Source organism: Aquila chrysaetos, chromosome 8 (genome assembly GCF_900496995.4).
Source record: "Aquila chrysaetos chrysaetos chromosome 8, bAquChr1.4, whole genome shotgun sequence".
Taxonomy (NCBI): Eukaryota; Metazoa; Chordata; class Aves; order Accipitriformes; family Accipitridae; genus Aquila; species Aquila chrysaetos.
The window spans coordinates 6,549,929-6,672,163 of record NC_044011.1 but is presented as its reverse complement, the minus strand read 5'-3'; the positions used below and the strand labels follow the sequence as shown (position 1 = coordinate 6,672,163).

General features: G+C 53.6%; 7 protein-coding genes, 7 pseudogenes and 4 gene segments (V, D, J or C); 7 read left to right on the top strand and 11 right to left on the bottom strand.

Moving 5' to 3' along the window:
- LOC115345015 (M1-specific T cell receptor alpha chain-like) overlaps positions 1–3,191 on the bottom strand; it is a 290,271-nt gene extending 287,080 nt beyond the window's left edge. The window contains 4 exon segments of the mRNA XM_041125565.1: positions 1,941–2,094; positions 2,097–2,150; positions 2,152–2,264; positions 3,140–3,191. Of these exon segments, the coding sequence (XP_040981499.1) occupies positions 1,941–2,094; positions 2,097–2,150; positions 2,152–2,264; positions 3,140–3,191 (373 nt within the window).
- Positions 3,192–11,260: 8,069 nt separating this feature from the next.
- On the bottom strand, positions 11,261–13,829 carry LOC115345019. The segment is given in 3 exon segments: positions 11,261–11,423; positions 12,681–12,910; positions 13,711–13,829. Coding segments are annotated over 3 exon segments (402 nt in total).
- A 609-nt stretch (positions 13,830–14,438) lies between these two features.
- LOC115344793 lies at positions 14,439–17,092 on the bottom strand. The segment is given in 3 exon segments: positions 14,439–14,533; positions 15,707–16,174; positions 17,041–17,092. Coding segments are annotated over 3 exon segments (615 nt in total).
- A 2,945-nt stretch (positions 17,093–20,037) lies between these two features.
- LOC115345026 lies at positions 20,038–25,180 on the top strand (annotated as a pseudogene).
- A 6,015-nt stretch (positions 25,181–31,195) lies between these two features.
- LOC115345025 (feather keratin Cos2-3) lies at positions 31,196–32,862 on the top strand. Its single transcript, XM_030023195.2, has 2 exons — positions 31,196–31,398; positions 31,757–32,862. Exon 2 carries the CDS (start codon positions 31,778–31,780, stop codon positions 32,081–32,083), a length of 306 nt encoding a protein of 101 aa, XP_029879055.1. The 5' UTR covers positions 31,196–31,398; positions 31,757–31,777; the 3' UTR covers positions 32,084–32,862.
- A 46-nt stretch (positions 32,863–32,908) lies between these two features.
- Positions 32,909–35,255, bottom strand: LOC115345017. The segment is given in 2 exon segments: positions 32,909–34,197; positions 35,153–35,255. Coding segments are annotated over 2 exon segments (543 nt in total).
- Positions 35,256–43,573: 8,318 nt separating this feature from the next.
- LOC115344792 (CASP-like protein 4A2) lies at positions 43,574–45,266 on the bottom strand. The gene is made up of 2 exons (XM_030022725.1): positions 45,215–45,266; positions 43,574–44,337 (listed from the first exon to the last, which is right to left on the bottom strand). The coding sequence occupies exons 1-2, from the start codon at positions 45,264–45,266 to the stop codon at positions 43,574–43,576; spliced, it is 816 nt and encodes a 271-aa protein (XP_029878585.1).
- A 5,083-nt stretch (positions 45,267–50,349) lies between these two features.
- On the top strand, positions 50,350–51,655 carry LOC115345022 (feather keratin Cos1-1/Cos1-3/Cos2-1-like). Its single transcript, XM_030023194.2, has 2 exons — positions 50,350–50,504; positions 50,886–51,655. The coding sequence occupies exons 1-2, from the start codon at positions 50,436–50,438 to the stop codon at positions 51,210–51,212; spliced, it is 396 nt and encodes a 131-aa protein (XP_029879054.1). The 5' UTR covers positions 50,350–50,435; the 3' UTR covers positions 51,213–51,655.
- Positions 51,656–67,296: 15,641 nt separating this feature from the next.
- On the top strand, positions 67,297–68,707 carry LOC115345180 (olfactory receptor 6F1-like). Its single transcript, XM_030023589.2, has one exon. It carries the CDS (start codon positions 67,329–67,331, stop codon positions 68,271–68,273), a length of 945 nt encoding a protein of 314 aa, XP_029879449.1. The 5' UTR covers positions 67,297–67,328; the 3' UTR covers positions 68,274–68,707.
- Positions 68,708–70,304: 1,597 nt separating this feature from the next.
- On the bottom strand, positions 70,305–72,533 carry LOC121233500. The segment is given in 3 exon segments: positions 70,305–70,573; positions 71,390–71,619; positions 72,410–72,533. Coding segments are annotated over 3 exon segments (402 nt in total).
- Positions 72,534–81,262: 8,729 nt separating this feature from the next.
- On the top strand, positions 81,263–82,234 carry LOC115344791 (annotated as a pseudogene).
- A 3,460-nt stretch (positions 82,235–85,694) lies between these two features.
- LOC115344790 lies at positions 85,695–86,666 on the bottom strand (annotated as a pseudogene).
- Positions 86,667–91,315: 4,649 nt separating this feature from the next.
- On the bottom strand, positions 91,316–92,611 carry LOC115344789 (feather keratin Cos2-3-like). Its single transcript, XM_030022721.2, has 2 exons — positions 92,504–92,611; positions 91,316–92,051 (listed from the first exon to the last, which is right to left on the bottom strand). The coding sequence occupies exons 1-2, from the start codon at positions 92,609–92,611 to the stop codon at positions 91,713–91,715; spliced, it is 447 nt and encodes a 148-aa protein (XP_029878581.2). The 3' UTR covers positions 91,316–91,712.
- A 4,932-nt stretch (positions 92,612–97,543) lies between these two features.
- LOC115344788 lies at positions 97,544–98,515 on the top strand (annotated as a pseudogene).
- A 3,460-nt stretch (positions 98,516–101,975) lies between these two features.
- On the bottom strand, positions 101,976–102,947 carry LOC115344787 (annotated as a pseudogene).
- A 4,648-nt stretch (positions 102,948–107,595) lies between these two features.
- Positions 107,596–108,891, bottom strand: LOC115344784 (feather keratin Cos2-3-like). The gene is made up of 2 exons (XM_030022716.2): positions 108,784–108,891; positions 107,596–108,331 (listed from the first exon to the last, which is right to left on the bottom strand). Exons 1-2 carry the CDS (start codon positions 108,889–108,891, stop codon positions 107,993–107,995), a joined length of 447 nt encoding a protein of 148 aa, XP_029878576.2. The 3' UTR covers positions 107,596–107,992.
- A 4,934-nt stretch (positions 108,892–113,825) lies between these two features.
- LOC115344783 lies at positions 113,826–114,740 on the top strand (annotated as a pseudogene).
- Positions 114,741–118,281: 3,541 nt separating this feature from the next.
- LOC115344782 lies at positions 118,282–119,236 on the bottom strand (annotated as a pseudogene).
- Positions 119,237–122,235: the final 2,999 nt, after the last annotated feature.

The window sequence follows — 122,235 nt, the reverse complement described above, 5'->3', positions numbered from 1 at the left end:
CCAGCAAGTGCACTGACAAGCCCCTGCTTAGGTGCAGCTACCTCCTTTTAGCCTTCCTCCTCCCTTTTGCCTCTTCTTACACCTCTCCAGGACTCTCTTTCCCCCCACACCTGACCCCTCTCCTAAGCATTCCTTAATAAGCATAGCCTAATCCTGCAGGACCCCCCTCAAACATCCATAATCGTTATAAACTCAGGATGACCCACTGCAGAGCCACGCCTGCAGTTTCCTCATGACCCATCAATTAGCGGCTGAAGAGCTCTGGTCTCCCTCCTTGTCTTCCTTATCACTTACTGAGAGATCGGTGTCATTGTGTGCTTTGTTTATCACTTTCCCTTTTACTTGTTCTTCCCTTTGAAAGGAAAAAGGGGCTTGAGCTGACAGCCTAGCGAGCCAGCAGCTCTCACCTTCCACACACCTTTACAGTGACCTCTGGCGAAGTTCCTCAGGTGTGCGAGTTCCTCAAGGTAGCTGAAGGCTCCTGTCCCCAGACAAAGACTGGGTCTTTTGAGTGAAGGCTCTGGGGGGAAAGCCCCTGCTGAGCTCAGTCTTTGAAGTGTCTCCTGCAACAACCTGCAGCAACACTAAACCATGGCATTCATGGTCAAGGACAGCCTGAGATGTTACAAACATGAAGAAAATGGAAAGATGGCCAAAGGAACAATCAGTTTCAGATGTAAGGTGCGTGTAAAAAAGCACTCAGCTCACTTGAAATGTCATTCTGGAAGGAGTTAGTTTGTGCCCCAGTATTCCAGCATATTTATTGTTGCTCTCCCAAGATGTCCTGTGTTTCCTACAAGACCCTGAAACCTCTCCAGGGTCTTTGTGTACAGTCAGCCTTGAGGGCAGACCTGAATTCCACCTCCAGGTGGGATCCAAATCTTAGCATTCTTACCCCGTCCAGGGGGGAATGGGGCTTCTCATCCACCTTCCAGTACCTCACAGAGACACTTTTCTCCAGGTGCCTCCAACTCTTTGCCTCCTCCTCTTTCCCCCTGGCACATCTCTGCTTTGGACATATTCCCCACTCCCTCTCTTCCACTGAGCTTGAACTTTCTTTGTCACGTCAGAAGGCCTCGCTGCCAACTGTCATGGCCGACTCAGGTGACATCACTCCAGTAATGGGAATATGTTGGCCTGCCATCATGGCTGCTTTCTCAGCTTCCCCCACAGCTTCTCCTCTCCAGGACCAGCTCTTTGCTTTCCAAAACAGCGTAGCATGACAAGAGGCATGTGCACAGAGGGACAAACTAGATCCCAGAAATGCACACCCCAGAAATGCAGCCTCCAGCAGTTTTCTGTTGGGCAGAGGAGAAAGAAACAAAATGTGGAACCCCTTCCGGGTGTTGTTTTCTAAGTCAAGTTTCGCATTAGCAACTTCGCAGGGGAGTCCCTGTGCTTACAGAGCAGAGGGGAGCACCTGCTCAGGGCTCCCTTGGCTATCCCAGTGGGGCAAGTCAGACGCCCGAGAAGAGGCCCCGCATGTCCCGTGTCAGCAGTGGCCGGTCCCTGCGGCAGGACCGAGGGCTGCCCGTGGGCAGGAGGATCTCTGCTGCCCGCCTCCCTGGGCAGAGCAGGAAAGGCGCTGCTCCTCGCCGGGAGCCAGCGGGGACGGCGGCTGCAAGCGCATCCTTCCCGGGCACCGCCGGCCCCCGCCGCCGCTGCGGGTCGCGATTCCTCCCCGCTCTCGCGGGGGGATTTCTGTCTGCGTGCCGGCGGCAGGGCGTGGGGTGCCGGTGCCGGTGCCGGTGCCGGGCGGGCGGGGGACCGCCCCGGGGCCCGAGACTGGGCGGGGGCCGGGCGGGGCCGGGCGGGGGCCGGGCGGGGCGAGGCGGGCCGGCGGGCGGGAGCGGCAGCGCCCCCTGGCGGGCCCGCCCGGGGCTGTCCCCCCGCCCCCGCACCCCAGGCCCGGCCCCGCCCGCGGCGGTTTCGTGCCCGGCCCGCAGCCCCGCTTCCTCTCCCCGTGTCTCTCAGGGCGCAGTAATACACCGCCGCGTCCCCGCGCCGGGGCCGGGCGAGCCACAGGGCGCTGGACCGGCGGTCTGCCGCCACCGACAGCCGCCCCGGCGGGTCCGGCAGCTTTTTGGACATCTTTAAGAGTGCTCACGAGGAATGCGGGGCCCTCGGCCCGGGAGCTGGCGGTACCAGTAGGATGTGAGTCGCGGTGATCTGTATGTTGGGGTGTGAGCAGTTGATGCTGATGCCGGTGTCCTCGGTGGTCTCTGCCGACGCCTCCTGCTGCACCTGGGCTCTGACCACAGCCACTGCCGAGAAAGGAGAAGGAAAGACCAAACATCACCAAAGATCGCTCAGCTCTGGTGGCTCTTTTCCCAGAGAAACAGTCAGGAACAGTGGCAGTGAGACAGAGCTGGACTGGAACGGATGGCGATGTGTGCCCATCAACAGGGATGGAGAGTGGTCCTGGGGCAGGCAGGTGTATGGGGCAAGGGGAGAAGTCTGGGAGGGAATGTGAAATTGATGCATGCAGAGTCAGAATGAAAGTCAGGTGCATGGATGGACAGATGGATGGATGGATGGATGGACGGGCGAGAGGGAGAGGAGACAGGAGAGTTGGGTGTGTTGCAAGCGAAAGGATAAGGGTTGAATTCAGAAGAAGAATAAAATGCTGAAGGCACAGGGGCATGAGAGGATGTTATGCACTAACAGTGTGGTGCAGGAAAAGCAAACTCGTGCCTACAGACATGAGGAAGGGAGAGATGAGAGAGGGGTCTCAGGGTAGGAAGAGGGCTTAAGGATGCTAGATGCATGGAGAGATTGGTCAAAAGCTGGGTGGGTGGATGGATGGATGGATGAAGAGAGGAGGAGCAGATGGGGAGATGGGTTGTTACAGTGAAGGGCAGAGGGCTATAGTCAGGGCACTAAGAACTGCCACATGCACAGGGGAAAGAGTAGGTGCATGGAAACAAGCAAGCAGGCTTGTGCCACCAGAGATGATGGCAAAATAGGGAGACTAGGAAGCGAGGACTCGGAGGGGATGGAAGGGCGACGAGGGATGGCAGAGAGGCAGGGAGGGGGGCAGACACGCTGCAGAAGGAGAGGGAAGGCTTGGCGCTGGGCTCCCCGCGGAACAGCCCGGGCACAGCCCCCGCCCGCGTCCACCACCGCCAGCCCCGCGCACCCAGGAGCACCGCGGCCAGCGCCGCCAGCCCCGCGCCCCGGCACCGCCGCATCCCGCCGCTCCGCCCGCCCGCGCCTCGCTGCCCCCCGCCAGCCCCGGCTCTCTGCTCCGGCCGCGGCGGCCTCCTCTCCGCCGCCTCCCGCCAGCTCCGCCCCGGGGCTGAGCCCTGCGCCGGCGCCGCCCGGGCTGAGAGGGCGCAGGGGCTCTGCACGGGCACCACTTTGTCTCCTGGGAAATGCCCTTCCTCCCGCTCCTCCAGCAAGGACACCTCCCCAGCAAGAAGCGCCTGCGCAGCGCCAGCGGCAGCCTGGCACGGCAGCAGGGCCTGACCCAGGAGACGGACCAGCTTCCCAGAGCTGTCTCCGAGCTCAGGGGCTGCCGACAGCAGCCACTGATTTCCTGCGGATGGCAGGGAGGAGGCTGAGAGCCTCCCTCCCTTCAGCTGCCTCTCTGCACTCCCGGCACAATGACTGACAGTCACACAATGACTGACAGTCACACTTTGACTGAGACAGCTCAGGATGCACTTGGTCCTCTTTGCTGCAAAGGCTCGCTGCTGTCTCACGTTCAGCTGGGTCTCTCCTAAAACCCCACATCCTTTTCTATGGATCTGCTTCCTAGGCAGCCAGCTGCCAGCCTGCATGACTGCCTAGGCTGGTTTTTTCCTTCGGATGCAAAATTCTGCCCTTGCTCTTTCTGACCTTCATGAAGTTCCAGTCCAGCCCGCTTCTCCAGCCTGTCCAGGTCCTCTAAGTAGGAGCCATGTCTGAAAGTTACGACCCATTCCCCCTGCTGGGTATAATCTACAGACTTGCTGGGAGTTCCCACTCAAGACAATCATGACTACATTAAAGAGAATTGGTCCTGCTACTGATCCCGAATACTACACCCCATCCATAAGTGTTGGTCTGCTGGGCTTTGCACCATGGTCACAACTCTCTGAGCCTGGCAGTACAAGCCATTTTTCCACCCACCTTGTCATCCTCTAACTGAACCCATTCATCTCCAATTTGGTCATCAAGGAAGTACAGGAGAGGCTGTCAAAGGTCTTGCTAAACTCTAGGTAAACACCTCCCCTGCCCTTCCCTTTTTCCACGGTGCCTGTTACCTCACTAGGAAGCAATGAGGTTGGCTCTCAGATGCAGTAGAGCCTCCGCTCAAAAGCAGACCCACGGAGAGGGGAATCAGCCCTGGCTGAGCGTCTCCCAGCAGAGCTGCCTGGCACTGATCTCACCGAGGTCACTAAAGGGAAGGGGGAAAGCCCTTGACTGCACTGAGTCCAAGATGGTCCTGACCTCAGGCTGACAGCCATTCAGGCACGGAGATGGGCTTAGGAAATGTACCCACTGTGCACAGCCCTGGACAGAAAGAGGGTCTGTTCTGGACACCCCTGTGGGACAGCAGCTGGCTTTTGGGGGATGCGGTCTCGAATCCGAATGCCCCTTCCCTCCCAGGGGGCAGCTGCTGGGCACTCAGACTGAGATTCCAATGTGGGCCAGGAAGGTCCTTGTGGGCTGAAGTCCAAAGCATTCACCAGTTCTTTGCCTTCCCTGTGCAGGCCACAGGGTCTGTCCTTCCACTCACAGCAACAGCGATATCAGGAATCCGTGTTCCTTTTTCATTCAGTACCCTGTTTGATCCAAGGTCTCAGTCCCTGCCTGACACAGCACCAGGCTGATGAACTGCACAAGTACATTTGGCCTTGACACGGACATGAGAGATGTTGTGCACCACCCAGACACCAGTGACCCTGCACTTGGAAGCAGATCCACTCAGGGATGGCCAGCGCAAGGTCAGCAGGATTCCTCAGCCTTTCTCCTTCCCCAGAGAGCAATCCCCATCCTTTTGAGCTCTCTTGCCCTGCGGAGAGCCGCTGTGTCCTGGCCTGGAGGGGCAGGCAGGGAGGACTGCCAGCCATGCTGAGGTATTCCCAATATTGTTTACCCTGAATTAAACTGTGGATCAAACTGGTGTGAAACCATCCTTGCTGGGGCCTGCGATCAGCAGCAGCGGAGCGTGAGCTTTGGAGGGGCAGGGAAAGGAGGGCTCAGGAGACAGTGGCTGCATTTCAGTGCCTCTTCCCTGGACAGTTCTCTAGCAGTCTGGTGCCATCACCACTCAGCTGCACTCAGGCTTCTCCTGACCCTGGGAACCTGCTGCTCTGTGGTGCTCATGGAGAGAGCAGTGGAGAGTGTCCCTGCCATGAGCAGCATATTCCCTCGTGATGAGGGACACACAAGGACACAGGACACGGGCCCATGCACACCAGTTGGGGTTATACACATACATGTGCTCCCACGTGCATCCACACAAACCTGGTTGCTTACAAGTACACTCAAGACAAGAACACACACAAGAACACCATGAACCATGGACCCTGCTGAGGAACCCTGGGGACTGGGCAGTGTTAGGCAGGAGGGGGTCAAAACCCAGGAGCACAACGCACACACCTGGGGAGGCAAGAACAGGGGACCATCAGCGTGAGCTGAGGAGGGAAGGAAAGACCAGGACATGGCACGTCCTCATGCACGGGAGCCCATGACATCCAGCTGAGCATTGCTGGAGCTCCTTCCTGAGAATGACACTTCAAGCAGCCCCAGCAGGGTGAGCCTAGGCTAATGTCACTTGCCTGCTCTGGACCTGTCCAGCACTTGAGCTGTGTCTTCTGCCTGCACTGCTGCATTCCTGCCTGAGAAATCCTGGGCCTTTCATCCCACTGCTCAGAAGAAGCCTTCACTGGGGAATGGGCATGGAACAAATCTGGAAATGAAAAGGCAGCAGTGCAGGAAACCGAAGCACAGCCCGTATCATTAGCTGCGACGGTTTGCATTGAAGATGAGCTTGTCAGAAAATTGTTACCTCTGCAAAGGGTGCCTCTGGTCCTGCAGCAATGAAGGGCAGGTATAAAAGGCAGCCCAAGTCCCTGCACTCTCATCCACTGCTCTTGCCTCCTTCTCCTTGGGAACCAGGTGAGTCTGAAGCCCCTTCTCCTTCTCTTCCAAAGTGAGATCTCTCCTCGATGGACCTCTCAGTTGATACTGGCTCTGGCCTGTGCTGGGGTTTGGATCTTCTTGTCCTGACAGGGGGAAGCAGGGAGAAGGACTGCTTAGAGAGAGGCTGGGACATAGTTAAGGGGCCTTTTGGTTTACGAATTAGGAGAGAGCCTCCCTGGGTCAGGCAGTTCTTTGTAGGCCAATGAAGACTGCGTGTCTCTGGCCGAGCCTCCAGCTCCCCACTCATTATTGGCCTTGGCTCCTTTGTGACAGGGTAACCAGGCTGCTCCTCAGTCACCTTGTGCTCTACTTCCCCCCTGCTTGCTCTCCCAGGTGCACCTCCAGCCCCACGACATGTCCTGCTACAACCGGTGCCTGCCATGCCGGCCCTGTGGCCCGACCCCGCTGGCCAACAGCTGCAACGAGCCCTGCGTCAGGCAGTGCCAGAACTCCACCGTCGTCATTGAGCCCTCTGCTGTGGTGGTGACCCTGCCCGGCCCCATCCTCAGCTCCTTCCCGCAAGAACACCGTTGTGGGCTCCTCCCACCTCTGCTGCTGTTGGCAGGATCCTCAGCTGTGACGGAGTGCCAATCAACTCTGGGTGCTGTGACCTCTCTGGCATTTCCAGATGCTACTAGGCAGGAGGGTGCCTCATCTCCAGAGAAAGATGCTGGAAAAGCCCCAGGGTGACACCTTGAGGAACTCAGAACATGTGCTGGGGCAGAGGATCAGTCTTTTGCATGCTCTTTTCAGTATACCTGAATGGTTTACCTTTCTTTCCCTTTTCTTTGTTGCTGCCTATCCCCTTGCCCACACCGTCTCCCCAGCAGCAACCTGGTAGGGACCATCTGTCTCCTCTCCTTCCACAGGGCAGGCATGATGCAGGAACTTTCCCATGGCCAAGGACTCCAGACTCTCAGCTGCCCCCAGCATTCCCTGCACTTCTTTCCTCCACTTGGAGTGAAGTCGTTGCCCTCTTTTGACTCATTAAAGCTCTACTGCATTCAAGCCTTGCCTCCCTGTGGTCCTTCCCCCTGTGGACACTCGCCAAGCTGCCAAAGCAGAAGGATGTTGCTCTGGGGTGGATGGGGGAGGTGAGGGCACAAGGAGACTCTTCTCCATCCACAGAGGAATGAGAGGCTCCACACCCTGCAGTGGATCCTCTTTGGGGCACCCTCTCATGGAGCTGAGGAAGTCCTCCCTGGCTGCTCTGCCGCCTGTGACGATCAGGCCTTGCCCTGCTGTGTCTCTGCCCACAAACACCCAGAAAGGCAGGAGGCCCTCAGGGCTCAGCAGCCACATGATCTCTTGAGGAAGAGTGTTCCTCTTGCTATGGTTGGAGCTGCACTGGGGTGACAGAGGGTGGTGCTGGGTTCCAAAAGATGATTTGCTCTGCGGAATGGGAAGAGGGCTAAAGAAGGGAACAGCCCTTGGGATGGCCCATAGCTGCTGCTCCACCTTCCTCTCCCCTCCACCGCTCAGTCTAGGGGCCATGGCCAGCATGCATGGATGGGACCAGCAGGGAATAGTCGCCCATGCTGGTGTATGCGTTGAGGCTGGAAAGTGGAGCTAAGCCTGTGAGAGCTGAGGGCAATCAGCACAGAGAAGGGGACAGTGGAACAGTCACAAGAGACCTGGCCTAGGTGGTTTTCTTGGTGAATTGGGAAAGTGAGGAGGAATTAGCTGAAGGTCCCAGCCCGCCTGAACTAGGAGCTTGTTTCAGGAAACAGGGGGTAGGGCAAGCAAAAGGCAACGAAAACAGGCCAGGAAAGACTTAATATCCAGTGGGGGAAAATATTCTTTCCATATCTACTCAGCTCACAGTGGGAAGGATTGTGCCCCCCTATATTTTGAGGACCCCTCCCTCCAGCACTGTACCCTCAGAGCCGGACTGGCTGCCCTGGGGCATGCTGTCGCCTCTGCAACTAGTAAAACTTTGTTAGAAGCCGGGGTTGTCCAGCAGACACATTTGCCTTTCCAGACCCCTGTCTGGCCTGTAAAGCAAGCGGCTGGGGCCTGGCGTAGCACTGTAGGTTACTGGCTTTTGGACATGGCCATCCCCCCGGGGCTGCGGTTGCTCCCCATAGCGTCACCCTGCCAGAGCAGCCAGAGGCCGCTGATGTGCGTTTGCTGTGCTGCCTCAGGGGTACAGGCACAGCCCTCTGCCTTCCCAGGGGACTGTCACCTAGCACTAGGAGAAGTGCAGCCTGTCCCCAGGATGTGAGCTGTCCCCTTATGCTGGTGACAACCTGCTGACTGCACCTACCCAGCAGGATGAGAGGAGGCCCTGGGGAAACGTTGTGGACACTACAAGAGAGCCCAGCTGGGAAACGAGTCCACAGAAAGCACAACAATCCAGCACTGCAAAATGGGAATGGTATCTTTCCATGCAGGCAAAGCAATGTCCCCACAAAATCAGTGCAGGAAAAACCACTCAAATAGGACTGATGGACATGACCAACCCTCCCCTGGAGCTGTTAAGCACTGCCTGGGCTCAGAAAGCCCCACCACACAAACATCCCAGCGCTGAGCAGCCACGCTGTGCCTAGTTCACAAGCCTAGATCAGTCGGGTAGGTGAAGGGAGGGAGGTGGTGGAAGGCTGCAACCTTTCATCCAGCTCAGCGAGATGGGTGCGGACAGCAGTCAGCGTGCAGAGCTAATGGCTGTGCTCAGGGTACTAGAGGAGACACCCCCACTCCCACGTTGTCCATGGAAATCATTCCTTTCTTTTATCTCATGCAGAACCATTATGTGGATGGAGCCTCACATGACTGCTTCCCCTCACCGCATGCCATGCAGCCTCAAGCATGAAGTGCTGGATGCCCCTGCCCTCCAGCCACACCAAAGCTCCTCCTTCTCTTCTACACCACACAAGGAACTGGGCTGTTTAGTGATCTCTGTACCACCATTGTTTTACAGGGCATGGGACAAGGGGGACAGGACATCTCTGGTACTTCCAGCCATAACATCACTGCTATTCTATGCTTCCTCTCTTTGCTTTATCTGTCTGAGGCAGATTGACCTTGGCTGGCTGCCAGGTGCCTACCAAGCCGCTCCATCACTCCCCTCCATCAACAGGACAGGGGGAGAAAAATGCGATGAAAGGCTTGTGGGTCAAGATAAGGACAGGGAGATTACTTACCAATAGCTGTCATGGGAAAAAACAGACTCGACTTGGGGAAATTAATTTGATTTATTGCCAAGTAACTGCAAGAGAGTTCTGCTGCTCTGAAAAGTAATGTTGCGTCTGCATTTCTCTGCCTTTTGAAGAGAGGGTATTTACTTTAAAGTGAGCCTAGAGACAGGTTCACTACTACATCACTTCTGAGGTCCCAGACTCAGTGTCTGTAGCTGGAGGCGAGTCTGCCTGGTCCCAGACACACACCCTTCTGCTGCCACATGAGTTGTAACTGCTTTGTTGAACCCCTTCATTTACACACTCAGGAACAAAGAAGTGAGGCAAGCTCTGGGGTGGGCTTTCCAGAAAAAGTGAAGTGGCTTTTCAAAGGGCCTCAGTGGGAGAAAACAGATTCATCCTCTTCCTCCCATGACTTCTACCCTGCAGAGGTTCCTCACCAAAGTGTAAGCGCACCTGGGCATCCCAGGTAGTGAGAAGCCACCAGTTTCCCAGGGAGCTCATCTCACTCATCTTACAGCCATCTTAGGCTGGGCTGAGCCTCAATTCTAATGCTCCCACCTCCCTCTGGTCACTCCTGGGTAAACTCACAATGCCTCACAGTGCTCTAAAGACCAGCGCTTGGAAAGGGTCACAAACCCCATCCAGAAACAGTTCTCCAGCAGAACTCTGGAGGAGTGGTCCTCCCACAGGTTTGTATTCCAGTTTGCCAAGTGCTCCATTTTGTCGGGGATCCGTCTGAATCCCCTAAAGAAGTCCCAGCAGCTGGCTCATTGCCTTAGGAAATGGGCGTGTATTTCTCCGTTTAGTCTGACATTCTCTGGATGCATCTATGCCCCATTCTTGTGGCTGTTTCACAGAATCGTGCTCTGGTTCAAGACAGAATATGGGATCGTCTGGGATCTCTACCATTATTGCTAGGATAAGACCGTCCACAAAAATTACACTCTCCCTCCTTCCCTCTATCCAGTATCCGAATATACTTTTCAAATTGTAATTAAACATATGCAAATTGCTGTGCTTCATGCTGGATGTGTCTGGGCATTTGCACATCTAAAACCCCACATCAGTTTTTAACAGTCCATGGTTCCACCCATTTGGGGCTTTGCTGTGGAAACACTTCAATGTGATTGGCAAAGTCCCCAAACTGCAGAGCTGTGAAAGGCTGGCTGGGTAGCAAGTCTTTCCTTACCCTTATTGGGAGGACATTAGCACTTCCAAAGGGCACTTGCTTTTCCCCTTCCTGTGATTTTCATTTCAGAACTGATGAATCACATTCTCAAAGCTCTTCTTTCTGCACACTGACAGTGAAGGCGGTCCATGTGACCACTTCATAAGGAGGAGGCATCAACATGGCAGATACACCTTTATGAACAGTGTGGGACTGAATTCACCGGAGTGTAGAGCTCTCCAAGGGAGATGATGGAGTCTGGGCTGAACGTCTTCTCCTCCCTTCTGGAAGCAATGGTGCTTCTGGAGGTGACTCACCAACCTCCCGTATCCACCTGTCCTTGGCCACTTGGCTCTTAGACCTGCAGCCAGGCCCAGGCAGCAGTACCCAAGGACAGGCTCATGCCCACCCTTCTCAGCTGTGCTCTCTTTCTCAGTGGCCTTTGGGAAATCCCTGGGACAGCCCACTGAGGCTGGAGAAAGAGCCTGAGCCTGGATCTGTCCTCAGGTAGCCATCACTGCTTGTCAAACCTGCTTAGGGATGATGTTGCTTTTGGGGGAGAATTGTGTCTCTGGATTGTTGAAGCCCTCTGCAGCCCTGCAGAGCAACCAAAAGCAGGACCTGAAATGTCCAAGGCACCCTAGACGCAGTGGAGTGCAGGACACTGAGGGCTGATGTCCATTCCTCATCAACGCTGCCTGAGATAATGCCCTCTGAGATGAGTAGGGCAGGCAAAGCCTCCAACAGGGCTGGCAGAGCAGACCCATGTCACTTGCAAGAGGCAGGCCATTCTGGAACAGCAGTAGGTCAACCACCAAGTACCTTAGGCTTTCTCAGGTGAACTGGATGATACTTCATGAGCAACAGTCTCCACTTCATAGGGTGGGATCCAGCTGGAAAGCCAGCACCCTCCAGCTGAGCTTCCACAGGCAGTGCTGGGGTGGGATTGCCTGAGAATAGGTCCCCAGAACCATTCCTGTTGCCTATGGGTGGAAACAAGTTCACTGAGAAGTGATTGCCAGCTGTTGGGCAGAGAAACCAGCATGGACTCAGGGACATAGGGGTTCCTTCCCAGCTGAGCCCTGGTGATTTCCCTGAGAAGGAGAAGAGACATGAAAAAGAGTGGGACCACTCTCTGGCAGTGGGTGAGTGTGGGAAGGGTTTGAACAGAGAATCTTGTCCAGCGCCTGGCTGATGGGTCTTTTTCACTTGCTGATGCCCAGATGCGGGGCAAGGAAGGGCTCTTCCCTTCTTGGGCTACTGTGGCCAAATGGCAAAACCATAAGAGCAGTTGTGCCTCCTACCACAAGCTTCGTTCTCCAGCTATGGCCATCAGCGGAGGCACAGGGAAAGGGAACAGGATGACGAGCTGATAGGTTACTTGCCCTGAGCACTCACTCCATTTTAGGCAGAGGGCATTTACAAGCCTGGCTTGGCTTGCTTATGGTGCAGCCTCCAATGCCCCTGCCCCAAGTCAGGTTTCCTGGACTCTTTTCATCATCAAAGACCCTGGATCTAGATGTGTCCTGGGTTCAGCTGGGATAGAGTTAATTTTTACAGGAACCTGGGAGGTGGGGAGGCATAGCCGGGGCAGCTGACCTGAACTAGCCAAGGAGCAATTCCATACCATGTGACATCATGCCCAGTATATATATGGGGAGTGGGCCGGGGGGAGGGCTCTCCTGCTCTCTCGACTTTCAGTGGGGGAAGTGGCAGAGCGTCGGGTCCCGGGTGGTGAGCAGTTGCACTGTGCATCACTCTTTTTTTGTATACTCTTTCATTAGTACCGTTGTTGTTGTTGTAACTTTTTTTTGCGTTGTCCCAGTAAACTGCCCTTATCTCAACCCTCGAGGTTCCAGGTTTTTTTCTTTTCTCTCCTCCGTCTCCCCCCTATCCCACCGGAGGGGGGCGGGAGGAGTGAGCGAGCTGCTGCGTCGTCCTTTGTCACCGGCTGGGCTGAAACCACGACAAGATGCAGCTGTCAAAGTCATGCTGGCATATGCTTCACAGCAGCACAGGCTGGGGAGGCAGAAGCCCAGCCTCACCACAGCCCCCGGTGCTGCTGCTGGGCAGGCTGAGCTCAGAGCTACATGCAAGCAGTGGCAGGGAGGGAACTGCTCCTCAGAGCACCCCCCACGGTTTCTGTGCAGTCCTGCAAGCTGTGGGCACCAGTGTGGGCTCAATGCACAGAAATAGGTAGCGCTGTCCTGGAGCTCGGCATCCCGCACATTCAGAAGCACCTGGGAGGTCTCCACAGTCAGTGTAGAGGAGAATCTCCCTGAATCCACCCGAGATTTCCATTTGTCGACCTGCAGCAGCATCTGAGGGGACTGGGACTGGCGCTGCTGGTACCAGTAGATGTAGGGATCGGCATAGCTGGTGGAGAAATTGCAGTGCAGAGCTGTGCTCTCCCCTGCCTGGACGGTCCTTTCTGCTGGAAACTGGAGCACAGAGTCCTTTTGGGCGTGACCTGTAAATCCAGAAGGGGCTTTCAGCTTTGCTTGCTTGTGTACCTGTCCATCTATCACTTCATCAGCTTGCTCACTGTCCCCACTTTGCAGCTCACTTTTCCTAGCCTCTGAAACGCTGAGCTGTTTGTCCCTGCACACTTCTTTCTGCAGGTTCTTGCCACTACTCACCTGCCAGATCATCCTGCTTTTCAGCAATACTCACTGGTCTTTCAGTCCACTGGTTCTATCCATATCTGCCTCTGATCTATGCTAACTGCTGGTCTCTCCTTCAGCAGCAGAGGACATGAGCTGTTCCTCTCCCACCTCTGACCATATCTTCTTGCTATCTTCTTGCTAGAACAGTTCCCCCATATTGACACACCGCATCCTCGGCTCTTCTCTTGTCCTTGTATGGCATTTCAGCTCTTCTTGCATTGAGTTAGCCTTCCCTGTCCCCCAAGGTTATGACCATCCCTACAGAGATTAGTAGCATTTTATCCAACTTGTCTAGGAGAGAAGCTCCTGTACAACGCATCGCTCCGTTCCCTAGCATCTTTCCCTCTTTCAGGCTTCATGTGTATGAGCAGCACATTCAAGAATGCTCAGTACCTGCAAGTTTAAGGTGAGGTCTTATTCCTCCTCTGATGCCCATTACTCATGACATCTCCCACGTTATTTGCTGTACCCACCTGCAGCCCCTGCTCTGCCTACAGAAACACTCCCTGATCCCCCAGGGAAACAGGACTCACGTCTCCCCACTTCCACCACCAACTGCACAAACTCTTGCCTCATTCTCCCCAGCCTGAAAGTCACATCTCACCAAAGTCTGCCAGTCCCACCAGTGCTGCCAGGAAAAGCAGGACCATGTCACGCTCTCCCTTCATGGGGTGCCCAGGGACCTGTCAGCAGGAGGGAACCGATGCTTGCAGCTTCACCTCTTCTGCCTCTGCCAGATCAGAGAGGCCTCCAAGCCACAGCCCAGAGGGTGGAGCAAACTCTCTCCCTGCCGCTCCCGGCAGGCCTCTTTGGGTCTGTCCTCCAACCTCTTCCACAAGAAGGCTCTCTAGAGAGATAGCAGACTCATGGTTTAAGTCCTGTCAATCAGAGGGACAGGCATCCTTTGTGAAATTCTCCCGATATCAACCACCTAGCCAGCTGCACAGACCTGCACCCAGCTCTGCAGGAGATGGAGAAGGCACCCCTGCACCCACCCACGTCCACCCTGTCCCTGGGACCGTCTGCATGGAGAAAGGACCAGGCACAAACTGAAGTGCCTGGGCCCCGGTGTCGCACACTCCCTCCCTTCGCCTCCAGCCACAGAGGAGGAACCTGAAGAGAAACATCTTGGTAAAGAGCATCTGCTGCAGAAACCAGCCGCGCAGGAACAGATGCACTCCTGCACTCTGGCAGGGGGAGGATGTGGCAACGCAGCTCTCTGTTGTACAGGCAGTCCCTCTGTGTCCCTTCACCTACCCACATTACCCACAATCTCCAGCTGCTTGTCCCACCCTGGGCCCCAGAACACCACTACCCAGGCAAGCAAAAGGGCTACTTGATTTTCATGTCTTCTGATGTCTGCTGCCCGGAGCAGGGCTCCTCTGCCACTTGCACCCAGGGCCCTTTGCTCACACGGTTGGCAGGGACTGCAGGAAGCAGGCAATTAGCGTAGCAGCCCCCATGCACATCCCGGCTCCCGCAAGGCCTTCAGGGTCCTGTTTTTCAGTCGAGGCCATGGCAGAAGGACGGTGGGCTGCCCTCTGCTCTCCAATGACTGCAAACCTGCCAGGAGTCCCCTTGTAATACAACCATAGCTGCCACAACAGCCCCCAGCTGAGGCAGGGAAGAGGGCTGAACCTTTCCTCCCTGCCTCTGAAGCCTGTGAACATGGACTTTCACAGCTTCTACAGCCACACAGGCCTCACTGGGGACTGGCTGGGCCCAGGACCCCATGGCCACAGGCCTCTTTCCAGCTCCCACTCACCTCAGACCTTCAGCCCCGTAGGGCAACTTAGCAGACCTCTTTGTGCCTCACTCCTGAGGTCTGAACTTGAGTCTCAGATGTGTCTTTCAACAAGTGCCCAGCTCAAGCTCCTCTCCTATCTCCTGGACTTTGCTTCAACACCAAAGGCAGTCAACCTGAGGTTAAGGGGACTCCTGTGCAACAAGCCCTATGTCCCGAACACTAGCCACTGTGCGATACACTTGAAGGAGTCTGTGACAACCAGTATCTCCTTCTCGTGTTGGTGCTGAGGCAGAACTGCTGCCTCTACAGGATGCCTTTCCAACACCAGCAGGGCACGACAGAAGCAGCCTGTGGAGCTGGGGGATTGAGTTTGTAATTGTGTGTCTGAGCCTGTTTACAAAGTGAACAGCAAGAGACCACTTCTGGTTGTGGTTTCAAAGAAACGGCTTGTATTGGCACCATATCATTTAGGTCTTTCTGTTCCAAGAGGACCTGGTGATGTTCGTGGTGGGAAAGAGATTTCGGGCCCTGTCCGTTGAGCCGCAGCAATGCCCGGTTCTGCACGGCAGGACCGAGGGCTGCCCAGCTGCCCGTGGGCAGGAGGATCTCTGCTGCCCGCCTCCCTGGGCAGAGCAGAAAGGCGCTGCTCCTCGCCGGGAGCCAGCGGGGCCGGCGGCTGCAAGCGCTCCTTCCCGGGCACCGCCGGCCCCCGCCGCCGCTGCGGTCGCGATTCCTCCCCGCTCTCGCGGGGGATTTCTGTCTGCGTGCCGGCGGCAGGGCGGGGGTGCCGGTGCCGGTGCCGGTGCCGGTGCCGGTGCCGGGCGGGCGGGGGAACCGCCCCGGGGCCCGAGACTGGGCGGGGCCGGGCGGGGCCGGGCGGGGCCGGGCGGGGCGAGGAGGCGCCGGCGGGCGGAGCGGCAGCGCCCCCTGGCGGGCCCGCCCGGGGCTGTCCCCCCGCCCCCGCCCCACAGGCCCGGCCCCGCCCGCGGCGGTTCGTGCCCGGCCGCAGCCCCGGCTCCTCTCCCCGTGTCTCTCAGGGCGCAGTAATACACCGCCGCGTCCCCGCGCCGGGGCCGGGCGAGCCACAGGGCGCTGGACCGGCGGTCTGCCGCCACCGACAGCCGCCCCGGCGGGTCCGTCAGCTTTTTGGAATCTTTAAGAGTGCTCACGAGGAATGCGGGGCCTCGGCCCGGGAGCTGGCGGTACCAGTGGATGTAGTCGCCGGTCTGTATGTTGGGGTGTGAGCAGTTGATGCTGATGCTGGTGCCCTCGGTGGTCTCTGCCGACGCCTCCTGCTGCACCTGGGCTCTGACCACAGCCACTGCCGAGAAAGGAGAAGGAAAGACCAAACATCACCAAAGATCGCTCAGCTCTGGTGGCTCTTTTCCCAGAGAAACAGTCAGGAACAGTGGCAGTGAGACAGAGCTGGACTGGAACCAATGGCGACGTGTGCCCATCAACAGGGATGGAGAGTGATCCTGGGGCAGGTGTATGGAGCAAGGGGAGAGGTCTGGGAGGCAATGTGAAATTGATGCATGCAGAGTCAGAATGAAAGTCAGGTGCATGGATGGACGGATGGATGGACGGCGAGAGGGAGAGGAGACAGGAGAGTTGGGTGTGTTGCAGTGAAGGATGAAGGGTTGCATTCAGAAGAAGAATAAATGCTGAATGCACAGGGGCATGAGAGGATGTATGCACTAACGGTGTGGTGCAGGAAAGCAAACTCGTGCCTACAGACATGAAGGAAAGGGAGAGATGAGAGAGGGGTCTCAGGGTAGGAAGAGGGCTTAAGGATGCTAGATGCATGGAGAGATTGGTCAAAAGCTGGGTGGGTGGATGGATGGATGGATGAAGAGAGGAGGAGCAGATGGGGAGATGGGTTGTTACAGTGAAGGGCAGAGGGCTATAGCCAGGGCAGTAAGAACTGCCACATGCACAGGGGAAAGAGTAGGTGCATGGAAAGGCAGGCGTACATGCAAGCAGGCTTGTGCCACCAGAGATGATGGCAAAATAGGGAGACTAGGAAGCGAGGACTCGGAGGGGATGGAAGGGCGACGAGGGATGGCAGAGAGGCAGGGATGGGGACAGACACGCTGCAGAAGGAGAGGGAAGGCTTGGCGCTGGGCTCCCCGCGGAACAGCCCGGGCACAGCCCCCGCCCGCGTCCACCACCGCCAGCCCCGCGCACCCAGGAGCACCGCGGCCAGCGCCGCCAGCCCCGCGCCCCGGCACCGCCGCATCCCGCCGCTCCGCCGCCCGCGCCTCGCTGCCCCCCGCCAGCCCCGGCTCTCTGCTCCGGCCGCGGCGCCTCCTCTCCGCCGCCTCCGCCCGCTCCGCCCCGGGGCTGAGCCCTGCGCCGGCGCCGCCCGGGCTGAGAGGGCGCAGGGGCTCTGCACGGGCACCGCTTTGTCTCCTGGGAAATGCCCTCTCCCGCTCCTCCAGCAAGGACACCTCCCCAGCAAGAAGCAGCCTGCGCAGCGCCAGCGGCAGCCTGGCACGGCAGCAGGGCCCTGACCCAGGAGACGGACCAGCTTCCCAGAGCTGTCTCCGAGCTCAGGGGCTGCCGACAGCAGCCACTGATTTCCTGCGGATGGCAGGGAGGAGGCTGAGAGCCTCCCTCCCTTCAGCTGCCTCTCTGCACTCCCGGTGCAACGCCTAAAAGTTGTGCTGTGGCCAAGGGGCTGTGAGGACACATGTGCCCATGGGAGTGCAGGGTTCAGGGCAGGGCAGGGGAGAGGGGGTATCACTGAGTCAGAACGCAGGTCAGAAGGGACCTGCAGAGGTCATATGGATCACCCCTCTGCTCCGAACAGATCCCATTAGATCAGGTTGCTCCAGGTCACATTCTGTCCAGCCTTGAACACCTCCCAAGATGGAGATTGCACAACCTCCCTGTGAAAGACGTTCCTTTTCTCATTATTTCTACTATCCTATGGCTTAATCAGAACTCCCCATGTTCTATCTCCTGGGCACTTCCCGAGACCAAGTCCATCTTCTCTGTATCCTCTCAGCAAGTAGTTGTAGAAAGCAAGAAGGTCTCCCCTGAGACATCTCTTCTCCAAGAGGAGCAGGCCAACGACTCTCAGCATCTACTCGCATGTCATGTTTGCTAGCCCCCTAATCGACTTGGTGGCCTTTGTTGGGCTCGCTTCCATATGTCAATATCCTTCTTGGACCAGGGAGCCCCAACCTGGGTGCAGTATTCCAGCTGCAGTCTCTCAAGGGCCAGAGGGGCAGGGTCACCTTCCTGGACCTGCCGGCAACACTTTGACTGACACAGCTCAGGATGCACTTGGTCCTCTTTGCTGCAAAGGCACGCTGCTGTCTCACATTCAGCTGGGTCTCTCCTAAAACCCCACATCCTTTTCTATGGATCTGCTTCCCAGGCAGCCAGCTGCCAGCCTGCATGACTGCCTAGGCTGGTTTTTTCCTTCGGATGCAAAATTTTACCCTTGCTCTTTCTGACCTTCATGAAGTTCCAGTCAGCCCATTTCTCCAGCCTGTCCAGGTCCTCTAAGCAGGAGCCATGTCTGAAAGTTACGACCCATTGCCCCCTGCTGGGTGTTATCCAAAGACTTGCTGGGAATTCCCACTCATGACATTCCTGACTACATTAAAGAGCATTGGTCCTACTACTGATCCCGAATACTACACCCCACTAATAAGTGTTGGCCAGCTGGGCTTTGCACCATGGTCACAACTCTCTGAGCCTGGCAGTACAGCCATTTTTGCACCCACCTTGTCGTCCTCTAACTGAAACCATTCGTCTCCAATTTGGTCATCAAGGAAGTACAGGAGAGGCTGTCAAAGGTCTTGCTAAACTCTAGGTACACACCTCCCCTGCCCTTCCCTTTTTCCACGGTGCCTGTTACCTCACGAGGAAGCAATGAGGTTGGCTCTCAGATGCAGCAGAGCCTCCGCTCAAAAGCAGACCCACGGAGAGGGGAATCAGCCCTGGCTGAGCTCTCCCAGCAGAGCTGCCTGGCACTGATCTCACCGAGGTCACTAAAGGGAAGGGGGAAAGCCCTTGACTGCACTGAGTCCAAGATGGTCCTGACCTCAGGCTGACAGCCATTCAGGCACGGAGATGGGCTTAGGAAATGTACCCACTGTGCACAGCCCTGGACAGAAAGAGGGTCTGTTCTGGACACCCCTGTGGGACAGCAGCTGGCTTTGGGGGATGCGGTCTCGAATCCAATGCCCCTTCCCTCCCAGGGGCAGTTGCTGGGCACTCAGACTGAGATTCCAATGTGGGCCAGGAAGGTCCTTGTGGGCTGAAGTCCAAAGCAGTCACCAGTTCTTTGCCTTTCCTGTCCCTGGCCTGGAGGGGCAGGCAGGGAGGACTGCCAGCCATGCTGAGGTATTCCCAATATTGTTTACCCTGAATTAAACTGTGGATCAAAACTGGTGTGAAACCATCCTTGCTGGGGCCTGCAATCAGCAGCAGCGGAGCGTGAGCTTTGGAGGGGCAGGGAAAGGAGGGCTCAGGAGACAGTGGGCTGCATTTCAGTGCTCTTCCCTGGACAGTTTCTCTAGCAGTCTGGTGCCATCACCACTCAGCTGCACTCAGGCTCCTCCTGACCCTGGGAACCTGCTGCTCTGTGGTGCTCATGGAGAGAGCAGTGAGAGTGTCCCCTGCCATGAGCAGCATATTCCCTCGTGATGAGGGCACACAAGGACGCACAGACACGGGCCCATGCACACCAGTTTGGGTTATACACATACATGTGCTCCCACGTGCATCCACACAAACCTGGTTGCTTACAAGTACCCACAAGACAAGAGCACACACAGACACACCATGAACCATGGTCCAGCTCCTTCCTGAGGATGACACTTCAAACAGCCCCAGCAGGGTGAGCCAGGCTAATGTCACTTGCCTGCTCTGGACCTGTCCAGCACTTGAGCTGTGTCTTCTGCCTGCACTGCTGCATTCCTGCCTGAGAAATCCTGGGCCTTTCATCCCGCTGCTCAGAAGAAGCCTTCACTGGGGAATGGGCATGGAACAAATCTGGAAATGAAAAGGCAGCAGTGCAGGAAACCAAAGCACAGCCCATATCATTAGCTGCGACGGTTTGCATTGAAGATGAGCTTGTCAGAAAATTGTTACCTCTGCAAAGGGTGCCTCTGGTCCTGCAGCAATGAAGGGCAGGTATAAAAGGCAGCCCAAGTCCCTGCACTCTCATCCACTGCTCTTGCCTCCTTCTCCTTGGGAACCAGGTGAGTCTGAAGCCCCTTCTCCTTCTCTTCCAAAGTGAGATCTCTCCTCGATGGACCTCTCAGTTGATACTGGCTCTGGCCTGTGCTGGGGTTTGGATCTTCTTGTCCTGACAGGGGGAAGCAGGGAGAAGGACTGCTTAGAGAGAGGCTGGGACATAGTTAAGGGGCCTTTTGGTTTACGAATTAGGAGAGAGCCTCCCTGGGTCAGGCAGTTCTTTGTAGGGCAATGAAGACTGCGTGTCTCTGGCCGAGCCTCCAGCTCCCCACTCATTATTGGCCTTGGCTCCTTTGTGACAGGGTAACCAGGCTGCTCCTCAGTCACCCTTGTGCTCTACTTCCCCCCCTGCTTGTCTCCCAGGTGCACCTCCAGCCCCACGACATGTCCTGCTACAACCGGTGCCTGCCATGCCGGCCCTGTGGCCCGACCCCGCTGGCCAACAGCTGCAACGAGCCCTGTGTCAGGCAGTGCCAGAACTCCACTGTCGTCATTGAGCCCTCTGCTGTGGTGGTGACCCTGCCCGGCCCCATCCTCAGCTCCTTCCCGCAGAACACCGTTGTGGGCTCCTCCACCTCTGCTGCTGTTGGCAGGATCCTCAGCTGTGACGGAGTGCCAATCAACTCTGGGTGCTGTGACCTCTCTGGCATTTCCAGATGCTACTAGGCAGGAGGTGCCTCATCTCCAGAGAAAGATGCTGGAAAAGCCCCAGGGTGACACCTTGAGGAACTCAGAACATGGTGCTGGGCAGAGGACCAGTCTTTTGGATGCTCTTTTCAGTATACCTGAATGGTTTTGCCTTTCTTTCCCTTTTCTTTGTTGCTGCCTATCCCCTTGCCCACACCGTCTCCCCAGCAGCAACCTGGTAGGGACCATCTGTCTCCTCTCCCTCCACGGGGCAGGCATGATGCAGGAACTTCCCCATGGCCAAGGACTCCAGACTCTCGGGTGCTCCCGGCACTCCCTGCACTTCTGTCCTCCACTTGGAGTGAAGTCGTTGCCCTCTTTTGACTCATTAAAGCTCTGCTGCATTCAAGCCTTGCCTCCCTGTGGTCCTTCCGCCTGTGGACACTCGCCAAGCTGCCAAAGCAGAAGGATGTTGCTCTGGGGTGGACAAAGGGGGTGAGGGCACAAGGAGACTCTTCTCCATCCACAGAGGAATGAGAGGCTCCACACCCTGCAGTGGATCCTCTTTGGGGCACTCTCTCATGGAGCTGAGGAAGTCCTCCCTGGCTGCTCTGCCGCCTGTGACGATCAGGCCTTGCCCTGCTGTGTCTCTGCCCACAAACACCCAGAAAGGCAGGAGGCCCTCAGGGCTCAGCAGCCACATGATCTCTTGAGGAAGAGTGTTCCTCTTGCTATGGTTGGAGCTGCACTGGGGTGACAGAGGGTGGTGCTGGGTTCCAAAAGATGATTTGCTCTGCGGAATGGGAAGAGGGCTAAAGAAGGGAACAGCCCTTGGGATGGCCCATAGCTGCTGCTCCACCTTCCTCTCCCCTCCACCGCTCAGTCTAGGGGCCATGGCCAGCGTGCATGGATGGGACCAGCAGGGAATAGTCACCCATGCTGGTGTATGCGTTGAGGCTGGAAAGTGGAGCTAAGCCTGTGAGAGCTGAGGGCAATCAGCACAGAGAAGGGGACAGTGGAACAGTCACAAGAGACCTGGCCTAGGTGGTTTTCTTGGTGAATTGGGAAAGTGAGGAGGAATTAGCTGAAGGTCCCAGCCCGCCTGAACTAGGAGCTTGTTTCAGAAAACAGGGGGTAGGGCAAGGAAAAGGCAAGGAAAACTAGTGCTGTGTTTGTTGTTACTACCATGCTTGAAGGGGCTACAAGGATGTTTGGAGCTGAAGCAGCGGCCCCACATGAGATGCAGGCGCAGCAGCTCAAAGGGGTCTGGGCAGGAAATGGTGGGGTGTGGGCGTGGGGCACACAGGCTGGCATCTCCCCTTCCCTGCAAACAAGCCCAGTTTAGGGACGTTCCCTCATCAGCACGGGGACAGGGACAGGGGCAGGGACAGCCATGGGCAGGAATGAACATAGCCCTTGTGTTCTGCTTGTAACACTGTGGAGCCAGAATAACAACCAACAGGTTGTGGCTCTGCTAGATACCAGGGTGGAAGTAACCCTAATTCATGGAAATCTGCCCCATTACCGCAAGAATCAAGTGTGGAATGTTAACAAAATTGGGGTGAGGGACGGGCAGAAGAAATATCTGGAAAAGGCTTTCTAACCTTGCAGCCCGCAGGGAACCTACTACTTACAGCTTGGGGTGATGTGGGAGAATTTGTGGGTGAAATTGTGGGAGGACGAAGGAAACTGCACAAGGCACACCTGTTGTTGTAAGTTTACTAACTGCACAAAGGCACAATTATTATGAGCTTGCTGAAGAATGCACAAAAAGTAGAACAAGGTCGGGCGTACATGACTGATAACAGGAGGGCGATGTGACTGAAGACAGAGTGCAAGACAGCATGCAGGTGGATGAAACTATTCGCGTGATTAGAAGAATTTATCCAATTAGACTACTGTTTAAGCGCGTGAATGGCACATGTTAACCAATCAACAAATGGCTTATGCGTGAGTAGATACTAGAAACATATATAACCGAGTGTTGCGCAGTTAATAAACGGAGAAATCGTTTGATCCACAGTATCTGTGTTGGTCCGTTTTCTCCCCAGGGCGAGTCCCTGGCGATGTGTAGTTTTCCCTAGATTGTCGCAGCGGAGAAAGTGTGACAGGGTGGGCTCCAAGAGTGTCCCAATATATATCACAGGCCATGATCTGTTAGCAGGAAAGACTTTAAGTATCCAGTGGGGGAAAATATTCTTTCCATGTCTACTCAGCTCACGGTGGGAAGGATGGTGCCCCCCTATATTTTGAGGACCCCTCCCTCCAGCACTGTACCCTCAGAGCAGGACTGGCTGCCCCGGGGCATGCTGTCACCTCTGCAACTAGTAAAACATTGTTAGAAGCTGGGGTTGTCCAGCAGATACATTTGCCTTTTCATGGCCCTCCTCTGGACCTGCTCTAAAAGATTCTACAGACTCTTCCCACAGTCCGTGAAGAGACATCAGCCCACACAGGGGACTTATGCCATCCCAAAGCAGACGTCCATGGTAAACGAGACAAGTCATCTTTCTGGAGACACTGATCCTGTAATTGACCAGTCGTGGCCTCTGAACTGCCCAGCTAGCGTAAGCTCACAGCAAGGCCCGCATGCCTGGTCACGTGCGCATGGCTTGCTTCATCACGCGATCAGAAGTGAACCCACAGGCTGTCCTACCAGAGCCTACAAGCACCTCCATCCCATGGCTAAACCCCATAGGCACGTCCACGCTACTCAGGGACAGACAGAGAGCAGGGAAAGGGCTTTTGTGGGGGTGAAAGGGTTTCAAGCTGGGCACATTACTCTCATCAGCTGCACCTCCCGCTCTCACCGACTGCAGATCAGTCTTCCCCCTGACTCTGTCAAGTCCAAGACTTGTGTGGCGGCCCTGGAGAATGTAGATAGCCTCTCCTGGGGTGTCTTGAGCCTTCTCAATCAGCTCTACATGACTAGAGGTCCGGATGGATGTGTGTGTGTGTTGTCTAAGCCAGCTGTTTAGTCTTCCTTGAGTGTCCTTTACTGGACTCCTCCAGCATGTGAGCCGAGTCCTCTGCCCACGCTGACATGTTTTGCTCCGGAAATGCTTGGGCCTCTCATCCTGTCACACAAAAGATGCCTTCACTGGGGAATGTGCCTGGCATAAAGCAGGAAATGAAACGACAGCAATTCAGGGAGCCAAAACACAGCCTATAGCATTAAGGGAGATGTTTTGCATTCAAGATGAGCTTGTCAGAAAATAATCACCTCTGCAAGGGATGCCTCTGGCAGCCTGGGGCAGTCAAGGTCCGTGATAAAAGCCAGCCCAGCTCCTCACTCTCTCATCCACTTCTCTTGCCTCCATCTCCTTGGGAGTCAGGTGAGTCTCAAACCCCTTCTCCTTCTCTGCTTTCTCTAAAGGCAGGTCTCACCTCAGTGGGCCTCTCAGCTGACACCAGCTTGGTTCTAGGCCACATCATGGGGCTGCTTGTCATGGGAGAGGGAAGTGGGGAGAAGGTTAGACATGGAGGGAGGCTGAGGCTGTACTCAGGTGCCTTCTGGACTCAGGGCTAGGCAGTAGCCGCATGGGAGCTCGTGGCTCCTTCTGCGCCCTGGCAGGACGAGGCCAAGAAGCCCTCAGACATCTCTGCACAGCCTCCACCTCCCAGCCCTGCATATTCTTTGCCTCCCTCGTGGTGTGGTAACAGAATGCTCCTCACACCTCCCCATGTTTTGCTTCCTCCCTGCCCTCTCTCGCAGGTGCACCTCCAGCCCCAAGACATGTCCTGCTGTGATCAGTGCCAGCCCTGCCAGCCCTGCGGCCCGACCCCGCTGGCCAACAGCTGCAACGAGCCCTGTGTCAGGCAGTGCCAGAACTCCACCGTCGTCATCGAGCCCTCTCCCGTGGTGGTGGTTCTTCCTGGCCCCATCCTCAGCTCCTTCCCGCAGAACACCGTTGTGGGCTCCTCCACCTCCGCTGCCGTTGGCAGCATCCTCAGCAGTAACGGAGTCCCCATCAACTCCGGGTGCTGTGACCTCTCCTGCATCACCAGCCGCTACTGTGGCAGAAGGTGCCCCCCCTGCTAAAGATGCTGGCAACGGCCTCCCATAAGGACTCCTAGGAACCCAGAAGATGCTGCTGGACAGAGGATCAAAATTCATGCTGTTGTTTTCAGACTAGCTGGTCACCTCTGGCTTGCCCTGCAAGGGCAGCGTGGAAGGGACCAGCCTGGGCTCTCTGAAAACATGGCCAATGTCTACCTTTCCTCTCTTCCACTCACCCTTTCTCTCTTTCCTTTGTTGTCTTGTGCTCCCCTCAAAGCCTGCTGTGAGGACCCCAGAAACCAGCCTGGAGTGACCTGCTAGGCTGTCTCCCTTTTGCCAGGCAGGTCAACAGATGGCCGGGGGCAACTCTGCCACAGGAAAAGGGGAACAGATTCTTGGCTGCTCCTGCTCCTTCCTGCACTGGGGGCCTCCCCTTGGAGTGACCTCATTTCCCTCTTTAGAGTCATTAAAAAATTGCTGCAAGCCTACCTGTGCCCCTTGGGTGCTCTTTCCAGCTGCATACTGACTGCTGAGGGTCAAAGCCATTGCTTTGGAGGGGAATTAGGTGGGGGCACAGGGGGACCCTTTGTCACTCCTAGAGGCATTGGAGGGTGGGACACACTGCAGCGAGTCCTCTTTCAGGCAATGCCTCTTGAAGCTGAGGGAGACAACCCTAGTTACTCCACAGCCAATGGCCATCATGCCTTGGCTTGCTGCGACCCTGCTCAGAAATACTCCCTTGGCCCTGGAGCATGTCATGTGAACAGGAATCCTGACACCTTCTGTCCTCCAGAGAGGAACTGTGGGCATGTGGGAGTCCCCAAGGAGGTCAGCAGTCCCCCAAGCTCTTGGGGAAGAGTGCTCTTCTTGCTTTGGCTGGAGCTGTGCTGGGCAAGGAGGCTCAGAAGACAATGTTTCCAAAGCATGGCAGGAATTGGGAAGGGGTAAATAGCCTTGGGGACGGCCCACAGTCCCTGCTCTGCCTGCTCCTTCTCTCCATCAACCAATCTAGGGGCCATGGCCAGCATGCCTGGGCATGGGCAGCAGGGACAGCTTCCCCGTGCAGCCCTATCACCCTTCAGCACAGCTTCTGGCATGGCCCACCTCTTGCCTACATGTGTAGGGCTGAGGTGTTCACAAGTTAGTATTGGTATCAGCTACAGCAGGCCACACGCTGGAGTCCCCTGTCCCTGTGACCCAACCACCCCCTTGGGTGAAGGCAGGCCCAAGACAGTGACTGGTGACCAACCACACACGGATGCTCTTTGGTGCCTTGTGTTCCCCCAGCAAGGAGCAGCTTTCTGCAGGCCCAGGAACTCTGCAGCCTCACAAGTGCCACAACCCAACTCTGGTCTGGAAAGGCGCCACGTGAGAGGAGATATCCCCAGCTCTGTGAAGATATAGCAGTGACAGTGGGACCTGATTCTGCAATCAGCAGGATCCGTGACCTGTCCCTGTTTTTACCAGCCATGGCTTTTGCAAAAACATTCCAGCCTTCAGGTCTTCTCAGATGAGCCACAAGTCGGAAGGACACATTGGACTAAATCAAGCAGGCTGGACCTCTTCATGCCATCTCCTTTGTATACAAAACCTCCCTGGTTTTCCCAAGAAGATATAGGCTTCTGCTGTTGTACTTTACCTAGGGGCACTTGTGCATTCTTCCAATACCATGGATGCATATTATCAGGCACTTCCTGAACAGCAGGGATGGCATCCTCAGGAGTCTCCAGGGGCTTTTCCACCTCTGTCTTGATTTCTTCTGCAGAAGCTGGAGTTATTTTCCCCCTTTTCTGATCGCTCTGCTTCTCGTGGGACAAGTACTTTTGAAGAGTGGCCATAGAACCCTTAGCTTTCTCACAGGCCATAAAAACCTGGTTTCTGGAGGATGTTCCTCATTTCAGCAGCCAAAGAGTAGGCGCTATCAGCCCTCACGTCTTCCCTGGGTCATGGCAGCACCCATAGCTGCTCCAGTTCATTTGCAGGCACCAGATACATTGTTTTCCACACAGTCCCTCCCTGCTTTACCAAAAGCCCTGTCAATGAGTACAAGAGCAAAACCTAAGTTCTCCACAAGCTTGATAAAAGGAGATTTCCAGAGCGCTCCCTGATACTGCAGTTGCCAGAACTGTAACAACACAGAATATGCTCAGGCGTAACAGACAGCAAGTGGTCAGCGTTCGTCAGTCAGCAAGCAGGTGCAAGTAAGCTGGCTGCGCAGCATCAGAGCAGGTGACAGGGAGATAGACAGGATTTTCTCTGGCAGCTTGATGAGCCCCAGACCCCAGCTGCAGGGCAGAAGCAGGCACTGTCTCCACCTAGTGTTAAGGTAAGTGCCACCTCTGAGCAAGGTGAAGGATAGAATAGAAAGGAATAGAATAGAACGGAATAGAATAGAATAGAACAGAATAGAATAGAACAGAATAGAATATTACAGTTAGAAGGGACCTACAACAGTCATCTTGTCCAACTGCCTGACCACTTCAAGGCTGAACAAAAGTTAAAGCACGTTACTAAGGGCATTGTCCAAATGCCTCTTAAACACTGACAGGCTTGGGGCATTGACCACCTCTCTAGGAAGCCTGTCCCACTGTTTGACCATTCTCTCAGTAAAGAAATGCTTCCTAATGTCAAGTTAGAACCTCCCCTGGAGCAGCTTGGAACCGTTCCCACGTGTCCTATCACTGGATGCCAGGGAGAAGAGATCAGCACCTCCCTCTCCACTTCCCCTCCTCAGGAAGCTGTAGAGAGCAATGAGGTTGCCCCTCACCCTCATTTCCTCCAAACTAGACAAACCCGAAGTCCTTAGCCACTCCTCCTAGGACATACCTTCCAGCCCTTTCACCGGCTTTGTTGCCCTCCTCTGGACACATTCAAGTACCTTCACATCCTTTTTCAATTCTGGGGCCCAGAACTACACACAGGACTCCCGATGAGGCCACACCAACGCTAAATACAGTGGGATGATCACCTCTCGTGCCCGGCTGCTTGTACTGTGTTCGATGCACCCCGGGATGCGCTTTGTCCCCTTGGCTGCCAGGGCACACTGCTGACTCATATTGAGCCTGCTGCCAACCAGCACCCCCAAATGCCTTTCTGCAGGGCTGCTCTTCAGCCACTCCTCTCCCAGTTTATACTTGTGCCTGGCATTACTCCACCCTAGCTGCAGAATCCGGCGTTTGGACTTGTTAAATTGCACACCATTAATGATTGTCCAACGCTCCAATCTATCTAGATCCCTCTGCAAGGCCTCTTCTCCCTCAAGAGAGTCAACGGCACCTCCCACTTTGGTATTGTCGGCAAAATTGCTAATGGTGCATTCAACTCCTGCATCCAGACCGCTGGTAAAAATACTGAACAGAACTGGCCCTAGAAGTGAGCCCTGAGGAACACCTCTGGTGACCGGTCGCCAGCCAGATGTAGCCTCGTTCACTACAACCCTTTGAGCTCTGCCTTTCAGCCAGGTCTTCACTCTAGCACACCGTGTACCTGCTCATCCCACAGTTGGACAACTTGTCCAGAAGGATGCTGTCAGGGACGCTATCAAAAGCCTTACTGAAAGCCGGAAAAACTCCATCCACCACCTTCCCTTCATCCACGAGGCAGGTGACCTTCTCATAGCAGGATATCAAAGTAGTTAAACAGGACTTTCCCTTTATGGACCCATGTTGACTGTTCCTGAGGAGCGCATTGCTCTTTAAAAAGCCTTTCAATAGCACTCAGCACGATCTTCTCCACAACTTTTCCAGGGACTGAGGTGAGACTACTAGGTCTGCAGTTTCCTGGGCCTTCCCCCATGCCCTTCTTGTAAATCGCAATAATATTGGCCAGCTTCCAGTCAGCAGGGACCTCCCCAGACACCTTCGTCACCCAAGCGATAGAGGATGCAGCGAGACCAACGAGGTCTGCTGCACCTCCTATGCACCAAGAAGGAAGGGCCTGTTAGGGATGTGAAGCTCAAGGGCAGCCGGGGCTGCATTGACCACGAAAGGCTGGAGTTCAGGATCCTGAGGGGAGGGGAGGAGCGTTAAGAGCAAACTCACAGCCGTGGACTTCAGGGGAGCAGACTTCTGGCTCTTTAAAGAGCTGCTTGGAAACGTCCCCTCATATAAGGCCCTGGAAGCCAGAGGGTGCCCTGGAAAGCTGGTTAATATTCAAGGATCACCTCCTCCAAGCTCAAGAGCAGACCATCCCAGTGAGGAGGAAGTCAGGCAAACATGTCTGGAGGCCAATGTGGATGGACAAGAAGCTCCTGGCAAAACCAAAACACAAGAAGGAAGCATACAGGAGGTGGAAGCAAGGACAGGTAAACTAGGAGGGATTAACGGTCACTGCCTAAACGTGCAAGGATGAGATCTGGAAAGTCAAAGTGCAACTGGAACTGAATCTGGCCACGGATGTCAATGGCAACTAGGCTTCTGTAAGGACACAGGTGACATGGAAAAAGCTGAGGTGCTGAATGCCGCCTTTGCCTCAATCTTTACTAGCAAGAGCAGCCTTCAGAATCCCAGGTCCCCGAGACCAGTGGGAAAGTCTGGAACAAGAGAAAGATGTACCCTTGGTGGAAGAGGATCAGGCCAGGGAATACTCAAGCAAACTGCACATAGATACATCCATCCAGTGGTATCTCCACAGGAAAAATGGAGTTCAGGTCATGTATCCCAGTTTCCTGCGCACACTCCCTGTCACAGATAATATAGCCCCACCCTTCTTCTGGATTTTTGTTCACGGGTGTGAAACACTGGTGCGGGTTTACATTACAGATCTGTTTATAGCACACCCCGCACTTCCAACTTTACGTTCGTGCTCTTCTTCTGCCTCGGCCTTAAACTTCTCACAGAAAATCATAGCCAAACAATCAACATCTTTTAACAGCTGTGGCTTTGCGCCTCTGTAAGCGTTCTCCAGACCTGCACAACAGCCAGCAACTGGGGCACCTTTTTGTTGTCCCCAGGCCAAATGCAGAGTTAGGAGAAGGCAGTGCCATCAATAGCATTGATAGCTATGGCCATGGTTATGCAATGTATGATAAAGCTCACAAGAGTTTCTCACTCCAGACACCTTCCTGACACCCTTCACACCATAATAAAGATGTAAAAGGAGGTCTTGGAATATCTGAGCTTGTCGCTTGGTTTAAAGCTCCCCCAATCCTTTTCCGCCTCTGACAGGAGGATGGTGCGTATGTTAACATGCCCTCAAACAAGGGGATGTCATTCAGCATGGCTTTCCTCTGCACAGACCACCCCAGTTTGGCTTGTAGCTCTTTTGTTCTGCATAACAATTCTCTGCCTCTCAGGTCCCTTGTGGCTCTAAGTGCCATGTCACTCCCCGCAAAACAGAGATAATTGTTGCTACTATTTAGCACCGCTTTTTTGTCTCTAATTTTGGAATGGGGGATAGACTGCAGGTTTTGCGTACCCCACGCCCAAAGGCTTTTACAATAATGACAGCCAGGTGGAAAGTCTGATCAAAACACAGCTCTCTTTTACTTGGTTGGAGAGTTCTGACCCAGTCTAAAAATGTCACAATGTTCACAGTGTTTAAAGTCACAGCAGGAGAATATGGAGTCATGCCTGCTGACCGCTTCAAGATGGAGATGAGCATAACCACCAGGTTCAAATAGCTGGTGCAAATGATGAAAAACTTGCTCTACACCCCAAACAAATGTGTCATGAGCTTCATGTAGTGAGTGATGTCTGATGTAAATCAATATATCGGTCTAGCTCCAGATCTCTGGAGCCTCGGCCAGAGGTTAGGGTTAGGGTGAGTGCCTGACATGCTCCATGGAAGCCATGGGGTGAACTTCTGCCTCCTTCAACTCCTGCTGCCTTTCTGAGTGGGGACCAAAATGGACTCTCAAATGCTCCTTCAGGACCTGGGAGCGCAGCAGGCAGCCTCTGCAGGGAAAAAACCTCATTGTGTTCAGCCGCCTCTTGCCCTGTGGGGGGCTGCAGTAACCTGAGAAGTGCCTTCCCGGTGGTCATCTTCTACCCTTGTGGAAGATGTGTTCACTGGCCCAGCATGCTCAGAAAAACAGTTTGCCTTAAGGGCCCTTGTGATCCCTGTAATCCCCTGCCAGTAAGATGCCCAAAGAGGTCAACAAATTTCTCCAGAGGGCAGGTTTGGGAGGAAGAGGATTGAAACCCAGCAGTGCAGCCCACCTGCCTGGGAAGCTGACCACAAGTGAACACTGGAGCAAGTTGGGAAGGAGGGAGGGAGGCAAAAAGAAAGACACGGCACGTCCTCACACAGGGAAGCCCTTGGGTGACCAGCCAAGGATTGCAGGGCTGGGAGCAGCTGGGCCATTCCTGTCAATGTGGCCACAGGCAACCCCAGCAGCGTGCCCCAGGCCAACATCATTTGCCTGCACTGCACCCATCCGGCACCTGAACTGAGTCTTCTGCCAGCAACGTCGCATTCCTCTCCTGGAAATCCTGGGGCCTCTCAATCCCAGCACTCAGAAGAAGCCTCCATGAGCGAATGGGTACTGACATAAGCCAGGAAATGAAAAGGTGTCATCCGGGAAAACAACCACCCAGCCCATGTCATTAGCTGGGGTGTTTTCCGTTCATCATGAGCACCTTAGAAAATTGTCACTTCCGTAGAAGCTCCCTCTGGGCCTGGGGCAGGTCAGGGCCACCATAAAAGCCAGCCCAGCTCCTTGCTCTCTCATCCACCTCTCCCACGTCCTTCTCCTTGGGAACCAGGTGAGTCTGAAGGCCTTTCCTCATGTTATTTTCTGCTCATGCAGATGCATGCTCCTCAATCCTATGCTGGGTCATGGTGCTGCTTGTCGTGGGAGGGGGAAAGAAGGTGAAGGTCTCACTCAGAGAGTGTCTGGGACTTGGCTGAGGAGGCTCTTCTTTTAAGAGATAGTCAGCAGCTTCTTTGGGCCTGGTGACACTTTGCAGTATCGTGTCTGGACAAGGCTGAGAAACCCTTTTGCCTCACTGCCCAGCTTCTACCTCCCAGCTCAGCAGGTGCCTTTGACTTTGCTGATGGACTCATGGCAGACAGCTTCTCGCATGTACCCGGGCTGTGATTCTTCTCTGCCCTCTCTCCCAGGTAAACTTCTGGACCTGAGATATGTCCTGCTACAACCAGTGCCAGCCCTGCCAGCCCTGTGGCCCGACTCCACTGGCCAACAGCTGCAATGAGCCCTGTGTCAGGCAGTGCCAGAACTCCACTGTTGTCATCGAGCCCTCGCCCGTGGTGGTGACCCTGCCCGGCCCCATCCTCAGCTCCTTCCCGCAGAACACCGTTGTGGGCTCCTCCACCTCCGCTGCTGTTGGCAGCATCCTCAGCTGTGACGGGGTGCCCATCAACTCCGGGTGCTGTGACCTCTCCTGCATCACCAGCCGCTACTGTGGCAGAAGGTGCCCCCCCTGCTAAAGCCCCTGGTGACAGCCCAGACAAGGACCACCCCAAAACCAGCAGCTGATGCTGAAGTGAGGACGGAGCTCCTGGCCATTCATTTCAGAGAGGCTGAACATCCAGTGCTGCCCTTCCAAAGGAGGGCAGTGGAGGCCCTCTGAAAACATGGCCAAAGTCTAAAGTCCCCTGCCTTCCACTACCTCCCATCTCTTTCTTGTCTTCTTTTGTTCTTCTGGGCCGTAAGATCCCCAGACCCAACCTGGGGCATCTGCTGACCCCGCTCTCTCTGCGGTGCAAGTAAATGGATGTCCTGCAGAATCTCCACCATGGGCAATGGGCGCAGACTTTCAGCAGCTGCTGTTGCTCTCCCTGCACCGGCAGCCTCCTCTAGAATTGAACTCCCTTCCCTCTTCGGAGTTATTAAAGTTTTCCGCATCACAGCCTCTGCCTCCACGTAATCCTTTTCTTGGTGGACATTGTCTCGTGGTGCCAAGGACGAAAGGCATTGCCTTTGGTTGTGGCGGGAGAAGGTGAGGACGCAAGTGAACTTTTCATCATGTCCAGAGGAAGGGTTGGGTGGGAGACAGGGCAATGGGTCCCTTGCAGTCACTGCCTCTTGAAGCTGAGGAAGGACATACTCAGCTCCTCCACAGCCAGTGGAGATCAGGCCCTGCATTCTGGCATCTCTGCTCAGGTATGGCCCCTTGGCCTCAGAGCAGGTCCTGCAGATGGGGAGCCCAACCACTGCTATCCCCCAGTGAGGAGCCCGGTGGTGCTGGAGGCTCTGAGAGGTCAACAGCTGACAAACCTGTGCAGAAGGGAATTCTACCTACACACCCTCCACCCCCCAAACAGTGCCCTGCACAGCCCAGCAGTTACAGAGGTGTGCAGGGCTAAGGTGACTCACAGGCTGATGTTGAAATCAGCCTGGCCAGGCCACACACCAGGGTCCTCATGCTTCTCACACAGCCCCAGCTCCCACCAGACAGGGAGCCCAAGGACAGCAGCCAGTGCCCAAGCCCCCATGGCTGCTCTGTGGTGCCTGGCCTTCTGCCAAGCATGAAGCAGCTTTCCTCAAAGCTGGCTCTTCTCCTGGCAGGGCCTGTTGCCCACCTCTGCCTGGCGGTCTCTTCCCCCACTGTGCTCTTGTACAGAGTTGTACAGCCTGGTCCCACTGCAAAAGAAATGAGGCAGGGCTGGGGAAAGCCCACGAGGTAGGGCATGAGGAGGCCTCCAAGGACCGGCAGAGTGCACTGCGGGACAGCAGGTCCTCTGGATCACAGCACGTAGGCATGCAGCAACTGGAGGAGCCCACAGAGTAGTTCTGAGTATTTTCCAAAATTGTTGTAAGCATGTAATTCCTGGAAGGAGCGTTGTCCTGTGGCATGTTATTTACATTTTTCATCTTACTTTCAACTCTGACCTCTGAGGGACACATCCCGGAGCAGGTACTCTAAGGAACAGGTTTGCAGGAATACCTGAAGAAGCAACGTGCAGTAGACAAAACCAGAAAGTTAAGAGCAGCAGGGAAGCATTGCACAAGCGGTCCCAACCTCCTACATTGCCCATCACTTCTCCAAAGCCATGGGCAGAATCACTGCATAACCCACGGTGAAAACAAGGGAACCTGAGACTCGTTCACCACCTTCTTCTTCCTCTCGAGCCACTGACACTGTCCTCTCCTGGAAGAGGATTTTGACCTGCAGAGCTCTGGGTGTACAGGGCAAGCAACACTGCCAGGGGAGAGCTGAGGGCCCCTTCCCCCAAGCTCAGCCTCACACAAACCAATGCCCTCTCTCCCCTGGCTTGTTGCACAGCCAAGGAAGCTTCCTGCACCAGGGTGTCTTGCACAGCACAGAGGTACAAGGCAGCGTCAGAGACCTCGACTTCCTCCAGCCGGAGAAGGCTGTTCTTCCCCGTGGTGTTCAGCAACGTGGTGAGACGGCCATTCCGCCTGGGGCCAGCTGCTGCCTGATATGAGATAAGCTGTGGACCTTGGCCTTTCCTCTGCTGGTACCAGAGCAATCCATAGAAGTTAGTGACCTGATAGGTGCAGGTTGTTTGGAAGGTGTCTCTCTCCTTGACTGTGACTTGTCCTTCTTGCTGGGTGACGGTGGTCTGCCCCATGGTGCCTGGAAGAAAGCAAGGGTCAGCAGCTGTGCAGGGAAAGGCTCCAAGATGCAAAACAAGAGGGGATGCAAAGTGCCAGAGGAGAAGGTTCCCCGTGTCTTGCTCTGCAGCAAGACCCCCATGGGTGGGAACACCAAGGTGGTGAGTGTCTTTGGGCAGGAGGTCTGAGACCTCAGCTCAGCGTGGATCCCATAGCACTGTAATGCCAATAACCTCCCACAGGGATACCCCCCGAGAGAGCTGTGCTTTCACCCAGGTCTTCCATCCTCACTCTCCTCCTACTGCCTGGAGGCTCCAGGGAAGAGCCTGTAGTGCCTGGCCCTCCTGTGCTGGCTGCAGGACACCTCCAGCAGGGTGAGGGACCCGGGACCTCCTGTGAGAAGTTTCATCCTGCTCCCCCATTCCCTGTGCTCTCAAAAGGCTCCAAGGTTAAGGGAGGGGAGGGAAAAGGAAGCCCTGGCATTGCAATCACACAGGAGGAATGGATAGCCAGGGCATGCTGCATGACATGTGCCAGCCAGGAGAGATGCTGGGACACCCTGAGAATGAGAGTGGGATGAGAGAGCTTTCATGTCCCTGCATCATCTTTCAAAAGTCCTGTGCCTCAGAAAATAGGTACTGCTGAGATAGAAAAGAGCTTCTGCAGTCATATGTCTGTGAAACGCTGGGCCCACGCAGATCAGCAGAGAGAGGCAGAGAGAGGTGGATGGTTGGCAAGAGAAAAGGAAGGGCAGGGGTCTAAGATGATCGGGAGAGGAGAGGCTTCTTCTTGGTCCCATTTTTCTTTTCCATCGGTAACTGCATCTTGAGAAAGCAGGTGCAAAACCACCCGTGTGATCTGATGTTCCCCAACATTTGCCCATAATTCACGAGCAGCTCCCTGCAGAGAACTGTTGAGGGGGTGAGGGTCTCCTGGGGGGAAGAGGAATCAAGCCTCCAGTCAAAGGCGCTGCTTACCTAGTGGTTGCCTCAGGAAAGCAGCGAGGATGAGATACCCGAGGTGCATGCTGAGACCAATCCTCCTGCATGTGTGAGAGAGACTCAAAAAAGCCACACGGCCCCACCAAGAGCCCTGAGAGAGCACAGCTGCCGGAAATGACTCAGCAAGGGCAACAAAGAATAAACAGGCAAGACAAAATGCTTCTCCTTAGCACGCTTGAATTGCCCATGCTGTGGTCCTCCCTCCTCCAGCAGTGACACGTGTTGCTCCTGCAGACAACACCTTTGCTTTTCCAAGGTGAGGGGTCAAAGGGGGATAGACACGCACCTGGTGACCAAGCTCGCTGACACATCCTCCTGTGCAACATCTTGGGAGTCTCTCTCTCCTTGATGCCTCGTGCCTCCTGTTTCACCAGCCTCAAGACCGTGGTTGAGTTGGCCTCTCCTGGCTCCTGTATGGTGCCCCAAGCTCCTCTCAGCACACCCCAAGGCTGCAGCAATCACAAACACAATGGTCAACAACCCCAAACCCTGCAGACACCAACTGTCCCACTCAGCCCCTCCAGGCACTGTGGACTTTCTCCCTCTATTCAGGAGAAGATATCTCGGGAACCAATAAACGACGTTTCTAGCCACACTGCCCATCCCATCTCATAAATCTCAGAAATCAGCTGCTGAAAAGCTTGTTGGGGGAAAAAAAACCAAACACTCAAACGCAAAGAAACAGTCCTTTCACTTGACCATAACCCTTCCATTCTTGGTTTCCTCAAAACAAGTAGGATCTGCATTTGACCTCTCCTTCCTTGTAGCCTTTAACAAATCCTTGTAGCCACGCTATTTTTACTCTTACCATAGCACAATTTAGGGTGGATAGGTCATAGGTCCTCTGCAGATCACCCACTCCAAGTCCCTGCTCAGAGCAGGTCTCATTAGATCAGGCTGCTCAGGGCTGTGCCTGTCATGAGCCTGTAAAATATCTGTGAACAGTGCATTCCAGTACTTGAGAATTTTCAGGGTCAAAAAAAAGTGAGAAATAAAAAGACCCCAGGCAGCGTCTCATGAGTGACAGAGGAGAAGGATCACCTCCCTGGCTGGCTACCTTTTCAAAAACACATCTCAGAGTGCAGTTGGTCTGATTTCCTACAAGGGCACAGCTGCTTGTGCTGCCCTGGCCTCCCAGACACCACCGCTGAGGCAAGCACGCAACCTGGCTTGTTGGAAGCCCATCCAAGGAACGCCTGGAGAAGGTGTCCTTGGCCAGTTCAGGACAGGGGCCTCTGCCGTTGCGGAAACCAGGTCATCCTCTCTGTTTCTGCAGCCTGGGAGCATGGATCTTGAACAGCTGAGTGAGCTACTAGAGCCATGCAGGCTTCCCTGGGGACCAGCGGGACAGAAATCTTTCTGGTCAGTGGACGGCTTTCGGCTTCAGCAAACCTCAGACCTTCGACCCCTTTGGGCAACATAGCAATTCTCTTTCTGACCGCCTCTGAGACATGATCTTGGCACCCCTTGAGCCCCCAACGTGTCTCGGACACTAGGCGCGTCCAAGCTTTCATCCCATCTCTGGGACTTCACCTGCACACCAAAAGGCTCTGCATTTGCTGTGGAGCCAAATGCTCTACAACAGCCTCATGGTCTGGGACCTATGGAGAAAGCCTGAGGGTTTCAGTCACCTCTACGTCATTGTCTCGTGTCTGTGTTGGGCTCAAAGCCCTGACTCTGTGGGATGGCTTCCGAGGACCGGAAGAGATCCCGTGGTGGGAAACGATGGAGAAGCTCGGAAGAAGCTGGATGCCGACTGCCATGGCGATGCTCGATGCCGGCGGCAGTGCTGATGCTGATGACAATGCCTGGCGGCAGGGGAAGCGCCCCGGGGCCCGGGGCCGGGAGGGGCTGGGTGGGGCAAGGTGGCCCCGGCGAGCAGAGCAGCAGCGCTCCCTGGCGGGCATGTCTCGGGCTGTCAGAGACTCCTAGAATGGGTTGGGTTGGAAGGGACCTTGAAAGACCATCGAGGCCGACCCCCCGCCATGGCGGGGACATCTCTCACTCGATCAGGTTGCTCAAAGCCCCGTCCGGCCTGACCACGAACACTTCCAAGGACGGGGCATCCACAACTTCTCTGGGCAACCCATTCCAGTGACTCACCACCCTTATCGTAAAAATTTTCTTCCTTACTACAGCAGCAGCTGACTACCCTAAGCGATGTTGCAGCTGCTTTCTGAGAAGATTGCTAACAAACCCATGGGGCTGGCACCTTCCTTCCTGATGCTGCACTTGCAGAGCATAGTTAGGAGCTGGACTCCTTCCAAGGGAGGCATGTCACAGTTGGGGGGGACCTGAATAGGAGCCTTCCAGACCAGGTGAGGACCCTTGGAAAAAAACAGCCCTTCTAGGAGACTCTCAGGGCACAAGGCTTTTTCTCCTGGTGCCTGTGCAGTGCTGGGCACAGCCTCCTGCCACCACGCCCGTGGCTCTGGGGACTGCTCCAGTGCTAAAAGGCGACGCAGAGACAGACTTCTCCAGCAGTGCAGCTCCATGAGCTCTAAGGAGCCAGGTTAACTGACAGATGTTAGGGCTTGGCTCAGGCAGTTTGCAATCTCCTCCGGATGCCACCTGCTGATTAATACTAGTTTGGCTTTTGAAAAGAGGGTACTTATCTTAAGGCAACCTCATCAGGCCAGCTTCCTTTCTGGTGTCCCAGCCTCAGCATTTGCAGCTGCAGGCCATCTGGCTCAGCCCAGACACACAACCCTTTGCTGATGTGTGGGCATGTCAGGGCAGCACCTCTCCCTGCTTTGAAGCTGGAACTGGTCCCAGACCTCCACGACTGCCCTACAGCGATCACCAGGGATTGGCTGGATCTTGTCAGACTTTGGGATTTCTTTGCCTTGTCAGGTGGGGAACTCCTGGAGCTGCAGCAATAGGGATTGTCTCTAGCTTTGCCTTTGTCTCTCATGAATGGACTTCACATGTGAACAGGCTGAACGTCCAAAAAGGACCCAGCAGCCTGGACCCCAATACACCTTCTCTCTCGCCTCTGATGAGAACACAACTGATTGAACTACTTTCGTTCAGCCCAGAAGAGCCCGAAAGCCCTTTGCTGTCATGAAATCCACCAGGGATATCTGGTGCCTGATTTAACTTCTCAGCACTGGGCTTTCAAGGACTTGCCTAAAGGTGAGGGGCACAGAGGCAGAGAGCTGGCTGGTGGAGTCCTGGTTATTGGAATGTTGGGGGAGGCTGTGCTTCCTTGTGTGCCTGTGCGTCTGTCTGTTCTTGTGGGCGTATTTGTGCCTATGTGTTTGCATTTGTGTGTGCATTTGCAACTGCACATGTGAGAGTGAGTGTCTGCCAATGTGTGTGTAAACAAGTGCATTTCTGTCTGTGTCTGTGCCTCTGTTTGTGTACATGCACGTTTGTGCAGGTGAGAAAGTCAGTGTGTGTTTTGAGTGTGCATGTGAGTGTATGTGGGTGGGCATATTGTGTGCAGATGAGCACGTCTATATCTGTGTTCATACCGGCGCTTGCATATATATCTACATGCAAGTGTGAGTGTGCAGGTGCGTATAAGCACATGTGAACATTTATGTCATGACATGTCCTGGAGGGTTAAGATGTGTGCATCTACATATGGATGTGCATGCACACGTGTTTTCAAGCCTGTCATGCCTGAGCACCATGTACCGGGACCAGCATCCCTCCCGCAGGTTGAGGGGTCCATGGAGCTGTGGCAAAAAGATTCATCCTACTTCCCCATCCCTGTCATCTCTGAGGGCTCCTAGCTCCCTGAGTACACACAATGCTGAGCTTGAAAAAGGGAGCGCTGGCTGTGTTGGCAACCAGGAGAAAACTGGCAGCCATGACAGTCATGTGCCAGCCAGGAGGCAGAATGGGACACCCAATTCTTGTCCGTGAGATGAGACCTTTGAAGTCCCTGTCACAGCTTGGACAGGACCTGCTAATTTGTGGTGGAAAGGGAGAAATATGGGAGTGCAGAGAGAGCTGAGATCTCCTACAGTGACAGCAGGTGGATCAGAAGAGAGAGGCAGAGAGAGAGGGCTTGCAGGGGAGGGAAAAGCAGGAGAAGGGCTCTGAGGTATCTCTCCTCTCTGCTCAAATCTTGTTTCCAACAGTAGCAGCATCTTGAGAGAACTATTGCAAAACCACAAATGTGAGCGGCTATTTCCCAGCGTTTTCCTGTCAGTCAAGAGTAGTTCTCTGCATGATCCTGATAAGGCTGGCAAGGGTTTCCTTGGGAGAAGAAGTAGTATGTGTTTATAGAAAGCCAGGACTTACCTGGCAGTTACCCCACGAAGACAGTGAGGATGAGATGTCCGAGGTGCATGCTGAGACCAACCTGCCTGTTTGCTGAGTGAGAGAGTCAGAAAACCACGTCCCAGCCCCGAGATAACAGAGCTGCCAGAAACAACTCTGCTGGGGGAGCAAAGGAAGAAGCGGGAAAGAGAAATTATCTGTCCTTCCTGTGCCTGAAATGCTCCTCCTGGGTGTCTCCCTCCTCCAGCAGCAACACCTGTGGCTCACTCAGCCAATGACATTCTGAATATTTCTACCACAGGGGTCCCCGGGGTTCCCCAGTCATGGGAAGAGGCTGTTCCTGGGCAGCTCGCAGTGGAGTCCACACCTCCTCAGCTAGAGTCACCTGCTCTTCTGCACACCCAGTGCTGGACCACTTGGGAGGACAGGGGTTTCTTCCCCACTAAGTTTCACATCTTCCCCTGGGGTCCTCAGCTCACCAGGGACACTGCTATTTCTTCTGGAAACAGAAGTCTCCTCTATATCTGTCACTTCCTCACTTTCCTTCCTCAGCTGCCTGAGAACAACACAGGCAAGTTGTCCCCTCCTCCAAGTCCCCAGCACTAGGAGATGAACCCTGCTGTGCAGCAGCCCAGGGGTTCTGGCTGTGTCTTATTCTGGTGGGATAACCCACAGTGTGGGAGAGCAACCTGGCTCCAGTGGGACCGTGAGATGCCACAAACCCAGAGTTGACAAGGATCATTTATTCCATAGGGAAAGAGTGAGGGGTCAGCAGGAAACAGGATGAGGGATCAGTAGGTACCTACTACTCCCAGGGCGCTCATGGGGCACACATTGGATTGCTGCACTGCGAGGGGTGAGGATAGGGTAGCTCTGTACCCCAGAGATGAAAGGGCACGTGAAGGGGTGGCGGATGGGCAGGTGGGGACCCCTACTCCCACCCCCTTTCCACATTAACTCCAAAGCCACCCCACACACCAGTCATGGCAGAGATAACAAACTGTTCGTTATCGTTAAGTTAACCTAACCTGAGCAGGCACAGGCCTGTGCTGTGCTGAGCTGTATATATCACTTGGCAAACTCGGCAGCATTGCCATGAGCCCGTCCTTGTCTTCATCTAGGAGTGAAGCACTGTGCTTTCTTATAAACGTCCTTCTGCTGAACAGTAGAAATTAGGAGTGGTCTATTTCTAAGAAAATCCCATGAAAACTTAAAAGATGACAAAGCCAGCCAGTCTCAGTATAGGCAGGATTTGCACTATGTGCTAAACCCCAACTCGAGCTCCACCTCATGCTCCATAACTCAGGGTTTCCAGTATCTGAAGGGGCATAACGTCACCCGTGCTATCCCCTTTTACCTTCTGGTGTTACCTCCAATTAATGGTATTTTAATCAACACTCTGTGGAGCCAGAGTCCCATTCTTACTGGGATCTATCTACAATCACGCTCCACCCTCATCATTAAAAAACCCCACAATTCCAAATTTCTAGTAGCAGTTTCCCCTGTTCCGGAACGTGCCCCTTGCCTTTTGCTCTATCACTGTGCTCAAGAAGAGTTTGGTTCCATCTGGCCCTTCATCCTCCAGTCAAGTGTTCGAAGCATCAAAAAGCTCTCTCTTAAGCTTCTCTTTTGAAGGCTGAAGAAGTCCAGTTCTCTCAGACCCTCCTCATGTCTTGTGTTAGAGAAACACAGAACTGTTAAATTTGGAAGAGGCCACTGGACGTCATTGGGTCCAAACCCCACCTCAGGAAGGGTGACCTAGAGCTGGTTGTGAAGGACTATGTCCAGGCGGATTTTGAGAACCTCCAAGGCTGGAGACTCCATGACCTCTCTGCGCATCCTGTGTCAGTGCTCCCTCACCCTGCCAGTGAAAAAGGGTTTCCTGGTGTTCAGACAGAGCCTCCTTTCAGCTTGTGCCAAATGCCTCTTGTCCCGTCACTGGACACCCTGGAGAAGAGCCTGGCTCCATCTTCACAGCCTCCCTTCAGGTATTTGTGCACATTGATGACATCTCCCCTGAGACTTCTCTCTGCTGAACACTCCCAGCTCACTCGGCCTTTCTGCATATAGGAGATGCTCCAGTGTATTCATCATCTAAGTGGACCCTCACTTGACTGTCCCCAGTATGCCTGTGACACACAGTCCCCTACTGAAAACACACCCCGCCTCGCCCTCTGCAGGCACAAGCACGCCCACAGTCCTGCATCCCTCAAATATCAGCATGGGCCTTCAGCCCTTCTAATAGCCCTGCCTGGAGCCTGGGCCCTCTCACCCACCACCTGGGTCGTCTTCTTCTCTCTAGATAGGCCAGCCTGATGTTCACTAGCAAACAGATGCATGCAAGCACCCACTCCTCTCACAATCACCCCCGCATTCCTGGATCCCTCAAACACTGCCATGTCTTGGTAATATCAGCCTATCATCCATGTGCTGGCCTTGGGCTCCCTTACCCACCTCTGGCTCACACTTTAGATACAGATTTTCCTCCAACTCACTGCCCAGGCCAGCTTGAAATACCCTACCAAATGCCAATACACACCCATGCACATCAAGTACAATTCACAAATTAAAAGGAGAAACACACTGAGGTCCCCCCAGTCACCGGGCCTTTCACCTCTCAGACATACACCTGCAATGCGGTCCCTCCAGTTTCCGACTTGACTGATCAGGCACAGGGCTCATCCCAGCAAGTGCACTGACGAGCCCCTGCTCAGGTGCAGCTACCTGCTTTTATCCTTCCTCCTCCCTTTTGCCTCTTCTTACACCTCTCCAGGACTCTCTTTCCCCCCACACCTGACCCCTCTCCTAAGCATTCCTTAATAAGCATAGCCTAATCCTGCAGGACCCCCCTCAAACATCCATAATCGTTATAAACTCAGGATGACCCACTGCAGAGCCACGCCTGCAGTTTCCTCATGACCCATCAATTAGCGGCTGAAGAGCTCTGGTCTCCCTCCTTGTCTTCCTTATCACTTACTGAGAGATCGGTGTCATTGTGTGCTTTGTTTATCACTTTCCCTTTTACTTGTTCTTCCCTTTGAAAGGAAAAAGGGGCTTGAGCTGACAGCCTTAGCGAGCCAGCAGCTCTCACCTTCCACACACCTTTACAGTGACCTCTGGCGAAGTTCCTCAGGTGTGCGAGTTCCTCAAGGTGCTGAAAGGCTCCTGTCCCCAGACAAGACTGGGTCTTTTGAGTGAAGGCTCTGGGGGGAAAGCCCCTGCTGAGCTCAGTCTTTGAAGTGTCTCCCTGCAGCACCTGCAGCAACACTAAACCATGGCATTCATGTTCAAGGACACCTGAGATGTTACAAACATGAAAGAAAATGGAAAGATGGCCAAAGGAACAATCAGTTTCAGATGTAAGGTGCGTGTAAAAAAGCACTCAGCTCACTTGAAATGTCATTCTGGAAGGAGTTAGTTTGTGCCCCAGTATTCCAGCATATTTATTGTTTGCCCTCCCAAGATGTCCTGTGTTTCCTACAAGACCCTGAAACCTCTCCCAGGGTCTTTGTGTACAGTCAGCCTTGAGGGCAGACCTGAATTCCACCTCCAGGTGGGATCCAAATCTTAGCATTCTTACCCCGTCCAGGGGGGAATGGGGCTTCTCATCCACCTTCCAGTACCTCACAGAGACACTTTTCTCCAGGTGCCTCCAACTCTTTGCCTCCTCCTCTTTCCCCCTGGCACATCTCTGCTTTGGACATATTCCCCACTCCCTCTCTTCCACTGAGCTTGAACTTTCTTTGTCACGTCAGAAGGCCTCGCTGCCAACTGTCATGGCCGACTCAGGTGACATCACTCCAGTAATGGGAATATGTTGGCCTGCCATCATGGCTGCTTTTCTCAGCTTCCCCCACAGCTTCTCCTCTCCAGGACCAGCTCTTTGCTTTCCAAAACAGGCTTACCATGACAAGAGGCATGTGCACAGAGGGACAAACTAGATCCCAGAAATGCAGCCTCCAGCAGTTTTCTGTTGGGCAGAGGAGAAAGAAACAAAATGTGGAACCCCTTCCGGGTGTTGTTTTCTAAGTCAAGTTTCGCATTAGCAACTTCGCAGGGGAGTCCCTGTGCTTACAGAGCAGAGGGGAGCACCTGCTCAGGGCTCCCTTGGCTATCCCAGTGGGGCAAGTCAGACGCCCGAGAAGAGGCCCCGCATGTCCCGTGTCAGCAGTGGCCGGTCCCTGCGGCAGGACCGAGGGCTGCCCGTGGGCAGGAGGATCTCTGCTGCCCGCCTCCCTGGGCAGAGCAGAAAGGCGCTGCTCCTCGCCGGGAGCCAGCGGGGCCGGCGGCTGCAAGCGCTCCTTCCCGGGCACCGCCGGCCCCCGCCGCCGCTGCGGTCGCGATTCCTCCCCGCTCTCGCGGGGGATTTCTGTCTGCGTGCCGGCGGCAGGGCGGGGGTGCCGGTGCCGGTGCCGGTGCCGGTGCCGGGCGGGCGGGGGAACCGCCCCGGGGCCCGAGACTGGGCGGGGCCGGGCGGGGCCGGGCGGGGCCGGGCGGGGCGAGGAGGCGCCGGCGGGCGGAGCGGCAGCGCCCCCTGGCGGGCCCGCCCGGGGCTGTCCCCCCGCCCCCGCCCCACAGGCCCGGCCCCGCCCGCGGCGGTTCGTGCCCGGCCGCAGCCCCGGCTCCTCTCCCCGTGTCTCTCAGGGCGCAGTAATACACCGCCGCGTCCCCGCGCCGGGGCCGGGCGAGCCACAGGGCGCTGGACCGGCGGTCTGCCGCCACCGACAGCCGCCCCGGCGGGTCCGTCAGCTTTTTGGAATCTTTAAGAGTGCTCACGAGGAATGCGGGGCCTCGGCCCGGGAGCTGACGGTACCAGTAGATGTACTCGGTGAACTGTTTGTTGGGGTGTGAGCAGTTGATGCTGATGCTGGTGCCCTCGGTGGTCTCTGCCGACGGCTCCTGCTGCACCTGGGCTCTGACCACAGCCACTGCCGAGAAAGGAGAAGGAAAGACCAAAGATCACCAAAGATCGCTCAGCTCTGGTGGCTCTTTTCCCAGAGAAACAGTCAGGAACAGTGGCAGTGAGACAGAGCTGGACTGGAACCAATGGCGACGTGTGCCCATCAACAGGGATGGAGAGTGATCCTGGGGCAGGTGTATGGAGCAAGGGGAGAGGTCTGGGAGGGAAAGTGAAATTGATGCATGCAGAGTCAGAATGAAAGTCAGGTGCATGGATGGACAGATGGATGGATGGATGGATGGATGGAGGGCGAGAGGGAGAGGAGACAGGAGAGTTGGGTGTGTTGCAGCAAAGGATGAAGGGTTGCATTCAGAAGAAGAATAAATGCTGAATGCACAGGGGCATGAGAGGATGTATGCACTAACAGTGTGGTGCAGGAAAGCAAACTCGTGCCTACAGACATGAAGGAAAGGGAGAGATGAGAGAGGGGTCTCAGGGTAGGAAGAGGGCTTAAGGATGCTAGATGCATGGAGAGATTGGTCAAAAGCTGGGTGGGTGGATGGATGGATGGATGGATGAAGAGAGGAGGAGCAGACAGGGGAGATGGGTTGTTACAGTGAAGGGCAGAGGGCTATAGTCAGGGCACTAAGAACTGCCACATGCACAGGGGAAAGAGTAGGTGCATGGAAACAAGCAAGCAGGCTTGTGCCACCAGAGATGATGGCAAAATAGGGAGACTAGGAAGCGAGGACTCGGAGGGTTTGGAAGGGCGACGAGGGATGGCAGAGAGGCAGGGAGGGGGACAGACACGCTGCAGAAGGACAGGGAAGGCTTGGCGCTGGGCTCCCCGCGGAACAGCCCGGGCACAGCCCCCGCCCGCGTCCACCACCGCCAGCCCCGCGCACCCAGGAGCACCGCGGCCAGCGCCGCCAGCCCCGCGCCCCGGCACCGCCGCATCCCGCCGCTCCGCCGCCCGCGCCTCGCTGCCCCCCGCCAGCCCCGGCTCTCTGCTCCGGCCGCGGCGCCTCCTCTCCGCCGCCTCCGCCAGCTCCGCCCCGGGGCTGAGCCCTGCGCCGGCGCCGCCCGGGCTGAGAGGGCGCAGGGGCTCTGCACGGGCACCACTTTGGCTCCTGGGAAATGCCCTCTCCCGCTCCTCCAGCAAGGACACCTCCCCAGCAAGAAGCAGCCTGCGCAGCGCCAGCGGCAGCCTGGCACGGCAGCAGGGCCCTGACCCAGGAGACGGACCAGCTTCCCAGAGCTGTCTCCGAGCTCAGGGGCTGCCGACAGCAGCCACTGATTTCCTGCGGATGGCAGGGAGGAGGCTGAGAGCCTCCCTCCCTTCAGCTGCCTCTCTGCACTCCCGGTGCAACGCCTAAAAGTTGTGCTCTGGCCAAGGGGCTCTGAGGACACATGTGCCCATGGGAGTGCAGGGTTCAGGGCAGGGCAGGGGAGAGGGGGAATCACTGAGTCAGAATCCAGGACCTCCAGAGGTCATCTACATCAACTCCCTCTTGGAACAGTTCGCATTAGATCTGGCTACTATTAGATGAGGTTTGCAGCAACTCCCAGGGAAGCGCATTCCAGTTCTTGTTATTTCTTTTAGCCTGTTGCTTATCTAGAAGTCGTGTTCCAGCAGCTGTTCATTGCCTCTACTCCTGTGGCAGAGCACTTCCGCAGTCTAGTCCATCTTCTCTTTTGCCTTTGAACAGGTAGTTCCTGGACCTGCTGGGAACAATCTGGCTAACAGAGATCAGTGTACTGCCTGTTCCCTGCGGTTGGCTGTTATCCCCAAACTTGCAGAGAGTGTCCTCCTTCCCACTAGTTGTGGCATTTGTGAAAACAGTAAACAGTGTTGTTCCTACTGCTGATCCCTGAGAGACTCCAGTAGTAAGTGTCTGCCAGATGGGCTTTGTTCCACTGATCACAACTCTTTCACCCCAGTAGTCCAGCCAATTTTCCACTCACCTTATTATCCTCCTTCTGAACCCATTTGTCACCAATTTGGTCATAAAGGAAGTATGGGAGAATATGCCACTCCAGTTGTGTCCCGCCAGTGCTGAATAAGGGGTAGCAATCACCTCTTTCGACCTCTTGGCAATACTTGTGTCTAATGCAGCTGAGGGTGCCACTGGACTTCTTTGACACAAGGGCCCATTGCTGGCTCATGGCCAAGTTGGTGTCTACCAGAACCCCCAGGCTTTTTTCTGCAAAGCTGCTTTCTATCTGGGTGATCCCAAGCTGCCCTAGTGCATGAAATTGTTCTTCCCCAGGGGCAGGAATTTGCACTTCCCCTTCTTGAGCTGCACGAGGTTCCTATCAGCCCATTTCTCCATCTTGGCGAGGTCCCCATAGATGGTGGCGTGACCCTCTGGCCTATCAGCCACTCCTCACGGTTTGCTATCATCTGCAAACTTGCTGAGGGTACACTCTGTCCCATCATCCAGATCATTAAGAAGATGTTCAACAGGACCCAGTATTGATCCATGGAGTACACCACTAGTCATTGGCCTCCAGCTAGGTTTTGCACCACTGGTCACCACCCTCTGGGCCTGGCCATTCAGACAGTTTTCAATCCACCTCACTGTCTGCTCACTTAGCCCTTACATGAACAGCTTCTCTATGAGGATCTTATGGGCAACAGTGTCAAAGGCTTGTCCAGGTAGACAAGCTCCACTGCTGTCCCCGCATCTCCCAGTCCAGTCACTTCATCACAGAAGCTTATCAAGTTGATCAGGCATGACTTTCCCTTGGTGAAGCCATACTGACTACTCCTGATGACTTTCTTATCCTTAACATGCCTGGATTAGGCAGGCTTTCCATGATTAGATGCTCCATCTCCTTCCCAGGGATCAAGGTGAGGCTGAAAGGCCTGTAGTTCCCTGGGTTCTCCTTCTTGCCCTTCTTGAAGACAGGAGTGACATTTGCTTTCCTCCAGTCCTCAGGTACCCCTCTCAATCACCATGATCAACTGAAGATAATCATGAGTGACCTGGCAATGACATGAGCCAGTTCCCTCAGCATTTGTGGGTGCATTCCACCAGGGCCCATGGGCTTATGTATGTGCAGTTTATTTAAGGATTCCCTGACCTGATCTCCTTCCACCAAAGGTAGATGTCCTTTGCTTCTGACTTTCCCCCTGGTCTGCAGTTGTGATTTCTGAAGGCCAGTCTTGCTAGTAAGGACTGAGGCAAAGGCAGCCTTCAGCTTCTCAGTTTTTTCTGTATCCTCTGCCACCAGGGCCCCAATCTCATTCAGCAGTGGTCCTACATTTTCTGTATTCTTCCTTTTGTTACCTGTGTCCTTATAGAAGCCCTTCTTAACTGCCTTTGACATCCCTCACTAGACTTACTTCCAGCTGGGCTTTATCTTTCCTAACCTCATTGGACATTGTCTCTGTATTCCTCTCAGGTTACTTGTCCTTGCTTCCACCTTCTGTATGCTTCCTTTTTGTGTTTGAGTTTGATCAGGAGCTCCTTGTTCATTCATGTAGGCCTCCTGGCATGCTTTCTGGAATTTGTCCTCATTGGGATGGGCTGCTCTTCAGCTTGGAGGAGGTGATCCCTGAATATTAACCAGCTTTCTTGGGCCCCTGTTCCCTCTAGGGCCTCATCCCAGGGGACTCTTCTGAGCAGATCTTTGAAGAAGCCAAAGTCTGCTCTCCTGAATTCCAGGGTTGTGAGCTTGCTCTTCACCCTCCTCACTGCCCTCAGGATCCTGAACTCCACAGCTCATGGTCATTGCAGCCAAGGCTGCTTTTGCTTTTCACATCCCCAATGAGCTCTTCCTTCTTGGTGAGTATGAGGTGCAGCAGAGCACCTGTCCTCATTGGCTCCATGTTCCTTTTATTTAGTACCTGTTCAGTCCAAGGTCTCAGCCCCTGCCTGACACAGCACCAGGTTGATGAGTACATTTGGCATTGGCATGGACATGAGGTGGGTGTGTGTCCCACCCCAGACACCTTCAACACTGCATTGGAAACAGATCCACTCAGGGATGGACAGCACATGGTGAGCAGGATCTCTCAGCCCTTCTCCCTGTCCATAAAGCAAACCCCATCCTTTTGAACTCACTAGCACCGGGGAGAGCAGCTGTGTATTGGCCTGGAGAGGCAGGGAGAGGGGACTGCCAGCCATGCTGAGGCACTTCCAATATCGTTACACTGAATTAACCTATGGATCCAAACTGTTGTGAAACCATCCTTATCGTGACCTGAAATCAGCAGTAAAACAGTGTGAGTTTTGCAGAAGCAGAAAAAGGAGAGCTGAAGATAAAAAAGATTGCATTTCAGTGCCTGTGCTGTGGGTAGTTGTCTGCCAGGTTTGTTCTGTTGTTGTTCAGCAGCACTCAGGCTCCTTCTGGCCCTGGCTGCTTTGTGGAGCTTATGGACAGAGCAGTGGAGAGTCTCCCTGCTGTGAACAGTGCATTCCCGTGTGACGAGAGACACACAAACACACACATACTCATGTGCACCATCCTGGAATCATGCAAAATTCTGCACCCAGAAACACTTGCACAAATCCAGCATGCAGACAAGTGCAGACAAGAGAACACATGCATAAACATGACCAGCTGGGGACACCCTGGGGATAGCCCTGGCAGGGATTCTGGGGAGCATTCTGGGGAAGGACAAGGCCCTGAATGTGCTAATGGTGGTGCTTGGGTATCCAGGGAGACTGCACAGAGGGAGGTGTATTGGGAGCTTTGAAGAAAACACTGTACTCAAGGAGTGACAAGACAGATCTTCTCTCTTGTGCCTTCCACTAAAGGCTTGAGATGCCCGTACATTAGCATGAGTAGCTGCTGCAAAGAAATCTGCTGGAGTGCCCTGTGCCAGCCTGTGCTGCACGTTGGTGGGTGTTACGACAGAAATAACCTTCCAGTATTTGAGAAGATGTGCATTTTATTTTCGTAACACAAAATAAAAGGCACCATGTCATGAGAGGAAAGCAGAAGCTCTCCCTGGACAGGCTCTGCGCAGTGTGTCTTCGGAAAATCTACCTAGGTCCATCTGATACTGCACAAACACAGGGTTCCCAGCAACTAAAGGGATGTAAGGTTTACTCGCTATGTATATTCCTCTTTTTATTCTATCATCTTACTAGAACAGCCATTTTATTATGTCATTTGCTGTCAGGCCTTTCTTTCTGAGATCTGAAAAGGACCCTTCACCACATGTTCCCCTATGACCCCTCCCTGGTGCAGAACAGCAGGAAGCAAAACCAGCCAGCAGAATTTTCATGGGATCATTGTTAGGTAGGATACGGTCAAACCCAGGAGCTGGGCCACTTCATGGCAACAGGGCCACAAAGAGCGCCAAAAGAGTAACACAGACGGACATAATTTGCCTTTACTGGACTCCTCCAGCGCGCGAGCTGAGTCCTCTGCCCACGCTGACATGTTTTGTTCTGGAAATGCTTGGGCCTCTCATCCTGTCACACAAAAGATGCCTTCACTGGGGAATGTTACGGATGCACGACTAACCAAATCCAACAGATGTTAAAACTCAGATTTATTCTTCAGCAAAAGTTAGTTAGAAGTCCGGTAACATTTTATAAAACCACAGGCTCAATGATGTAAAGAGAATTAATACTACACGGCCGACTTAAGAATCCCCAAGATTTAAAGTGATGGCTCAAAATGTGCCTATCACTCACCTAAAAGCTGAGGGCTCTCTCCCTCGAGGAGTTACCTTGGGCGGTGCCCCGACCCGAGGGGGAGTCCCCGACTGCAGACCCGCTGCTCCTAGGAGGACTGCCAACGTGTCCTCCGGCGGGACCCTGTTTATAACCCTGTCGAATCTGACCTGTGGTCATTTAATTCTATTGGCTAGGAGGGTCACCTTGGTGTACCTGGCACATCTCGATTGGCCAGTTCAAATTTCAACCTGCAGCCTCCAGGGTTTCCTTCCCCTTCTCCCTTCCTGGAGAAGTTTTGTTTCCTGTTGGCGGGATGGGGGTGGAATGTACTGCCACACTGGCATAAAGCAGGAAATGAGAAGACAGCAATTCAGGAAGCCAAAACACAGCCCATAGCATTAGGCGAGATGTTTTGCATTCAAGATGAGCTTGTCAGAAAATAATCACCTCTGCAAGGGATGCCTCTGGCAGCCTGGGGCAGTAAAGGTCCATGATAAAAGCCAGCCCAGCTCCTCACTCTCTCATCCACTTCTCTTGCCTCCATCTCCTTGGGAGTCAGGTGAGTCTCAAACCCCTTCTCCTTCTCTGCTTTCTGTAAAAGGAGGTGTCACTTCAATGGACCTCTCAGCTGATACCAGCTCTCTTCTATGTCAGATCTTGGGGCTGCTTGTCACAAGAACAGAAAGTGGGGAGAAGGTTAGACATGGAGGGAAGCTAGGACTGTACTAGGGTGGCTTCTGGACTCAGGGGCTAGGCATTAGCCACATATGTCCTGGTGGATTTTCTTGGGCCCTGGCAGGATGAGGCAAAGACGACCTCATAAATCTCTGCACAGCTTCTACCTCCCAGCCCTGCATATTCTTTGGCTCCCTCGTGGTGTGGTGACAGAATGCTCCTCACGCCTCCCCATGTTTTGCTTCCTCCCTGCCCTCTCTCCCAGGTGCACCTCCAGCCCCAAGACATGTCCTGCTGTGATCAGTGCCAGCCCTGCCAGCCCTGCGGCCCGACCCCGCTGGCCAACAGCTGCAATGAGCCCTGTGTCAGGCAGTGCCAGAACTCCACCGTTGTCATCCAGCCCTCTCCTGTGGTGGTGACCCTGCCCGGCCCCATCCTCAGCTCCTTCCCGCAGAACACCGTTGTGGGCTCCTCCACCTCTGCTGCTGTTGGCAGCATCCTCAGCTGTGACGGAGTGCCAATCAACTCTGGGTGCTGTGACCTCTCCTGCATCACCAGCCGCTACTGTGGCAGAAGGTGCCCCCCCTGCTAAAGATGCTGGCAACGGCCTCCCATAAGGACTCCTAGGAACCCAGAAGATGCTGCTGGACAGAGGATCAAAATTCATGCTGTTGTTTTCAGACTAGCTGGTCACCTCTGGCTTGCCCTGCAAGGGCAGCGTGGAAGGGACCAGCCTGGGCTCTCTGAAAACATGGCCAATGTCTACCTTTCCTCTCTTCCACTCACCCTTTCTCTCCTTCCTTTGTTGTCTTGTGCTCCCCTCAAAGCCTGCTGTGAGGACCCCAGAAACCAGCCTGGAGTGACCTGCTAGGCTGCCTCCTTTTTGCCAGGCAGGTCAACAAATGGCCGGTGGCAACTCTGCCACAGGAAAAGGGGAACAGATTCTTGGCTGCTCCTGCTCCTTCCTGCACTGGGGGCCTCCCCTTGGAGTGACCTCATTTCCCTCTTTAGAGTCATTAAAAAATTGCTGCAACCCTACCTTTGTCCCTTACGTGGTCTTTCCATCTGCATACTGACTGCTGAAAGAGGGAGATGTTGCTTTGGGGGGCAAATAGTTGGGAGCACCAGGGGACCCTTCATCACTCCTAGAGGCATGGGAGGGTGAGACACACTGCAATGAGTTCTCTTTCAGGCACTGCCTTTTGAAGCTGAGAAATCATAGAATCATAGAATAGTTTGGGTTGGAAGGGACCTTTAAAGGTCATCTAGTCCAACCCCCCTGCAATGAGCAGGGACATCTTCAACTAGATTAGTTCGCTTAGAGCCCCGTCCAACCTGAACTTGAATGTTTCCAGGGATGAAAGTCTGCCACCTCTCTGGGCAACCTGTTCCAGTATTTTACCACTCTCATTGTAAAAAATGTCTTCCTTATACCTAGTCTGAATCTACCTTCTTTTAGTTTAAAACCATTACCCCTTGTCCTATTGGAACAGGCACTGGTAAAAAGTTTGTCCCCAACTTCCTTATAAGCTCCCTCTAAGTACTGAAAGGCTGCAATAAGGTGTCCCCGGAGTCTGCTTTTCTCCAGGCTGAACAACCCCAACTCTCTCAGCCTTTCTTCAGAGGAGAGGTGTTCCATCCCTCTAATAGTTTTCATGGCCCTCCTCTGGACTAGCTCCAACAGGTCCATGTCTTTCCTGTGCTGAGGACTCCAGAGCTGGACTCAGTACTCCAGGTGGGGTCTCACCAGGGCAGAGTAAAGGGGCAGAATTACCTCCCTCGACCTGCTGGCCATGCTTCTTTTGATGCAGCCCAGGATACGGTTGGCCTTCTGGGCTGCAAGTGCACATTGCTGGCTCATGTCCAGCTTTTCATCCACTAAAGAAGGCATCCCTAGTTACTCCACTGCCAAAGGCCATCAGTCCATGCCTTGCTGCAACTCTGCTTTGAAATACTCCCTTGGTCCTAGAGTATGTCATGTGAACAGGAATCCTGACAACTGCTGTCCTCAGGAGAATTACTGTGGGCACGTGGGTAGTCCCGGGGATGTCAGCAGTCCCCCAAGCTCTTGGGGAAGAGTGCTGCTCTTGCTTTAGCTGGAGCTGTGCTGGGCAAGGAGGCTCAGAAGACAATGTTGCCAAAGGATGGCAGGAATTGGGAAGGGGTAAATAGCCTTGGGGACGGCCCACAGTCCCTACTTTGCCTGCTCCTTCTCTCCATCAACCAATCTAGGGGCCATGGCCAGCACGCCTGGGCATGGGCAGCAGGGACAGCTTCCCCGTGCAGCCCTATCACCCTTCAGCACAGCTTCTGGCATGGCCCACCTCTTGCCTACATGTGTAGGGCTGAGGTGTTCACAAGTTAGTATTGGTATCAGCTACAGCAGGCCACACGCTGGAGTCCCCTGTCCCTGTGACCCAACCACCCCCTTGGGTGAAGACAGGCCCAGGACAGTGACTGGTGCCCAAATATGCAACGTTGCTCTGTGCTGCCTTGTGTTCCTCAAGCACAGTTTTCCTGAGGCCCAGGAACTCTACAGCCTCACACATGCCGCAACTCAACTCTGGTCCGGAAAGCTGCCATGTGAGAGGAGATACTTCCAGCTCCTCATAGACATGGCAGTGACAGTGGGATTTTATTCTACACTCAGCAGAATCCGTGACCTGTCCCTGAATGGCACAGGGCATGCACCTGCCCAACCACAGGGCACACATTGGAGTGCCTTCCCCCCGGCACCAAGTTCCTTCAGCATTCCCAGAGCCCTGAGGCTGAAGTGGCCCTTGTGCTCTGTGCAGCACCACTGCTCCCTACACGCAGGCAAATGCCTTCCCACAGCTGCAGACTCTGGGACCCTGTGGGGTGGGGATTTGCCCTCGCACAGACCTCACACACCACCAACACCACAGGACCAGCATAGGGGACAGAGTGATTCCTACATGGTGTGAGGATGGGGGTGCACCTCGCCCCAGGCCAGGTTTTGTGGGAGAGAGGGCTGAGTGAGATAACCAGGTAACACAAGGACAATGAGCATCAGGACCAAGCCTACGTAGACCCAGTGCAACCATGGGTCCCAGCTCTGACTCAGTTCCTGGCCCACAGTCTCTATGAGAGCTCTGGCCTAGCGCAGGCCTGCCCCAGCTCTGCCCTATCTGTGCCTGTGTCTGGCCTGGGCTACTCTTATCCTCCTGGCCTGGCCAGGCTCCTAGATAGTCCACGGCAGTCGCTGCGTGGAGCCTTCACCTTGTCCTCTCTTGAGTCTGGCCTTGGTCTGAGACCCAGCACCAGCTCTGACCCTGGGACTGAGACCTCCCACACACATCTGTTGCCTAAATTACGGCAGTGATCGGTAGATGCTTTGGGGGTAGAATTATCTCCTGTCTCAGACAGAAGTCTGAGGTGGACCAAGGTCTTTTGTTTTTTCTCAGCAGAGCCCTACACCAGGGAAACATTTCTAGGTGTTTACCCAAGCAACTGTCTCCCTTGGGCCCATGTTTATCCAAGACCCGTGAGCATGGTGGTGAATACGCGTCCTCATAACCAGCCTGGAGAGCACCGGCTAGCAATTTTCTTGGCACATTAGAACCACACAGAGTTTTTTGACTCATGGGCTTACCCTCCAAAGAGTGCCCTCTTTCCTGAAGACATCATGGCCTTTTTAAAACACAATATTATGGATATTGCTTTTCCAGAGGAAACAACTGCAGTATACCTCTCCACGGACTGCTGTCGTGGTTTAGGCACAGCCAGCAACTAAGCATCACATGGCCACTTGCTCAGTCCTCCCCCCTGGTGGGATGCAGACAAGACTCAGAAGAAAAAGATAAAAAACTTGTGGGTTGAGATAAGGACAGTTTAATAGGACAACACAAGGAGAGAAGAAATAATAAAAACAATAATACTAATAAAAGGATATACGAAGCAAGTGATGCACAATGCAATTGCTCACCACCTGGAACCCCATGCCCTGTCCGTTCCTGAGCCAAGAATCCCCCCTCCCCCTGGCCAACTCCCCCAGTTTATATACTGAGCATGACATCATATGGTATCGAATATCCTCTTGGGTAATTCAGGCCACCTATTCTTGCTGTGTCCCCTCCCAGCTTCTTGTGAAAATTAACTCTGTCCCAGCCAAACCCAGGACACGTGTGGATATCACAGTGTCTTCTTCCTACATCACCGCAACAATAGATTACCTTTTAAACAGATTTTAAAACTGTATTCCAATAATCTAGTACAAAATGATCAGATGCTGATGTGTTTTGAAAAATGTGAAGATAGATCTTTCCCCATGACCACAGCTACTCAAAGTATGTTTTAGAAGACCCAGACCAGCATTGCTTGCAGCAATTATCATAAATGTATTCTGCAAATAAAACTTACAACACAATTGCAAGGCTGAGTGTGTGCTCTTTAAGCTCAGCCCAGCCCAGCCTGTTCCACCTCACCTGATGTTTTTTAAGTGGACGCTAACAGACAAAAAAGTTTGAAGATTTTGTGAATACAAACCCCTCCATGGCAGAAGGGGTTGGACTAGATTACCTTTTAAAGGTCCCTTCCAACCTAAACCATGCTATGATTCCATGATTCTATGAATATTTCAGTTTCAACAGTAAACTTTATAGGATGCTGTGTGTAGTGCTTCTCAGCCCTCATCGGTTACTTTTAGTTGTCCCCAGAGAACCTGGTTGTTGTCCTGTGACAGAAGATGGGGCATTCATCATAGGTTTCCATAAAAACATTCCAGTCTCTAGGTGTTCTCAGGCTAGATGGCCACAAGACTGAAGGACACATTGGACTAAATCAAACAGACTGGACCCCTTAATGACATCTCCTTTGTATACAAAACTTCCCTGATTTTCCCAAGAAGAAAAATGCTTGTGCTGCCCTACTTAACCTAGAAGAACTTGCGCATTCTTCCAATACCGTGGATGCACATTATCAGGCACTTCCTAAACAACAAGTAGTCCTTAGGAGTCTCCAGGGGTTTTTTCACTCCTGTCTTGTTTTCTTCTGGAAAAGCAGGAGTTATTTTCCTCTGTTGGGAAGGAGAGTTCTCACACCAAACTCAAAAACATAGCACTGTACCAGCTACTAGGAAGACAATTAACTCTATCCCAGCTGAAACCAGAACAGTATCCACCCCTTATTCTATACCATTGACATCATGCTTAGTTCCCATACCTTCAGTTACATCCTGGTCAATCATCACCACCTTTTCCATCCTATGAGATTATATATATGTATATATATATGTATACACACAGAGACATATCATTCCTTTAGTTTATGGGTCATGTTCATAAAGAGTTCATTGAGTTCATTTAGCTCCTGACTCTGGGCTCCATTTGTCATAACAGTCTTTCTGGGCAGAAGGAGTAGTGCAAAGTCCTTCCAGTCGGCAGAGCAGAATTGGGCTTCGGTGCGGTATGGCGAGCAGGTGACATTGGACACAGCAGGAGGATGGTGTGCACCATTGGATTGTTACATGCTGGAGTGAGTTCTGGTTCCATCACTACTGCGCTCTGCTCAGTTTTCACGTTGCTCCAAGTCCTGTCCAACCTGACCTTGAAAAATTCCAAGGATGGGGCATCCACAATGTCTCTGGGCAACCTGTTCCAGAGTCTCACCACCCTAATCAAAAAAGGTTTCTTCCTTATGTCAAATCTAAATCTATCTTTTTTCACTTTAAAACCATTACTCCTTCTGTCACTAACAGGCCCTGTGTCCTGGTTTCAGCTGGGATAAAGTTAATTGTCTTCCTAGTAGCTGGTACAGTGCTATGTTTTTGAGTTCAGTATGAGAAGAATGTTGATAACACTGATGTTTTCAGTTGTTGCTAAGTAATGTTTAATCTAAAGTCAAGGATTTTTCAGCTTCTCATGCCCAGCCAGCAAGAAGGCTGGAGGGGCACAAGAAATTGGCGCAGGACACAGCCAGGGCAGCTGACCCAAACTGGCCAATGGGATATTCCATACCATGGGACATCACATCCAGTATATAAACTGGGGGGAGTGGAGGCGGGGGGATCGCTGCTCAGGGACTAACAGGGCATCTGTTGGTGGGTGGTAAGCAATTGCATTGTGCATCACTTGCATATTCCAATCCTTTTATTAATTCTATTGTCATTTTATTAGTGTTACCATTATCACTATTAGTTTCTTTCTTTCTGTTCTATTAAACCATTCCTATCTCAACCAACGAGTTTTACTTCTTTTCCCGATTTCCTCCTCCATCCCACTGGGGTGAGGGGGACGTGAGTGAGCGGCTGCATGGTGCTTAGTTGCTGGCTGGGGTTAAACCATGACAGTCCTTTTGGTGCCTAATGTGGGGCTCAAAGGGTTGAGATAACAACAAGCCTAACCAGTGCTTGTTAAAATGAATTTGTTACAAGCATTTATTACATTGGTCTAATAGTCGCTGGTCACTATGTTGATTTATGAGTTCTTAGAGTTGTGGCACTTGTTTTTAGAGTTCTGTTATGCATCACCTCACTTGCTGTATGTAGTCCCTGTGCTGCTGCTTATCATCCGTGGGTGGTGGATTAAGGTTTTCGCTTTGATGTATTGTGTAATACTGGTTTATGGTCTGATAAAATTATCGGTTGTGGGACTAATCCGGTGTTTGCACTCAGCATTGTTGTCACCTCTATACTTTGGGAGACATCTGTGGGAAGCTATTAATAATTACACCATTCACCCTTCCTCCTCAGAGAGCCAATCTATGGGTGAGACATCTTTCTTCCCCAGTCTAGTTACAATGGCGTTTGAGAATTTTGGAAAATTTGAAAACCCTTGGGATGTTGAGACCAGTATGGTCCTATTGCTAGGAACTAGCATATTCCTGAATGTGGTTCAGCTCTTGTTTAAGGTTAAACAACTATTTTAGAAGGTCACCCAGAGGTCTGCCCCGAGGCTGGATAATTATGAGTGGCAGGGTGTGTGGGGTAGTATGGGCAAATGCCTAGGGCGGTGTTCCAAAACACCTCCAGTGTTTTGGAAGTTCACCCTTGGACAAGTGCAGAATCCTGAAAAACTAGCAGAACATTTGGAAAAAGTATGCTGTCATCACCCTGACAATTCCAGGGAGACACAACTCACTGCAATGTGCTGGGGCCTGGCCCATGCCTATCGAACCCTGTTCAATACCACTCAGTATCCTCAAGGGGAAGAGAAGGACTCTGGATCTGACAACAAGGTGACAGGCACTGCAGCCGCTCCAACCCCCACATCAGTATCAGTTGCTCCCGTACAGAAAAAGAAATATACAAAAAAATCAGTTCACTTAGCAAAGGATGAAAGTGAACCAGGGTCATCACGGGAACAGGAGGAAGAGGCAGAACCAGAGGTAATCACCCGATCTCTATCCTTGAGTGAGCTGTGGGATATACGAAAAGATCTGTATAGGTGAGCATATTATCACTTGGCTTCTCCAACGCTCGGATAGTGGGGCTAGTAGCCTGGAATTAGAAGGTAGGGAAGCCAAGCAGCTGGGATCACTTGCCAGGGAAGGTGGCACTGACAAGACAATTGGAAAAGGGGCACCAGCCCTTAGCCTCTGGAGGTGACTCCTCTCAAGTGTGAAGAAAAAGTACCCCTTTAAGGATGATTTTGTATGTCAATCAAGCAAGTGGACCACCATGGAGAGCGGTATTCAATACCTGAGGGAATTAGCTGTCCTAGAGGCAATTTATTGTGACTCAGACAATCCACAATTGCCTAAAGATCCAGACGAAGTCCAATGCACACGACCCATGTGGTAGAAGTTTGTACAGAGCACACCATCATCCTATGCCAACTCACTGGCAATAATGACCTGGAAAGATGAAGAGGCACCGATGGTGGATGAAATCACTCACCAACTCCGGCAATATGACGAAAATCTTTCCTCCCCCATATAAGCCTGCACTGTGGCTGTGGACAAGCTGTCCCAGCATGTCTAGCAAGTCAAAGAGGATATGTCCCACTCCTCACCTGTAAGGACCAATGTCTCAGCTATTAGAAGTGAGCGTTCCTCTGTCGGAGGGAGAGAATATAGAAGGTACACAGCACGAGTTGCCCTGTGGTTCTACCTATCTGACCATGGAGAGGACATGAGGAAATGGAATGGAAAACCTACCTTGGTCCTAGATGCACGGGTACATGAGTTGTGAGGAAAAGCCACCACAACAGGGAATTTTCCCAGGAAAATGCTGCTCCAGTTTCCAAACAGAGTAGAAGGGCTGATCTTATTTCTGATCCTTTTGAAGGAACTTCTGAGCCAATTTTACAAGAAGTGAGTACTGGATACTCTAATCAGAATTAGAGGGGCCCTGCCTCTAGCCAGGTGGAGGAAAGGGATAACCAGGTCTATTGGACTGTGTGGATTCCATGGCCTGGCACATTAGACCCACAGGAGTACAAGGCTTTAGTAGACACCGGCACACAGTGTACTCTAATGCCATCAAGCTATAAAGGGGCAGAACCCATCTGTATTTCTGGTGTGACAGGGAGATCCCAAGAGTTAACTGTATTGGAGGTTGAAGTAAGCCTAACTGGGAATGAATGGCAGAAACATCTCATTGTGACTGGTCCAGAGGCTCTGTGCATCCTTGGCATAGACTACCTCAGGAGAGGGTATTTTAAGGACCCAAAGGGGTATCGATGGGCTTTTGGTATAGCTGCCTTGAAGACGGAAGGAATTAAACAGCTGTCTACCTTGCCTGGTCTCTCTCAAGACCCTTTGATTGTGGGGCTGCTGAGGGTTGAAGAACGAGTGCCAACTGCTACCACAATGGTGCACCGGCGGCAGTATCACACCAACTGAGACTCCCTGGTTCCTATCCACAAGCTAATTCATCAACTGGAAAGCCAAGGAGTGATCAGCAAAACTTGCTCACCCCTTAATAGTCCCATATGGCCAGTGTGGAAGTCTAATGGGGAGTGGAGACTAACAGTTGACTATTGTGGCCTGAATGAAGTTACGCCACCACTGAGTGCTGCCGTGCTGGACATGCTAGAACTTCATTATGAACTAGAATCAAAGGCAGCCAAGTGGTATGCCACAACTGACATGGCTAATGCATTTTTCTCAATCCCTTTGGCAGCGGAGTGCCAGCCAAAATTTGTTTTCACCTGGAGAGCCGTCCAGTACACTTGGAATCGACTGCCCCAGGGGTGGAAACACAGCCCCACCATTTGCCATGGACTAATCCAGACTGCACTGGAAAACGGTGACGCTCTGGAACACCTGCAGTACATTGATGACATCATCATATGGGGCGACACAGCAGAAGAAGTCTTTGAGAAAGGGAAGAAAATAATCGAAATCCTTCTGAAAGCTGGTTTTGCCATAAAAGAAATTAAGGTCAAGGGACCTGCACAGGAGATCCAGTTTTTAGGAATAAAATGGCCAGATGGACATTGTCAGACCCCAATGGATGTGATTAACAAAATAGCAGCTATGTCTTCACCAACTAATAAAAAGGAAACACAGGCCTTCTTAGGTGTCGTGGGTTTTTGGAGAATGCATATTCCAAATTACAGTCTGATTGTAAGCCCTCTCTATCAAGTGACCCAGAAGAAGAACGATTTTAGATGGGGCCCTGAGCAACAACAAGCCCTTGAACAAATTAAACGGGAGATTGTTCATGCAGTAGCCCTTGGACCAGATCAGGCAGGACAAGATGTTAAAAATGTGCTCTACGCTGCAGCTGGAGAGAATGGCCCTACCTGGAGCCTCTGGCAGAAAGCACCTGGGGACACCTGAGGCCGACTGTGTGGATTGTCTGGCTCATAGTTCGCAAATGAGTTTCACCATGTCTAGTGCACACAGGCGACTCGTGGGGGGTTACAAAAGTGACCCAGCCTTGGGTTGCCTTGAGGCCCTGCCTCTCTGCAGAGATGACTCATGGGGGAGCTGTGTAGACAGCTTAGCCCCGGGTTGTCTGATAAACCCTAAAGTAAACAGGGCAGTGGCTGCACCATTCAGAGAACCAAAACCTGAACTGAGCCTTGAAATCCCTTAACAAATAGTATGCCCTGAGTCTCAATCCAACCACTATTCAGTTGCTGAGGAAGCAAGGTAAAAAAAACCCCAAACCTGGAGGGTTTCAGCTTCAGTTTCAAATGACAACCTTGTGTATTCAAACAATCACAGACCAACAAAGGAAAGATAAGGGGAAACTCCACTCAGATATACATAATCCATTTAAGCCTATATCATAATCCACTCAGATGTAGTCATACACACCATTCCACAAGTCAGGGGATAAAAACTCTAAGATTCAGGTTGGAAATGGGGGAGTCACTTCTCCAACTATACAGTTGGCTTGCAAAGGAAACCCTTCCCCCCCCTTGATCGGGACGCCAGTTGAGGTAACTTCCCTGGGATTGAAAGCCCTTACCTGGAGGGGTAAGTGAATATTGTTTATGCTTTAAGATTGTAAACGCGTGTGTGCTTGTGGTTGTCTGTGAATCACTTGTGGTTGTAATAATGTACTACTCTTGCCTTAAAAATTGCAATAGTGCATTCCTCCATTGTATCTGTAAATCTTGTAAATTGTAAAACCTGCAATAGTGGTGTGTTAAGTCTGTAAGTGAAGTTCAAATAAATCATTTGCTTGAACCTTGCAGTTAAGTCTGTGAGTGAAGTTCAAGTCATTTTCTTGAACCTTGCAGTTAAGTCCTTTCCCGTCACACCAACCCCTGGGGTTTTGGAGTCGAGGATATCAAGGATCCGAGGATAGCTATACCCCAACTGAAAAAGAGATATTGGCAGCTTATGAAGGAGTTCAAGCTGCCTCAGAAGTGGTTGGTACTGAAACACAGCTCCTCTTAGCACCCTGACTGCCAGTGCTGGGCTGCATGTTCAAAGGGAAGGTCCCCTCTACACATCACGCGACTGATGCCACATGAGTAAGTGGGCCGCACTGATCACACAACAGGCTCGCATAGGAAACCCCAGTCACCCAGGAATTTTAGAATCACAGACTGGCCAGAAGACAAAAATTTTGGAATGTCGCCAGAGGAGGAGGTGAGACATGCTGAAGAGGCCCCACTGTATAATAAACTGTCAGAAAATGAGAGGCAATATGCTCTGTTCACTGACGGATCTTGTCGCATTGTGGCAAAACATGGGAAGTGGAAGGCTGCTGTATGGAGTCCTATATGACAAGTCACAGAAACTGCTGAAGGAGAAGGTGAAACAAGTCAGTTTGCAGAGGTGAAAGCCATCCAGCTAGCGCTAGACATTGCTGAAAGAGAAAAGTGGCCAGTGCTCTATCTTTATGCTGATTCATGGATGGTGGCAAATGCCCTGTGGGGGTGGTTACAGCAATGGAAGCAGAGCAACAGGCAGCGCAGAGGTGAACCCATTTAGGCTACTGCATTGTGGCAAGATATTGCATCCTGGCTAGAAAACCTGGTTGTAAAAGTACATCGTGTACATGCTCAGGTACCAAGAGTTGGGGCACTGAAGAACCTCAAAATAATCAACAGGTGGATCAGGCTGCCAAGATTGAAGTGGCTCAGGTGGACCTGGACTGGCAACATAAGGGTGAGCTATGTATGGCTCGATGGGCCCATGACACCTCAGGCCATCAGGAAAGAGATGCAACATATAGATGGGCTCGTGATCGAGGGGTGGACTTGACCAGGGACACTATCGCACAGGTTATCCATGAATGTGAAACATGTGCTGCAATTAAGCAAGCCAAGCAGTTAAAGCCCCGGTGGTATGGAGGATGATGGCTGAAATATAAATATGGGGAAGCCTGGCAGATTGACTATATCACGCTCCCACAAACTCGCCAAGGCAAGCACCATGTGCTTACAATGGTAGAAGCAACCACCGGGTGGCTGCAAACATATCCCCTGCCCCATGCCACCGCCCGGAACACTATCCTGGGCCTTGAAAAGCAGGTCTTGTGGTGACATGGCAGTCCAGAAAGAATTGAATCAGACAACAGGACTCATTTCCAAAACAACCTCATAGACACCTGGGCCAAAGAGCATGGCATTGAGTCGGTATATCACATCCCCTATCATGCACCCGCCTCCAGGAAAATTGAACAATACAATGGACTGTTAAAGACTACATTGAGAGCCATGGGGGGTGGAACCTTCAAACATTGGGATACACATTTAGCAAAAGACATCTGGTTAGTCAACACCAGAGGATCTGCCAATCGGGGTGGCCCTGCACAGTCAGAACTTTTACGTACTCTAGAAGGGGACAAAGTCCCTGTAGTGCACATAAAAAATACATTAGGGAAGATAGTCTGGGTTACTCCTGCCTCAGGCAAAGGTAAACCCATTCGTGGGATTGCTTTTGCTCAAGGACCTGGATGCACTTGGTGGATGATGCAAAAAGATGGGGAAGTCCGATGTGTGCCTCAAGGGGATTTGATTTTAGGTGAGAATAGCCAGAATTAAACTGTATTACATTAGTTGCTATATAACCCTGCTACTGTATGTTATTGTTACTGTAATTGTTATATGCTATATCCATAGTACTACAGTAAGAATCACTTGGATCAAGCAAGAATGAACTGTGATAAAACTGAGCAGAGCGCAGTAGTAATGGAACCAGAACTGACTCCAGCATGCAACAATCCAATGGTGCACACCATCCTCCTGCTGTGTCCAATGTCACCTGCTCGCCATACCGCACTGAAGCCCAATTCTGCTCTGCCGACTGGAAGGACTTTGCACCACCCCTTCTGCCCAGAAAGACTGGTATGACAGATGGAGCCCAGAGTCGGGAACTAAATGAACTTAACAAACATTTTATGAACATGACCCATAAACTAAAGGAATGATATCTGTGTGTGTGTATACATATATATAGATGTATCATTGTTTATATGTCTCAAAGGGATGGAAAAGGTGATGATGATTGACTGGCATGTAACTGAAGGTATGGGAACTGAGCATGATGTCAATGGTATAGAATAAGGGGTGGAAACTGTCCTGGTTTCAGCTGGGATAGAGTTAGTTGTCTTCCTAGTAGCTGGTACAGTGCTATGTTTTGAGTTCGGTATGAGAAGAATGTTGATAGCAGTGATGTTTTCAGTTATTGCTAAGTGGTGTTTAGTCTAAAGGATTTTTCAGCTTCTGATGCCTAGCCAGAGAGAAAGCTGGCGGGGGGGAACAAGAAGTTGGGAGGGTACACAGCCAGGACAGCTGACCCAAACTGGCCAATGGGGTATTACATACCACGTGATGTCACATCTAGCATATAAACTGGTGGAGTGGGTGTGGGAGGATCACCACTCAGGGACTAACAGGGCGTCGATCAGCGGGTGGTAAGCAATTGCACTGTGCATCATTTGCATATTCCAATCCTTTTATTATTACTGCTGTCATTTTAGTAGTTATCATTATTAGTTTCTTCCTTTCTGTTCTACTAAACTGTTCTTATCTCAACCCATGAGTTTCACTTCTTTTCCTGATTTTCTCCCCCATCCCACTGGGGTGGGGGGCAGTGAGTGAGCAGCTGCGTGGTGCTTAGTTGCTGTCTGGGGTTAAACCACGACATAAGGTCTCCCCAGGGCCTTCTCTTCTCCAGACTAAACAATCCCAACTCTCTCAGCCTTTCTTCATAGGAGAGGTGCTACAACCCTCTGATCATTTTTGTGGCCCTCCTCTGGACTTGCCCTAATAGACTCTGCAGTTTCTTCCCACAGTCAGTGAAGACATCAGCTTACACAAGGGACTTACCCCATCTGAAAGCAGATGTGCACAGTAAATGGCATGAACCATCTTTCTGGAAACACAGATTGTGCAATTGACCAGTCATGGCCTCTGAACTGCCCAGCTAGCATAAGCTCACAGCAAGGCCTGCATGCCTGGTCATGTGCGCATGGCTTGCTTCATCATGCGATCGGAAGTGAACCCCTCAGCTGTCCTTCCAGAGCCTACAAGCATCTCCATCCCATGGCTAAACCCCGTAGCCATGTCCATGGTACTCTAGGGCAGATAGATAGCAGGGAGAGGGCTTCATGGTCAGCGAATGGGCTCAAGCTGTGCACATTACTCTTGTTAGCTGCATCTCCCCCTCACATCAAGTGCAGATCAGTTTTCTCTCAACCACATTGATACCTTGGTCACAGGACTTGCAGAAGATGACTCTGTCAAGTCCAACACCTGTGTGGTGGCCCTGGACAGTGTAGGCAGCATCTCTCTGGGTGTGAGTCTTCTCAACTAACTCTAGATGTCTAGAGGTAGAGACTTGTGTGTGTATGTGTTGTCTAAACCAGCTGTCTAGTTTATCTTGAGTGTCAACAGAAGAAAAATTAGTGCTTGTAAGGCATGGATTGCCTGATCTGTATGAGATAGCATCTTTTGAAAGGGCTAAACTGACACTTGACAGTGCCTATTTCTCTCCACTGATAATGAATGGAGCAAAGATGAGAAGCTTACCTGGAGACACCTGCTCTGGAGGCAGGGGAGATCAATTTTCCTCTACTCACCTCTTGACTTTGTGCTTAGATCTTACTTAAATCTTTACTTCAATGAAGACTGAAGACTTAGGCCTTAACTGCAGTTAGAGGCTCTGAAATGAGGTAGGTGAATCCCTTACCTTACTCCCTCTGTATTCATGTGTCCATAGTTGCCTTTAGTTATGTCCCACCCTGGAGGTTTCAAGACCACATTACTATCCAGCACCAACTACTTGACACTTCCAGTCTCTTGGGCATAGCTATTTCAGACACCTCCTGCGTGTCAGGAAATGGCTACACAAGAGAGCACTGAGTTCCTGACAAGGTTCACATACCACAGCTGCAGGCAGGAGGCAAACACCCAGCCTGACAGCAACTTTAGAGAATTGCATTGCTGTTCTTTAATTGGCGTGTGTGAAGAAAGAGCATTATCCACCTCTGACAAGCCCATGAGTTCCCCCAGAGATCAAACTCCCTGTGGCACACAGAGGGAAAATAGAAACCTGTCTCCTAGGTGTGGCCAGTTTGAGCTTCAGTGTGTTAATGAGGTGGGTGTGGGGATGTTCTTACCCTAACGATGCTGGTGACTCTCTGATGTATGCTCTCACTATATGGAGCTAAATTGGAGAGATTTTACACTGTATGTGTCCACACAAGGCTCCCCTTTGTGGAAGTACAGTGGTGGCTGTGAGGGGGAAAGAAATTTGGGAGCACAAGCTGTCAATACCTGCTAGGTAAATGGAGAGGAAATAATGTCAGGCAATTGTGTACAGCTTGAAGTGCATTGGCAAGGGGAGAGCTGTTCATCCACACTTCTGACATCACTGCATCCAGAGCTCCTCCAATAAATCAACCTCTTTCCAATGTTGTCCCTCAGCGAAGGAGACCATGGCTTCATGGCTTCAATTGCAGGATGGTACATGTAGAGATGTCTTTTGGATCATTTCCATCGGCTGAGCTGGTGAGTGAAGCCTCCCCAAGACCTCTAGCATAGACTTCCAATGCTTTGCATGTTTAAGGAGAGCTGGGTTTAGGGGTTTTCCTCTGCTCTTTAGCCACATGAGATTTCTGGTACGTATTGCTAAGGAGGAAGAAAGGAGAGAAAGGGATCCTTCAGATGGTGGTTCAGCTCCATCTGTCTTAGACATTCACCTGAGAATGAGATCATTTCTGCACTAGAGAACTGATCAAGAATCCTCCCTTGTCTGCAGGGAGGGCATAGATTATATCCAGCAGTTCAGCTGGTTTCTCAGCAGAACTGCCTTGGTGGGGATTCAACTAAGAGGATTTTGCCTTCAACCACTGAGGCATGGATATGTCTGCCCAAGTTGAGAGGTCTGACTTATTCATCTAAGCTGCTTGCTAGACTCCTGCCTTAGCCCTTAGAGACAACCTGGCACTTCTAAAGGGCTTTTAGCCATGCATATAAGACAAGATGAGCCATCTCCCTCGTGCCTTTGCTCTGTCCATGGAGAAAGGGGGTAAGCTGAGGAGGTGAGATAGGAGTATTTCGCTGTAGATCTTTCAGCTTCGTCAGCAGAAGTCCTTCCCCTGACTCTGAGATGGCAAAATTACAGAGGTGAATCCTACCCCTAGCTATGCTGAGAAGCAGACATCAGTGGAGGAAATGGAGGTATTTGAAAAGCTTCCTGTGCTGAGACTTGGAAGAAAGCAAATATACAAGACCATGAGTCCTTGAGTAATGACTGTCATACTAGCCTGCTGCCCTGTGTCACTGCCATCTCAGTCCAAATTTCTTGTGATAAACTGACCTAGAAGAGGTGAGAAACTCTCTTCCAGTACCACATTGTCATGACAGTTTTCTCATCCCTCAGTCTCATTGGCTGAAATCACAACTCAGTATTGCCTGCCTTGAAGAGTGCAGGTAATGTTATTCCCTTCCTCTACAACAGCCTTTCACATAGCTGGAGACCCTCAGCCTGCCATCCAGTTTCCTAAATGGGATTTTCATCTCAGGGAAGCAATTGCATTCACCATGTTCTAAAGGAGATGCCAGAGCTTGATCTGATAAATAATTCTCCACGTTCATTTGATGGTGTAGGCCTGACCTTCAGGGTCAGTTCTAGTTGTTCAAATGTGTTTCTGCAGCAAAGGATTTCCCTGGCAATTTTAACTTAGGGTAGATACCATTTTCCCATGCTCTGCACCAACTACTTTTGCAGGGATGGTGGTTTTGTTTCACTACTAGTGCATCTAGTAGTATCTGCAGTAGCATCTGAAGGACCAGCACAGGCATGCAAGCTCACAGAAACATTCCTGTCTTTGCAGATGAACCTCCACACTTGGGAGGACATGGCAAATGGGACAGGTGTGGAAGAATTCATCCTTCTTGGCTTCCCAGGCACGTGGCATTCTCGGGTCTCCCTTGTGGTGGTATTTGCACTGACATACTCCCTGACAGTAATAGGCAATGCATGCATCATAGCTCTGGTGTGGATGAACAGCAACCTACAGACCCCAATGTACTTCTTCCTCTGTAATCTCTCCTTTCTAGAGATCTGGTACACTACGGGCATTGTTCCCAAAGCCATAGGAGTCGTGCTGGGGACTAGCCAGACCATCTCCTTCAGAGTCTGCATCCTCCAGTTGTTTTTTCTTCTCTCCCTAGGCTCCACTGAGTGTTTTCTCCTGTCTGTCATGGCCTATGACCGCTACTTAGCCATATGCTACCCCTTGAGATACAGCTCCCTCATGAACAGTGTCCTCTCTGCTCGGCTAGTACTCAGCTCCTGGCTGGGAGGCTTTCTGGCTGTCTCGTTGCTGGCCTTTCTGACATCCAGGCTGACGTTCTGTGGGCCAGATGTCATCAATCATTTCCTCTGCGATATAGATTCCTGCCTTGCCCTCTCCTGCAGTGACACATGGCCCGTGGAGCTGGCAACCTTCCTTGTCTCCATAATTGTTGTGGTGGCCTCCTGTGTGGTCACCCTGGTCTCCTACATATACATCATCTCTTCCATCCTGAGGATCCAGTCAGCCCATGGCCGAAAAAAGGCCTTTTCCACTTGCTCTGCCCATCTCAGTGTTGTCACAATCTGGTATGGTTCTACCATGTTCCTGTATGTCAAACCGTCAGCCCAGAACTCCCTGGATCTGAACAAACTCGTGAATACCTTTAACACTGTTGTAACTCCGTTGTTGAACCCCTTCATTTACACACTCAGGAACAAAGAAGTGAGGCAAGCTCTGGGGTGGGCTTTCCAGAAAAAGTGAAGTGCACCTGGGCATCACAGGTAGTGAGAAGCCACCAATTCCCCAGTGAGCTGATCTCACTCACCTTACAGCCATCTTAGGATGGGCTGAGCCTCACTTCTTATGCCCCCACCTCCCTCTGTTCATTCCTGAGTTAATTCAAAATGCCTCTGTACTGTTTTTTTCTGGGATAGAGTTAATTTTTGTCATAGCAGCTAGTATAGAGCTATGTTTGGATTTGTGCTGAAAACAGTGTTGATAATACAGAGATGTTTTTGTTACTGCTAAGCAGTGCTTACATGGTCAAGGCCTTTTCTGCCTCTCACAGTGCCCCACCAGGGAGTAGGCTGGGCGTGCACAAGAAGTTGGGAGGGGACACAGTTGGTACAGCTGACCCCAACTGACCAAAGGGATATTCCGTACCATATGATGTCATTATCAGCATATAAAGCTGGGGGAAGAAGAATGAAGTGGGGGGAATGTTCAGAGTTATGGCATTTGTCTTCCCAAGTAACACTTAAGGGTGATGGAGCCCTGCTTTCCTGGAGATAGCTGAACACCTGCCTGCCAATGTGAAGTAGTGAATGAAGTCCTTGTTTTGCTTTGCTTGTGCACGTGACTTTTGCTTTACTTATTAAACTGTCTTTATCTCAACCCACAAGTTTTGTCACGTTTATCCTTCTGATTCTTTCCTCCATCCTACCAGGGGGGAGTGAGTGGGCGGCTGTGTGGTGCTTAGTTGCTGGCTGGGGTTAAACCACGACAGCCTCACAGTGCTCTAAAGACCAGTGCTTGGAAAGGGTTACAAATCCCATCCACAAATGGTTCTCCAAGAGAGCTGGAGGAGTGGTCCTCCCACAGGTTTGTCTTCCACTTAGCAAAGTGCTTCATTTTGTCAGGGATTCATCTGAATCCCCTAAAGAAGACCCAGCAGCTGGCTCATTGCTTTAGGAAATAGACAGGTATTCTCTGTTTAGTTTAATGTTTTCTACATGTATCTATGCCCCATTCTTGTGGCTATTTCATCAAATCATACTCTGGTTCAAGATAAAATTTGGCAATGTCTAGGTTCTCTACCTATAGTCATTATTCCTAGCATAAGACTGTCAACAAAATTTACATTCCCCTTCTTTTCTCTCTTCTGTATCTGAATGTACTTTCTGATTTTTTATTAAAAATATGCAAATTGCTGTGCTTCATGCTGGATGTGTCTGGGCATTTGCACATCTAAAACCCCACATCAGTTTTTAACAGTCCATTGTTCCACCCATTTGGGGCTTTGCTGTGGAAACACTTTAACGTGACCGGTAAAGTCCCCAAACTGCAGAGCTGTGAAAGGCTGGCTGGGTAGCAAGTCTCTCCTTACCCTTATTGGGAGGACATTAGCACTTCCAAAGGGCACTTGCTTTTCCCCTTCCTACGGTTTTTGTTTCAGAATCACATTCTCAAAGCTCTTCTTTCTGCACACTGACAGTGAAGGCAGTCCATGCGACCACTTCATAAGGAGGAGGCATCAACATGGCAGATACACCTTTATGAACAGTGTGGGACTGAATTCACCGGAGTGTAGAGCTCTCCAAGGGAGATGATGGAGTCTGGGCTGAACATCTCCTCCTCCCTTCTGGAAGCAATGGTGCTTCTGGAGGTGACTCACCAACCTCCCGTATCCACCTGTCCTTGGCCACTTGCCTCTTAGACCTGCAGCCAGGCCCAGGCAGCAGTACCCAAGGACAGGCTCATGCCCACCCTTCTCAGCTGTGCTCTCTTTCTCAGTGGCATTTGGGAAATCCCTGGGACAGCCCACTGAGGCTGGAGAAAGAGCCTGAGCCTGGATCTGTCCTCAGGTAGCCATCACTGCTTGTCAAACCTGCTTAGGGATGATGTTGCTTTTGGGGGAGAATTGTGTCTCTGGATTGTTGAAGCCCTCTGCAGCCCTGCAGAGCAACCAAAAGCAGGACCTGAAATGTCCAAGGCACCCTAGACGCAGTGGAGTGCAGGACACTGAGGGCTGATGTCCATTCCTCATCAACGCTGCCTGAGATAATGCCCTCTGAGATGAATAGGGGCAGGCAAAGCCTCCAACAGGGCTGGCAGAGCAGACCCATGTCACTTGCAAGAGGCAGGCCATTCTGGAACAGCAGTAGGTCAACCACCAAGTACCTTAGGCTTTCTCAGGTGAACTGGATGATACTTCATGAGCAACAGTCTCCACTTCATAGGGTGGGATCCAGCTGGAAAGCCAGCACCCTCCAGCTGAGCTTCCACAGGCAGTGCTGGGGTGGGATTGCCTGAGAATAGGTCCCCAGAACCATTCCTGTTGCCTATGGGAGGAAACAAGTTCACTGAGAAGTGATTGCCAGCTGTTGGGCAGAGAAACCAGCATGGACTCAGGGACATAGGGGTTCCTTCCCAGCTGAGCCCTGGTGATTTCCCTGAGAAGGAGAAGAGACATGAAAAAGAGTGGGACCACTCTCTGGCAGTGGATGAGTGTGGGAAGGGTTTGAACAGAGAATCTTGTCCAGCGCCTGGCTGATGGGTCTTTTTCACTTGCTGATGCCCAGATGCGGGGCAAGGAAGGGCTTTTCCCTTCTTGGGCTACTATGGCCAAATGGCAAAACCATAAGATCAGTTGTGCCTCCTACCACAAGCTTCGTTCTCCAGCTGTGGCCATCAGCGGAGGCACAGGGAAAGGGAACAAGATGACAAGCTGATAGGTTACTTGCCCTGAGCACTCACTCCAGTGTACCAGCCATTTTAAGCAGGGGGCATTTACAAGCCTGGCTTGGCTTGTTTATGGTGCAGCCTCCAATGACCCTGCCCCAAGTCAGGTTTCCTGGACTCTTTTCATCATCAAAGACCCTGGATCTAGATGCAGCTGTCAAAGTCATGCTGGCATATGCTTCACAGCAGCACAGGCTGGGGAGGCAGAAGCCCAGCCTCACCACAGCCCCCAGGTGCTGCTGCTGGGCAGGCTGAGCTCAGAGCTACATGCAAGCAGTGGCAGGGAGGGAACTGCTCCTCAGAGCACCCCCCACGATTCTGTGCAGTCCTGCAAGCTGTGGGCACCAGTGTGGGCTCAATGCACAGAAATAGGTAGCGCTGTCCTGGAGCTCGGCATCCCGCACATTCAGAAGCACCTGGGAGGTCTCCACAGTCAGTGTAGAGGAGAATCTCCCTGAATCCACCCGAGATTTCCATTTGTCGACCTGCAGCAGCATCTGAGGGGACTGGGACTGGCGCTGCTGGTACCAGTAGATGTAGGGATTGCGATAGCTGGTGGAGAAATTGCAGTGCAGAGCTGTGCTCTCCCCTGCCTGGACGGTCATTTCTGCTGGAAACTGGAGCACAGAGTCCTTTTGGGCATGACCTGTAAATCCAGACGGGGCTTTCAGCTTTGCTTGCTTGTGTACCTGTCCATCTATCACTTCATCAGCTTGCTCACTGTCCCCACTTTGCAGCTCACTTTTCCTAGCCTCTGAAACGCTGAGCTGTTTGTCCCTGCACACTTCTTTCTGCAGGTTCTTGCCACTACTCACCCGCCAGATCATCCTGCTTTTCAGCAATATTCACTGGTCTTTCAGTCCACTGATTCTCTCCATATCTGCCTCTGATCTATGTTAACTTTTGGTCTCCTTCAGCAGCAGAGGACATGAGCTGTTCCTCTCCCACCTCTGACCATATCTTCTTGCTATAACAGTTCCTCCATATGACACACCGCATCCTCTGCCCTTGCCCTGTCCTTTTATGACATTTCAGCTCTTCTTGCATCGAGTTAGCCTTCACTGTTTGTCCCACAATGTTTATGACCATCCCATAGAGATAAGTAGCATTTTATCCAATATGTCTAGGAGAGAAGCTCCTATACACCACATCGATCCATTCCCTAGCATCCTTCCTTCTTTCAGGCTTCATGTGTATGAGCAGCACATTCAAGAATGCTCAGTACCTGCAAGTTTAAGGTGAGGTCTTATTCCTCCTCTGATGCCCATTACTCATGACATCTCCCACGTTATTTGCTGTACCCACCTGCAGCCCCTGCTCTGCCTACAGAAACACTCCCAAATCCCCCAGGGAAACAGGACTCACGTCTCCCCACTTCCACCACCAACTGCACAAACTCTTGCCTCATTCTCCCCAGCCTGAAAGTCACATCTCACCAAAGTCTGCCAGTCCCACCAGTGCTGCCAGGAAAAGCAGGACCATGTCACGCTCTCCCTTCATGGGGTGCCCAGGGACCTGTCAGCAGGAGGGAACCGATGCTTGCAGCTTCACCTCTTCTGCCTCTGCCAGATCAGAGAGGCCTCCAAGCCACAGCCCAGAGGGTGGAGCAAAACTCTCTCCCTGCCGCTCCCGGCAGGCCTCTTTGGGTCTGTGCTCCAACCTCTTCCACAAGAAGGCTCTCTAGAGAGATAGCAGACTCATGGTTTAAGTCCTGTCAATCAGAGGGACAGGCATCCTTTGTGAAATTCTACCGACATCAACCACCTAGCCAGCTGCACAGACCTGCACCCAACTCTGCAGGAGATGGAGAAGGCACCCCTGCACCCACCCACGTCCACCCTGTCCCTGGGACCGTCTGCATGGAGAAAGGACCAGGCACACACTGAAGTGCCTGGGCCCAGGTGTCGCACACTCCCTCCCTTCGCCTCTGGCCACAGAGGAGGAACCTGAAGAGAAACATCTCGGTAAAGAGCATCTGCTGCAGAAACCAGCCGCACAGGGACAGACGCACTCCCGCACTCTGGCAGGGGGAGGATGTGGCAACGCAGCTCTCTGTTGTACAGGCAGTCCCTCTGTGTCCCTTCACCTACCCACATTACCCACAATCTCCAGCTGCTTGTCCCACCCTGGGCCCCAGAACCCCACTACCCAGGCAAGCAAAAGGGCTACTTGATTTTCATGTCTTCTGATGTCTGCTGCCCGGAGCAGGGCTCCTCTGCCACTTGCACCCAGGGCCCTTTGCTCACACGGTTGGCAGGGACTGCAGGAAGCAGGCGATTAGCGTAGCAGCCCCCATTCACATCCTGGCTCCCGCAAGGCCTTCAGGGTCCTGTTTTTCAGTCGAGGCCATGGCAGAAGGACGGTGGGCTGCCCTCTGCTCTCCAATGACTGCAAACCTGCCAGGAGTCCCCTTGTAATACAGCTATAGCTGCCACAACAATCCTCAGCTGAGGCAGGGGACAGGGTTGAACTTTCCCTCTTTCAGGGACAGGCATGGCAAGGAGGCTCCGGTGGGTGGAGCGGCAGCGCCCCCAGGTGCACTTGGCCAAGGTTGTCTCCTCCACCACGCACATCCAGCCCTGCCTGTGGCCCTTTTTGCTCCTCTCCTGCTGTATCCTGGAGCGCAGGAATACACTGCCACTTCCCCATGCCAGAGCCAGGTGAGTGACAGGGAGTCGGACCAGCGGTCTGCCACCACCAACAGCCACTCAAGTGGGTCCAGCAGCACTTTGGAACCTTTTAGACCTCTCACGAACAATGCAGGGCATCAGCCAGGGAGCAGACAGTACCAGTGGATGAACTTGTGAAGACTGTATGTTGGTGTGTGGAGCAGGTGATGTTGATGCCTGTGTCCAGCAGCAGTCCTGCCAATGGCTCCTTTAGCACCTGGGCTCCACCAGCAGCCACTGCTGAGAAAGGAGAAGGAAAGGCCCAAAATCACCAAAGATTGCCCAGTTCTTATGGCTCTTTTCCCGGAGAAATGGTCAGGAACAGTGGCAGTGAGACAGAGCTGGACCAGAATGGATGGGGACATGTGCCCATAGAGACAGGGATAGAAAGTGATCCTGGTGTTTGGTTGTAGAGCAAGGTGAAAAGGCTGGGAGGGAATCTGAAATAGGTGCATAGAGAGTTGGCATGAATGTCAGATGCATGGATGCCTGGATGGATGGAGAGAGGACGAGTAGACAGAAGAGTTGGGAGTATTACAGTGTAGGACAGAGGGCTGAATTAAGAACAAGAATGAATGCTGAATGCAAAGGGGGACTCATGGATGTATGCAATAATAGAAATGTGCAGGAAAGAAAACTTGTGCCTGCAGATATGAAGAAAGCAGAGGGAAGGATGAGAAAGGGCTCTCAGAGAGTAGGAGTAAGGGTTAGAAATAGTAGATGCATGGAGAGATGGGTCAAAAGATGGATGGATGGATCGATGGATGGATGGAGAGAGGAAAACTGGCAGGGAGAGTGGGTGTTACAGTGAAGGACAAAGGACTAAATTCAGGGCAATAACTGCTCTTCTCTGTCTCCTCTGAACAAGGAGTTGTAGAAAGCAAGAAGGTCTCCCCTGAGACATCTCTTCTCCAAGAGGAGGAGGCCCAGTTCTCTCAGCTTCTCATTGCATGTCATGTTTGTCAGCCCCCTAATCGACTTGGTGGCCTTTGTTGGGCTCGCTTCAGTATGTTAATATCCTTCTTGGACCAGGGAGCCCCAACGTGGATGCAGTACTCCAGCTGTGGTCTCAAAAAGCCCAGAGGGGCAGGGTCACTTTCCTGGACCTGCTAGCAACACTGTGACTAACTTGGCTCAGGATACAGTTGCCCTTCTGTTCTGGTTTCAGCTGCGATAGAGTTAATTTTCTTTCTAGTAGCTGGTACAGTGCTATGTTTTGGGTTCAGTATGGGAAGAATGTTGATAACACTGATGTTTTCAGTTGTTGCCAAGTAATGTTTAGTCTAAAGTCAAGGATTTTTCAGCTTCTCATGCCCAGCCAGCGAGAAAGCTGGAGGGGCACAGGAAGCTGGGATGGGACACAGCCAGGGCAGCTGACCCAAACTGGCCAATGGGGTATTCCATACCATGTGACATCATGCCCAGTATATAAACTGGGGGGAGTTGGCCTGGGGGGATCGCTGCTCGGGAACTAACCCAGTTAGTTAATTTCTTCCTTTCTATTCTATTAAACTGTTCTTAACACACGAGTTTTACCTTTTTCCTTCTGATTCTTTCCCCCGTCCCACTGGGTGGGGAGGGGTTAGTGAGCAGCTGCGTGGTGCTTAGTTGCTGGCTGGGGTTAAACCACAACACGGTGGGAAAATAGCTGACTGAACCACTGCCAAACCCCTGAGCTCACTAAAGCTGATGGGGCTGGCCAGCGCCTGATCTGTTGCCTTAACTGTAGGGTCTGAAGGACTTCCTAGAATCATCCCAAGAGGCTGAGAGCTGGCATTGGGCATCCTGGTTGTTAGTGGTGTGTGTGCATGTTCATGCTCACATACATGTTCCTCTGGCTATACTCATGTGTGCATTCACACATACGTGTGTGCCTGGGGGAATGCATATGCAAGCATGACTGTGTACAAATATTGTTTGTGTGTGTTTAGGCATGCCTGTTCATGAGTCTGTATGTGTTTTAGCACATGCACATGCCTTCATGCAGGTGAGTATGGACATGTGTGGCATTGATCTGCATATATGTAAGAGTGTGCACATAGGTGTGTGTATGTATGCTTTTATGTATTATTTGTGTACAGAAGTGTACACATATATCTATGCAAATATATGTGTGCAGGAGCATGCATGTGTAAGCATGTGTGTTTGAGTATCTGTGCATACACATTGGTATGATGGGGTAGCTGTGCATGTGTCTGCACATGGACTCCTTTGGGAACACGTACAGACATCTCTATGTGTTCACACATATAAGTTGCTCTTTGGGTGCATGCAAACTCACATGTGTAGTTGGAACCATGTGACTGGGACCGTGTGTGTGCATGCCTGTGAGTGTGCACACCTCTGTGTGCATATAGGCGTGCATGTGTGTGCACCCATGAGGGGGTTCATGTATGCATCTTTTTGGATGAGCCTATGGGGTTGGGTGTGCAATTCCCTCCACTCACTTCTGATGTCATGAGTGATCTCATGACATCAAGGGTCAAACCGGGAATTGTATTGAAACAGTGATCTGTCATAGGCATCCCACCAAGGATGAGATGCGGTGACTGTGCAGGTTGCCCCATGACTGCTGAGCTGTTCCTGCCAGAGGTCATCTGAGAAACTGTCTGAGGGATAACAGACTGGAGAAGAGGCCTCCAGCAGTCACCTAGTCCAACCCTGTGTTCAGAGAGGGTCTCAATAGATCAGGTTATGCAGGGCTGAGTCCCAGCAAGTTTGGAACACTTCCAATGACAGGGATCCCATAACCTCTCTGTGCAAGGTACTCCAGCACTTGACTATCCTCATGGAAACAGTTTTTTTCCCTGGTATCTAATCAGAATTACCCATTATTACACTTGCATCCATTGGCCCTATTCTAATCATAGTTTATCTCCAGAGTCTAGTTCAATCTTCTCTGTATCCTCCAGTGAAGTGGTAGGAGGCAGCAAGTGTGTCTTCCCTTAGCCTTCTGTTCTCCAAGATGAGCAGGCCCAGCTGTCACATCCACTTCTTGCACATCATGAATATGGCTACCTGACCATCTTTGAGGCCTCCACAGGATTCACATCTGTTGATCAATATCCTTCTGGGACTGGGGATCCCCAAACTGGGTGCACTGCTCCAGATACAGTCTCACAAGTCCCAAACAGAGGAGCAAGATCACCTCCCTGGACTTGTTGCCTACAGTGTGCATATTACAGGTCAGGATGCTGTGTACCTTCTTTGCTGCAAGGGCACACTGCTGGCTCATGCTCAGCTAGGTGCCCACTAGGACCTCACATTTTTTCTGCTGAGCTGCTTCTTAGGCAGCCAGCCCCCAGCCTGTACCAGTGCATGGGGTGGTTCATGCTTGCTCTTGGTGAACACTTCGTTGTTCTGGTCAGTCCATTTCTCCAGCCTGCTCAGATCCCTCTGACTAACAGCCCTGCCCTATATTGTATTGACAACTCCCCACAATTAGGGGACCTCTGCAAATTTACTGAGAGTGCACTCTCCCTAGCATTCAGGTTGTTAATGAAAATATTAAACTCTATTGGTCCCGGTATTGACCCCTGAGGGTTCCCACTGTTGTTATTGGCTGCAGCTGGACTTTGCAACACTGGTCACAACTCCCTCAGCTCAGCAGGCCAGCCAATTTTCCAGCTCCCTTCTTGTCCAACTATACAGCCATATCTCACCTGTTTGGTGCGTAAGGTACTATAGGAGAGTCAAAAGTCTTGCTAAAATGAAGGCATGCCACACCCACTCTGCAGTGCCACTCACCTCCTCAAAGAAAGCAATGAGGTCATTCAGGCATGATTTGCCCTCAGTAAACCCATGTGAAAAAAGAAAGGGAAAGAACAGTTCCGTGGCAGAAGCTCTCTCACCACCTCCTCCTTTTCCCTCAGGCCACTAACCCCAGAGCCTCACAGAAACAGCATCTTCATTTGCAGATCTCTGGGTGCATAGTGGAAATAGGGGTGCCCAGGGAGAAGGGAGGGCCCTACCCGCAGAGCCCAGCCTTGCACAGAAGGGCCTCCTGCCTGGATGCCAAGAGAGGAGAACTGCACGGTGCCCCACGTCCTAGCTTCCTCCTCTCCTGAAGCCTAGAGCTCATGGGAACAGCCTTTGGTGCTTGAACCTCAGAAATTTGGGACTACAAAGACACCTGAGACCTTCTGCACTGACCTCTCTGTGAAACACCGAGAGTGGATGGGCTGGACAAGAGAGGCAATGAGGGACGGAGTGTTGGGGAAAGAAAAGCTGTAAACCTGTCCCTAGTTCCCAGGTACACAAGCACAAAGGCCAGCTGACAGCATTGCCCAGCGTTGTGGTAGTACATCCCGCCCCCCCCCATCCTGACAGCAGGAAACGAAACTTCTCCAGGAAGGGAGAAGGGGAAGGAAACCCTGGAGGCTGCAGGTTGAAATTTGAACTGGCCAATTGAGATGCGCCAGGTACACCGAGGTGACCCTCCTAACCAACAGAATTAAATGACCACAGGTCAGATTCGACAGGGGTATAAACGGGGTCCCGCCGGACGACACGTTGGCAGTCCTCCTCGGAGCAGCGGGTCTGCAGTCGGGGACTCCCCCTCGGGTCGGGGCACCGCCCAAGGTAACTCCTCGAGGGAGAGAGCCCTCAGCTTTTAGGTGAGAGATACGCGCATTTTGAGCCATCACTTTAAATCTTGGGAATTCTTAAGTCGGCCGTGTAGTATTAATTCTCTTTACATCATTGAGCCTGTGGTTTTATAAAATGTTACCGAACTTCTAACTAACTTTGCTGAAGAATAAATCTGAATTTTTAACATCTGTTGGATTTGGTTAGTCGTGCATCCGTAACAAGCGTCCTCTGAGGGCAACAACAGCGGGAGAAAGAGACTGCTCCTGATGGCACAAGATTCAAGGAGAAAAAAAAGCATGCGAATGACAAACAGTCATGGCACCTCTAGCTGCCATAACTGGTGTGAAACTAAAAAGACCTTGGCTGGCTTCCAGACACCCACCCAGCTGCTTTCTCACTCTCCCTCCTCAACAGGACAGGAGGAGAAAGTAAGGTGAAAAAGGTCCCAGGTCGAGATAAAGACAGAGGGATTACTTACCGATCACCATCACAGGCAAAACCAGGCTTGACTTGGGGAAGATTCATTCACCTTATTGCCAATTTAAAGTACAGCAGGATGGTGAGAAACAGCCAAAAAACCCCCTTAAAATACCTTTATCCCATCCCCACCTCTTTTTCACACGCTCAACTTCCCTCCTTCATTCACAGCTCTTCTACTTCCTCCACCCTTGAGCACCACAGTGGGATGCAGAATGGGGGACTGTGGTCGGTACACAACTGTTCCTTCCTGCTACTCTTTCCTCCTCACATTTTCTTTGGCTGTAGCATGAGCCCTTCCCATAGGCTGCAGTATTTCAAGACTGGCTGCAGCGTGGATTGTGTCTACGGGCTGCTGTCCTTCTGGATAAGACTGCTTCAGCGTGGGTCCTCCAGGAGCCACAGCTCCTGCCAGGAGCCTGCTTCAGCATGGGCTCTGCTCGGACCACAGTTCCTGCCCGGGATATCCACCTGGTCTGGGGAGGCATCCTCCATGGGCTGCTGTGTGGGTATCCGCTCCACCATGGTCTTTCCCTTGGGCTGCCTGGGAATCTCTGCACCATTGCCTGGAGCACCTCCTCCTCCTCCCTCCTCTCTGGCCTTGGTGTTTACAGGATTGTTTCTCACAATTTCCTTTGCTCCATTCCTCACTGCCTGTGCAGTGTTTTGCCCTTCCTTAAATACGTTTTCACCGAGGCACCACCAGCGTTGCTACTGGGCTCAGCATTGGGCAGCAGCGAGTCCCTTTTGGAGCCAATTGCATCTGACGCTGTCGGACATGGGGGTAGCTGCTGGACTCTTCCCACAGAGGCCACCCTTGCAACCTTGTCCCCCAGCTACTGAACGCTTGCCACGTAAACCCAATAGATAGAGTGGGTCCAACAGAGAGTGAAGCACAACTAGATGGATAGGAATTTCCACAGAAGAGAACCATTCCAGGCTTCAGCAAGGGACAGAAGTAACTGTGAATAACCTCAAGAAAAACGCTATTGCTGGTCACGCTTTACGATTTGGAAAGGAATGCTCCAAAACCACAGCCATCTAATGTCCCTGGTAAATCTTTCTGAATGCCTTTATCAAGCGGCGTGGATGGAACTAGTTATGGTGGTTTCCTTATCTTTCTTATCATCAGATCTTCACGGCTGTGTTTCCCCTGCTCCCTGCACCTCTTTGAAACCCCATGGCACTTTCCCAAAGCATTCTGCCTGGCAGGTCCCTGAGGGGACAGAAACCTGCTCTGACGGCGTGCAGGGTTGCAGTTTTGCCTTCTGTTTTGCACAGCCACTGCCCACTCCAGACATGAGAGCTACCCCAGCTTTTCTCCCAAACCCCGATAAGATCATGCGTCTGCAAGTGTGCGCAGACTTTGAGGTTGTCCTGCTCGTGTTCTGGCTCAGGCTCTTGTCTTACATGTGCCTGGGGTCAGGCTGGAAAGGCAAGTCAGTGAGTCCAGGTCAGCATGATAGCTCATCAGGGTGCAGCAATGTCCAGCAATCACCAGGTGCGTTCACAGAGGCGAGGCAGGTCTCAGGTGAAGCTGGGAAGTCACCCGCATGTCAGGGTCCAGACTGAGATCAGCGTGGTCCATGGCCCGATACAGGCACAGATGTGTCACAGCTGGAGCTGTAACTCAGGTTGGGGCCGAGCACTAGGACTTAAGCTTGAAAGCTGCTCCCATGGGAAGAGGAGGTGGCAGTGGCTGAAGCCTCCCAGCAGCAACGTCTGGCAATGATCTCAGCGAGGTCAACGAAGGGGAGCGGGTAGACCTCAGTTACACTACCGCTAAGCTGGATCGGAGGCAAGGCAGACTAAGATGGAGGATGCACGTGTGCTCAGGCATGCCTGCATGGAACCCTCAAAAGTCTGTACGCTCACGTAAAGCACATCATCAGCTGGGGACCCTGCTGAGGAGATGCTCAGGACCACACTGGCAGGACAGGGCTCAAGTACCCTGGGGAAGGACCAGGCCCCAGACACCCTCCTGGCGTTGCCTGACGACCTGCAGGGTCTGCACAGGGAGGGGATGAGGCAAATGAGCCCAGCAAAACTGTCCTGAGAGCACTGTTACTGTTGCAGTGGGGACAGACACTCCCAGCAGAAGCCCACCTGCGTGCAACAATGAGCGACCAGCGGAGAGAGGTGGGGGAAGCAAGAGAAAAGGATGTGGCACGTCCTCTCCCATGAGAGTCCCTGGGCGTGCGGACGAGAAGCACGAGCGTGCTGCCCATTTCCTGACAACTTTGCCACAAACAAGCCCACAGGAATGACCCAGGTGTACATCACCTGCCTGCACGGGACCCCTCCAGCGCTTGAGCTGAGTCTTCTGCCTGCGCTGACGTCTGTCTGCCCCAGAAATCCTTGGGCCTCTCATCCCAGCACTTACAGAAGCCTTCATAGGGGAAAGCACGTGGCATAAGCCAGGAAATGAAAAGGCAGCAGTGCAGGAAACCGGGACACAGCCCATACCATTAGCTGGGATGGTTTGCATTTGACATGAGCTTGTCAGGAAATTATTACTTCCACAACGGGTGCCTGCGGGCCTGAGGCAGTGCAGGACTGCTATAAAAGGCAGCCCGACGCTCTGCTCTCTCATCCACTTCTCTCGCCTCCTTCTCCTTGGGACTCAGGTGAGTGTGAAGCCTCTTCTCGTCCTCCTTCAAGATCAGGCCTTTCCTCGATGTATGTCTCAGCTGCTATGGGCTGTCCTAGCCCGGGGCTGGGAGCTGCTTCTCATGGCAGAGGGAAGGGGAGAGAAGGTCTTCTGCAGAGAGAGGCTGGGACTTAGTTGAGGTGGCTCCTGGCCTTGGAGCTGGGCAGCGTATGCTGAGCCAGGAGGTGCCTTGGCTCCACTCTGGATGGGTGCAGTGCTGCTTCTCATGTGTCCCCGTGCTCTGCTTCCGCTCCCCCGTCTCCCAGGTGCACCTCCAGCCCCGAGACATGTCCTGCTACGACCAGTGCCAGCCCTGCCGGCCCTGCGGCCCGACCCCGCTGGCCAACAGCTGCAACGAGCCCTGTGTCAGGCAGTGCCAGAACTCCACCGTCGTCATCGAGCCCTCCCCCGTGGTGGTGACCCTGCCCGGCCCCATCCTCAGCTCCTTCCCGCAGAACACCGTTGTGGGCTCCTCCACCTCCGCTGCCGTTGGCAGCATCCTCAGCAGTAACGGAGTCCCCATCAACTCCGGGTGCTGTGACCTCTCCTGCATCACCAGCCGCTACTGTGGCAGCAGATGTCCACCCTGCTAAAGCTGCTGGCAACGTCCTCGGGCAAGAACCTCAATAACATGGTGCTCGCCAGAAGATAGGAGCTTTGGGGCATTGTTTCCCTCTTCCAGTCTCCACTCTGTCTTTTTCTTTTGCTGTCGGCGTCTCGCAGTGCCAGCCTAGCGGGGACCTGTTGGCCTGCGTCCCTGCGCAGGGCAGGCAGACGGACACCCTGCAGGAGCTCCACTGCATCTTAGTGGCTGCCCCTGGTGCTCCCTGTGAGCCACCTCCTTTTCTTCTTTAGACTCATTAAAGTTGTGCTGCATCCCAGCCTGGGCCTCCGAGTCCTCCTTCCTTCTGAGGCAACCCTTCCAGTCTGCTCAGGGAAAAAGGTGGAGGAAGGGGAGGGTGGGGGTCCCTGCAGTGGCTTTTGTTTTGTGCCCTTTCCCTTGCAGCTGACAAAGACATCCCTAGCTACTCCACAGCCAATGGCCATCAGGGAGAGGATTCCTCCCAAGGGTGTCAGGAGTGGGGATGGGGAGACAAGAATGCCTGGGGGCAGCCCACAGCCTCATCTCCACCTTCCCCTCCCCTCCAGTACTTGATCTAGGTCCATGGCCAGCACACATGGGCACAGGCAGATGAGATAGCTACCTCTTACAGTCCTTCAGCACCTGGCAGGGCCCAGCTGCTCTCCAGACATGCAGGGCTGAGGTAATTCACAAGTTAGGATCGGGATCAGCCGCACTGAGGCTGCACAATGGAGTCCCCACTCCCTGTGAACCCAACAGCCCCACGGGCCACTGGGGCTCCAGGAGAGCACCCAGTGCCCAAAGGTCCACTTTCTGGCCACCACCCCACCATTTACAGGCAGCGGGTGACTGGGCAGATGGCAGCAGTGCACAGAGCAGCCCCACAGCTACTTGCGCTCTCCGCAGTCCAGTGACCCCCTGCCTTCTCACGGCTTGTTTCAGGTGCCCGTCTTCCCTGAGTTTGTGCAAAGGATTTGTGGCTTCGCTATTAATGCCAACGTTTAGGTATGCTTTTCAATTACACTTGAAATTTTCTTTTTGGACCCTGGCCTTTTAGCCCCAGGCAATGCTCTATATCCTGGCGTCCCTTGGGTATCCGTGGTCTCCTGGGTGCGGAAAAGGAGCTCCTGAAGACAATGCTGGGCTCAAAATAATGTCTCAGGCACACAGCGCCCCATGGACCACGTGAGGTTCCCCTCATGCTCCTCCTGCCCACAGTTCAGGGCAGAGACACCATCTTTGTCCAGCTCGTTGGGCACTGGGCACCTTCGGCGGTACAGGACAGGCACCAACCCAAGCACAGCACAAACGCTGGGGATGACCCTGCCCGTACTCAGCTTCCCTGGCTCCCCAGGTGCTCTGAGGCAGGGCCAGCCCGAGCTCTGCTCCCACCACCACTGCTCCTCGCTTGCAGGGCAGGGTCTTCCTCGCCAACAGACCCTGCACACCACTGGGAACCAGATGGACACACCGAAGGGCAGGGCTGTGCCCTCGCAGTAGGACACCTCTCCCCATGCCAGGCTCTGCAGGGAACAGGACCAGTCTGGGCAGTTACACGGGGAGGAAGAGGACTAGTACTAAGCCCAGGAAGGCACAGCCCCAGCATGGGTCCAAGGCCCTGCTCTGCCCTGGCCCCGGGCAATGGACCCCCGGATGGAGCCCTTCAACACACAACAGAGCTTTCACCTAGAAGACCTAGATAATCAGTACACTCCTCTGGGTATAGGAATCTGCCGCCTGAGACAGAAGTCTAATGTGGACCTGCTGACTCACTCTTTGGGGGTTCTCATTGCTCTTGATCGTGACAAAAGCCTTCTAGAGAAGAAGTTCAAATGTTCATGTCCCTCTTTGCTATTCCCTGCCTGCAGTGTATGCCTCGCGAGGTGAACAAGTCAAGGAAATGAAGAGGACATTAGCCATGCAGCATCCCATTTTCTCTGCAAAAAAAATGTGTAGTCTCAATTGCAATAAACTCTTTTGGAATGCGGATTTTCTTTGTCTTGACAGTGGTGCAGTGGAGCCGTTTGCATACAGTGACATCACGATTGAAAGGCATCACTGAGAGGATCATAGAAGCATAGAATAGTCCAGGCTGGAAAGGACCTTGGAAGATCATCTGGTCCAACGTTTCATGGGAAAGGGAGCCTAGATGAGATCATCTACAACCCTGTCCAAGCGCATCTTGAAAACTTCCAGGGGTGGGAACTCTACCGCATTCCTGGGGAGGTCGTTCCAGTGAATGGTTGTTCTTGCTGCAAAAAATGTATTTCTTATGTCAAGATGAACCCTCTCCCAGTGCAACTTGTACTCATTGGCCCTTGTCTTCTCCTTGTGACTCCTTGTGATGAGAGAGCCTCCGTCCTCTTTGTAGCCACTGGAATACTATGATGAGGTTCCCCCCAAGCCTTCTGTTCCCCAGGGAGAAAGGACATAACTCCTTCAGTCTTTCCTCATAGGACAGGTTCTCCAGGTCATCTTTAAGATGTACAAGGGGGTGGCGGTGGGTGCTGGATCTGGATCAGCAGAGGCCGAGTCAGGGGACTTGGATCCCAGCGGTGGCTTTCTTGTTGCAGAACGGCCATTCAGCAGGAGAGCCACCTGGGTGAAGATGACCGCAAACCCCATGTCCATGCTACCAGGGCTTGCAGGAAGCAGATTTTCTTTTTCATATGAGTGGTATACTGGAGCAGTTTGCGTATGGTGCCATCACAATTAAAGGACATCACCGAGAGGATCATGAACTCGGTGATAGCCAGGAGGAAGGGGAAAAATGACTGTGCCAGCCAGCAGGCAACACAAATGATTTTCCTGGTGACAAGGGAAGTCGTCATCATTTCTGACACAACGCTTATGGTGTACCAGGTCTCCACAAAGGAAACCTGATGAGGAGGAAGAAATGCAGCAGGGTCTGCAGGTGCTGATTGGTCCACGCAGTGACAGTGAGGAGGCCATTCTCCACCAGAGTTACAAGATACATGGAGAAGATAATGGCACGTGGGGCCATGTGCCCACCGTGAGAGGTCTGGGAAGCCCAGGGGAATGAGATCACTTACCAGCGGCTTGTTCTCCTGTACCGTGGCCCAGTACGTGACCAGAAGGAATCGGCTGCCCAGACAAGAGTGAAGGAACAAAGCTGTGGTGGGTTAAATCTGTGATTTCTGTTGCTGTCAGAGGGACAAAACCAGCCCCTGTGGCTGACTGGCAGAACCCATTTACCCCAGATGAAGGTCTGACCATGCCTGAGCTGAGGTGTGGGTAGTGCACCAGAGCAGGGAGGACCTGGCAGCCTTCCGACTGACATTTCTGGTTTGCTGGAACTGACCATTGCCGTGAAATGGCTGACTCCCGTTGCCACTCATTGTCTGTGTGGTAATCCCTGGGTGCATTGGTTTCTTGATTGCCTCATTCTTAATTGCCTACTTCAAATGCCCAAGGTGCCTGTTAGTAGGAAGGTAGACCGTGGGTAGAGATTTCATCAAGTGTGATGGGGAAGAGGAGACAACACTTGGCGAGAGCTGCCAATGTCTTTGCCCAAAGGAGCTAAGCTAGGATGAGACACCCACTAAGCTGAGCATCCCTCGGAAGCAGTTACAACCAGTTCATTCATGAAACCATGAAATTAATTTACCGTGTTGCCAAGTGACAAAATCCACCGCAGGGACCCCCACCCTCCCCTTCCTCCACCTTTTTCCCTGAGCAGACTGGAAGGGTTGCCTCAGAAGGAAGGAGGACTCGGAGGCCCAGGCTGGGATGCAGCACAACTTTAATGAGTCTAAAGAAGAAAAGGAGGTGGCTCACAGGGAGCACCAGGGGCAGCCACTAAGATGCAGTGGAGCTCCTGCAGGGTGTCCGTCTGCCTGCCCTGCGCAGGGACGCAGGCCAACAGGTCCCCGCTAGGCTGGCACTGCGAGACGCCGACAGCAAAAGAAAAAGACAGAGTGGAGACTGGAAGAGGGAAACAATGCCCCAAAGCTCCTATCTTCTGGCGAGCACCATGTTATTGAGGTTCTTGCCCGAGGACGTTGCCAGCAGCTTTAGCAGGGTGGACATCTGCTGCCACAGTAGCGGCTGGTGATGCAGGAGAGGTCACAGCACCCGGAGTTGATGGGGACTCCGTTACTGCTGAGGATGCTGCCAACGGCAGCGGAGGTGGAGGAGCCCACAACGGTGTTCTGCGGGAAGGAGCTGAGGATGGGGCCGGGCAGGGTCACCACCACGGGGGAGGGCTCGATGACGACGGTGGAGTTCTGGCACTGCCTGACACAGGGCTCGTTGCAGCTGTTGGCCAGCGGGGTCGGGCCGCAGGGCCGGCAGGGCTGGCACTGGTCGTAGCAGGACATGTCTCGGGGCTGGAGGTGCACCTGGGAGACGGGGGAGCGGAAGCAGAGCACGGGGACACATGAGAAGCAGCACTGCACCCATCCAGAGTGGAGCCAAGGCACCTCCTGGCTCAGCATACGCTGCCCAGCTCCAAGGCCAGGAGCCACCTCAACTAAGTCCCAGCCTCTCTCTGCAGAAGACCTTCTCTCCCCTTCCCTCTGCCATGAGAAGCAGCTCCCAGCCCCGGGCTAGGACAGCCCATAGCAGCTGAGACATACATCGAGGAAAGGCCTGATCTTGAAGGAGGACGAGAAGAGGCTTCACACTCACCTGAGTCCCAAGGAGAAGGAGGCGAGAGAAGTGGATGAGAGAGCAGAGCGTCGGGCTGCCTTTTATAGCAGTCCTGCACTGCCTCAGGCCCGCAGGCACCCGTTGTGGAAGTAATAATTTCCTGACAAGCTCATGTCAAATGCAAACCATCCCAGCTAATGGTATGGGCTGTGTCCCGGTTTCCTGCACTGCTGCCTTTTCATTTCCTGGCTTATGCCACGTGCTTTCCCCTATGAAGGCTTCTGTAAGTGCTGGGATGAGAGGCCCAAGGATTTCTGGGGCAGACAGACGTCAGCGCAGGCAGAAGACTCAGCTCAAGCGCTGGAGGGGTCCCGTGCAGGCAGGTGATGTACACCTGGGTCATTCCTGTGGGCTTGTTTGTGGCAAAGTTGTCAGGAAATGGGCAGCACGCTCGTGCTTCTCGTCCGCACGCCCAGGGACTCTCATGGGAGAGGACGTGCCACATCCTTTTCTCTTGCTTCCCCCACCTCTCTCCGCTGGTCGCTCATTGTTGCACGCAGGTGGGCTTCTGCTGGGAGTGTCTGTCCCCACTGCAACAGTAACAGTGCTCTCAGGACAGTTTTGCTGGGCTCATTTGCCTCATCCCCTCCCTGTGCAGACCCTGCAGGTCGTCAGGCAACGCCAGGAGGGTGTCTGGGGCCTGGTCCTTCCCCAGGGTACTTGAGCCCTGTCCTGCCAGTGTGGTCCTGAGCATCTCCTCAGCAGGGTCCCCAGCTGATGATGTGCTTTACGTGAGCGTACAGACTTTTGAGGGTTCCATGCAGGCATGCCTGAGCACACGTGCATCCTCCATCTTAGTCTGCCTTGCCTCCGATCCAGCTTAGCGGTAGTGTAACTGAGGTCTACCCGCTCCCCTTCGTTGACCTCGCTGAGATCATTGCCAGACGTTGCTGCTGGGAGGCTTCAGCCACTGCCACCTCCTCTTCCCATGGGAGCAGCTTTCAAGCTTAAGTCCTAGTGCTCGGCCCCAACCTGAGTTACAGCTCCAGCTGTGACACATCTGTGCCTGTATCGGGCCATGGACCACGCTGATCTCAGTCTGGACCCTGACATGCGGGTGACTTCCCAGCTTCACCTGAGACCTGCCTCGCCTCTGTGAACGCACCTGGTGATTGCTGGACATTGCTGCACCCTGATGACTATCATGCTGACCTGGACTCACTGACTTGCCTTTCCAGCCTGACCCCAGGCACATGTAAGACAAGAGCCTGAGCCAGAACACGAGCAGGACAACCTCAAAGTCTGCGCACACTTGCAGACGCATGATCTTATCGGGGTTTGGGAGAAAAGCTGGGGTAGCTCTCATGTCTGGAGTGGGCAGTGGCTGTGCAAAACAGAAGGCAAAACTGCAACCCTGCACGCCGTCAGAGCAGGTTTCTGTCCCCTCAGGGACCTGCCAGGCAGAATGCTTTGGGAAAGTGCCATGGGGTTTCAAAGAGGTGCAGGGAGCAGGGGAAACACAGCCGTGAAGATCTGATGATAAGAAAGATAAGGAAACCACCATAACTAGTTCCATCCACGCCGCTTGATAAAGGCATTCAGAAAGATTTACCAGGGACATTAGATGGCTGTGGTTTTGGAGCATTCCTTTCCAAATCGTAAAGCGTGACCAGCAATAGCGTTTTTCTTGAGGTTATTCACAGTTACTTCTGTCCCTTGCTGAAGCCTGGAATGGTTCTCTTCTGTGGAAATTCCTATCCATCTAGTTGTGCTTCACTCTCTGTTGGACCCACTCTATCTATTGGGTTTACGTGGCAAGCGTTCAGTAGCTGGGGGACAAGGTTGCAAGGGTGGCCTCTGTGGGAAGAGTCCAGCAGCTACCCCCATGTCCGACAGCGTCAGATGCAATTGGCTCCAAAAGGGACTCGCTGCTGCCCAATGCTGAGCCCAGTAGCAACGCTGGTGGTGCCTCGGTGAAAACGTATTTAAGGAAGGGCAAAACACTGCACAGGCAGTGAGGAATGGAGCAAAGGAAATTGTGAGAAACAATCCTGTAAACACCAAGGCCAGAGAGGAGGGAGGAGGAGGAGGTGCTCCAGGCAATGGTGCAGAGATTCCCAGGCAGCCCAAGGGAAAGACCATGGTGGAGCGGATACCCACACAGCAGCCCATGGAGGATGCCTCCCCAGACCAGGTGGATATCCCGGGCAGGAACTGTGGTCCGAGCAGAGCCCATGCTGAAGCAGGCTCCTGGCAGGAGCTGTGGCTCCTGGAGGACCCACGCTGAAGCAGTCTTATCCAGAAGGACAGCAGCCCGTAGACACAATCCACGCTGCAGCCAGTCTTGAAATACTGCAGCCTATGGGAAGGGCTCATGCTACAGCCAAAGAAAATGTGAGGAGGAAAGAGCAGCAGGAAGGAACAGTTGTGTACTGACCACAGTCCCCCATTCTGCATCCCACTGTGGTGCTCAAGGGTGGAGGAAGTAGAAGAGCTGTGAATGAAGGAGGGAAGTTGAGGGTGTGAAAAAGAGGTGGGGATGGGATAAAGGCGTTTTAAGGGGGTTTTTTGCTGTTTCTCACCATCCTGCTGTACTTTAAATTGGCAATAAGGTGAATGAATCTTCCCCAAGTCAAGCCTGGTTTTGCCTGTGATGGTGATCGGTAAGTAATCCCTCTGTCTTTATCTCGACCTGGGACCTTTTTCACCTTACTTTCTCCTCCTGTCCTGTTGAGGAGGGAGAGTGAGAAAGCAGCTGGGTGGGTGTCTGGAAGCCAGCCAAGGTCTTTTTAGTTTCACACCAGTTATGGCAGCTAGAGGTGCCATGACTGTTTGTCATTCGCATGCTTTTTTTTCTCCTTGAATCTTGTGCCATCAGGAGCAGTCTCTTTCTCCCGCTGTTGTTGCCCTCAGAGGACGCTTGTTACGGATGCACGACTAACCAAATCCAACAGATGTTAAAAATTCAGATTTATTCTTCAGCAAAGTTAGTTAGAAGTTCGGTAACATTTTATAAAACCACAGGCTCAATGATGTAAAGAGAATTAATACTACACGGCCGACTTAAGAATTCCCAAGATTTAAAGTGATGGCTCAAAATGCGCGTATCTCTCACCTAAAAGCTGAGGGCTCTCTCCCTCGAGGAGTTACCTTGGGCGGTGCCCCGACCCGAGGGGGAGTCCCCGACTGCAGACCCGCTGCTCCGAGGAGGACTGCCAACGTGTCGTCCGGCGGGACCCCGTTTATACCCCTGTCGAATCTGACCTGTGGTCATTTAATTCTGTTGGTTAGGAGGGTCACCTCGGTGTACCTGGCGCGTCTCAATTGGCCAGTTCAAATTTCAACCTGCAGCCTCCAGGGTTTCCTTCCCCTTCTCCCTTCCTGGAGAAGTTTCGTTTCCTGCTGTCAGGATGGGGGGGGGCGGGATGTACTACCACAACGCTGGGCAATGCTGTCAGCTGGCCTTTGTGCTTGTGTACCTGGGAACTAGGGACAGGTTTACAGCTTTTCTTTCCCCAACACTCCGTCCCTCATTGCCTCTCTTGTCCGGCCCATCCACTCTCGGTGTTTCACAGAGAAGTCAGTGCAGAAGGTCTCAGGTGTCTTTGTAGTCCCAAATTTCTGAGGTTCAAGCACCAAAGGCTGTTCCCATGAGCTCTAGGCTTCAGGAGAGGAGGAAGCTAGGACGTGGGGCACCGTGCAGTTCTCCTCTCTTGGCATCCAGGCAGGAGGCCCTTCTGTGCAAGGCTGGGCTCTGCGGGTAGGGCCCTCCCTTCTCCCTGGGCACCCCTATTTCCACTATGCACCCAGAGATCTGCAAATGAAGATGCTGTTTCTGTGAGGCTCTGGGGTTAGTGGCCTGAGGGAAAAGGAGGAGGTGGTGAGAGAGCTTCTGCCACGGAACTGTTCTTTCCCCGCACCCCAGGATGGGATTGCCCTTGCCGTGAGCTGCAAAGAGGGAGCACGGGCTGTTCTGACCTGTGCTGTCTCTAGCGTATCATGGGAGGAACTGTCAGTCCCTCACCTGTGTCATCTTGCAGGCCCATGCAAAAGACCTTTTTGTCCTGGAGCTGCTCCGTCGGATGGGAGCTGGGGATGTGCACTCTGCAAGACACCTCAGCCCTGCAAATCTGTGTAATGAACCGCTGGGGCTGCGCGGGGCACTGTATGGTGTGACGGAAGAACAGGCGACTTGCCCTAGCCCTCTTTGCCCTTGGATGCATACCGTGGCCCTTCCTTCTGGAGGTGGGTGGGAAGGTGAGGAGGAGGCGGCTCTGGGCTCTCGCCAAGGTGATTTCTCCTACCATCCCCTCCTTCCATCCTCACGGCCATCTTCTGTCCGAGCCTTCTCCCCCAGCAGAGCTCCATCCAGAGCAAGAGGAGCTGCCTTGAGTGCTTGTGGGGCTGCTGACCTCCCAGGGCCTCCTGCAGCACTGGGGTCCTCCCATGAAGACAGCACAAGTTGGGATCACCACCTGTAGGGCATGCTCGGAGGCCAAGGGGAATATTTCTGGGCAGAGATGCAGCAAGGGAAGGGCTGATGGTCACTGCCTGTGGAGTAGCCAGAGATGTTGTCCTCAGCGCCAAGGGACAGGGACTGAAGGAGGCCAACAGACAGTGTGTCCTGCCCTCCCAGTCCTCCAGGAATGAGAAAGGGTCCGCCTGCTCACCCATTTGTTCCCTCCCAGCATAGCTCCGTTCTCCCTGGACAGCTTTAGAGAGCATTCAGAGAGGAAAGGACCACACAGAGCCAGAGCCTGGGATGCAGCAGAGTTTAATGAGTCTAAAGAGGGAAACAAGATGTTTCTGAGAGGAGGCCACAGTGAAAGGATCGCCACGGGTGGCCAAGTGTCAGGGCCCCACAGAGGGAAAGGGGCAGGCAGGTCCCCCCAAGCTGCCTTTGGTGGGCCTCAAGGCTGAGGGGAGCAGAAAACAAGAAAGGGAAAGGAGGGAAAGGAGAGAGTGGAGGAAGGGAATGAGAGGCATTGGCCATGTTTTTGGAGAGCCCAGGCCGGCCTTTTCCAAAGGGTTGACACCCTTTGCAAGAGGAGTGGGGCATGCTAAGGCCCTCTCCAAGCAAGGGTCACGATCTCCGTTGTTTGGTCTGGCATCGTCTTCTGGGTTCCTGGGGCTCTTTGTCTGGGCTGTCAGCAGTGGCTTTAGCAGGGGGAGCACCTTCTGCTGCCACAGTAGCGGCTGGTGATGCAGGAGAGGTCACAGCACCCGGAGCTGATGGGGACTCCGTTACTGCTGAGGATGCTGCCAACGGCAGCGGAGGTGGAGGAGCCCACGGCAGTGTTCTGCGGGAAGGAGCTGAGGATGGGGCCAGGCAGAATCACCACCACGGGAGAGGGCTCGATGACAACGGTGGAAGGCTGGCACTGCCTGACACAGGGCTCATTGCAGCTGTTGGCCAGCGGGGTTGGGCCGCAGGGCTGGCAGGGCTGGCAGGGCTGGCACTTGTCGGAGCAGGACATGTCTCGGGGCTGGTGGTTCACCTGGGAGAGAGGCCAGGGAGGAAGCAGAGCACAGGGACACCTGAGGAACAGCCTGCAACCCCACCAAAAGGAAGCCAAGGCACCTGCTGGGTGGGGAGGTAGAGGCTGTGCAGGGGGGAACAAGGGCTTCTTTGCCTGAGCTCAGCCGAGTCCTTCGCATAGCAGGAAGGCCCAGCAATGCTCCTTCCTAGCCTGTAGTCAAAAAGCTACCTCAGCCCAGCCTCAGACTCTCTCCGTGACAGACCATCTCTCCTTTGCCCTCTCCACTGACCACGATCTTAGAGCCCTGTCATAAGACCAAGAAGCTGGTAGCAGCTGCGTTGTTCTTGAAGGCTCGATCTTTTTCTGGAGGAGGAGGAGGATGAGGAGAAGGAGGAGGAGGAGAAGGACGAGGAGGAGGAGGAGGAGGAGGAGAAGGAGGAGGAGGAGGGGAAAAGGGGGTTCCAACTCACCTGGTTCCTAAGGAGAAGGAGGTGACAGAAGTGGTTGAGAGAGCGACCAGTTGGGCTGGCTTTTATACCGGCCTCACACTGCCTCAGGGCCCAAAGGCAGTTCTGCATAAGCAACAATTTTCCTGCATGCTCCTAATGAACGGAAACATCCCAGGTAATGACATGGGATGTGCTGCTGTTTGCCTCTACGCTGCCTTTGTATTTCCCGGTTTATGTCATGCCCATTCCATCACAGAAGCTTCTGTTGAGTGCTGGGATGAGAAGTCCCAGGATTTCCAGGTCAAAGATGCATCACAGTGGGCAGGAGACAGGGACTAAGTGCCAGAAGAGTCCAGTGGAGGCAGGTGATGTCAGTCTGGGGCACTCTGGTGGGTTTTTTATGGTCCTGCTGACAGGGAGGGCCCTAGCTGCTCCCAGCCCTCCAATCCTTGGCTCCTCACCCAAGGGCTCCTGTCAGTATGTGCCCTGTGCTCTTTCCTTCCCACCCGGCTCAGTCCAACAGTCAGCGGCTGTTGTCTTCCCAGGCAGGCGTGCTGCACTTCAGGTTTTCAACTCTCTTTCACCTTAAGCTGCCCTCAGGAGGAAGTTGCCAACCACTTTGGCCTCCTCCTCTCTCTGGACAGTCCCTGAGACTCCTCTAGCTATGCTGCCTGTGCATCTGTCCTGCTCAGAGTGCCCCGTCCCTGCTCTGGCAGGGAGGTCCCCAACAGCGCCTCAGTCACATCCCTTCCTATTGCCTCTGCTCCCATGTGCTTATCAGCAGCAACGTGCGTGGGCGTGTGATTGTGTACCAGTCTGTGGGATTACCTGCATGCACACCTATGCTTGTGCGTACACCCAGCTGTATGCCTCTGGCGAGATCGTGTTTCTGTGTACTTGTGTATTTTTTTGCACAGGTGTGAGTACTTGCATGCAACTACATGTGCCTGTGTCCTTATGCACGTATGCCTGACTCTGTGCATCTGTGTATATTGTTGTGCACGCTTGTTGGACACGTGTGAATGCATGCGTGTGTGTACATAGTTGTGCCTGACCTCACGCCCAGGCCTAACCATTCCAAGGCCTGTAGTGACATCCCTCCACGACAGTGCCAGGCACTGACACAGTCTCAGCCCCTCGTTGTCTGAGGGGTCACAGACAGGGTCACAGCACTCCGGTCTCACTGAGGAGAACCCTGGCCAACTCTTTCCATGCTGCCTCCAGGCAGCCTCGGGGGGCTGTGCTGCTTCCCAGCGTCCTCACTCCTGACTCATGTAAAAGCTTTGAGGTTACAGGATTCTGTTGGTCTGCGGTGATGGGGGAGCCCTCTGCCCCAGGTGGCCCTTGCCCAGAGACAGGAGCTATGGGAAAAGGAATGAGAGCCTGGGGAGCCTGGGAGGAGGAAGTTGGTAAACATCAGGCCTTGGGCCAAGGGCTCCAGAAAACAGCACCAACACTGGAAAGGGCCGAGGATCCACACCACCAGCAGCCCTAGAAGAATCCAGCAGTGGCATAAGCTCCCTCTTCAAGCCTGAAATGTGACAGTGCCTGGAAACAATGGTTCCCAACCATTTGACCTTAGCTGAGATGCAGGAGACCTAGCTTGAGGGCCCCATGGCCGGGGGAAGGAGAAAGGAAATCCAGCATCACCTAGGATGATTCCATACATTAGGAGCATGCAGGAAAATTCTTGCTTATGCAACAAATGGGTAGGCAGGTCAGAACAGCCCGTGCTCCCTCTTTGCAGCTCACGGCAAGGGCAATCCCATCCTGGGGTGCGGGGAAAGAACAGTTCCGTGGCAGAAGCTCTCTCACCACCTCCTCCTTTTCCCTCAGGCCACTAACCCCAGAGCCTCACAGAAACAGCATCTTCATTTGCAGATCTCTGGGTGCATAGTGGAAATAGGGGTGCCCAGGGAGAAGGGAGGGCCCTACCCGCAGAGCCCAGCCTTGCACAGAAGGGCCTCCTGCCTGGATGCCAAGAGAGGAGAACTGTACGGTGCCCCACGTCCTAGCTTCCTCCTCTCCTGAAGCCTAGAGCTCATGGGGAACAGCCTTTGGTGCTTGAACCTCAGAAATTTGGGACTACAAAGACACCTGAGACCTTCTGCACTGACTTCTCTGTGAAACACCGAGAGTGGATGGGCCGGACAAGAGAGGCAATGAGGGACGGAGTGTTGGGGAAAGAAAAGCTGTAAACCTGTCCCTAGTTCCCAGGTACACAAGCACAAAGGCCAGCTGACAGCATTGCCCAGCGTCCTCTGAGGGCAGCAACAGCGGGAGAAAGAGACTGCTCCTGATGGCACAAGATTCAAGGAGAAAAAAAAGCATGCGAATGACAAACAGTCATGGCACCTCTAGCTGCCATAACTGGTGTGAAACTAAAAAGACCTTGGCTGGCTTCCAGACACCCACCCAGCTGCTTTCTCACTCTCCCTCCTCAACAGGACAGGAGGAGAAAGTAAGGTGAAAAAGGTCCCAGGTCGAGATAAAGACAGAGGGATTACTTACCGATCACCATCACAGGCAAAACCAGGCTTGACTTGGGGAAGATTCATTCACCTTATTGCCAATTTAAAGTACAGCAGGATGGTGAGAAACAGCAAAAAACCCCCTTAAAACGCCTTTATCCCATCCCCACCTCTTTTTCACACCCTCAACTTCCCTCCTTCATTCACAGCTCTTCTACTTCCTCCACCCTTGAGCACCACAGTGGGATGCAGAATGGGGGACTGTGGTCAGTACACAACTGTTCCTTCCTGCTGCTCTTTCCTCCTCACATTTTCTTTGGCTGTAGCATGAGCCCTTCCCATAGGCTGCAGTATTTCAAGACTGGCTGCAGCGTGGATTGTGTCTACGGGCTGCTGTCCTTCTGGATAAGACTGCTTCAGCGTGGGTCCTCCAGGAGCCACAGCTCCTGCCAGGAGCCTGCTTCAGCATGGGCTCTGCTCGGACCACAGTTCCTGCCCGGGATATCCACCTGGTCTGGGGAGGCATCCTCCATGGGCTGCTGTGTGGGTATCCGCTCCACCATGGTCTTTCCCTTGGGCTGCCTGGGAATCTCTGCACCATTGCCTGGAGCACCTCCTCCTCCTCCCTCCTCTCTGGCCTTGGTGTTTACAGGATTGTTTCTCACAATTTCCTTTGCTCCATTCCTCACTGCCTGTGCAGTGTTTTGCCCTTCCTTAAATACGTTTTCACCGAGGCACCACCAGCGTTGCTACTGGGCTCAGCATTGGGCAGCAGCGAGTCCCTTTTGGAGCCAATTGCATCTGACGCTGTCGGACATGGGGGTAGCTGCTGGACTCTTCCCACAGAGGCCACCCTTGCAACCTTGTCCCCCAGCTACTGAACGCTTGCCACGTAAACCCAATAGATAGAGTGGGTCCAACAGAGAGTGAAGCACAACTAGATGGATAGGAATTTCCACAGAAGAGAACCATTCCAGGCTTCAGCAAGGGACAGAAGTAACTGTGAATAACCTCAAGAAAAACGCTATTGCTGGTCACGCTTTACGATTTGGAAAGGAATGCTCCAAAACCACAGCCATCTAATGTCCCTGGTAAATCTTTCTGAATGCCTTTATCAAGCGGCGTGGATGGAACTAGTTATGGTGGTTTCCTTATCTTTCTTATCATCAGATCTTCACGGCTGTGTTTCCCCTGCTCCCTGCACCTCTTTGAAACCCCATGGCACTTTCCCAAAGCATTCTGCCTGGCAGGTCCCTGAGGGGACAGAAACCTGCTCTGACGGCGTGCAGGGTTGCAGTTTTGCCTTCTGTTTTGCACAGCCACTGCCCACTCCAGACATGAGAGCTACCCCAGCTTTTCTCCCAAACCCCGATAAGATCATGCGTCTGCAAGTGTGCGCAGACTTTGAGGTTGTCCTGCTCGTGTTCTGGCTCAGGCTCTTGTCTTACATGTGCCTGGGGTCAGGCTGGAAAGGCAAGTCAGTGAGTCCAGGTCAGCATGATAGTCATCAGGGTGCAGCAATGTCCAGCAATCACCAGGTGCGTTCACAGAGGCGAGGCAGGTCTCAGGTGAAGCTGGGAAGTCACCCGCATGTCAGGGTCCAGACTGAGATCAGCGTGGTCCATGGCCCGATACAGGCACAGATGTGTCACAGCTGGAGCTGTAACTCAGGTTGGGGCCGAGCACTAGGACTTAAGCTTGAAAGCTGCTCCCATGGGAAGAGGAGGTGGCAGTGGCTGAAGCCTCCCAGCAGCAACGTCTGGCAATGATCTCAGCGAGGTCAACGAAGGGGAGCGGGTAGACCTCAGTTACACTACCGCTAAGCTGGATCGGAGGCAAGGCAGACTAAGATGGAGGATGCACGTGTGCTCAGGCATGCCTGCATGGAACCCTCAAAAGTCTGTACGCTCACGTAAAGCACATCATCAGCTGGGGACCCTGCTGAGGAGATGCTCAGGACCACACTGGCAGGACAGGGCTCAAGTACCCTGGGGAAGGACCAGGCCCCAGACACCCTCCTGGCGTTGCCTGACGACCTGCAGGGTCTGCACAGGGAGGGGATGAGGCAAATGAGCCCAGCAAAACTGTCCTGAGAGCACTGTTACTGTTGCAGTGGGGACAGACACTCCCAGCAGAAGCCCACCTGCGTGCAACAATGAGCGACCAGCGGAGAGAGGTGGGGGAAGCAAGAGAAAAGGATGTGGCACGTCCTCTCCCATGAGAGTCCCTGGGCGTGCGGACGAGAAGCACGAGCGTGCTGCCCATTTCCTGACAACTTTGCCACAAACAAGCCCACAGGAATGACCCAGGTGTACATCACCTGCCTGCACGGGACCCCTCCAGCGCTTGAGCTGAGTCTTCTGCCTGCGCTGACGTCTGTCTGCCCCAGAAATCCTTGGGCCTCTCATCCCAGCACTTACAGAAGCCTTCATAGGGGAAAGCACGTGGCATAAGCCAGGAAATGAAAAGGCAGCAGTGCAGGAAACCGGGACACAGCCCATACCATTAGCTGGGATGGTTTGCATTTGACATGAGCTTGTCAGGAAATTATTACTTCCACAACGGGTGCCTGCGGGCCTGAGGCAGTGCAGGACTGCTATAAAAGGCAGCCCGACGCTCTGCTCTCTCATCCACTTCTCTCGCCTCCTTCTCCTTGGGACTCAGGTGAGTGTGAAGCCTCTTCTCGTCCTCCTTCAAGATCAGGCCTTTCCTCGATGTATGTCTCAGCTGCTATGGGCTGTCCTAGCCCGGGGCTGGGAGCTGCTTCTCATGGCAGAGGGAAGGGGAGAGAAGGTCTTCTGCAGAGAGAGGCTGGGACTTAGTTGAGGTGGCTCCTGGCCTTGGAGCTGGGCAGCGTATGCTGAGCCAGGAGGTGCCTTGGCTCCACTCTGGATGGGTGCAGTGCTGCTTCTCATGTGTCCCCGTGCTCTGCTTCCGCTCCCCCGTCTCCCAGGTGCACCTCCAGCCCCGAGACATGTCCTGCTACGACCAGTGCCAGCCCTGCCGGCCCTGCGGCCCGACCCCGCTGGCCAACAGCTGCAACGAGCCCTGTGTCAGGCAGTGCCAGAACTCCACCGTCGTCATCGAGCCCTCCCCCGTGGTGGTGACCCTGCCCGGCCCCATCCTCAGCTCCTTCCCGCAGAACACCGTTGTGGGCTCCTCCACCTCCGCTGCCGTTGGCAGCATCCTCAGCAGTAACGGAGTCCCCATCAACTCCGGGTGCTGTGACCTCTCCTGCATCACCAGCCGCTACTGTGGCAGCAGATGTCCACCCTGCTAAAGCTGCTGGCAACGTCCTCGGGCAAGAACCTCAATAACATGGTGCTCGCCAGAAGATAGGAGCTTTGGGGCATTGTTTCCCTCTTCCAGTCTCCACTCTGTCTTTTTCTTTTGCTGTCGGCGTCTCGCAGTGCCAGCCTAGCGGGGACCTGTTGGCCTGCGTCCCTGCGCAGGGCAGGCAGACGGACACCCTGCAGGAGCTCCACTGCATCTTAGTGGCTGCCCCTGGTGCTCCCTGTGAGCCACCTCCTTTTCTTCTTTAGACTCATTAAAGTTGTGCTGCATCCCAGCCTGGGCCTCCGAGTCCTCCTTCCTTCTGAGGCAACCCTTCCAGTCTGCTCAGGGAAAAAGGTGGAGGAAGGGGAGGGTGGGGGTCCCTGCGGTGGATTTTGTCACTTGGCAACACGGTAAATTAATTTCATGGTTTCATGAATGAACTGGTTGTAACTGCTTCCGAGGGATGCTCAGCTTAGTGGGTGTCTCATCCTAGCTTAGCTCCTTTGGGCAAAGACATTGGCAGCTCTCGCCAAGTGTTGTCTCCTCTTCCCCATCACACTTGATGAAATCTCTACCCACGGTCTACCTTCCTACTAACAGGCACCTTGGGCATTTGAAGTAGGCAATTAAGAATGAGGCAATCAAGAAACCAATGCACCCAGGGATTACCACACAGACAATGAGTGGCAACGGGAGTCAGCCATTTCACGGCAATGGTCAGTTCCAGCAAACCAGAAATGTCAGTCGGAAGGCTGCCAGGTCCTCCCTGCTCTGGTGCACTACCCACACCTCAGCTCAGGCATGGTCGGACCTTCATCTGGGGTAAATGGGTTCTGCCAGTCAGCCACAGGGGCTGGTTTTGTCCCTCTGACAGCAACAGAAATCACAGATTTAACCCACCACAGCTTTGTTCCTTCACTCTTGTCTGGGCAGCCGATTCCTTCTGGTCACGTACTGGGCCACGGTACAGGAGAACAAGCCGCTGGTAAGTGATCTCATTCCCCTGGGCTTCCCAGACCTCTCACGGTGGGCACATGGCCCCACGTGCCATTATCTTCTCCATGTATCTTGTAACTCTGGTGGAGAATGGCCTCCTCACTGTCACTGCGTGGACCAATCAGCACCTGCAGACCCTGCTGCATTTCTTCCTCCTCATCAGGTTTCCTTTGTGGAGACCTGGTACACCATAAGCGTTGTGTCAGAAATGATGACGACTTCCCTTGTCACCAGGAAAATCATTTGTGTTGCCTGCTGGCTGGCACAGTCATTTTTCCCCTTCCTCCTGGCTATCACCGAGTTCATGATCCTCTCGGTGATGTCCTTTAATTGTGATGGCACCATACGCAAACTGCTCCAGTATACCACTCATATGAAAAAGAAAATCTGCTTCCTGCAAGCCCTGGTAGCATGGACATGGGGTTTGCGGTCATCTTCACCCAGGTGGCTCTCCTGCTGAATGGCCGTTCTGCAACAAGAAAGCCACCGCTGGGATCCAAGTCCCCTGACTCGGCCTCTGCTGATCCAGATCCAGCACCCACCGCCACCCCCTTGTACATCTTAAAGATGACCTGGAGAACCTGTCCTATGAGGAAAGACTGAAGGAGTTATGTCCTTTCTCCCTGGGGAACAGAAGGCTTGGGGGGAACCTCATCACAGTATTCCAGTGGCTACAAAGAGGACGGAGGCTCTCTCATCACAAGGAGTCACAAGGAGAAGACAAGGGCCAATGAGTACAAGTTGCACTGGGAGAGGGTTCATCTTGACATAAGAAATACATTTTTTGCAGCAAGAACAACCATTCACTGGAACGACCTCCCCAGGAATGCGGTAGAGTTCCCACCCCTGGAAGTTTTCAAGATGCGCTTGGACAGGGTTGTAGATGATCTCATCTAGGCTCCCTTTCCCATGAAACGTTGGACCAGATGATCTTCCAAGGTCCTTTCCAGCCTGGACTATTCTATGCTTCTATGATCCTCTCAGTGATGCCTTTCAATCGTGATGTCACTGTATGCAAACGGCTCCACTGCACCACTGTCAAGACAAAGAAAATCCGCATTCCAAAAGAATTTATTGCAATTGAGACTGCACATTTTTTTTGCAGAGAAAATGGGATGCTGCATGGCTAATGTCCTCTTCATTTCCTTGACTTGTTCACCTCGCGAGGCATACACTGCAGGCAGGGAATAGCAAAGAGGGACATGAACATTTGAACTTCTTCTCTAGAAGGCTTTTGTCACGATCAAGAGCAATGAGAACTCCCAAAGAGTGAGTCAGCAGGTCCACATTAGACTTCTGTCTCAGGCGGCAGATTCCTATACCCAGAGGAGTGTACTGATTATCTAGGTCTTCTAGGTGAAAGCTCTGTTGTGTGTTGAAGGGCTCCATCCGGGGGTCCATTGCCCGGGGCCAGGGCAGAGCAGGGCCTTGGACCCATGCTGGGGCTGTGCCTTCCTGGGCTTAGTACTAGTCCTCTTCCTCCCCGTGTAACTGCCCAGACTGGTCCTGTTCCCTGCAGAGCCTGGCATGGGGAGAGGTGTCCTACTGCGAGGGCACAGCCCTGCCCTTCGGTGTGTCCATCTGGTTCCCAGTGGTGTGCAGGGTCTGTTGGCGAGGAAGACCCTGCCCTGCAAGCGAGGAGCAGTGGTGGTGGGAGCAGAGCTCGGGCTGGCCCTGCCTCAGAGCACCTGGGGAGCCAGGGAAGCTGAGTACGGGCAGGGTCATCCCCAGCGTTTGTGCTGTGCTTGGGTTGGTGCCTGTCCTGTACCGCCGAAGGTGCCCAGTGCCCAACGAGCTGGACAAAGATGGTGTCTCTGCCCTGAACTGTGGGCAGGAGGAGCATGAGGGGAACCTCACGTGGTCCATGGGGCGCTGTGTGCCTGAGACATTATTTTGAGCCCAGCATTGTCTTCAGGAGCTCCTTTTCCGCACCCAGGAGACCACGGATACCCAAGGGACGCCAGGATATAGAGCATTGCCTGGGGCTAAAAGGCCAGGGTCCAAAAAGAAAATTTCAAGTGTAATTGAAAAGCATACCTAAACGTTGGCATTAATAGCGAAGCCACAAATCCTTTGCACAAACTCAGGGAAGACGGGCACCTGAAACAAGCCGTGAGAAGGCAGGGGGTCACTGGACTGCGGAGAGCGCAAGTAGCTGTGGGGCTGCTCTGTGCACTGCTGCCATCTGCCCAGTCACCCGCTGCCTGTAAATGGTGGGGTGGTGGCCAGAAAGTGGACCTTTGGGCTCTGGGTGCTCTCCTGGAGCCCCAGTGGCCCGTGGGGCTGTTGGGTTCACAGGGAGTGGGGACTCCATTGTGCAGCCTCAGTGCGGCTGATCCCGATCCTAACTTGTGAATTACCTCAGCCCTGCATGTCTGGAGAGCAGCTGGGCCCTGCCAGGTGCTGAAGGACTGTAAGAGGTAGCTATCTCATCTGCCTGTGCCCATGTGTGCTGGCCATGGACCTAGATCAAGTACTGGAGGGGAGGGGAAGGTGGAGATGAGGCTGTGGGCTGCCCCCAGGCATTCTTGTCTCCCCATCCCCACTCCTGACACCCTTGGGAGGAATCCTCTCACTGATGGCCATTGGCTGTGGAGTAGCTAGGGATGTCTTTGTCAGCTGCAAGGGAAAGGGCACAAAACAAAAGCCACTGCAGGGACCCCCACCCTCCCCTTCCTCCACCTTTTTCCCTGAGCAGACTGGAAGGGTTGCCTCAGAAGGAAGGAGGACTCGGAGGCCCAGGCTGGGATGCAGCACAACTTTAATGAGTCTAAAGAAGAAAAGGAGGTGGCTCACAGGGAGCACCAGGGGCAGCCACTAAGATGCAGTGGAGCTCCTGCAGGGTGTCCGTCTGCCTGCCCTGCGCAGGGACGCAGGCCAACAGGTCCCCGCTAGGCTGGCACTGCGAGACGCCGACAGCAAAAGAAAAAGACAGAGTGGAGACTGGAAGAGGGAAACAATGCCCCAAAGCTCCTATCTTCTGGCGAGCACCATGTTATTGAGGTTCTTGCCCGAGGACGTTGCCAGCAGCTTTAGCAGGGTGGACATCTGCTGCCACAGTAGCGGCTGGTGATGCAGGAGAGGTCACAGCACCCGGAGTTGATGGGGACTCCGTTACTGCTGAGGATGCTGCCAACGGCAGCGGAGGTGGAGGAGCCCACAACGGTGTTCTGCGGGAAGGAGCTGAGGATGGGGCCGGGCAGGGTCACCACCACGGGGGAGGGCTCGATGACGACGGTGGAGTTCTGGCACTGCCTGACACAGGGCTCGTTGCAGCTGTTGGCCAGCGGGGTCGGGCCGCAGGGCCGGCAGGGCTGGCACTGGTCGTAGCAGGACATGTCTCGGGGCTGGAGGTGCACCTGGGAGACGGGGGAGCGGAAGCAGAGCACGGGGACACATGAGAAGCAGCACTGCACCCATCCAGAGTGGAGCCAAGGCACCTCCTGGCTCAGCATACGCTGCCCAGCTCCAAGGCCAGGAGCCACCTCAACTAAGTCCCAGCCTCTCTCTGCAGAAGACCTTCTCTCCCCTTCCCTCTGCCATGAGAAGCAGCTCCCAGCCCCGGGCTAGGACAGCCCATAGCAGCTGAGACATACATCGAGGAAAGGCCTGATCTTGAAGGAGGACGAGAAGAGGCTTCACACTCACCTGAGTCCCAAGGAGAAGGAGGCGAGAGAAGTGGATGAGAGAGCAGAGCGTCGGGCTGCCTTTTATAGCAGTCCTGCACTGCCTCAGGCCCGCAGGCACCCGTTGTGGAAGTAATAATTTCCTGACAAGCTCATGTCAAATGCAAACCATCCCAGCTAATGGTATGGGCTGTGTCCCGGTTTCCTGCACTGCTGCCTTTTCATTTCCTGGCTTATGCCACGTGCTTTCCCCTATGAAGGCTTCTGTAAGTGCTGGGATGAGAGGCCCAAGGATTTCTGGGGCAGACAGACGTCAGCGCAGGCAGAAGACTCAGCTCAAGCGCTGGAGGGGTCCCGTGCAGGCAGGTGATGTACACCTGGGTCATTCCTGTGGGCTTGTTTGTGGCAAAGTTGTCAGGAAATGGGCAGCACGCTCGTGCTTCTCGTCCGCACGCCCAGGGACTCTCATGGGAGAGGACGTGCCACATCCTTTTCTCTTGCTTCCCCCACCTCTCTCCGCTGGTCGCTCATTGTTGCACGCAGGTGGGCTTCTGCTGGGAGTGTCTGTCCCCACTGCAACAGTAACAGTGCTCTCAGGACAGTTTTGCTGGGCTCATTTGCCTCATCCCCTCCCTGTGCAGACCCTGCAGGTCGTCAGGCAACGCCAGGAGGGTGTCTGGGGCCTGGTCCTTCCCCAGGGTACTTGAGCCCTGTCCTGCCAGTGTGGTCCTGAGCATCTCCTCAGCAGGGTCCCCAGCTGATGATGTGCTTTACGTGAGCGTACAGACTTTTGAGGGTTCCATGCAGGCATGCCTGAGCACACGTGCATCCTCCATCTTAGTCTGCCTTGCCTCCGATCCAGCTTAGCGGTAGTGTAACTGAGGTCTACCCGCTCCCCTTCGTTGACCTCGCTGAGATCATTGCCAGACGTTGCTGCTGGGAGGCTTCAGCCACTGCCACCTCCTCTTCCCATGGGAGCAGCTTTCAAGCTTAAGTCCTAGTGCTCGGCCCCAACCTGAGTTACAGCTCCAGCTGTGACACATCTGTGCCTGTATCGGGCCATGGACCACGCTGATCTCAGTCTGGACCCTGACATGCGGGTGACTTCCCAGCTTCACCTGAGACCTGCCTCGCCTCTGTGAACGCACCTGGTGATTGCTGGACATTGCTGCACCCTGATGACTATCATGCTGACCTGGACTCACTGACTTGCCTTTCCAGCCTGACCCCAGGCACATGTAAGACAAGAGCCTGAGCCAGAACACGAGCAGGACAACCTCAAAGTCTGCGCACACTTGCAGACGCATGATCTTATCGGGGTTTGGGAGAAAAGCTGGGGTAGCTCTCATGTCTGGAGTGGGCAGTGGCTGTGCAAAACAGAAGGCAAAACTGCAACCCTGCACGCCGTCAGAGCAGGTTTCTGTCCCCTCAGGGACCTGCCAGGCAGAATGCTTTGGGAAAGTGCCATGGGGTTTCAAAGAGGTGCAGGGAGCAGGGGAAACACAGCCGTGAAGATCTGATGATAAGAAAGATAAGGAAACCACCATAACTAGTTCCATCCACGCCGCTTGATAAAGGCATTCAGAAAGATTTACCAGGGACATTAGATGGCTGTGGTTTTGGAGCATTCCTTTCCAAATCGTAAAGCGTGACCAGCAATAGCGTTTTTCTTGAGGTTATTCACAGTTACTTCTGTCCCTTGCTGAAGCCTGGAATGGTTCTCTTCTGTGGAAATTCCTATCCATCTAGTTGTGCTTCACTCTCTGTTGGACCCACTCTATCTATTGGGTTTACGTGGCAAGCGTTCAGTAGCTGGGGGACAAGGTTGCAAGGGTGGCCTCTGTGGGAAGAGTCCAGCAGCTACCCCCATGTCCGACAGCGTCAGATGCAATTGGCTCCAAAAGGGACTCGCTGCTGCCCAATGCTGAGCCCAGTAGCAACGCTGGTGGTGCCTCGGTGAAAACGTATTTAAGGAAGGGCAAAACACTGCACAGGCAGTGAGGAATGGAGCAAAGGAAATTGTGAGAAACAATCCTGTAAACACCAAGGCCAGAGAGGAGGGAGGAGGAGGAGGTGCTCCAGGCAATGGTGCAGAGATTCCCAGGCAGCCCAAGGGAAAGACCATGGTGGAGCGGATACCCACACAGCAGCCCATGGAGGATGCCTCCCCAGACCAGGTGGATATCCCGGGCAGGAACTGTGGTCCGAGCAGAGCCCATGCTGAAGCAGGCTCCTGGCAGGAGCTGTGGCTCCTGGAGGACCCACGCTGAAGCAGTCTTATCCAGAAGGACAGCAGCCCGTAGACACAATCCACGCTGCAGCCAGTCTTGAAATACTGCAGCCTATGGGAAGGGCTCATGCTACAGCCAAAGAAAATGTGAGGAGGAAAGAGCAGCAGGAAGGAACAGTTGTGTACTGACCACAGTCCCCCATTCTGCATCCCACTGTGGTGCTCAAGGGTGGAGGAAGTAGAAGAGCTGTGAATGAAGGAGGGAAGTTGAGGGTGTGAAAAAGAGGTGGGGATGGGATAAAGGCGTTTTAAGGGGGTTTTTTGCTGTTTCTCACCATCCTGCTGTACTTTAAATTGGCAATAAGGTGAATGAATCTTCCCCAAGTCAAGCCTGGTTTTGCCTGTGATGGTGATCGGTAAGTAATCCCTCTGTCTTTATCTCGACCTGGGACCTTTTTCACCTTACTTTCTCCTCCTGTCCTGTTGAGGAGGGAGAGTGAGAAAGCAGCTGGGTGGGTGTCTGGAAGCCAGCCAAGGTCTTTTTAGTTTCACACCAGTTATGGCAGCTAGAGGTGCCATGACTGTTTGTCATTCGCATGCTTTTTTTTCTCCTTGAATCTTGTGCCATCAGGAGCAGTCTCTTTCTCCCGCTGTTGTTGCCCTCAGAGGACGCTTGTTACGGATGCACGACTAACCAAATCCAACAGATGTTAAAACTCAGATTTATTCTTCAGCAAAGTTCGTTAGAAGTTCGGTAACATTTTATAAAACCACAGGCTCAATGATGTAAAGAGAATTAATACTACACGGCCGACTTAAGAATTCCCAAGATTTAAAGTGATGGCTCAAAATGCGCGTATCTCTCACCTAAAAGCTGAGGGCTCTCTCCCTCGAGGAGTTACCTTGGGCGGTGCCCCGACCCGAGGGGGAGTCCCCGACTGCAGACCCGCTGCTCCGAGGAGGACTGCCAACGTGTCGTCCGGCGGGACCCCGTTTATACCCCTGTCGAATCTGACCTGTGGTCATTTAATTCTGTTGGTTAGGAGGGTCACCTCGGTGTACCTGGCGCGTCTCAATTGGCCAGTTCAAATTTCAACCTGCAGCCTCCAGGGTTTCCTTCCCCTTCTCCCTTCCTGGAGAAGTTTCGTTTCCTGCTGTCAGGATGGGGGGGGGCGGGATGTACTACCACAACGCTGGGCAATGCTGTCAGCTGGCCTTTGTGCTTGTGTACCTGGGAACTAGGGACAGGTTTACAGCTTTTCTTTCCCCAACACTCCGTCCCTCATTGCCTCTCTTGTCCGGCCCATCCACTCTCGGTGTTTCACAGAGAAGTCAGTGCAGAAGGTCTCAGGTGTCTTTGTAGTCCCAAATTTCTGAGGTTCAAGCACCAAAGGCTGTTCCCATGAGCTCTAGGCTTCAGGAGAGGAGGAAGCTAGGACGTGGGGCACCGTGCAGTTCTCCTCTCTTGGCATCCAGGCAGGAGGCCCTTCTGTGCAAGGCTGGGCTCTGCGGGTAGGGCCCTCCCTTCTCCCTGGGCACCCCTATTTCCACTATGCACCCAGAGATCTGCAAATGAAGATGCTGTTTCTGTGAGGCTCTGGGGTTAGTGGCCTGAGGGAAAAGGAGGAGGTGGTGAGAGAGCTTCTGCCACGGAACTGTTCTTTCCCCGCACCCCAGGATGGGATTGCCCTTGCCGTGAGCTGCAAAGAGGGAGCACGGGCTGTTCTGACCTGTGCTGTCTCTAGCGTATCATGGGAGGAACTGTCAGTCCCTCACCTGTGTCATCTTGCAGGCCCATGCAAAAGACCTTTTTGTCCTGGAGCTGCTCCGTCGGATGGGAGCTGGGGATGTGCACTCTGCAAGACACCTCAGCCCTGCAAATCTGTGTAATGAACCGCTGGGGCTGCGCGGGGCACTGTATGGTGTGACGGAAGAACAGGCGACTTGCCCTAGCCCTCTTTGCCCTTGGATGCATACCGTGGCCCTTCCTTCTGGAGGTGGGTGGGAAGGTGAGGAGGAGGCGGCTCTGGGCTCTCGCCAAGGTGATTTCTCCTACCATCCCCTCCTTCCATCCTCACGGCCATCTTCTGTCCGAGCCTTCTCCCCCAGCAGAGCTCCATCCAGAGCAAGAGGAGCTGCCTTGAGTGCTTGTGGGGCTGCTGACCTCCCAGGGCCTCCTGCAGCACTGGGGTCCTCCCATGAAGACAGCACAAGTTGGGATCACCACCTGTAGGGCATGCTCGGAGGCCAAGGGGAATATTTCTGGGCAGAGATGCAGCAAGGGAAGGGCTGATGGTCACTGCCTGTGGAGTAGCCAGAGATGTTGTCCTCAGCGCCAAGGGACAGGGACTGAAGGAGGCCAACAGACAGTGTGTCCTGCCCTCCCAGTCCTCCAGGAATGAGAAAGGGTCCGCCTGCTCACCCATTTGTTCCCTCCCAGCATAGCTCCGTTCTCCCTGGACAGCTTTAGAGAGCATTCAGAGAGGAAAGGACCACACAGAGCCAGAGCCTGGGATGCAGCAGAGTTTAATGAGTCTAAAGAGGGAAACAAGATGTTTCTGAGAGGAGGCCACAGTGAAAGGATCGCCACGGGTGGCCAAGTGTCAGGGCCCCACAGAGGGAAAGGGGCAGGCAGGTCCCCCCAAGCTGCCTTTGGTGGGCCTCAAGGCTGAGGGGAGCAGAAAACAAGAAAGGGAAAGGAGGGAAAGGAGAGAGTGGAGGAAGGGAATGAGAGGCATTGGCCATGTTTTTGGAGAGCCCAGGCCGGCCTTTTCCAAAGGGTTGACACCCTTTGCAAGAGGAGTGGGGCATGCTAAGGCCCTCTCCAAGCAAGGGTCACGATCTCCGTTGTTTGGTCTGGCATCGTCTTCTGGGTTCCTGGGGCTCTTTGTCTGGGCTGTCAGCAGTGGCTTTAGCAGGGGGAGCACCTTCTGCTGCCACAGTAGCGGCTGGTGATGCAGGAGAGGTCACAGCACCCGGAGCTGATGGGGACTCCGTTACTGCTGAGGATGCTGCCAACGGCAGCGGAGGTGGAGGAGCCCACGGCAGTGTTCTGCGGGAAGGAGCTGAGGATGGGGCCAGGCAGAATCACCACCACGGGAGAGGGCTCGATGACAACGGTGGAAGGCTGGCACTGCCTGACACAGGGCTCATTGCAGCTGTTGGCCAGCGGGGTTGGGCCGCAGGGCTGGCAGGGCTGGCAGGGCTGGCACTTGTCGGAGCAGGACATGTCTCGGGGCTGGTGGTTCACCTGGGAGAGAGGCCAGGGAGGAAGCAGAGCACAGGGACACCTGAGGAACAGCCTGCAACCCCACCAAAAGGAAGCCAAGGCACCTGCTGGGTGGGGAGGTAGAGGCTGTGCAGGGGGGAACAAGGGCTTCTTTGCCTGAGCTCAGCCGAGTCCTTCGCATAGCAGGAAGGCCCAGCAATGCTCCTTCCTAGCCTGTAGTCAAAAAGCTACCTCAGCCCAGCCTCAGACTCTCTCCGTGACAGACCATCTCTCCTTTGCCCTCTCCACTGACCACGATCTTAGAGCCCTGACATAAGACCAAGAAGCTGGTAGCAGCTGCGTTGTTCTTGAAGGCTCGATCTTTTTCTGGAGGAGGAGGAGGATGAGGAGAAGGAGGAGGAGGAGAAGGACGAGGAGGAGGAGGAGGAGGAGGAGAAGGAGGAGGAGGAGGGGAAAAGGGGGTTCCAACTCACCTGGTTCCTAAGGAGAAGGAGGTGACAGAAGTGGTTGAGAGAGCGACCAGTTGGGCTGGCTTTTATACCGGCCTCACACTGCCTCAGGGCCCAAAGGCAGTTCTGCATAAGCAACAATTTTCCTGCATGCTCCTAATGAACGGAAACATCCCAGGTAATGACATGGGATGTGCTGCTGTTTGCCTCTACGCTGCCTTTGTATTTCCCGGTTTATGTCATGCCCATTCCATCACAGAAGCTTCTGTTGAGTGCTGGGATGAGAAGTCCCAGGATTTCCAGGTCAAAGATGCATCACAGTGGGCAGGAGACAGGGACTAAGTGCCAGAAGAGTCCAGTGGAGGCAGGTGATGTCAGTCTGGGGCACTCTGGTGGGCTTTTTATGGTCCTGCTGACAGGGAGGGCCCTAGCTGCTCCCAGCCCTCCAATCCTTGGCTCCTCACCCAAGGGCTCCTGTCAGTATGTGCCCTGTGCTCTTTCCTTCCCACCCGGCTCAGTCTAACAGTCAGCGGCTGTTGTCTTCCCAGGCAGGCGTGCTGCACTTCAGGTTTTCAACTCTCTTTCACCTTAAGCTGCCCTCAGGAGGAAGCTGCCAACCACTTTGGCCTCCTCCTCTCTCTGGACAGTCCCTGAGACTCCTCTAGCTATGCTGCCTGTGCATCTGTCCTGCTCAGAGTGCCCCGTCCCTGCTCTGGCAGGGAGGTCCCCAACAGCGCCTCAGTCACATCCCTTCCTATTGCCTCTGCTCCCATGTGCTTATCAGCAGCAACGTGCGTGGGCGTGTGATTGTGTACCAGTCTGTGGGATTACCTGCATGCACACCTATGCTTGTGCGTACACCCAGCTGTATGCCTCTGGCGAGATCGTGTTTCTGTGTACTTGTGTATTTTTTTGCACAGGTGTGAGTACTTGCATGCAACTACATGTGCCTGTGTCCTTATGCACGTATGCCTGACTCTGTGCATCTGTGTATATTGTTGTGCACGCTTGTTGGACACGTGTGAATGCATGCGTGTGTGTACATAGTTGTGCCTGACCTCACGCCCAGGCCTAACCATTCCAAGGCCTGTAGTGACATCCCTCCACGACAGTGCCAGGCACTGACACAGTCTCAGCCCCTCGTTGTCTGAGGGGTCACAGACAGGGTCACAGCACTCCGGTCTCACTGAGGAGAACCCTGGCCAACTCTTTCCATGCTGCCTCCAGGCAGCCTCGGGGGGCTGTGCTGCTTCCCAGCGTCCTCACTCCTGACTCATGTAAAAGCTTTGAGGTTACAGGATTCTGTTGGTCTGCGGTGATGGGGGAGCCCTCTGCCCCAGGTGGCCCTTGCCCAGAGACAGGAGCTATGGGAAAAGGAATGAGAGCCTGGGGAGCCTGGGAGGAGGAAGTTGGTAAACATCAGGCCTTGGGCCAAGGGCTCCAGAAAACAGCACCAACACTGGAAAGGGCCGAGGATCCACACCACCAGCAGCCCTAGAAGAATCCAGCAGTGGCATAAGCTCCCTCTTCAAGCCTGAAATGTGACAGTGCCTGGAAACAATGGTTCCCAACCATTTGACCTTAGCTGAGATGCAGGAGACCTAGCTTGAGGGCCCCATGGCCGGGGGAAGGAGAAAGGAAATCCAGCATCACCTAGGATGATTCCATACATTAGGAGCATGCAGGAAAATTCTTGCTTATGCAACAAATGGGTAGGCAGGTCAGAACAGCCCGTGCTCCCTCTTTGCAGCTCACGGCAAGGGCAATCCCATCCTGGGGTGCGGGGAAAGAACAGTTCCGTGGCAGAAGCTCTCTCACCACCTCCTCCTTTTCCCTCAGGCCACTAACCCCAGAGCCTCACAGAAACAGCATCTTCATTTGCAGATCTCTGGGTGCATAGTGGAAATAGGGGTGCCCAGGGAGAAGGGAGGGCCCTACCCGCAGAGCCCAGCCTTGCACAGAAGGGCCTCCTGCCTGGATGCCAAGAGAGGAGAACTGTACGGTGCCCCACGTCCTAGCTTCCTCCTCTCCTGAAGCCTAGAGCTCATGGGGAACAGCCTTTGGTGCTTGAACCTCAGAAATTTGGGACTACAAAGACACCTGAGACCTTCTGCACTGACCCATCTGTGAAACACCGAGAGTGGATGGGCCGGACAAGAGAGGCAATGAGGGACGGAGTGTTGGGGAAAGAAAAGCTGTAAACCTGTCCCTAGTTCCCAGGTACACAAGCACAAAGGCCAGCTGACAGCATTGCCCAGCGTCCTCTGAGGGCAGCAACAGCGGGAGAAAGAGACTGCTCCTGATGGCACAAGATTCAAGGAGAAAAAAAAGCATGCGAATGACAAACAGTCATGGCACCTCTAGCTGCCATAACTGGTGTGAAACTAAAAAGACCTTGGCTGGCTTCCAGACACCCACCCAGCTGCTTTCTCACTCTCCCTCCTCAACAGGACAGGAGGAGAAAGTAAGGTGAAAAAGGTCCCAGGTCGAGATAAAGACAGAGGGATTACTTACCGATCACCATCACAGGCAAAACCAGGCTTGACTTGGGGAAGATTCATTCACCTTATTGCCAATTTAAAGTACAGCAGGATGGTGAGAAACAGCAAAAAACCCCCTTAAAACGCCTTTATCCCATCCCCACCTCTTTTTCACACCCTCAACTTCCCTCCTTCATTCACAGCTCTTCTACTTCCTCCACCCTTGAGCACCACAGTGGGATGCAGAATGGGGGACTGTGGTCAGTACACAACTGTTCCTTCCTGCTGCTCTTTCCTCCTCACATTTTCTTTGGCTGTAGCATGAGCCCTTCCCATAGGCTGCAGTATTTCAAGACTGGCTGCAGCGTGGATTGTGTCTACGGGCTGCTGTCCTTCTGGATAAGACTGCTTCAGCGTGGGTCCTCCAGGAGCCACAGCTCCTGCCAGGAGCCTGCTTCAGCATGGGCTCTGCTCGGACCACAGTTCCTGCCCGGGATATCCACCTGGTCTGGGGAGGCATCCTCCATGGGCTGCTGTGTGGGTATCCGCTCCACCATGGTCTTTCCCTTGGGCTGCCTGGGAATCTCTGCACCATTGCCTGGAGCACCTCCTCCTCCTCCCTCCTCTCTGGCCTTGGTGTTTACAGGATTGTTTCTCACAATTTCCTTTGCTCCATTCCTCACTGCCTGTGCAGTGTTTTGCCCTTCCTTAAATACGTTTTCACCGAGGCACCACCAGCGTTGCTACTGGGCTCAGCATTGGGCAGCAGCGAGTCCCTTTTGGAGCCAATTGCATCTGACGCTGTCGGACATGGGGGTAGCTGCTGGACTCTTCCCACAGAGGCCACCCTTGCAACCTTGTCCCCCAGCTACTGAACGCTTGCCACGTAAACCCAATAGATAGAGTGGGTCCAACAGAGAGTGAAGCACAACTAGATGGATAGGAATTTCCACAGAAGAGAACCATTCCAGGCTTCAGCAAGGGACAGAAGTAACTGTGAATAACCTCAAGAAAAACGCTATTGCTGGTCACGCTTTACGATTTGGAAAGGAATGCTCCAAAACCACAGCCATCTAATGTCCCTGGTAAATCTTTCTGAATGCCTTTATCAAGCGGCGTGGATGGAACTAGTTATGGTGGTTTCCTTATCTTTCTTATCATCAGATCTTCACGGCTGTGTTTCCCCTGCTCCCTGCACCTCTTTGAAACCCCATGGCACTTTCCCAAAGCATTCTGCCTGGCAGGTCCCTGAGGGGACAGAAACCTGCTCTGACGGCGTGCAGGGTTGCAGTTTTGCCTTCTGTTTTGCACAGCCACTGCCCACTCCAGACATGAGAGCTACCCCAGCTTTTCTCCCAAACCCCGATAAGATCATGCGTCTGCAAGTGTGCGCAGACTTTGAGGTTGTCCTGCTCGTGTTCTGGCTCAGGCTCTTGTCTTACATGTGCCTGGGGTCAGGCTGGAAAGGCAAGTCAGTGAGTCCAGGTCAGCATGATAGTCATCAGGGTGCAGCAATGTCCAGCAATCACCAGGTGCGTTCACAGAGGCGAGGCAGGTCTCAGGTGAAGCTGGGAAGTCACCCGCATGTCAGGGTCCAGACTGAGATCAGCGTGGTCCATGGCCCGATACAGGCACAGATGTGTCACAGCTGGAGCTGTAACTCAGGTTGGGGCCGAGCACTAGGACTTAAGCTTGAAAGCTGCTCCCATGGGAAGAGGAGGTGGCAGTGGCTGAAGCCTCCCAGCAGCAACGTCTGGCAATGATCTCAGCGAGGTCAACGAAGGGGAGCGGGTAGACCTCAGTTACACTACCGCTAAGCTGGATCGGAGGCAAGGCAGACTAAGATGGAGGATGCACGTGTGCTCAGGCATGCCTGCATGGAACCCTCAAAAGTCTGTACGCTCACGTAAAGCACATCATCAGCTGGGGGACCCTGCTGAGGAGATGCTCAGGACCACACTGGCAGGACAGGGCTCAAGTACCCTGGGGAAGGACCAGGCCCCAGACACCCTCCTGGCGTTGCCTGACGACCTGCAGGGTCTGCCACAGGGAGGGGATGAGGCAAATGAGCCCAGCAAAACTGTCCTGAGAGCACTGTTACTGTTGCAGTGGGGACAGACACTCCCAGCAGAAGCCCACCTGCGTGCAACAATGAGCGACCAGCGGAGAGAGGTGGGGGAAGCAAGAGAAAAGGATGTGGCACGTCCTCTCCCATGAGAGTCCCTGGGCGTGCGGACGAGAAGCACGAGCGTGCTGCCCATTTCCTGACAACTTTGCCACAAACAAGCCCACAGGAATGACCCAGGTGTACATCACCTGCCTGCACGGGACCCCTCCAGCGCTTGAGCTGAGTCTTCTGCCTGCGCTGACGTCTGTCTGCCCCAGAAATCCTTGGGCCTCTCATCCCAGCACTTACAGAAGCCTTCATAGGGGAAAGCACGTGGCATAAGCCAGGAAATGAAAAGGCAGCAGTGCAGGAAACCGGGACACAGCCCATACCATTAGCTGGGATGGTTTGCATTTGACATGAGCTTGTCAGGAAATTATTACTTCCACAACGGGTGCCTGCGGGCCTGAGGCAGTGCAGGACTGCTATAAAAGGCAGCCCGACGCTCTGCTCTCTCATCCACTTCTCTCGCCTCCTTCTCCTTGGGACTCAGGTGAGTGTGAAGCCTCTTCTCGTCCTCCTTCAAGATCAGGCCTTTCCTCGATGTATGTCTCAGCTGCTATGGGCTGTCCTAGCCCGGGGCTGGGAGCTGCTTCTCATGGCAGAGGGAAGGGGGAGAGAAGGTCTTCTGCAGAGAGAGGCTGGGACTTAGTTGAGGTGGCTCCTGGCCTTGGAGCTGGGCAGCGTATGCTGAGCCAGGAGGTGCCTTGGCTCCACTCTGGATGGGTGCAGTGCTGCTTCTCATGTGTCCCCGTGCTCTGCTTCCGCTCCCCCGTCTCCCAGGTGCACCTCCAGCCCCGAGACATGTCCTGCTACGACCAGTGCCAGCCCTGCCGGCCCTGCGGCCCGACCCCGCTGGCCAACAGCTGCAACGAGCCCTGTGTCAGGCAGTGCCAGAACTCCACCGTCGTCATCGAGCCCTCCCCCGTGGTGGTGACCCTGCCCGGCCCCATCCTCAGCTCCTTCCCGCAGAACACCGTTGTGGGCTCCTCCACCTCCGCTGCCGTTGGCAGCATCCTCAGCAGTAACGGAGTCCCCATCAACTCCGGGTGCTGTGACCTCTCCTGCATCACCAGCCGCTACTGTGGCAGCAGATGTCCACCCTGCTAAAGCTGCTGGCAACGTCCTCGGGCAAGAACCTCAATAACATGGTGCTCGCCAGAAGATAGGAGCTTTGGGGCATTGTTTCCCTCTTCCAGTCTCCACTCTGTCTTTTTCTTTTGCTGTCGGCGTCTCGCAGTGCCAGCCTAGCGGGGACCTGTTGGCCTGCGTCCCTGCGCAGGGCAGGCAGACGGACACCCTGCAGGAGCTCCACTGCATCTTAGTGGCTGCCCCTGGTGCTCCCTGTGAGCCACCTCCTTTTTCTTCTTTAGACTCATTAAAGTTGTGCTGCATCCCAGCCTGGGCCTCCGAGTCCTCCTTCCTTCTGAGGCAACCCTTCCAGTCTGCTCAGGGAAAAAGGTGGAGGAAGGGGAGGGTGGGGGTCCCTGCGGTGGATTTTGTCACTTGGCAACACGGTAAATTAATTTCATGGTTTCATGAATGAACTGGTTGTAACTGCTTCCGAGGGATGCTCAGCTTAGTGGGTGTCTCATCCTTAGCTCCTTTGGGCAAAGACATTGGCAGCTCTCGCCAAGTGTTGTCTCCTCTTCCCCATCACACTTGATGAAATCTCTACCCACGGTCTACCTTCCTACTAACAGGCACCTTGGGCATTTGAAGTAGGCAATTAAGAATGAGGCAATCAAGAAACCAATGCACCCAGGGATTACCACACAGACAATGAGTGGCAACGGGAGTCAGCCATTTCACGGCAATGGTCAGTTCCAGCAAACCAGAAATGTCAGTCGGAAGGCTGCCAGGTCCTCCCTGCTCTGGTGCACTACCCACACCTCAGCTCAGGCATGGTGACCTTCATCTGGGGTAAATGGGTTCTGCCAGTCAGCCACAGGGGCTGGTTTTGTCCCTCTGACAGCAACAGAAATCACAGATTTAACCCACCACAGCTTTGTTCCTTCACTCTTGTCTGGGCAGCCGATTCCTTCTGGTCACGTACTGGGCCACGGTACAGGAGAACAAGCCGCTGGTAAGTGATCTCATTCCCCTGGGCTTCCAGACCTCTCACGGTGGGCAAATGGCCCACGTGCCATTATCTTCTCCATGTATCTTGTAAACTCTGGTGGAGAATGGCCTCCTCACTGTCACTGCGTGGACCAATCAGCACCTGCAGACCCTGCTGCATTTCTTCCTCCTCATCAGGTTCCTTTGTGGAGACCTGGTACACCATAAGCGTTGTGTCAGAAATGATGACGACTTCCCTTGTCACCAGGAAAATCATTTGTGTTGCCTGCGGCTGGCACAGTCATTTTTCCCCTTCCTCCTGGTATCACCGAGTTCATGATCCTCTCGGTGATGGTCCTTTAATTGTGATGGCACCATACGCAAACTGCCTCCAGTATACCACTCATATGAAAAGAAATCTGCTTCTGCAAGCCCTGGTAGCATGGACATGGGGTTTGCGGTCATCTTCACCCAGGTGGCTCTCCTGCTGAATGGCCGTTCTGCAACAAGAAAGCCACCGCTGGGATCCAAGTCCCCTGACTCGGCCTCTGCTGGATTCCAGATCCAGCACCCACCGCCACCCCCTTGTAACATCTTAAAGATGACCTGGAGGAACCTGTCCTATGAGGAAAGACTGAAGGAGTTATGTCCTTTCTCCCTGGGGAACAGAAGGCTTGGGGGGAGGAACCTCATCACGTATTCCAGTGGCTACAAGAGGACGGAGGCTCTCTCATCACAAGGAGTCACAAGGAGAAGACAAGGGCCAATGAGTACAAGTTGCACTGGGAGAGGGTTCATCTTGACATAAGAAATAACATTTTTTGCAGCAAGAACAACCATTCACTGGAACGACCTCCCCAGGAATGCGGTAGAGTTCCCACCCCTGGAAGTTTTCAAGATGCGCTTGGACAGGGTTGTAGATGATCTCATCTAGGCTCCCTTTCCCATGAAACGTTGGACCAGATGATCTTCCAAGGCCTTTCCAGCCTGGACTATTCTATGCTTCTATGATCCTCTCAGTGATGCCTTTCAATCGTGATGTCACTGTATGCAAACGGCTCCACTGCAACCACTGTCAAGACAAAGAAAATCCGCATTCCAAAAGATTTATTGCAATTGAGACTGCACATTTTTTTTGCAGAGAAAATGGGATGCTGCATGGCTAATGTCCTCTTCATTTCCTTGACTTGTTCACCTCGCGAGGCATACACTGCAGGCAGGGAATAGCAAAGAGGGACATGAACATTTGAACTTCTTCTCTAGAAGGCTTTTGTCACGATCAAGAGCAATGAGAACTCCCCAAGAGTGAGTCAGCATGGTCCACATTAGACTTCTGTCTCAGGGCGGCAGATTCCTATACCCAGAGGAGTGTACTGATTATCTAGGTCTTCTAGGTGGAAAGCTCTGTTGTGTGTTGAAGGCTCCATCCGGGGGGTCCATTGCCCGGGGCCAGGGCAGAGCAGGGCCTTGGACCCATGCTGGGGCTGTGCCTTCCTGGGCTTAGTACTAGTCCTCTCCTCCCCGTGTAACTGCCCAGACTGGTCCTGTTCCCTGCAGAGCCTGGCATGGGGAGAGGTGTCCTACTGCGAGGGCACAGCCCTGCCCTTCGGTGTGTCCATCTGGTTCCCAGTGGTGTGCAGGGTCTGTTGGCGAGGAAGACCCTGCCCTGCAAGCGAGGAGCAGTGGTGGTGGGAGCAGAGCTCGGGCTGGCCCTGCCTCAGAGCACCTGGGGAGCCAGGGAAGCTGAGTACGGGCAGGGTCATCCCCAGCGTTTGTGCTGTGCTTGGGTTGGTGCCTGTCCTGTACCGCCGAAGGTGCCCAGTGCCCAACGAGCTGGACAAAGATGGTGTCTCTGCCCTGAACTGTGGGCAGGAGGAGCATGAGGGGGAACCTCACGTGGTCCATGGGGCGCTGTGTGCCTGAGACAATTATTTGAGCCCAGCATTGTCTTCAGGAGCTCCTTTTTCCGCACCCAGGAGACCACGGATACCCAAGGGACGCCAGGGATATAGAGCATTGTGCCTGGGGCTAAAGGCCAGGTCCAAAAAGAAAATTTCAAGTGTAATTGAAAAGCATACCTAAACGTTGGCACCATTAATAGCGAAGCCACAAATCCTTGCACAAAACGCAGGGAAGACGGGCACCTGAAACAAGCCGTGAGAAGGCAGGGGGTCACTGGACTGCGGAGAGCGAAGTAGCTGTGGGGCTGCTCTGTGCACTGCTGCCATCTGCCCAGTCACCCGCTGCCTGTAAATGGTGGGTGGTGGGCCAGAAAGGTGGCCTTTGGTGCTCTGGGTGCTCTCCCTGGAGCCCCAGTGGCCCGTGGGGCTGTTGGGTTCACAGGGAGTGGGGACTCCATTGTGCAGCTCATGCGGCTGATCCCGATCCTAACTTGTGAATTACCTCAGCCCTGCATGTCTGGAGAGCAGCTGGGCCCTGCCAGGTGCTGAAGGACTGTAAGAGGTAGCTATCTCATCTGCCTGTGCCCATGTGTGCGTGGCCATGGACCTAGATCAAGTACTTGAGGGGAGGGGAAGGTGGAGATGAGGCTGTGGGCTGCCCCAGGCATTCTTGTCTCCCCATCCCCACTCCTGAACACCCTTGGGAGGAATCCTCTCCTGATGGCCATTGGCTGTGGAGTAGCTAGGGATGTCTTTGTCAGCTGCAAGGGAAAGGGCACAAAACAAAAGCCACTGCAGGGACCCCCACCCTCCCCTTCCTCCACCTTTTTTCCCTGAGCAGACTGGAAGGGTTGCCTCAGAAGGAAGGAGGACTCGGAGGCCCAGGCTGGGATGCAGCACACACTTTAATGAGTCTAAAGAAGAAAAGGACGGGTGGCTCACAGGGAGCACCAGGGGCAGCCACTAAGATGCAGTGGAGCTCCTGCAGGGTGTCCGTCTGCCTGCCCTGCGCAGGGACGCAGGCCAACAGGTCCACGCTAGGCTGGCACTGCGAGACGCCGACAGCAAAAGAAAAAGACAGAGTGGAGACTGGAAGAGGGAAACAATGCCCCAAAGCTCCTATCTTCTGGCGAGCACCATGTTATTGAGGTTCTTGCCCGAGGACGTTGCCAGCAGCTTTAGCAGGGTGGACATCTGCTGCCACAGTAGCGGCTGGTGATGCAGGAGAGGTCACAGCACCCGGAGTTGATGGGGACTCCGTTACTGCTGAGGATGCTGCCAACGGCAGCGGAGGTGGAGGAGCCCACAACGGTGTTCTGCGGGAAGGAGCTGAGGATGGGGCCGGGCAGGGTCACCACCACGGGGGAGGGCTCGATGACGACGGTGGAGTTCTGGCACTGCCTGACACAGGGCTCGTTGCAGCTGTTGGCCAGCGGGGTCGGGCCGCAGGGCCGGCAGGGCTGGCACTGGTCGTAGCAGGACATGTCTCGGGGCTGGAGGTGCACCTGGGAGACGGGGGAGCGGAAGCAGAGCACGGGGACACATGAGAAGCAGCACTGCACCCATCCAGAGTGGAGCCAAGGCACCTCCTGGCTCAGCATACGCTGCCCAGCTCCAAGGCCAGGAGCCACCTCAACTAAGTCCCAGCCTCTCTCTGCAGAAGACCTTCTCTCCCCTTCCCTCTGCCATGAGAAGCAGCTCCCAGCCCCGGGCTAGGACAGCCCATAGCAGCTGAGACATACATCGAGGAAAGGCCTGATCCTGAAGGAGGACGAGAAGAGGCTTCACACTCACCTGAGTCCCAAGGAGAAGGAGGCGAGAGAAGTGGATGAGAGAGCAGAGCGTCGGGCTGCCTTTTATAGCAGTCCTGCACTGCCTCAGGCCCGCAGGCACCCGTTGTGGAAGTAATAATTTCCTGACAAGCTCATGTCAAATGCAAACCATCCCAGCTAATGGTATGGGCTGTGTCCCGGTTTCCTGCACTGCTGCCTTTTCATTTCCTGGCTTATGCCACGTGCTTTCCCCTATGAAGGCTTCTGTAAGTGCTGGGATGAGAGGCCCAAGGATTTCTGGGGCAGACAGACGTCAGCGCAGGCAGAAGACTCAGCTCAAGCGCTGGAGGGGTCCCGTGCAGGCAGGTGATGTACACCTGGGTCATTCCTGTGGGCTTGTTTGTGGCAAAGTTGTCAGGAAATGGGCAGCACGCTCGTGCTTCTCGTCCGCACGCCCAGGGACTCTCATGGGAGAGGACGTGCCACATCCTTTTCTCTTGCTTCCCCCACCTCTCTCCGCTGGTCGCTCATTGTTGCACGCAGGTGGGCTTCTGCTGGGAGTGTCTGTCCCCACTGCAACAGTAACAGTGCTCTCAGGACAGTTTTGCTGGGCTCATTTGCCTCATCCCCTCCCTGTGCAGACCCTGCAGGTCGTCAGGCAACGCCAGGAGGGTGTCTGGGGCCTGGTCCTTCCCCAGGGTACTTGAGCCCTGTCCTGCCAGTGTGGTCCTGAGCATCTCCTCAGCAGGGTCCCCAGCTGATGATGTGCTTTACGTGAGCGTACAGACTTTTGAGGGTTCCATGCAGGCATGCCTGAGCACACGTGCATCCTCCATCTTAGTCTGCCTTGCCTCCGATCCAGCTTAGCGGTAGTGTAACTGAGGTCTACCCGCTCCCCTTCGTTGACCTCGCTGAGATCATTGCCAGACGTTGCTGCTGGGAGGCTTCAGCCACTGCCCACCTCCTCTTCCCATGGGAGCAGCTTTCAAGCTTAAGTCCTAGTGCTCGGCCCCAACCTGAGTTACAGCTCCAGCTGTGACACATCTGTGCCTGTATCGGGCCATGGACCACGCTGATCTCAGTCTGGACCCTGACATGCGGGTGACTTCCCAGCTTCACCTGAGACCTGCCTCGCCTCTGTGAACGCACCTGGTGATTGCTGGACATTGCTGCACCCTGATGACTATCATGCTGACCTGGACTCACTGACTTGCCTTTCCAGCCTGACCCCAGGCACATGTAAGACAAGAGCCTGAGCCAGAACACGAGCAGGACAACCTCAAAGTCTGCGCACACTTGCAGACGCATGATCTTATCGGGGTTTGGGAGAAAAGCTGGGGTAGCTCTCATGTCTGGAGTGGGCAGTGGCTGTGGCAAAACAGAAGGCAAAACTGCAAACCCTGCACGCCGTCAGAGCAGGTTTCTGTCCCCTCAGGGACCTGCCAGGCAGAATGCTTTGGGAAAGTGCCATGGGGTTTCAAAGAGGTGCAGGGAGCAGGGGGAAACACAGCCGTGAAGATCTGATGATAAGAAAGATAAGGAAACCACCATAACTAGTTCCATCCACGCCGCTTGATAAAGGCATTCAGAAAGATTTACCAGGGACATTAGATGGCTGTGGTTTTGGAGCATTCCTTTCCAAATCGTAAAGCGTGACCAGCAATAGCGTTTTTCTTGAGGTTATTCACAGTTACTTCTGTCCCTTGCTGAGCCTGGAATGGTTCTCTTCTGTGGAAATTCCTATCCATCTAGTTGTGCTTCACTCTCTGTTGGACCCAACTCTATCTATTGGGTTTACGTGGCAAGCGTTCAGTAGCTGGGGGACAAGGTTGCAAGGGTGGCCTCTGTGGGAAGAGTCCAGCAGCTACCCCATGTCACGACAGGCGTCAAGATGCAATTGGCTCCAAAAGGGACTCGCTGCTGCCCAATGCTGAGCCCAGTAGCAACGCTGGTGGTGCCTCGGTGGAAAACGTATTTAAGGAAAGGGCAAAACACTGCACAGGCAGTGAGGAATGGAGCAAGAAATTGTGAGAAACAATCCTTGCCTAAACACCAAGGCCAGAGAGGAGGGAGGAGGGAGGAGGTTGCTCCAGGGCAATGGTGCAGAGATCCCAGGCAGCCCAAGGGAAAGACCATGGTGGAGCGGATACCCCCACAGCAGCCCATGGAGGATGCCTCCCCAGACCAGGTGGATTATCCCGGGCAGGAATGTGGTCCGAGCAGAGCCCATGCTGAAGCAGGCTCCTGGCAGGAGCTGTGGCTCCTGGAGGACCCACGCTGAAGCAGTCTTATCCAGAAGGACAGCAGCCCGTAGACACAATCCACGCTGCAGCCAGTCTTGAAATACTGCAGCCTATGGGAAGGGCTCATGCTACAGCCGAAGAAAATGTGAGGAGGAAAGAGCAGCAGGAAGGAACAGTTGTGTACTGACCACAGTCCCCCATTCTGCATCCCACTGTGGTGCTCAAGGGTGGAGGAAGTAGAAGAGCTGTGAATGAAGGAGGGAAGTTGAGGGTGTGAAAAAGAGGTGGGGATGGGATAAAGGCGTTTTAAGGGGTTTTTTGCTGTTTCTCACCATCCTGCTGTACTTTAAATTGGCAATAAGGTGAATGAATCTTCCCCAAGTCAGCCTGGTTTTGCCTGTGATGGTGATCGGTAAGTTAATCCCTCTGTCTTTATCTCGACCTGGGACCTTTTTCACCTTACTTTCTCCTCCTGTCCTGTTGAGGAGGGAGAGTGAGAAAGCAGCTGGGGTGGGTGTCTGGAAGCCAGCCAAGGTCTTTTTAGTTTCACACCAGTTATGGCAGCTAGAGGTGCCATGACTGTTTGTCATTCGCATGCTTTTTTCTCCTTGAATCTTGTGCCATCAGGAGCATCTCTTTCTCTCCCGCTGTTGTCTGCCCTCAGAGGACGCTTGTTACGGATGCACGACTAACCAAATCGCAACAGATGTTAACGAACTTCAGAGTTATTTCTTCAGCCAAAGGTATTAGAAGTTCGGTAAACATTTATAAAAACCACAGGCTCAATGAATGTAAAGAGAATTAGAGCTACAGCGGCCGACTTAAGAATTCCCAAGATTTAAAGGGATGGCT

Bases quoted from the DNA above. Each gene is read 5' to 3' on its own strand.
- LOC115345022 (XM_030023194.2), top strand. From the start codon at position 50,436: ATGATAAAAGCCAGCCCAGCTCCTCACTCTCTCATCCACTTCTCTTGC. The intron at 50,505-50,885 runs GTGAGTCTCAAA...CCTCTCTCCCAG, and splicing joins TCCATCTCCTTGGGAGTCAG to GTGCACCTCCAGCCCCAAGA.
- LOC115344792 (XM_030022725.1), bottom strand. From the start codon at position 45,266: ATGCGGCGGTGCCGGGGCGCGGGGCTGGCGGCGCTGGCCGCGGTGCTC. The intron at 44,338-45,214 runs GTGCGCGGGGCT...CTTTCTCGGCAG, and splicing joins GCTGGCCGCGGTGCTCCTGG to TGGCTGTGGTCAGAGCCCAG.
- LOC115345180 (XM_030023589.2), top strand. From the start codon at position 67,329: ATGAACCTCCACACTTGGGAGGACATGGCAAATGGGACAGGTGTGGAA.
- LOC115344789 (XM_030022721.2), bottom strand. From the start codon at position 92,611: ATGCAGAACTGCCTTTGGGCCCTGAGGCAGTGTGAGGCCGGTATAAAA. The intron at 92,052-92,503 runs GTGAGTTGGAAC...CCTCTCTCCCAG, and splicing joins TCCTTCTCCTTAGGAACCAG to GTGAACCACCAGCCCCGAGA.
- LOC115345025 (XM_030023195.2), top strand. From the start codon at position 31,778: ATGTCCTGCTACAACCAGTGCCAGCCCTGCCAGCCCTGTGGCCCGACT.
- LOC115344784 (XM_030022716.2), bottom strand. From the start codon at position 108,891: ATGCAGAACTGCCTTTGGGCCCTGAGGCAGTGTGAGGCCGGTATAAAA. The intron at 108,332-108,783 runs GTGAGTTGGAAC...CCTCTCTCCCAG, and splicing joins TCCTTCTCCTTAGGAACCAG to GTGAACCACCAGCCCCGAGA.